At 45.1% G+C, this 144,179-nt stretch overlaps 1 long non-coding RNA gene across 2 annotated transcripts; it reads left to right on the top strand.

Moving 5' to 3' along the window:
• The first annotated feature begins 27,300 nt into the window (after positions 1-27,300).
• On the top strand, positions 27,301-110,424 carry LOC115461702. 2 transcript variants are annotated; one of them, XR_003940740.1, is made up of 5 exons: positions 27,301-27,373; positions 101,816-101,892; positions 109,797-109,995; positions 110,096-110,201; positions 110,299-110,424. It is a non-coding gene; the product is annotated as an uncharacterized LOC115461702 (long non-coding RNA). The 2 variants fall into 2 exon arrangements; XR_003940741.1 differs by lacking the exon at positions 101,816-101,892 and having other exon boundaries at positions 27,306-27,373.
• The last annotated feature ends 33,755 nt before the right edge of the window (positions 110,425-144,179 follow it).

Raw genomic sequence — 144,179 nt, 5'->3', positions numbered from 1 at the left:
AAAAAGATGGGCGCCCATCATTTTTTCGATAATACGGGTTGTGTGGGGCAAATGCCTAGGATTTGTTCGTTTTGGAGCTGGGCGCTATTGGTTTTCAGCGATAATGGAAACCGAAGGCGCCCAGCTCAAAAACGAACAAATCCAAGGCATTGGGTCGTGGGAGGGGCCAGGATTCGTAGTGCACTTGTCCCCCTCACATGCCAGGACACCAACTGGGCACCCTAGGGGGCACTTTTACAAATTAAAAAAAAAAATTTTAATAGCTCCCAGGTGCATAGCACCCTTCCCTTGTGTGCTGAGCCCCCCAAAACCCACTGTCCACAAGTATACACCATTACCATAGCCCTAAGGGGTGCAAGGGGACACCTAGATGTGGGTACAGTGAGTTTTGGGGGTTTTTGGAGGGCTCAACATTAACCAGCACAAGTGGAACAGGTGGGGGGGGGGAATGGGCCTGGGTCCGCCTGCCTGACGTCCACTGCACCCATTAACAACTGCTCCAAGGGACCTGCATACTGCTGTCAGGGAGCTGGGTATGACATTTGAGGCTCGCATACAAGCTGTCAAAAAAAGTTTCTAAAGTTCATTTTTTGTGGTGGGAGGGGGTTAGTGAGCACTGGGGGAGTCAGGGGAGGTCATCTCCGATTCCCTCCGGTGGTCATCGGGCCAGTTGGAGCCCTTTTTTGGGACTTGGGTCGTGAAAAAAAGGGTCCAGTAAAAGCGACCCAAATTCTCGCTTCTGCCGCTCTTTTTATTCGATTATCGGCCAAAGACGCCCATCTCTCCTCAGCCAATAAACCCGCCCTAGTCCCGCCTTCACGACGCCTCCGACACCTCCCCCCCCCCCCCGTCAACTTTGTTCATTCCCGTGACAGAGTGCAGTTGAAGACGCACAAAATCGGCTTTCTATTATACCGATTTGGGCGCCTTTGCGAGATGGGCGCCCATCTCCCGATTTGTCTCAAAATAAGTGCACCCATCACTTTCGAAAATAAGGCTGATAGTAACATAGTAAATGATGGCAGATAAAGACCTGAATGGTCCATCCATGAACTTTGATACTTTCCGGTGTATGGCTCTTGGGGTACCTGGTCAAAATATCCCCGACAAAATGGCCCCAACAAAATAGCTCCGACAAAAAAAGCTCTGAACAAAAAAAACTCCCAACATAATAGTACCTGACAGCCACTGTCAAAACGGCCTGCCCACAATATAACCCTTGACAAGTTAGCCCCCCCCCCCCCCCCCCCGACAAAAGGGCCTGATCAGGCTGCCCAGAATATGGCACTGCATTTTTTTCCTAATAATCTTACCTTGTCAAACAGGAAAAGGTTGGTAAGACTATGAAAATGATGACAATATTGAAGACTTTAGTAATCCCTCACGATGCGCATGCTCGATTTTAAAACTGAACATGCACGCGACGAGAGGGTAGCAGGGCAGGCAATGTAAGGAGAGCAGCACCGGAGAAACGCTTCAACTGGCGGGGGTTGGGGACCCTCACCAGCCAAACTGGTGGCCCTGGATCCATTTTAGGGGGGCTCAGGCCCCCGTGGATCCCTTTAGCTATGCCACTGACCTAAATGATACGAACTGCCATCCATTTGGTATAAAGTCCAGTTAGCGATGGCCTACCCCAATTATATGTTGCTAAGTTGATGTTATTTGAATGTTATATTATTTTGTTGTTATGTTTCTTGGAGAAGGAAAGCATATGAATCAACAATCTAATACAGTGTTGTAGAGCATAGTAGCAAGCACTTCTGTATGCATATTACAAGTTTAACATACATAATATTATATATCATGCAAGTTAAACCAGTTTTTTGTGTCGTACTACTGTTAGAGAATTTTACTGAACCTGCTCCATAGCTGGATGCTCCTTGAATGATAATTAAATACAGATTAATTAATGAGTATTGTCAATTCTTGAAAGTTGCAAGCTGTAAGACTGTTTAAATTAAATCAAAACTACATTGGTTTCTCATGGCTATTATTATAGTACTTTTAAGGTGGATCCATAATGACAACATCCCAGTCGGGAATTAGGATGTGTTATTGCTAGGCTAGTAATACATTTTCCTAATTCAGGATGAATGCGAGCAAGTCTATTTTAGTGATGGGACAACACATTGGGCAAAGTATATAACGTTGGCCTTTGCTGTATCTGCACTTTTTGCTTGGCCAAGAGAACATTTTTGAATTAACAAAAAGGATCCTGTAAAATGAACCTGATTTCATGGTCAAACCTGACAGTGATTTGCCAGGACTCTTAGCAGAGAGTTTCTTAATCTAAAAACTTTCCATTACGCAACTCTCTGTTTTTGTCTCTGCCCTTGCGTCATAAATCTGTGGAACTTTTCATTAACTGATCTTATTTCAGCTTAAACATCAACAACTAAAATAAAATCAACACAGAGATTAGTAAACTCTAGGAGCATTTTAAGTATAATTAAGTCCATCCTCCATGCACACTCACATGTGATTTCTGTCAGATAAAGCCCAATGCCTAGAGTAGTAGCAGGAAGTTATAGTGAAGTGGCAGAAAATATTCTATAACGATAAACAACTATCAAAACAAAGGAACAAAACATTTATAAATGCAGGGCAGCAGTGGGTGCTGTCTGCCACCGACCTCGTGGCCTGCTGTCTACTCGTCCCACCCCCTTCTGATATAAATTCCTACTCAACAAGGGCGGGACACAGCAGAGAGCAGGCCAAGCCACAAAAATGCAGGTTTTAAAGGGGGGGGGGGTCAGATATAGGAGGACATACGGGGCTGTGGGTGAGGGGGGGGGGAGAAGTTGAGAGAGAAGAATAGTGCCAGACCCAGGGGCAGAGGGGAAGCAGAGTGCGAGATGATTGACATGCGGCATGGGGGAAGGGAAGGGAGATGGAAATGGGAAGGAGGGAACAGAGGGAGAGATATTAAATGCAGGAAGGGGAGGGAGGGAAAAGAGATGAAAAGATGTTGGCTCTGGGGTGGAGGGAAAGGAGGGAGATAGGTGTTAGACACATGGAGTGGAGTAAAGAAAGGAAGAGAGGTCAAAACATGTTGGGATCGAGGGCAGTGGAGAAAAGAGGGAACAGAGAGGGAGAGATGTTATATGCAGGAAGGAACAGAAGGAAGAGAGATAGAAACATGTTGGACTCAGGGGGGGGGGCAGAGGGGAAGGAAAGAGAGACATGTTGAACCCAAGGGTGGAGGGGAAGGGGAGAGACATGTTGGACATGTGGGATGGGGTAAGGGAAGGAGAAAAGATGGAGAGATATAGCATCCGGGGGAGTGGGGAACGAGGGAACCGAGAGAAGAGAGATGGAGAGATGTTCTTGGATGTGTGGGTGGAAGGGAAGAAGGGAAGGAGAGATGTTGGATGCGGGTGTAGAGGGCAGGAGGGGAGCGATGTTGAACCCCAGAGTAGGAAGAGAGAGATATTGGACCTGTGGAGGGAGAGAGGGAGAGAAAGAGAGGAAGAGATGTTGGATCTAGGGACAGGTAGAGGGAGAGAGAGAGGGTCTGTTGGTTTTTCCTTCATTTCATCAGGTTCGGCTTGAGGAAATTCGTGTGTCCCTTTTTGTGGGGCCTAGTCTGTAGAATGCTGAAAGGAGAGAGGAAGACAAGTTGGACCTGGGGGCAGAAGGGAGGAAGGGAGATATATTAGACCTAGAGGCAGAACGGAGGGAAGATGAGATGCTGGACAATGGGAAGGAGAAAAGAGAGAGGGAAATATGCAGGACCATAGCTTGAGACAGTGGTAGAGGAGAAGGGATATCAGACTACAAGGCTGTAGAGGGAGGAGCGATACTGGGAATGTTGGAACCAATGGGAGAGATCATGGGGGTCGTCAAGATGATGACTGAGAGGAGGATAGTGAGTACAGAGGGTAAAAAATGTGGTCAGTGGTCTGGAATAGTGATCCGGGGATTTGAAAGACAATTTACCAGGCAGGATTCTGCTCCACTCTCCAGTTCAGGAACCACTCAGCACTCCAGGAGGTTTTATAAACAAATATAACTTTTATTGAACTTGGCTGCAACAGGCTATTAGTAACCTGAACTTTCCTTCAATCCAATCCAAATGCTTCAACTCCCAGTTTGCTCAAGACTATTCATGTCCAGGAGACAACATGGACCCCAATCCTCTCTCATAGGTTTGTGTACAGGGAATTCTTAAATTGGGGCTATTTACATATAGACAAATCCTCCTGTCCACGCCTATCCTGGTAGCCAGATGTCGGTTTACAAGGGCTATATTTCTCCTGCTCCCAATCTCTCCTCTTCCATCAGGCACAGACCCTTTTAGGGTTGTCCTCCTTCCACGAGTGCACCTCACTGGGTCACACCTCAGCCTTGAGCAGACACTTTCCTGCTCTAAATCCACCTCCTGGACAGGACTCCCCAATCCTACCAGAGCTCTCACTCCTTCTCCAGTTATTCTGAGTACGGCAATAACTGCTCCTTAATTTCTGCCCAGTTGTAAATGGTGTACAAAATCCTGAGTGGTGTAGAATGAGTAGAAGTAAATCGATTTTTTACTTGTTCCAAAAGTACAAAGACTAGGGGACACTTGAGGAAGTTACATGGAAATACTTTTAAAACAAATAGGGGGAAATATTTTTTCCACTCAACGAATAGTTAAGCTCTGGAACTCTTTGCCGGAGGGTGTGGTAATAGTGGTTAGAATGTATGGGTTTAAAAAAGGTTTGGACAAAATATTGGAGGAAAAGTCCATAGTCTGTTATTGAGACAGACGCAATTTGTAGTATGGAGTGATGCCATGATTTGGGTTTCTGCCAGTTACTTGTGACCTAGCTTGGCCACTGTTTGGAAAACAAGATATTGGGCTAGATGGACTATTAGTCTGGCCCAGTATATGGCTACTCATGTTCCAGGATCCCCAGTGGCGTTCCTAGGGTGGCTGACACCCGGGGCGGATCGCCGATGCGCCCCCCCCCCAGGTGCAGCACGACCCCCTCACCCCTGGCGAAAGGACACCCCCCCTCCCCGGGTGCATTTTTACCTGCTAGGGGGGTGCCGCGCGCCTGTCAGCTTCACTTGATCCATGCTCCCTCTGCCCCGGAACAGGAAGTAACCTGTTCCGGGGCAGAGGGAGCACGGAACGAGCGGAGCCGACAGGCGTGCAGCACCCCCCCAGCGGCGTGCACCCGGGGTGGACTGCCCCCCCTTGGTATGCCACTGAGGATCCCCCCTTCTCCTTCTTAGTCACTTGGCAGGGGCTTGAGGCCAATCAGAGTTCACTAGGTACCCTTGGTTCTCGCATAAAATCTCCTCTTTTATTATCTCATAACGCCACCTCCCCTGTCACTCTTCACTCCAGGGGCACTTTTCCTCTGCAATTTGTTTCATAAACACTCCCATGGGCTGGGCTTCCTCCCACCCAAGGACCTCCCAGTCACTCCCCTCAGTGACTCTGCACCAGTGTTGCCAGGTGGGCGGTTTTACCGCCCAATTGGGCGGTTTTCCACGACCCGCCGCGGGAAATTTTTGCCCGCGGCGGGTTGCGGTTTTTTGGGCTTCTTTTTTGTCTTTTGGGCGGTTTTTTTGGCGTTTTTTGGCCACGGGGGGCGGGGTTAGTGACATTGTGGGCGGGGTTAGTGACGTTCTGGGCGGGGCCGATGACAGGGGAGGCGGGCCCGATGACAGGGGAGGTGGGGCCAATGACGGCGGGGCGGGGTTGATGACGGCGGGGGCGGGGGTGATGACGCAGGGGTGGGGGTGTCAGGGGCGGGGTTTGAGTTTGGGCGGGTTTTGGGCTGGATTTAGGCTGGTTTGGGTGGGAAAAAAATTTTCCACCTGGCAACCCTGCTCTGCACAGGGACTCCATCTTTCAGTAATCCCAATTTAACAGGGGATTACATTTCTGTGTTTAAAAATCAAAAGAACCAAAACATGCATTTGAGCAGTGATCCATGTTGTGCTCCCAGGACCTTATTCATAAAGGACATTATCCATTCTGTGGGATAAAATCTTTACTGAATAAGCCCCAAGTACAAAAAAGCAAAAACAAAAATTACATAAAACCACAGACTAAGCACAAAAAGAAATGTGTGCATGGGCAAGAAAAAGAAGTCTCTGGGCCGGTTGCTTCCTCATTTGTTCAAACAGAAGCCAGAGTGCTCCTGAGTGAAGTGGAAAGAAATCCGACACATGCACACTTCGTTCAGGATATTTGAAAGAGCTGAAGAGAAGCGTGTTCATTCTAATTAGCATTCATGTATGTTGCTGAGGGTTAAATTTAAGAGCAAGGCTCATTACCTTCCCTTAGTCCTTCTTTCAGCAGGGTAAGCCATGAGGAACAAGAATGTGGCCAGCAAACTCCTGGGGAAAAAAGGCAATTTTTGACTTAATGCTGCTCATTTTCTTCTGAACACCCAGTTCTCTGCCGCTGATGGGCTGTTCTAATAACCTTAATGAAGAGGGGAGGGGGGCCTAGGGATCTCTCCTTCTGTTCTGAGGGGATCACAGTAAGGTCTATTGTGTAGTTTTCAAAGAACATTGTTAAGAAGACCAGTGCATACCCTGAGTGGTCTGTAAATCATGCAGGGGAGTGATAAAAATAGAAGTACCATACTTCTAAGCTAATGTCAGACTTGTGAGTTCTTGTACCAAGTAGAGCGTTGCTGAGCCCGGTACTCGGACCAGATTCTGCTTGGCAGCCGGACAACCCTGGTTTCACCTGCGCTGACCACCGTTCCCCAGAGGTTGAGTCCCTAGGTGCAGGCGGCCTGCAGGACTTACGAGACGGAGCAGGAAGTTGGGTGGTGACCATAACGGGTAGCAAGCAAGAGAATGATCCAGGTACAGGCAAAGTCAGTAGGCAGGCAGCAGGTCAAGAGAGTAATCCAGGTATAGGCAAGTCAGTAGGCAGGCAGCAGGCAAGAGAATAATACAGGCACAGGTAAAGTCAATAGATAGGCAGCAGGTCAAGAGAGTAATCCAGGTACAGGCAAGTCAGTAGGCAGGCAGCAGGCAAGAGAGTAATCCAGGCACTGGTAAAGTCAATAGGCAGGCAGCAGGTCAAGAGAGTAATCCAGGTACAGGCAAAGTCAACAACGAGGAACAAGGTAGAGAAGAAGCAAACTACTGAGCAAGTAACACCTACCAAAGTAGAAGCCGAAACATCGAGTCCAGGAAGAGCTTGGCTGATAAAGTGCTGGCGTCTGACATCAGCAGGAACCAGCAGGGAGAAGGAGCACAGTCATAGGATAAGAGCAGAGGGAGGAAGAAACCAGAAGACCAATAGGAGAGAAGCAAGGGAAGACAAAGAATGTTCCCACCCGAACTCAGCCAGCACACACAGCTGACAGGAAAAGGGAAGCCAGGCAGAGAAAGAGAGAAGATACAGGTGCGTGGAAGCAAAGCAATCAAGGAGCCTGGAAGCCAGGCAGAGAGAGAGCAGACACAGGTGCATGGAAGCAAAGCAATCAAGGAGCCTGCAGCCAGATAAGAACTACACACACATGGCTCAGAGCTGTGCCAGTCAGATGTGCGTGTCGACAGGACCCCGCGCAGCCCGAGGACGCCGCTTGCGTTGAGGTAGGGGACATGACAGTACCCCCTCCTTAAGGACCCCCCTCTGCCTAGGTCCGGGTTTGGATGGGTAGCAAGTATGGAATTCCCAGATCAATTCAGGTGCATGGACGTTGGCAGTGGGCCCCCAGGAATTATCCTCGGGACCAAAGTGCTTCCAGGATAGCAAATAGAACAGCCGTCCCCTTTGACGTTTGCAGTCCAGAACCTCATCTACCTCGAATTCAGGATCAGGCTCGGAGTCAGGAACAATGATCTTCTTCGGCTCTGGGTGCCATTTAGAGGTTAAGAATGGCTTTAGCAGGGACACATGAAAGGCATTGTGGACCTTGAGGTTAGCTGATAACTGGAGATGATAAGTAACCGCTCCCACCTGAGATCGTACTGAAAAGGGTCCAATGTATTGGGGAGCAAACTTGAAGGAGGGTAAATGAAGCCTCAAGTATTTGGTACTAAGCCAAATTTTTTGTCCAGGTTGAAAAATCGGAGCAGACCGCCTTTTACAATCTGCGAAAAGCTTGTATCTAGCAGCGGCTCACTGAAGATGTTGTTGGACCCTGTTCCAAATGTCTCGGATATCGGTAAGGGTCTGCTGGAGCAGAGGCAAGGCTTGGGTCTATGGGATCGGAAGTGGTAGTCGTTGGTGACGCCCATACAACGTAAAAAATGGTGACGTATGAGAGGCAGTGTGGAAGCCGTTGTTATAGGCGAATTTGGCCCAGGGGAGTAATGTAGACCAGTCATCCTGTCAGTTATTGGTGTATATTCACAGGAAGGTCTTGAGAGTTTGATTGACCCGTTCCACCAGTCCATTGGTCTGTGGGTGGTATGCGGCTGAGAAATGGATGGTGATGCCAACAGCAGAACACAGAGCTCTCCAGAACCTAGGAGTGAATTGCAATCCCTGATCACTTATGATTCGGAGAGGGAGGCCATATAAACAGAAAATATGCTGGATGAAAGCCTTGGCAAGAGTAGCGGCCGACGGGAGAGATCTCATGGGAATAAAATGGGCCGTTCGAGAAAATCGGTCCACCACGACCCAAATGACCATGTGGTCTCGGGAAGGTGGTAAATCCGTAACAAAATCCATAGATTCTTCCTGCCAAGGCAGCTGTGGAACTGGCAGTGGCTGTAAAAATCCCCAAGGCTTGCCAGGAGAGGATTTGTTTCGGGTGCAGATGGGACAGGTGGAAACAAATTGTAAGACATCCTGCGCCATGCGTGGCCACCAATAGTATTGAGAGATCAAGTGAAAGGTCTTGCGGAATCCGGAGTGACCGGCAAACATGGAAGAGTGTCCCCATTTGAGAACCTTCTTCCTAGACTGGGGTGGTACAGAAGTCTTTGTGATTGTGGGAGTGACCACAGTAGTGGAGGTGACACAGGCAGGATTAAACATGGGGTAGGACTCCTCGGGTTTTTCGGGAGGGTTGAAGGCCCTGGATAGGGCATCAGCTTGAATATTCTTTTCAGCAGGTTAGAATACCAGGCGGAAGTTAAAGCGGTCAAAGAAAAGAGACCAATGCACCTGTTGCGGGTTTAGTCTCTTAACATCCTGGAGGTATAGAAGATTCTTATAGTCAGTGATCACTGTGATGGGATGTAAATCCCCCTTCTAGGAGATATTGCCATTCTTGGAGAGCCAATTTAAGGGCTAACAATTCCTGGTCCCCAATAGTGTAGTTACGCTCTGCCGAAGAAAAATGTTTGGAAAAAAAGAAACAGGGGTGACGCTTGCCAGAGTCTGAGGCTTGAGACAGTATGGCCCCTGCTCCCAGAGAAGAGGTATCCACTTCTAAGATGAATGGTATTTTGATATCCGGACTTCGAAGAACAGGAGCAGACAGAAAGGCTTGCTTTAAGTTGGCAAAGGCCTCTTGGGCCTCCAGTGTCCAGTTCTTCACATCAGCACCCTTCCTAGTCAGTGCAGTAAAAGGGTCAGTGATGAGGGAGTATTGGTGGATGAATTTTCGATAGTAGTTAGCAAACCCAAAAAAACGTTGTATGGCCCAGAGATCCTGGGCATGGGCCAATCCCGTATAGCTCGGAGTTTGGTGGGGTCCATTTGGAGGCCCTCCGAAGAGACAATATATCCCAAAAAATGGAATAGACTGTTGATGGAACGAGCACTTCTCTAGCTTGGCGAAGAGACTGTAGTCCCGGAGGCGCTGGAGAACCGTGCGTACATGACGAGGGTGGTCCTGACCAGAAGCAGAAAAAAACAGAATATCATCCAGGTAAACTATTACTGAGGAGTACAGAAGATCTTGAAAAATGAAGTTTATGAATTCCTGAAAAACCGCAGGTGCATTGCAAAGGCCGAACAGCATAACTAAATATTCGAAATGTCCTTCATGAGTATTAAAAGTGGTCTTCCATTCGTCCCCATGGCGGATTCGGACCAGATTGAAGGCGCCTCGGAGATCCAGCTTGGTAAAGATAGACGCTCCCTGCAGACGTCAAAAAGCTCCGGAATAAGGGGAAGCGGGTACAGATTCTTAATGGTTATTTCATTAAGACCCCGGTAGTCAATACAGGGTCGCAGAGAGTCGTCTTTCTTGGTCACAAAAAAGAAACTTGCCCCCGCTGGAGATGAGGAGGGTCTGATGAAGACCTTTTGGAGGTTTTCTTGAATGTACTCCCGCATGGCAGTGGATTCGTCCCGGGAGAGAGTAGATAGCTGGCCCCGAGGTGGAGTTTTGCCAGGAAGCAATTCAATGGGGCAGTCAAAAAAGACGATGCAGAGGATGGGAATCAGCCTCCTGAGCATTGAAGACATCTTGGAAATCACGATATTCCACAGGAAGGGCAGCATCACAGGGGAGCAAGAGCCCTGGGGAGGCAGTAATAGTCCTCGGAGAAGGAACCACTGGCATGAGACAGGTAGAAAAACATTGGGAACCCCAACTGCCGATATCGCTAGTGGTCCAGTTGATATTAGGTGAGTGTTGTTGTAACCAGGGCAGGCCCAAAGTAACAGGATGGATGGCCCGGAGAAGAGCCAGAAGCTGAAGTTCTTCCTCATGTAAAATCCTGACTTGCATCTGCAACGACAGAGTGACATGGGTAATAGAGTAGGGTAGAGTTAGTCCCTGAATGGAGGTCACTTGTAACGTTGGTTTACAGGCAATCGAGGGAATTCCTAGCTGGAATAGGAGATTGGCGTCAATAAAATTTCCTCCGGCCCCAGAATCAATCAAAGCCATAGTGTTAATACAGAGTTCCTTCCAGCGCAGGGAAATAGGGACGGAAACAAGATTATACGGAAGAGGTGAAAAACGACCCAGGGCCACCCCCTTCAGTGACCCTGGGTCTAGGCATTTCCCGGTTTATTCGGACAATGTCTTAGGAAGTGGTCAGCCTGCCCACAGTAGAGGCACAGTTGATTGTCTAGACGGTGAGCCCTCTCCTTCTCAGAGAGGCGATGCTGTCCGATAACCATTGGCTGTTCAGGGACTCCAGAAGTAGAGCTTGCCACACCTTTGGGAGAAGAAGGGCGCGGCGTCCGAGGAGATGGTCTTTGAGAGTGGTGCTGAGTAGAGTGTTCCAGTTACCTTTCTTGAAACCTTACATCGATACGCAGAGGGTGATCAGAGCATCCAAAGCATTTGGAAGTTCCTGGCCGGCCAGTTCATCTTTGATCCAATCGTTGAGTCCTTGCCAGAAAATGGCCATAAGGGCCTGTTGGTTCCATCTTACCTCTGAAGCTAGGGTTTGAAAGTGAACAGCATAAGCACCAACAGAACAATTGCCTTGTTGAATTCGTAGAAGTTCTGCGGCTGCAGAGGAGGGCCGTCCCGGTACATCGAAAACTAACCGGAAACGGCGAAGAAATTCTCCAGGTTCAATGAGTAAAGGGTCCTGTTGCTCCTAGAGAGGAGAGGCCCAAGCCAACGCGGATCTGGAGAGTAGAGAGATGATATAGGTTATCTTGAGTCTATCCGTAGAAAAGGTTGCTGGTTGCATTTCAAACAGCATAAGACATTGGTTGAGGAACCATCAGCTAAGTGCTGGTCACATGCATATACCATGATATTTAATGCTGGTACCTAGATATGACCTACATTGAATATCTGGGCATAATTTCAGCCTGCGCTTAAAAATACATTGGCTGCCGCTGGCTGAATTTTTCCCCACTGTATTAGGCTGTAACAGTTCAGCATTATAATATTATCTTTAGAGCTGTCCCTGTTGTGAGGGACACAGTACAAGTACCCTAGTCCTTGACTCTCTCACTCTCCTGGTATGGATTCTTCATTGACAGTTGGTGGTAGAACGGCTATCCTACAGAAACTGGGTGAACATTGTGTACCTGTCTTCCCCTCAACAAGTGAAAGGAAACTCCTTAATGGTATTCTAACATTTACTTTACTGTTTAACTTGTGCAGTGTGTACACTTTCTCCCTCTTATATGCATGTGTTGAAGCCTAAATTTAATCTAATGTCTGTGTCTGTTATTCCTTGGTGTCTTCCCTGGGTCCCACTGTCCGTCTTAGGTCCTTGTGGCTGTCCCTGGGTTCTGTGAATAGGCTACTGCTAATCATTTATAAAGTCTTCTTTCGTACCTGGTCTCCACTGCTAGATCTTACAATTTGCTCATAGGCGCCTGGTATAAGAGGCTTGGACAGGCTAAGCCTCCCCTGCTGTGCTCTGAGAGGTTTAAATTGTTGATTTACCTCCATCCTCACAGCAGGAGCTGCAGTGAAAGCCCTCTAGCCTTGTGTAACCAATTGTAGAAATTGGTTTATGGTTTGTTTACCTTACTGCTGGGAGAGCAGGGGGGGGGGGGGGGTTGCCTGGGTTGCCAGGAAGATATTTAAGGAGGATGACTTCCTGACCTGCACTGAGAACAGATAGCAGCAGAATCGGACAACCAGACAACAAAGGTAGAAAAGATCATTTTATTTTCATTATAGTGTTTGGAATATGTCCACTTTGAGAATCAGGTGCTCAACATTAAAAGTTTATATTTATTTACTTATTTATGGCATTTTATCCCACATTAAACATGAATTAGGGTGTTTTGTGGCTCTACATGAGAATTGTGATGATATGATCCCTTGTTTCATATTGTTGACGGTCTGCATTTTCCATATGGGTGGTATATTGGTGTATTAGGTTCTGCCCAGTGTAATAATTATGGTACAGTAAGGTTCTGAGTGTGTTTTTGCAGAAAGTTGTGCATAGTGTTTTGCAGTTGAGCGATTGTGGTTAGTATATGCTTTGAGCAACCACTTTATTCTTTGACATTTGATACATATCTAATATCTAAATTTAATAAAAGGTATTAATTGTGACTTTTATTTTTATTTATTTATTTTTTTCTGTGTTTTATCAGACAATTATGGATTTAAGCTCCACCCCTGGCCCCACCCCTAACCCCGCCCCCTTTAGCCTCCCCAAACAGTTGGGCCACCGACCGCCTATGAATTTGCTATTGTCTTCTCAGTTGTATCGTGTAGATATCTCCATCTTTCTCCTCTGGACAGATGCTTCGTTCATAGTTCTTCTCTTTTTCTTCTCCCACGTAAAGTAACAGATGGGTATTTGACTTCTCTCACTTGATCTTAGCCAAAAGGCTGATAAGCAGTAACTCCTCTCATGTTCTGACTGTGAAACAGCTGGGTTTCTAAGACTGGGATACTCCAGGGTAATTCTGTTACCTTTATTTGGACTGGAAGAGTGAAGAAAACCTCTTTTAGACATTAAAAATGACTAGAAATGGAAACTTTTTAGTCACTTGTATGACATTAACGTCAACTCAGATCTGTTCTAGTATTCTAGTTGAAAATTCAAATTCAGTGGAGCAGGACAGAAAAGCTCCTGTTCACACCACAACCAATTCAAAAAGCCCATATTGTCAACAAAGGTCTTCTGCTAATATGGAATCAGGAATAAACCATTGTAGCAAGCTCCCATGGGGTTGCTATGGCAGAGATAGTTCAATATTTCAGTCTATTATACCTACTATACTCCTATTAATGAGTAGGGGTTCCAGTGGGGCACCACATAACATTTATGTCTTCTGTAAGAATTCTGCTGCCACTTGGTCTACTTGAAAGTCAATACCAGAACAACAACATGAGGATTGTAATATGTGCTGTTTCCTGAATAGAGGAATAAACTAATGGTTAGTGCAGTGGGCTGAGAACCAGGGGAACTGGGTTCAATTTTCATTCTAGCTCCTTGTGACCCTGGGCAAGTCACTTAACCCTCCATTGTTCGATTGATGTGTGTAAACTAAGGAGTTGCATAGGTAGGTTGGCCGAATGCACTTAAGTGTATTTTAAGCCATGTAGAAATAAGTATATAAATTTGGCTACCTAAATAAGAGCTATTCAAGAGTGCTCTGAATATTGATGCCTTTGTTTTGAAATTATCAAAGTACATCTATAACAACCTAGGGCCCGAGATTCAAAGGATTTATGCTTCTAAATTTGAGAGTTATGCCATAAATTGGCCTCTTTGAAAATGTACTAGAGCTGAGTGCATAAATTGTTACTCAACATTTCACAGGACCTGCGGGGAAAGGTGCTGGTTCTGCAAAGGGTAGACAGAACAGGAGCAAAGGAAGAGAGAGGAGCACTTGCTGGAACACTGGGGGGGGGGGGGGCAGAGGGAGGGAAGAGAGAGGGAGAGATGCTGGCCAGAAGAGAGAGACAGAAGGGAAGGAAGAAAGAGAAAAAGACTGGCACACGGGGGGGAGGGGCAGGGGAATAGGGACACAGAGATGGGAGATGCTCAACATGGTGGGAAGACAGAAGTGATTCTGGATCAGATAGATAGAGACATAGAGAGAAGATGGATAGTGGAAATGGTGAGAGAAGAAGTGCCAAATAGACAAGAAGACTCTGGCAAGACAGTTAAGAGAAGAAAGAAGGAACCAGAAACCAGAGACTAGGACCAACACAATAACAAACATAAAATGACCAGACAACAAAGGTAGAAAAAAAGAATTTTATTTTCTATTTATTGATTGGAATATGTCAGTTTTTGGAATGTGCATCTGCCAGAACTAGGTTTAGACATGGCTGGGGCCTACAAGAAAAACGTTACTCATTGGCCTTCACAGCATTGCGGTGGTAAATCTTCAGCATTGGGACGGGCCACCCTTGGCGTCTCTGTCACTGTTGCTGCACAAGACTGTGTAAGAGAGTCTATAGGACACTGCCACTTCCCCTTAAAGATACTCCCTCACAGGGTCAGAGCCACATTAAAACCCATAGTCCTGCACAAGGGTGACGTGACACAGGAAGGGTACAGCCAGAAGGTCATGGTCCAGGAAGTATAAAAGCCCAGGGCACAGCTAGGTTGAGGCCCAGAGGGAAGCAGCAATGCCCAATTGCATTTGCCTCGACCACCTACGTGTGAACTGCAACCGCTACAGTCAGGTAGGCCATGTTCAGCTTGGAACCTTGCATCTTTGGATGTTTGACCCAAGCAATTGCCATCTCTCTCCTCTTCAATCTGTTCAAAATTCTGCTGCACGACTAATATTCCGCCAGTGTCGTTATGCTCATATTAGCCCTCTCCTCAAGTCACTTCACTGGCTTCCTATCCATTTCCGCATACAGTTCAAACTCCTCTTATTGACCTATAAGTGCATTCACTCTGCAGCTCCTCAGTACTTCTCCACTCTCATCTCTCCCTACACTCCTCCCCGGGAACTCCGTTCACTGGATAAATCTCTCTTATCTGCACCCTTCTCCTCCACTGCTAACTCCAGACTCTGTTCCTTTTATCTTGCTGCACCATATGCCTGGAATAGACTTTCTGAGCCGGTACGTCAAGCTCCATCTCTGGCCGTCTTCAAATCTAAGCTAAAAGCCTACCTTTTTGATGCTGCTTTTAACTCCTAACCCTTATTTTATCATCCTCACTTTAATATTCCCTTATCTCTTGTTTGTTTGTTCTGTCTGTCTGTCCTAATTAGATTGTAAGCTCTGTCGAGCAGGGACTGTCTTCATGTTCAAGTGTACAGCACTGCGTACGTCTAGTAGCACTACAGAAATGATTAACTTCATTAATGACTCTGGGGAACCAGGCCAGAGACAAGTAAGCATGCTGTTGGAATGGGAGACAGTAAGGTATACTGTGGCCCTATAGGGGCAAGCCACAGACTAGGTTTGTGTTCAGCTTTTCCCCCACCTGTGAATGGAATAGGACCCCTACCCAATACTTACAATAAATTGTGTTTTCTATTACCGGCACCCATTGAGTGACTCAAGTTTGTCCTGACTCCAGGCCCACCCCCCTTCTCACATTACCACAGACTGGTTCCCTTGTTCATTACAACAATGTGCTTTTTCCATCTCTGGTGTGTTTCACAGAAATTTACAGTTGAGAGCACTACTGAAAATTATCTAAATGCATCATTGTTTATATTTATATTTATTACCAAACTTACTATACCACCTGTACACCAATTGCTAAGAGTGGTTTCAGTTTTAACAACTCTGCAAATGAAGGAGATTTGTAGTCATTGTTGCTGCATAGGACTGGTTCTCTTGTTTATTACGACAACGTGCTTTTGCCACCTCTGGTGTATTTCATTTTACAATGAGCACAGACCCCAGCTTCAGAGCACACAGATGAACGTAACGGGGACCTATCTCCACTGGTAATTGCAGGTTCACCTTTGGACCTTACACTTTCATGGGTGACGGCAGTAAAAATTACAAGGCATGAAAACAAAAAACCCAGCCCAGCGTTCTCCAAGGAGCGCCAAAAATGAGCTACAAATATGCCCAATGACATTTTCATCCTACATAGCTGAGAGCAGAAAGTCAGCAAAATGGCTGACTAACAAATCGACAAACAAGGGTGAGGTTACACAGATTGTCACACTTACCATTAATCGTGTCTCGGAAATATACTGTGGGGACTGATAACGTATGGAAAACATACTAGAGAAAGTAGTGAAAATGGCTAGGGTCATTCAGAAAAAAAAAGTCTGAATGCTATTTGGCTCCAAAAGCAATTCACTACAAAGGACAGCATTGCAGGAGTTACACTCTTGCTTGTTTGATGGTTTTCTTATATTATTACAGTGTTGGATGTTGCTCAGATTTTAGCTAGGTTAAAAAGCAGCAATAGATCATCTTGATTGAAATATCGAGACAGGAGAGCTCTGGAGGTTGAACTTTGGAACTGGGTTTTCCAGTATTGCCTCCCTGTTATCGTGTATTGTAATTTCATGGCATTGGCTGAGGTGACATTGGCTTCATCAAGTAGCTGCAGCATATCGCTAGGATGACACAAGGTGGCGACAATGTAGAGACAAATCTCTTCGGCTAATTGTTATAATAATCAATAGCAGGAGTCCAAAAACACTCTCTTTATATATTATCAATGACTCCCTCTCCTCCACTCATGTGTTCAGTATATATATATATATATATTCCCTCGAGGGAATAACCCTTATATTATTTACTCATTTAAGTAGAGCTGGCGCTAAGACGGCGAGAGGGGTTAGTCCTTGAGCCAGCCCTGTTGAAGGGCGAAATGTGCATGTTTAACGTTAACAACCCCTGGGTCCGATTTGTTTAAGAGAAGATGAGTATTTAAGTATAATGTTATAAGAATTTATAGAAGAAAAATATATTTGAAAAAATGTGGCATCATGGTGAGCCGATGAAAAGTTGTGTGCACATTTTATTGCCATAAAGTTGAGTTGGCAATATGCACAACTGAGGCTCCTTGAGCTATTATAAGAGTATTCTAATGATTGGAAGAAAATATATATATATATATATATACTGAACACATGAGTGGAGGAGAGGGAGTCATTGATAATATATAAAGACAATGTAGAGACAACATCATTATTACATCTCGTTAAATCATGATGTACCCAAGTCAAATTGAATAATGATAATAATAACTGTATCACTACTTTTCTCTTTAGAGCTCCTCATGCATTGTGCAAGCAAGGATAATTTAATACCACTACTAATCATTTCTATAGTGCTACTAGATGTACACATTATACGCAGGTACTTTCTCTGTCCCTAGAGGGCTCACAATCTAAGTTTTGGTACCTGCGGCAATGGAGGATTAAGTGACTTGCCCAAGGTCGCAAGGAGCTGCAGTGGGAATTGAACCCAGTTCCCCAAGATCAACGTCTACTGCACTGACCACTAGGCTACTCTCAGTCTACATATGTAACCATGGCATTCACACTACCACACCTCTCTCTTCATTAACCCAAATAAGCCAGTCAGTCCTTTAAATTGGCAAAAAAAAAAAAAACAGTCACAGCTTTATTGATTAACAAGTTCCATCATTATTCCAATTTCAACATTTTGAACAGTAACACACAAAACTGACAGTACTTATCACTTGTAATTAATTGGTAACAAACTAACAAATACTTCACTGAATAATTATAATGCCCTCAATACCAGGACCCATGGTAACAGAACATCCCTCCCTTGTCCCCCTTCTCCCAAAGTCTATGAGGGTGCAGCACATGAACCAATCCCTCAACATCCCCATTCCCATTTCCCCTTCATAATTTCTCACTCAACTCATTAATCACAATTATCTGCTAAACCCCGGCTGTGAAAAAGTCTAACCACCTTCCCATCACAGAGCCACAGGAATTAACATGTTTTTCGTTTTCCCCATTCATTGCTCCAATCATCACAATAACCATGGATGGGTGAGCAGACACCCCAGATCCCTAAACTGCCCTAAAAATCCCTTCCTGCCCAAACCAATTCCCATCTCCTCAGATCTTATGCAAAGCTGAATGGAGGAACATTCAACCCTTCTTTAAGCAGCTTAGTCCTCCCTACCACTAATTTTTCATGCTACCTAACTTTATATCTATACCTGAATCCTTCCTAATCTCTCTTCTTCCTTCCCACCTCCCTCCCTCCCTCCCCCACCCCTATCAACCTTTACTAGAGGTAGAGGAGTGGCCTAATGGTTAGTGCAGCAGGCTTTGATCCTACCAACCTGGGTTCATTTCCCACTGCAGCTCCTTGTGACCTTGGGCAAGTCACTTAACCCTCCATTGCCCCAGCACAAAAACCTAGATTGTGAGCCCTCTAGGGACAGAGAAAGTATCTTCATATAATGAGTACAGAACTATGTACATCTAGTAGCACCATAGAAATGAGTAGTAGTAGTAGGTGTTTGGCTCAGCCCTGTTATGGTATCTCCCTGTACTCTCATAATACTAATATTAAAAGGATATTAAGAAAAACAAAAGAACTAGAAGGGTAAGAGCATCAACTATATCTGGGTGAAGTCTGTCCCACAGGCTGATGAAAAGAATCCATTTCACCACCTACTCCCATTACCCACCCTCATCCTGGGGTCAAATATGTTAGCATGGTGGAGATGAAAACGGTAACGGAATTCAAACATGCGTGTGATAAACATAAAGGAATCCTGTTCAGAAGGAATGGATCCTCAGGAGCTTAGCCGAGATGGGTGACAGAGCCGGTGGTGGGAGGCGGGGCTGGTGGTTGGGCAGACGTCTACGGTCTGTGCCCTGAAAATGGTAGATACAAATCAAGTTATAAACTACCACAAGGGAACACTTTGTAACTATCCCACCAAATATATAGCATAAAACTTTATAGGAATAGATATTCTTTTAGGTTTCAAGTCTTATCAAATTACTCTTTATTAACACAATTATTAACACATCATTATTTAAAATTCACACTGCAAGAAAGGAATTGTTTGTACAAAGAATCTATGGACAAAAAATTAAAACACTAAGAGGGTGTGTTGTGAACTTTGGAAGATCTTAAATACAACTGAAATGGACTATAAAAGTGTGAATTTTAAATAATGATGTGTTAATAATTGTGTTAATAAAGAGTAATTTGATAAGACTTAAAACCTAAAAGAATATCTATTCCTATAAAGTTTTATGAGATACAAATCAAGGTCAGGTATACACAAAAAGTAGCACATATGAGTTTATCTTATTGGGCGGACTGGATGAACCGTACAGGTCTTTTTCTGCCGTCATCTACTATGTTACTATGACAGCAGACCAGCAACAAAAAAAAGGCAGTACAAGTGTGCACTGTCAGTCATGAATGTCTCATAAGGCAGGCCAAAAAAGAAAATGAAAATAAACTTGTCAGAGAAGCTCCCACTACAGGAGAAAGGTGATTAGGAAGCCATTGAGTGTTGCAGCAGGGACAAGAGCAGAGGACTATTGTATTTTATTTTTTTTATTACATTTGTACCCCACACTTTCCCAATCATGGCAGGCTCAGTGTGGTGGGCAATGGAGGGTTAAGTGACTTGCCCAGAGTCACAAGGAGCTGCCTGTGCCTGAAGTGGGAATCAAACTCAGTTCCTCAGGACCAAAGTCCACCACCCTATAACCACTAGGCCACTCCTCCACTGTTGCTACTATTGGAGATTCTACATGGAATGTTGCTATTCCACTAGCAACATTCCATGTACAAGTCGGCCCTTGCAGATCACCAATGTGGCTGCGCAGGCTTCTGCTTCTGTGAGTCTGACGTCCTGCACATACGTGCAGGACATCAGACTCACAGAAACAGAAGCCTGCGCAGCCTTCTACATGGAATGTTGCTAGTGGAATAGCAACATTCCATGTATAATCTCCAATAGTAGCAACATTCCATGTATAATCTCCAATAGTAGCAACAGAATCTCAATAGTAGCAACATTCCATGTAGAATCTCCAATAGTAGCAACATTCCATGTAGAATCTCCAATAGTATCTATTTTATTTTTGTTACATTTGTACCCTGCGCTTTCCCACTCATGGCAGGCTCAATGTGACTTACATGGGGCAATGGAGGGTTAAGTGACTTGCCCAAAGTCACAAGGAGCTGCCTGTGCCGGGAATTGAACTCAGGTCCTCAGTTCCCCAAGACCAAAGTCCACCACCCTAACCACTAGGCCTCAAGTATGCGAGTGACATGTGAGGGGGACTTTGCATGTCACAGAGAAGGAGGTGCCATGAGACTGAAAGAATTGTCACAGAACTGTGAGCTTATCGGCACTCCCATGGGGGACCTGTGCCACATTTCAAAAGACCTGTGGGGAAACTGAGGCCCTGGTTCTGAACCAAAAGAATTCCCTCGGCTCAGTGCAAGACAGTTGAGGAGAGGCTTGTACTGAAAGCAGGAAGGGCTTTTGTGTCAGTTGACTGAGGCAGTTGAAAGTTGTGCAGGATTGGAGTAAGCGGCAGCTGTGAGGAACTGTTGCCCAAGGGGAAAATTTATATCTCAAGAGGCTTTTCATTAAAAAAAAAAAAAAAACAAAGGATATAGTTTGAGCCATTGTGGGAAAGCTGTACACCCTTGAAACTGATCAAGGGTGGAACCAGGGTTGCCAGGTGGAAAATTTTTTTCCAGCCCAATCCAGCCCAAAAAACAGCCCAAAACCCACCCAAACACAAACCCCGCCCCTGACACCCCCACCCCCGCGTCATCACCCCCGCCCCCGCCGTCATCAACTCCGGCCCCGCCTCCCACGTCACCGGCCCCGCCTCCCCGTCATCGGCCCCGCCTCCCACGTCATCGGCCCGCCTCCCCGTCATCGGCCCCGCCTCCCACGTCATTGGCCCCGCCTCCTACGTCATCGGCCCCGCCTCCCACGTCACTAACCCCGCCCAAAACGTCACTAACCCCGCCCAAAAACGTCACTAACCCCGCCCCCCCCGCGGCCGAAAAAACTGCCCTGAAGCCCAAAAACAGCCCAAAAAACCGCAACCCACCGTGGGCAAAAATTTCCCGCGGCGGGTCGCGGAAAACCGCCCAATTGGGCGGTAAAACCGCCCACCTGGCAACACTGGGTGGAACTTGGGGAAAATTTGATTAGATGTAAAGAGAATGAATGTGTTTTAGGGAAAACCTGAGTTCAAAGAAGGTAAGGGAGTGTTTGTAAATAAGTTTAAAATAAGAATAGGCAGATGCACAGAATTTAATTTCTCTGCAGGGGAGGGGTCAAGATGGTACGAGTCTTGCCAGTGTCTTAGCTGCTGCTTCTGGTCTGATCATTTTGCCTTTTACCTTCTGGAATGCCTTCCAAATGTAGAAGAAAACTTCAAGTTTATCCCTCAACAACTTTGACTCCCATCTTGGTGCAGCGGCCAATTGAACAGTACGCTGCCAAGACACCCCCTCTTGCTGGTTTGGTTGCTCCTGCATCTGAACCACAGTTGGGACTGGATGCCACCCTTTCACTGCTGAGTTCAACCATTTCTCTGCCTGAGTAGCAGGTAGTGGAGGCTATGAAAGTCACTTGTGTTCTTACCCAAAAGAGGGAGCTGCCATCCAGTCTCTAGTTGAAGATTTTCACGGACTCATGTCTTCAGAAGTGGACCAAGTGGTTGCAGTGGAGAGAACTTGACAAGAAAAAGCGACAGAGAACTTGGAGGTGAAGTTTCTTCTGAGTTACCTGTAATTTGGAGAATCTCTAAGATTGTGTTAGAGGAGGTTAGTGGAGATCTTAATCCCCCCACGGTGCTGACTTTAGATTCGCCCACACTTAAAAAGTTGGATCAGTCTGGCAAAGTCATCCAGTGAACGTTCAACCTAAAGTCAAAAGTATTGCTAAGAAGCAGGAAGATGGGAAGCTGCTGGTTCCCCTAGACTTCAGAGTGTGGAGCATGAAATTAAGGTGCTTAAGGAAGTTAATTTGAAATTAATACAAGATAAGACTTTGATTCACCATAAGATTGAACAGTTGGAGAATTACAACTGACATCTAAATTTGTGCCTTGTTAGTTTTGCTAAACCACCAGGGATGCTTCCCAGTAATGTCTTCAAATATTGAATTGAAGTGCTTCATTTTACCTCTGATTTAATTCCTCCTTTGAATAAGATACATATTTTTTGCCTTCAGCTCATTCAGAGTTGGATAATTCTCTGGGACCCCAGGTGGATTTGGGTATGGAAAATTTAACAGCACTTTTGGAAAGTACTATGGTGGAAGAGACTTCCATAGCAATGTTATTGGTGACTTTTTGTTTTTGAGTAAGGTTTGAACAATGTTCTGCATTTATATTTTAGAAATTCTCAAGTCCTCTTTATGGGATACAAAATTTGGGTCTACCAGGATGTGCCTAAAGCAACCCAGGAGAGACGCAAGGTATTTCTGGCAATTAGAAAATAAGTTAAGGATTTGAGGGGGTTGCTATTTTGTTGAGATACCTCATTAAAGGCCATGTGCTAACGCTGCCCATTGGCGCTCAGCCATTAAAATAAAATTACCACGCGAGTGCTTACCGCCATCCATTCTGTAGGCAGTAAAGTCATGCAGTATCTGTGTGCTAACCAGTTAGCACGCTATAAGCGCAGGAACTCCCATGTTCCACTTCCAGACACACCCCCTCAAAAAAATTACAAATATTTTTCAGCATGTGGTTAGCCCGCGCACATTTGGCATTTATTACAGAAATCTTGAGCACATCCCATGGTACGCCATTTTAAGCTGCGTTAGGCACACATTTATTTTATTTATTTATTTGTTACATTACATAAGTACATAAGTATTGCCATACTGGGAAAGACCAAAGGTCCATCAAGCCCAGCATCCTGTTTCCAACAGTGGCCAATCCAGGTCACAAATACCTGCCAAGATCCACTAAAAGTACAAAACATGTTATACTGCTTATCCCAGAAATAGTGGATTTTTCCCAAGTCCATTTAATAACGGTCTATGGACTTTTCCTTTAGGAAGCCGTCCAAAGCTTTTTTAAACTCTGCTAAGCTAACCGCCTTTACCACATTCTCTGGCAACGAATTCCAGAGTTTAATTACACGTTGAGTGAAGAAAACGTTTCTCTGATTCGTTTTAAATTTACTACATTGTAGCTTCATCGCATGCCCCCTAGTCCTAGTATTTTTGGAAAGCGTGAACAGACGCTTCACATCTACCCGTTCAACTCCACTAATTATTTGTACATTTGTATCCCACATTTTCCCACCTATTTGCAGGCTCAATGTGGCTTACATAGTACAGTAGAGGCGATCGCCAATACCGTTATGAACAAATACAAAGTGAGGTTATGGCAGAGTAATGATTAGTGTGATAAACACATTGTGGGTCATAAGGAGGAAGAGTTGGGTTATGTCCAGTACGAACTTTTATATTGTCGTGTTGCAGGGTTAAGGCATTTAGGTTGGATCGTTAGGGTAGGCCTTTTCGAACAGGTTAGTCTTTAGAAGTTTCCGGAAGTTTAGGTGGTCGTATGTTGTTTTCACGACGATTGGTAATGCGTTCCATAGTTGTGTGCTTATATAAGAGAAGCTGGATGCATAGGTTGATTTGTATTTGAGTCCTTTGCAGCTTGGGTGGTGGAGATTTAGGTACGTTCGTGTTCATCTTGTTGTGTTTCTGGTTGGTAGGTCTATGAAGTCTGTCATATATCCTGGGTCATTGCACCTAACACAGCTTAGTGAAAGGGCCCCTTAATGCTTAATAAATTTATTCAATGGACTAGAAGATTTAGTGGGATCAATTTTCAAACAGAGTTTGTACATTCACCGGTGATTGGTGAATGTGTAATTCCATTATCTGCATATTTTCAAACAGAAAGGGACAGTTTTATAAGTGGGCCTAATCTATAATGGCATCTGGACACCTGGAGGCATATTTTCAAAGCACTTAGCCTTCCAAAGTTCCATAGAAACCTATGGAACTTTGGAAGGCTAAGTGCTTTGAAAATATGCCTCCTGGTTTCCTAGTATCGGTCCCCCTGATATTCAAAACTATTTAACCGGCCAGGAATGGCTCCTGGACGGTTAAATAGTGCTTAAGCACCTAACCGCAGATATTCAGCACGAGATAACTGGTTATCTCCCACTGAATATCCCAGTTAGAAGCTAACCATTGACCAACTATATCACGCGACATAGCCAGTTAGGCACGGACATTCAATGTCAAACCAGCTATGTTGAGCGGTCAAAATAGGCCGCTTAAATAGCAGGCCTATCTTTGACTGCTAAAAAGTTAACCGGTTAGTGCAGAAATTCTGCAAAGCCGGTTAACTTTAGAGCAGCCAAAATAAACCTAGATATTCAATGGCATTGAATATCCAGGTTTAATGCTAGAGGCGGACAGCAAACGCGCTGCCCGCTGCTGGCTGAATATCGGGCCCAGTGTACCTTACATAAACGTGCCTGCAGTTATACCAGTCATAGACTTGGCATAACTACAGTCATGTAAATCAGAGGCGTAGCCAGACTCAGTATTTTGGATGGGCCCAGAGATAAATTGGATGGGCCCTTCCACGTGCACATGCCCCCAACCCCCCAACCACACATCACAAATATCTTCCCAGCGATATTTTTTAAGAACATAATAAGAGGGAATTTATTTTCACCTACCCCATATCTTCTCCCTCTCCTCTGCGACATCCCGGCATCTGCGCTCCTGTCTCTGAACTCCGTCCCTCCCCGATGTCGGTACAGGCGTCCTCGGCGCTTGCAGTGATTCATTCTCGCTGCTTGCGCCGGCCCCACAGGCTTCCGTCTGCCATGTCCCACCCTTGTTGATGTCATTTCCTGTTTCCTTTCTGGCAGAATGTGGCAGATGGCGGCCTGCGGGGCCGGCGCAAGCAGCAAGATTGAATAGTCTCAGGTGCCAAGGACACCTGTACCGACACCGGGGAGGGAAGGGGTTCAGAGACCAGAGTGCAGATGCTGGGACACCACGGAGGAGAGGGGGGAAGAGAGCAGCGTGGCGCTGCAGTTAGGTGGACCTGAGTCAAGATTGGGTGGGCCTGTGGAAGGGAAGTCACATTAGGTATTTTTGTGTTCCTGGAGGACTCACAATTTAAAAAGGAAAATTACAAAGAGCTACAGTGAGGTCTGAACCAGGGTCCTCTGATCCTCTGCTCTGGCTTGCAGCTAAATGCTTTAGCCATTAGGCAACTCCTCCATGTGGATTTCAATGTGGCCATTTTGCAATATAGATATTCATATGCGGCCACAAAGACTTTCATGTCTCTTGTTTTGCCCCACTCATAATTTGGATATTTCAGTTTGTAAAATGGATGCTCGTGCTGGAATTCGCCAGCGTATGGATGTCCATTTCTCATGTCTTTTAGTGCAGGCTGTATGTCGGCAGATCCTGTTGCAAAATACACGAGAAATGGATGTCCATATTTTGAGCTGGACGTCCTTTCTAAAATGCTGCTCCACATGTATAGTGGCACTAAATATACATATTAATTTAAAAGCAAATGCTCAAATTAGTGTGGTGACTGCAGCCATTAAAAATTACCCCATCATTTTTCTTACTCTTTGCTTTCCCTCTCGGCCTTCAAAAGACAGAACAGGATGGGTTATGGGCTCCAATTACTATTAGAACTTGGTAACAATGATGGCCTAGTTATTGAGAGACTGTGTTCTTCACCCATGGCCCCACTTTTCCAGCTGTTACTGATGTTCGAATGAAGCCCTGCAATGAGGCCCCTCTGCACCCCACCCCCCCCCCCCCCCAACCTGGTAGGAAAGAGAGGTCTTTGGAAACACCACTTTTTCAGAGCTTAACATCTAGAGAGATCCTTCACCATTATGTCTATTGTGATAAACACCGGTTTGCCCTACCCCAAGGAAGCCGCCAGAGGGCACTCTTCTACAAGAAACTGGGAAAATGTCATGATAGAGCCAGTAGAGGGAGCTCCAAGGGAATATCTGGGTTATACCCTGAAGGGACAGCTAGAAGGTGCTCATGTCATAGGATCAGCTTTTCCCTATGGAGGCCACCAGGTGGAGCTATCGAAGTGGGGGAGGGAAAGGTAGAGAAGGAGAGTTCTAGACTAAGACCTGACTGGAACCAAGGGGGTAGGGCCTAAAGAGGTGGGGGGGATTATTGATCACCTCATAAATTCCTTTCTCCCAGTGGAGAGAGAAAGGAGGGGAAGCCAGATGCCTAATGTTTGCTGCTTGATGAGGTATGCCTGGTGCCTGGGAGAGAGGTCTCAAGGAAGGAGGGCCAGGAGGAGCCTCTCAAAACCAGGAAGGTACTGAATGCCCTGATGTTATAAGGCTGTTGGAGCTGCTAATTGGCTAAGTGTCTTGATGCTATGCAGCTAATAATCCTGGCAGCTTGCTGAAGAGTTCAAGCAGGGTCTGTGATTAAATGCTCTGATGTTACAAAGCTGTTGCAACTGATAATTGGCTGAGTAGTGGGAGCAGTGTCCTAAGAGACTGAGCACACATTAAGGACCTCTTGGACATAGGAGCCAACTTTTCAAAATGATTGGGAGTGCTGAATTTTTTTTTTTTTTTTTTTTTTACAGATGGTGCATTCCCCTGCCCCCCTCCCCTATCCCTCCCTCTGAGTTCCAGGCCTCCCTCCCTGCCTCCGAGTTCCATACTCCCCCCTCTCTCCCAGTTCCAGGCCAGGCCCCCTCTCCTCCCCCTCTCCTCCCCCTCCGAGTTCCAGGCCTCCCTCCCTGCCTCTGAGTTCCAGGCACCCCCCTCACCCTCCCACCCAATTCCAGGCCCTCCTTCTCACCCTCCTAGTTCCAGATCCCCTCCCCCCAGTTCCAGGCCCCCTCCCTCCCAGTTCCAGGTTGGCCCCCCCATCTCCCTCCCTCCTTCCGAATTTAAAAGTCACTCATCTTACCCCCTGGTTGGAGGAGTTACATCTGCAGCAGCAGCAGCCCAGGAAAAAGCGTGCAGGCAGGAGACTCAGAGCTGTTCCGTCTGCTCTCTCTCAGCTCTGGTCCCGCCCTTGCGTAAATAGGAAATGAGGGCGGGACCAGAGCTCAGAGAGACCAAACGGAACAGCTCTGAGTCTCCTGCCTGCACGCTTTTTCCTGGGCTGCTGCTGCAGATGTAACTCCTCCGACGAGGAGGTAAGATGAGTTACTTTTAAATTTCGTAGGGAGGGGGGACGCCCTGCAGGGAACTTCCGATGGGTGACTATTGGGGGTGCTCGAACACCCACAGCACCCACGGAGTCGGCTCCTATGCTCTTGGAGAGGTATCCTGGACTGTGTTAAAGGGCCAAGTGCACAATGACGGTTAGGAATTGTGTGACTAAAGCTTAAGCCAAATAAAATTCTTAATTATAAGAAGCATTGGAGTTGCTGTGTGTCAATGAAACCTGAGAACAGAGGGTGATGATCATTTACAAAGAGGGCTGGAACCTGAGAGTGTTGACTGAGTGCTGGACTCCGGACTAAAGCTTTCCACCCACGTGGTACTTGGAAGGAAGCTAAGCAAGGTCAGCCCTGGCTGGGCCCTGGAAGGGTGACCCGGTTACACTATCCACTGACATCCACTCCTTTGGCCATTGACTATGGGAAAGGTCCGAACCATTGGGTGCTTTACAGATGGATATAGGGGAAAATAATGCAAACTATAGGTACGCAAACCTGGATTCTGTATTAGGCATCACCACCCAATAAAAAGATTTGAGGGCCAACATGGACAATATGTTGAAATTTGGTTCAAAGTGCAGCGGTGATCAAAAGAGCAAATGAAATATTAGGAATTAGTAGGAAAGGAATGGAAAATAAAACCAAGATGATCTAATGCCTCTGTGCAAATCCATAGTGCCACAGGCACCGACTCTGTGGGTGCTGTGGGTGCTCGAGCACCCCCAATATTTCACCCACCGGAAGTTCGTTCCCTCCCTCCCTCCTCCCTTCGAGTTCCAGGCCCCCTCCCTCCGAATTTTAAAAGTCATCTATTTTACCTCGTCAGGGTTAGGGCGACAGCAGCGGTAAAAAGCATGCAGGCTCAGCTCGGTGCTTAGTTGTTTTCCCTTCTCTCTCTCTCTCTCAGCTCTGGTCCCACCCTCATTTCCTGTTTCCGCAAGGGCGGGGCCAGAGCTGAGAGAGTGAGAGAAGGGAAAACAACTAAGCACCGAGCCGAGCCTGCATGTTTTTACCGCTGCTGCCGCCCTAACCCCGAAGAGGTAAAATAAATGACTTTTAAAATTCGTAGGGGGGGGAGACCCTGGAACTGGGAGGGAGGGAGGGGGGGGAACCTGGAACTCAGAGGGAGGGAGGGGGACCCTGGAACTCGGAGGGAGGTGGAGGGGGGACAAGGGAGGGGGGACAGCGGGAGGGAGGGGGACGAGGGGGAGAGGGAGGGGTCAAAGGGGAGGGGGACGAGGGGGGTCAAGGGGGAGGGGGACGAGGGGGGTTGAGGAGGAGGGGGAGAGGGAGGGGATAAGGGGGAGGGGGGAATGCACCACCTGTAAAAAAAAAAAAAATTCAGCACCCCCAATCATTTTGAAAAGTTGGCTCCTATGCATAGTGCTACCACAAGTTGAGTGCTGAGTGCAGTTCTGGTTGCCTCATTTTAAAAAGGATATAATGGAATTAGAATAGGTTCAGAGAAGGGTGGATAGAATGAAGACGGAGACGAACAGCTCCCCTATGAGAAAAGGTTATACAGATTAAGTTTCTTCAACCTGTAGAACACACAGCTGAGAGGAAACATGTTAAGACCAGGTGATATTCCATTAACCTAATAATTGTCGCTTTTAAACAAATTGGAGGATTAGAGTCATAGAAGTCAGAGCAATATGGTGGCTGGTTGCTGCACCTGCTCTAGTGAACTCTGGTGTTTTCCTTGGCTTATATTTTCTTCTCAAATTCACCTGTTCTTGGGGCCTAGATAAGTGGTTTGTGTTGGGACCTCCGATGCCCATAAAACTCAGAGATCAGCCTCTGGAATCTCAAACATGAAAAAGAGAGCTGTCCAAATTTCCCTGGTTTGAAGTCACACTGAGCCCCAAATTAATGGCCAGAGGAATCTTTGTTCACTCTGATGATGTGGAGATTAACACTGAGTGAAACTGTCAGCCTCACTTTGGGTTGATTTGCTTCATTGCAAGAAAGATGATGATGAAACAGGGATATAGGCATTCTTTGGAGAAGTGCCTCAGACACAGACTGATTCCAGGATGATGGTATTGGAAGCATAGCCAGAGGTGTGGGGAAGGAGTCAACAGGAATTGCCAGTAATATTGATTTATCTGGAACTTTTCAATCAGTAATGACTAGAGGTGGGCAAAGATGAAAATTTTTAATCAAAATTAATCATGGGATTAAAAACTTTAATTGCACGATTAATCATATCATGCTCCCTACCAATGTCCAGCATCTATCACTCCCTCCCCTCCACTCCCCAATTCTAAGCTCTCTGTCTCTCTCCTTTCTGCCTCCTGTTTTCCAGCATCTCTTCCTCCCCCAATTCAAACATACCTCCCTCTCTCCATTTCTGTATCCTGTTGTCCACAATCACTCACTCCCTTTCCTCTGTCCTCAAGTCCAACATAGAAACATGATGGCACATAAAGGCCATATGGCCCATCCAGTCTGCCCATCCTCTGTGACCCCTAACTCTTCCTTTTCCTAAGCGATCCCACATGCTTATCCCATGCCTTTTTTAATTCTGACACAGTCCTTGACTCCACAACCTCTGCTGGGAGGCCATTGCATGCCTCCACCACGGGGGCGTAGCCAGATACCTGATTTTGGATGGGTCTGAGCCCAAGATGGGTGGGCAGAAGAATTCCACCTTGTCCCACAAGAGATTTGGTCTCTCCCTCTCTTGCCTGCATGCCATATGGTCTCTCAAACATTCCCCCTCCCCTGTATACCTTTTAAATAGCAGATTTTCACCGACAGCGAGCAGCAACTAATGCACAGTGCTCATGTTAGCCCCACAGCCTTCCCTCTGTTGTAACTTCCTGTTTCCGCGTAGGCAGGAATACATCAGAGGGAAGGTTATGGGGCCAGTGCAGGCAGTATGTATCAGTCGCTGCCCACTGCAGGCAAAGATCTGCTATTTACAAGGTATTCAAGAAGGACAGTTGTTGGGAGTTTTTGGCTGGTGGGGCTTGGGGATCCATTCCAGCCACGTCATAGCTGTGCTGATACTGGGTGGGCCTGGGCCCACCCGGGCCCACCCTTGGCTACGCCACTGCTCCACCACCCTTTCCATGAAATAATACTTTCTTAGATTTGTCCTTAGCCTATTCCCTCTTGTCTTCCTAACATGTCTTCCTGATTTTAACTTTTCTCTTTCCATGCCCCCCCCCCCCCCCCCGTGTGTGGCATCTTCCCATCTCTTTCTCTCACTTGCATGCTCTGAAACCACTTCCCCCCCCCCCCCCAGTCTACCTCAACTCGCCTCTTTGAGATCGCTAGGCAGTGGAAGAGATTAACATTCACCGTCTGCCGCTGGTGCCAGGCTCTACTACTACTACTACTACTATTTAGCATTTCTATAGCGCTACAAGGAGTACGCAGCGCTGCACAAACATAGAAGAAGGACAGTCCCTGCTCAAAGAGCTTACAATCTAATAGACAAAAAATAAAGTAAGCAAATCAATTAATGTGCACAGGAAGGAGGAGAGGAGGGTAGGTGGAGGCAAGTGGTTACAAGTGGTTACGAGTCAAAAGCAATGTTAAAGAGGTGGGCTTTCAGTCTAGATTTAAAGGTGGCCAAGGATGGGGCAAGACGTAGGGGCTCAGGAAGTTTATTCCAGGCGTAGGGTGCAGCGAGACAGAAGGCGCGAAGTCTGGAGTCTGCCTTGTCTGAAGTAGCTTCCTGTTTCCTCAGGGGCAGGACATGGTAGACAGGAGACTCCAAGGCTAGCGGCAGACAGCAAATGTGAATAGTTCCCGCCACTTGGCAATCTGTAGCAGGCAAGTTGAAGGATATCCGAGGACATTAAAAATATCAAATACATGTAAAAAATTGTTTGCATTAAAAGCTTAAGCTTAATCGCCTTAATAATGAATTAAATGCCCAACTCTAGTAATGACTAAACTTGCTGTGATGAGCGTGACAAAGTTGTGCGACACTATTATGGCTGTGGCGAGATCATTTTCCATACAGATGTTGAATCTTTCCGAGTAAACACTTCAGTAAGAGAGTTGTGCATGTGGAAAATAAAGTGAATTTATTATTATTATTATTAACATTTGTATAGCGCTACCAGACACACACAGCGCTGAACACCTGACACAGAGAGACAGTCCCTGCTCGATAGAGCTTACAATCTAAAAATACAGACAGACAAGACAATTAAGGGTGAGGAAAGTACTGGGTGAGAAGGAACAAGGATAGGGGAATTGAGTAGTGGATAGGAGCCAAAAGCAGTGGTGAAAAGGTGGGTTTTCAGCATAGATTTGAAAACAGGTAGAGATGGAGCTAGACGTATAGGTCCAGGAAGTCTATTCCAGGCATAAGGTGCCGAAAGGGAAAAGGAACGAAGCCTGGAATTAGCAGTGGAGGAGAAGGGGGACAACAAGAGAGATTTGTCCAGTGAGCGGAGGTCACGGGGAGGAATGTAGGGAGAGATGAGAGAGGAGAGGTAATGGGGGGGGGGGGGCTGCAGAATGAATGCATTTAAAGGTCAGTAAGAGAAGTTTGAACTGTATGCGGAAGCGGACAGGGAGCCAGTGAAGTGACTTGAGGAGTGGGCTAGTGCGGGTAAAACGATTTTGGCGGAAAATAAGTCGTGCCGCAGAATTTTGGACAGACTGGAGAGGAGAGAGATGGCTGAGCGGAAGACCAGTGAGAAGCAAATTGCAATAATCCAAGCGAGAGGTGACAAGGGTTTGGATAAGGGTTCTGGTAGCGTATTCAGAGAGGAAGGGGCGAATTTTGCTAATGTTGTAGACAAAGAAGCGATAGGTTTTGGCCGTCTGCTGGATGGTAGCAGAAACAGAGAGGGAGGAATCAAAGTTCAACTAAAGTTCAACAAAATGGGAACTGAAATGATTTGGCGTCCTGATAATGCTGACTGCTTGGTGGAGAGTCATTTAGCACAGCACGAAAACACTGAAGGACTGGTGAATACAAACTATTAATTTTTCCTACAGTAGCCTTTTCCATACCTGAAGATATTCTGGAAACATATGTTAGAAATTCTGAATATTCTGGAAATGTCTCTCGCCCCCCATCAATGGAACTTCCTTCCCCCCCCCCCCCCTTTAAAAGGAATGATTTGCCTCTTGCAGAGAGTTGTCATTTGTTTTCCAGGCTCTGCAGGAAGTAGGAATGAAGCCAGTTCCACATACAGTAATTGTACATGAGAAGTATCCCAAGGGAGCAAAACTTATGCCACAGAGTGAAAAAGCAAATGGAAAGTGAAAGGTGCAGATGGTGGTCATGAGTTACTAACTATTGTAAATGAAGCGTGACGCAGTGTACTCGGTAGCTGTGAGGAGCTTAGGTTCAGTTCAACGACCTCTAAGAAATCCAGACTGAGGAGGCCAAATATGAAGTGAGTGAATAGAAAATCAGCTCCAGAAGATCAACCCGTTTCATGCCTGCCCTGAGGAACAGTAGATATGTAAAGGAGAAAAACATTAAGAACTGCATTGCTTTTATAATGATCAGTACCTTTCGTGTCCTGCGTATTATGTCCTGCGTACGGAGAGAAAGAAGATTAATAAGTGCCAAGAGATGCGACCAGAAAAGCAGAAACACGAGGAAGAAACAGTTCTCTTAAGCTTCCGCGGCTGCGTCATGATTGTTGCGGTTGTCAGGGTCTTGTCATATCTCAGTCAGTAGAACCGAGTTTCAGCCGTCGGCTGTGACTTTCTTCAGAGTAGGCTTTATATAGTGGGTTTGACTTTATATAGTGGGTTCTCAAACCTGATTGGTCGGGGCTTGAGGTGGGTGGTTTCCTCAGGAAGGCAGGAGATTTTGGCAGGACATTGAGGGGGGAAAGTCCATTGATCACAAATTTGAATTTTGGCAGGAAAGTCTGTTGGCCACCGTTTCGAAATTCGGCAGGAAAGTTCATTTGCCACAATTTTGAAATTTGGCGGGAACGTTTGTTGGCTGAAAAGTCAGTTCCACTTACTCGGACGTGGCAAGGCCCGGACAACCGCAACAATTGTTCAAAAATAGTGTTGCTTGTCTGGACTACTAGCAGTCTATCAAATGCACCTTGATATATACTGTCTCATGTCGTATGAGCTTCTGAAGCAGGTTCTCATTGGCACAATGCAAGTAATAAGAAAGTTTGAAAGTTTTGCAGTTTGAAAGTTTTCATACTATATCATTTCTTGTGTCATTTTACAGGGTGTTCATTTTTTTCAGACAGGTGTTGGCATTTTTTTTCTGTTACAGGAACAGGTCATGTATACACACTCGTTCAGAAAGAAGTTGCACTCTTTCAGAAAAAGTGTGCACTCTTTTAAAAAATTGTGCAGTATTCAGATAGAGTGCGTACTTTTACACTCTTTATTGATCGTACGCACACACGATCAGGAAGGAGTGTACCCTCTTTGTAAATGTTGTGCACTGTTTGGAAGGAACGTGTACTCTTTTGGAAGAGCACGTACTACTACTACTACTTATCACTTCTATAGCGCTACAAGGCATACGCGGCGCTGTACACCGTACATGAAAAAGACAGTCCCTGCTCAACGAGCTCACAATCTAAAAATGGAATGTTGCTAGTGGAATAGTTCCATGTAGAATCTCAAATGGTAGCAACAGAATCTCCAATAGTAGCAACATTCCATGTAGAATCTCAAGTAATAGCAACATTCCAGAATCTCAAATAGTAACAACATCCCATGTTCCACTGCACTAACCACTAGGCTACTCCTCCTCTAGCAACATTCCATCTAGAAGTCTGCCCTTGCAGATCACCAATGCAGCCACGCAGGCTTCTGTTTCTGTGAGTCTGACGTCCTGCACGTACGTGCAGGACGTCAGACTCACAGAAGCAGAAGCCTGCGCGGCCGCGTTGCTGATCTGCAAGGGCAGGCTTCTACATTACTACTACTACTACTACTTATCACTTCTATAGCGCTACAAGGCATATGCAGCACTGTACACCATACATGAAAAGACAGTCCCTGCTCAAAGAGCTCACAATCTAAATAGGACAAACATACAGACAGACAACTAAGAGGTAAGGGAATTAAAGAGAGGTGGGGATAAAAGGGTACAGGGCAAGTAAGTAGTGGTTAGGAGTCAAAAGCAACGTTAAAGAGGTGGGCTTTTAGCCTGGATTTGAAAGCAGCCAAAGACGGGACTAGACGTACAGGCTCGGGAAGTCTATTCCAGGCATGAGGTGCAGCGAGATAAAAGGAACGGAGTCTGGAATTAGCAGTAGAGGAAAAGGGGACAGCCAAGAGAGATTTATCTACAGAGCGGAGTATCCGAGGGGGAGCGTAGGGAGAAACAAGAGTGGAGAGGTACTGGGGAGCGGAAGAGTGAACGCACTTATAGGTCAGTAAGAGAAGTTTGAATTGAATGCGGAAACGGATAGGGAGCCAGTGAAGTGACTTGAGGAGAGGGCTAATGTGAGCATAGCGACTCTGGCGGAAAATGAGTCGCGCAGCAGAGTTTTGGACTAAAAAAGACAAACCAAATTCCACAGTATTTTGCTATCATTTTCATTTGACAATGATGTTTCACAACAAGTACGCGTCCCTGGTAAATTTAAGAGGCTGTGATCAGAGAGTTTAGAGTAAGAGTCAGTCCTCTCGTTGACAGTATGCACAAAGCAAACCCATTTTGAGATTGCGACCTGAGGGAGTCCTAATAGCTCGCATTTTGAGAATTGCTTGTGGACAGAAACTATTTTGAGGAAGAATAAGAAAACTCCAGAGGAAAATAAGGAATAAATGAAGTGAGGAATGAATGTAAGACACTGAAGTGAAAGAGATTAGAAAAAGCAACTTAAGTATCTCCTAAACTTTAAACCTTTACTCTGTAAGTTAAAGTCTTTTTAGTAATGGTAATTCATGACAGTTTTTAGACAGCTAGCAGAAGGCTTCAGTCATCTTCTTTTAGAAACAGAGAAACATGACAGCAGGTAAAGGCCAAATGGCCCATCCAGTCTGTCCATCCTCAGTAACTCCTAATTCTTCCTTGGGAGTGGAGGAGTAGCCTAGTGCAGTGGACTTTGATCCTGGGGAACTGAGTTCAATTCCCACTGCAGCTCCTTGTGACTCTGGGCAAGTCACTTAACCCTCCATTGCCCCTGGTACAAAATAAGTACCTGAATATATGTAAACCGCTTTGAATGTAGTTGCAAAAACCTCAGAAAGGTAGTATGTCAAGTCCCATTAACAAGATTCCATTCACAATCTCAAAAGAGTAGCAACATTCCATGTAGAACCCCAAAGAATGGCAAGATTCCAGAATCCCAGCCTATTTGAGATTCTACATGGAATGTTGCTAGTGGAGGAGTAGCCTAGTGATTAGTGCAGTGGACTTTGATCCTGGGGAAATGAGTTCTATTCCCACTGCAGCTCCTTGTGACTCTGGGCAAGTCACTTAACTCTCCATTGCCACTGGTACAAAATAAGTACCTGAATATATGTAAACCACTTTGAATGTAGTTTCAGAAAGGCAGTATATCAAGTCCCATTTCCCTTCCCTTTTCCTAAGCGATCCCACATGCTTATCCCATGCCTTTTTAAATTCTGACAGTCCTCGACTCCACCGGGAGGCCATTCCACACTTCCACCACCCTTTCCATACATAAGTACATAAGTATTGCCATACTGGGACAGACCAAAGGTCCATCAAGCCCAGCATCCTGTTTCAAACAGTGGCCAATCCAGGTTACAAGTACCTGGCAAGATCCCCAAAAAAGTACAAAACATTTTATACTGCTTATCCCAGAAATAGTGGATTTTCCCAAAGTCCATTTAATAACAGTCTAAGGACTTTTCTTTTAGGAAGCCGTCCAACTCTTTTTTAAACTCTGCTAAGCTAACTGCCTTTACCACATTCTCTGGCAATAAATTCCAGAGTTTAATTACATGTTCAGTGAAGAAACATTTTCTCCAGTTCGTTTTAAATTTACTACTTTGTAGCTTCATCGCATGCTCCCTAGTCCTAGTATTTTTGGAAAGTATAAACAGATGCTTCACGTCTACCTGTTCAGCTCCACTCATTATTTTATAGACCTCTATCATACAGTATCTCCCCTCAGCCGCCTTTTCTACAAGCTGAAGAGCCCTAGTCGCTTTAGCCTTTCCTCATAGGGAAGTCGTCCCATCCCCTTTATCATTTTCATCGCCCTTCTCTGCACCTTTTCTAATTCTACTTTATCTTTTTTGAGATGCAGCGACCAGAATTGAACACAATATTCGAGGTGCACCATGGAGCGATACAAAGGCATTATAACATCCTCATTTTTGTTTTCCATTCCTTTCCTAATAATACCTAACATTCTATTTGCTTTATTAGCTGCAGAAGCACACTGAGCAGAAGGTTTCAAAGTATCATCAACGACGACACCTAGATCCCTTTCTTAGATTACTTCTAAGCCTATTTATTCCCTCTAAACTTCATCATATGCCCCCCTCGTTCCAGAGTTTTCCTTCAGTTGAAAAAGGCTCACTTCCTGTACATTAATGCCCTTGAGATATTTAAACGTCTCTATCATATCTCTTCTCTCCCTCCTCTCTTCCAGCGTTTACATGTTGAGGTTCATAAGCCTGCCCCCATATTTTTGGTGTTCCAGACCGCTTGCTAATTTTGAAGCCGCCCTCTGGACTGACTCCATCCCGTTTATCTTTTTGTAGGTGCGGTCTCCAGATCATAGTAGATGACGGCAGAAAAAGACCTGCATGGTCCATCTAGTCTGCCCAAGATAAACTCATATCTTGAATTTGTACCTGTCTTTTTCAGGGCACAGACCGTATAAGTCTGCCCAGCAGTATTTCCCGCCTCCCAACCACCAGTCCCGTCTCCCATCACCGGCTCTGGTACAGACCGTATAAGTCTGCCCTCCCCTATCCTAGCCTCCCAACCACCAACCCCTCTTCCCCCCACCTGCTCCGCCTCTGCATACAGTACTCCAAACACTTTTACAATGGCACTATCACCTCCTTTTTTTCCTGCTGGTCAACCCTCTTTTTTCTTTTATCTTACAGACCTCAAAATGCTACGGAACAGAATTTCAGAGGTTAGGTGGCCAATGAGCCATCTATTTGAGAAGAATTAATGGAATTTGCAGCTGTGCGTTCAACGGTAAACCTGGCAGTAGGGTTGCTGCTGGAGAACTCTAAACAAATTGTTCAAACGCTGCCCATTTTCAATGTTACGAGGGACATAGGGCAGTGAATTCTGCTAGCCAGCCTGGAGGTAAATACAGCAGGATACACATTTTCTAGCCCACGGTAAAAAGATGAAGTGAATTATTTAAAAAAGCACATTTGAACTCCAAGACTTCAGTGTTGAAAAATGAAAAGAACAAAAGGAAAACGGAAAAACAAGTCAAGAAAAGTACATAGTGATGTAGCTTAGGCCTCTGGCTTGTTGTATCAGCCTAAGGGTGTATTCTAATGCAAGTCATATGCTATTCTGTGATCCAAAAAACCATCTCAGGTTTAGAAATAAGGGACCTGGACATTTGAACTTGGTTTATTGCTACTCAGCTCCCTTCATTTGTTTGCTTTTTTGGCCACTACTGGCAACATATAATACTGGCCGTGTATCAGGCTAGATTCTATATATCATGCCTAAAAAATCGGCGCCGAAACGAAATACGCCTAGGTGTATTCTGTAAAGAATACCTAGGCGTATTTTTGTGCTGTTTATAGAATATGCCGAGCGCTCATCCGCGCAACTAAATTTAGTCACAATTAGAACTTGGTGTAAATGCCAACACCTAAATTACGCGCGGACTGGGTGTATTTTATAATGACGCGCATAGATTTTAGAAATGCCCATAACCCGCCCATTCCACGCCCATGGCCACTTCACTGGCTCCCTATCCGTTGCCGCATACAGTTCAAACTCCTTTTATTGACCTACTAGTAAAAAAGGCCCGTTTCAGAAACCAATGAAACGGGCGCTAGCATGTGGTTTTTTTTGTGTGTGTATGTGTCACAGAGTTATTTTGTGTGTGTGTGTGTGTGTGTGTGTGTGTGTGAGTGTGTGAGGGTGGGGGGTGTGTGCAGGTTGTTGATGTGTGTCTTTTTTTTGTTGTTGTTGTTTTTTTGTTTGGGGGGTTGGGGGATGTGCTGTGCTATGCTGGCAAAGTGGGATGGATTGGTGTGTGGCTTTGAGGGTGTGTGTCTGTTGTATTGTGTGTGTGTGGTTTTGTCTGTCAAGGAGGTTTGTGGAGGGGGGTCTTTCTGTTGGTGAAATGTAAATGTGGTTGTAGGGGGGTCAGACTTTGCTGAGTGGTGGATTGTTTTTCCCGGGGGTTTTTTTTTGTGTTGTGCTGAGGCAGCAGTGTTGTTTTAGATGGGCGGAAGGTAGAGGAGCACGTTCTTGGTCTGTCGGTATTTTTTGGCCGTTTCAGGGCTGCTGTAGGGGAACACTGGAAGAGAAATGTGCTATGGGAAGCAGCGCCGTCTTTTTCCATTGGGCTGGGGTTCTGGGCATCCTGGAGGTGGGAGACGGCTTGCCTGAGGACGGGGATGGTTGTTTTAAGTTGGCAGAAGGGAGAGGAGCACGGTCTCGGGCCATCGGGTGGTGATCCGGTATGTTCGGTCCATTTCAGGCCGGCTGCAGGGGAATGCTGGAACATGCGCTGCGGGAAGCTGCGCCGTCTTTTTCCGGGTGCTCAGGGAATCCCCGAGGTGGGAGGCGGCTTGCCTGAGGCTGGGGATGGTTGGGCACGGCCGCTTTGGCAAAAGGGGAAGAGGAAGGGGGTGGGGAGTTACCTGTAGCTGCGTGAGAAAACGGGTATTCTTTGTTTTGTATTATTAGTTTGCATTTCTGTTGAAGAAAGAGTGGATGCCTTTTGAATGATGGAGGTGGTGCGTCGGTGTGCGGTTGTTTCGTTAGTTTGGCAGCCAGTCTCCAGCGATTCCTAGGCAGGGAAGGAGTACTCCTCCCCCTTCCTTGGTCGCTGTTTGCTGCTGGCTGGGTCGCGGGTAATCCTTCCAGCTGGGCCGCATGTCCCAGATGGTGACGGGCACGTTGTTTTCCGGCTCTTCTGACTCCATGTCAAGCGATCCCAAATATAGTCTGTGCTATAGGCCCTCTGGCACTCGTCAGTACTGGCATTAGGCATTTAAAAATTTCTCCCCCCCCCCCCCCCCCCCCCGGTCTATTTTTGCACATACCCACAGCAGGAATATTCTTCTCTCGTTCCAGCGGTGGTTCTGTGCTCTCCATGCTGCACAGATAATGAGCCATTCTGCTGGGGAATGCTCCTCCCTTATTGTCACGTAGTTTCCTCTGATTGGTTCGTCTTACGTTGCCTAGTGTTGCCTGGGAACGGTGTTGTGAAAAAGTAATCACTGATCCCAAAAACCTCCCAATGAGGATCTACTTGTCTTTTTAAGGTTTACAAAGAAGCACAAAACTGAAACTAAAACAGGGGATTATTGAATTGCATGTGAAAAATTTAAAAAAAACCTTTTTTTGAAAAGCCTTAAAAAGACAAGTAGACCCTCATTGGGAGGTTTTTGGGATCAGTGATTACTTTTTCACTGTGGGCTCCTAAGAAATTTGTGTTTCGGTTGCCACAGTAGGATGAGATCCCTTTTCCTCCCATAAGTAAAGAGTGCTGTTGAATCTTCACGTTTTCAATGCGAGTTGTTTCTTAACTTCAGTGAAGTAGATCCGAGAGGGGTTGTACTTTCGTTATAAAATATGGGCCAGTGCGTGTAAAACCTCACGCCTGGAAATGGAATAGACTTCCTGAGCCTGTACGACTAGCCCCCTCTTTGGCCATTTTCAAGTCCAAACTTAAAGCCCACCTCTTTACCACTGCTTTTGACTCCAAACCCTCACTTGCCCTGTCCTTTTATCCTCACCTCTTTATTCCCTTACCCTTAATTGTTCTGTCTGTCTGCCTGTCTTATCTAGATTGTAAGCTCTTTGAGCAGGGACTGTCTTTTTTGTGTATGGTGTACAGCGCTGCCTATGCCTTGTAGCTCTATAGAAGTGATAACTAGTAGTAGTAATGTAGAAGCCTGCCCTTGCGGATCAGCAACGCGGCCGCGCAGGCTTCTGTTTCTGTGAGTCTGACGTCCTGCACGTACGTGCAGGACGTCAGACTCACAGAAACAGAAGCCTGTGCGGTCGTGTTGCTGATCTGCAAGGACAGGCTTCTAGATGGAATGTTGCTAGTGGAGGAGTAGCCTAGTGGTTAGTGCAGTGGAACATGGGATGTTGTTACTATTTGAGATTCTGGAATGTTGCTATTACTTGAGATTCTACATGGAATGTTGCTACTATTGGAGATTCTACATGGAGTGTTGCTATTCCACTAGCAACATTCCATTTTTAGATTGTGAGCTCTTTGAGCAGGGACTGTCTTTTTCGTGTATGGTGTACAGCGCTGCGTATGCCTTGTAGCGCTATAGAAATGATAAGTAGTAGTAAATCTACTTGCAGGGACTTAAACAGCTTTTCGTTGGTGTAAATGGAAGTGTGTAGATTTAGTCGCACATCATCCCAACCTGGCCACCAGTGGTAGTTCTGCCTAGAGCATGCAGCATTTCTGAGGGGAAAAGAAAACCCCTGGAAATGGCTTGCGTGGCGGTAACCCAGCGGGAAAGTCGGGCGTCGCAGCGTGCTGCCTGGTTACCGCCAGTTTACCGCAGGAGCCCTTATCGCCACCTCAGTAGGTGTCGGTAAGGGCTTCCCGACGTATGGCCATTTGGTAACAGTTCATTTACCTCATGGCCATGTTTGGGGGCTTTTTACCCGCTGTGGTAAAAAGGGCCCTGGCACACAGGAAAAACGGCCCCTGCCGCTAGTGCAAGGCCCTTTATCCCGCAGCTTGGTAAAAGGACCCTTAAGACTCATTTTGAGAAGGAAAGAAACCAAAGAGCTAAAAGAAATAACTTTCAGCAGAGATATGGAGAGGAAGGAACGCCTCAGACAGGCAGGTTTGTAAGCGTGTTGTATTGGTTGGCAGAAGAGTGCAGTTATGGAAGAGCAGAGGAGAGGGCAGAATTGCAGCAGATCTGAAGAGGCTTCCAAATCGCTTTTGCATTGACACTTGAGAAAGCAATATATATTTTTTGTGCAATGCCAATCTTCAGAAGAAATGACTAATGATACAATAGACTAGTATAACTAACATAAAACATGATTGCAGAGCTGGATAGAACGGCACTTCTAGCTGCAGCAGGAGAGAGACTCAGCCTTGTGCTTTTCTCTTGGTCTTAGATCTGTTTGTTTGTCCTGAGTAGTCTCCGTGTTTTATTTTTTTTTAAGCGGACTTTGTACGCAGCTAGGATGTCTAATTTGCTCAAGTGGCATTATCTCAACTTGTGAAGAGAAACAAGAGAAGAACAAAAATGTTCGGCAGAAAACAACACAGCAAAAAGTAGAGAGAGCCAGGGGGTAATGACGTCACTGGAGCCCTGCTCTGCTAAAACAAAGTAAAATGAAAGTAAGACCACAAAGGAATGAGTTTGTGAAAAATGTTCTGTCTCAATGTCATTTTGAATGATGTAGCAGTATTTGTTAGAATGACAGATTATATGAGAGGCTAAGGTTTGTGAACACATTCCAGTCAGGGCCGGCCTTAAGCAGGGGTGACAGGGTCGACCGCAAAGGGCCTCGCGCTCACAGGGGCCCCGCGTCCCTCTGCTGTCTCGTCTGGCTCTCTGCGCATATCAAATTCCGCAGTGGCTGCGGGGGCACTGAGTTCAGAAAGGGTCAGGGCCGGCCTTAAGCAGGGGTGACAGGGTTGACCGCACAGGGCCTCGCGATCACAGGGGCCCCACGTCCCTCTGCTGTCTTATCTGACTCTCTGCGCATATCAAATTCCACAGTGGCTGCGGGGACACTGAGTTCAGAAAGGGTTTCCAAAATTTGTATAAAGTGTTTGATCTGCTCTCCTAACTGACTCCAAATCACTTTTAATCATGAACCCACACCACAACAGCAACCACACAGAAATGAAGGGGGTCGGGGGTCATGCAGAGGGATCTTGTTTGGTTGGTTTATTGGCTCCAGGATCACTGGAGTGGAACTGGAATGTACAAGTTTTGCTTCATTTGTCACAAGTGCTAATAATAACAACAATTTGAAATTTCATAAATAATTGTTTTTTATGTTAGTGGGGCGGGGCTAGGATGGGGCCCTACTAAATCGCTCTGCACAGGGCCCCACACTTGCTAAGCCTGGCCCTGATTCCGGTCGATATTTAAAACTATTTAACAGTCCAGGAACAGCTCCTGGCCAGTTAAATAGCCTCAAACCAGCTAAGTACTAATGTTCAGTGCAAGACAGCCAGCTATCTTGGCTGAATATTACTGCTTAGCGGCTAGTCCGGTCACCGGTTATTTCGCATAACATAGCTGATTAGCGCCAGTATTTGTTGGCTGACCGGCTACGTTTAGCAGCCAGATTGACCCATGTAAATAGCAGATCTATCTTTGGCTGCTATAACTTAGCCAATCAGCTGATGAATATCGGCTTAACTGGCTATTGTTTCAGCGGCCAAAAAATGGAAATTCAATGCCGGTTACCGGATTCCGCCCCGGCATTGATTTCCAGGTTTGCCTCCGACCACAGGATTTAGCCAGGCTCCCTCCCACGGTCTCAATATCAGCCCCCTTGTGTTTACTCACAAGGACCCCTGACGCAAGCACTTATTAAAACACGGTCATGTCAGGCCAACATAAATTTTATAACCAGAATGTAGCTCCGGTGACATCATTATCCCCCTGGCCGTCTCTGCTTTTTGAACTAAAAATTGCTCCATAAATTAAATTACTAAATAAAGCGGTAGGTCCGATCTCTGAAATGGTACAAAAGGTCCCTGTAATTAACCCATTCCCTTCTGTGGTCTTCTGCTAACTGAGGCAGGTGATGTAACCACCGTAGTGATTCAGGCGAAAGTGCTTTTGAAGTTAGATCGAAAGTAATCTGTCTGATAGAATAAGTAAGCAGGGTGCTAAGCCCATGGATTCTCTACAGTCTCAGTTCCAATTCCAGTCTCATTCTGGTATTTATTTGTGGAACAGATTGATTGTGTTACAACACAAAGGCTGCATTTACAAACTCTTAGTCCGGATCTTTACGCCTAATGTATGGAGCTACATGGGTTAATCACAGAAGTGGATTTTCATTTGCCTTAATCTGCCTGTATTTAAGGGGTGCCATGTTCCTTGCCGTAATGGATTATGTATAGTGGGAAGCCTTTAATTAAACAGGGCACCTTCATGGCAATTACGGATTCTTGTGACATTGAAATGACCTCTTCGTGGTTCGCCAGCTACCATTCACCCTGCTCTGATTGATGACATTTCTAAGGCTCTTTTATATTTTATTGTATTCTCACAGTTCTAACCTGCCCAAAATCTGTGCATACACCTTCCACCATTTCATGTTACGTAGGCCGACGTAGTCTTAAACTTTTCATTGCCAGGGGACAAGTAGCAGCTTCCCACAGTGCATGGCAGAGAGAAGTCATTAATTGTCTTTCAATGACATGAAAACCTTCCAATTCCCACTGAATTTGCTCATGAATATTGTGCTCAACGCTATGTCCCTGCCTTCGGTTCCAGCTATAACTTATGCAATTGTGGCAGTTCAATTACAGGTCTCTTCCCAGCCAGTTGAAGCATGTCCTGCTCGCATAAAATACCCGTTGGGCAAATCCAAACCAGCAGTAAGGCTGTCAGTTTTTATGGCCGTGAGGACGCATCCAGCAAGCCACTCGATTTTCAGCATGTGTTCTCAGTCTTGACCTGCATGTTCCACTTCTCTCCCAACCCCCTTCGCCGCTTACCAGAGGCAGGCGGTAATATATAGGACTGTGGTAGACAGGTTGCAGAGTCAGCTTTTCCTCCAGCTGGGCTGGGAAGCACTGTCAGGTTCAATGTTTAGACAAAGGCCATCTCTGTGAGAAGCCCAAGGCAGGTAAACATGACCTGACCCCAGTCCACAGTTGAAAAAAAACAGACAAACAAATCAAAAATGAATTTTAGCTAACGTGATTGTTCATAAACAATCATCCAGACACTTTCCTGTATTACACTTCCCTCAATGTAATTCAATCAAATATAAAACTATCCACAATGCTGGATTTTCATGACAGACTACAACCAGATGGAACTCTTTGCCTAAACAACTCCGTCAAACTGAAGACTATTTCATATTTTATAAACTATTGAACACTCACTCGATAAGATCGACCTCTAACAATAAAAATAACTAACCCTGTAACTCAACCTGCAATAGCAACAACTCTGTCCAAATTCACATCCTATCTATGCTATGCTGTTATTAGTAATTTTGTGTGTGGTTGTGTAGGATTAGTTTGGGATGAAAGAGGAGATATATCTACTGTGCCAGAGATGTGCACGGTCGTAGGTGGGTCAAACATCATGGGAGCAAGAGATCCCGGAGGTAGCGGAGAGGTCATCGGCTGAGACCCCTGGGAAACCTTTACCTGGGAATCCGTTGCAGGTTTATCACAATATATATATATATATATATATATATATATATATATATAAATGACTTTATCTTGTTGGGCAGACTGGATGAACCTTATAGGTCTTTATCTGCCATCATTTACTATGTTACTATGTATATATATAACAAAACTTTTGGACCGTTATATTCATGGACCATTTTGGACTCTCTTACCTTTATCCTTTTCCCTCTTACCCTGTTCCTTCTATCCTATCCAATTACCACAATTTTATTGTATTTGTATAACCACTGGACTGGCAATAGCCTTTTCAGTACATTGTAAGCCACTTTGAGCCTGCAAACATGTGGAAAATGTGGGGTATAAATGTGATAAATAAATAAAATTAGAACTAAGAAGGCATTCTGATTACACAGAACACAGTATATAGATAGACTAGCCGTTGAGCCCATAAAAACGGGCTAGTATAGGAAAGGGGGGGGTTGAAAGCCCCTTCCCATTGCCGCTGCAAGGCCCCCCCCTGCCGCCGTGCTTCCCCCCCCCCCCCCCCCCGAGTCGCCGCCACCCCTCCACCCGGCCGGGCCCTCGCTCCGCTATTGAAACAGCGAGGGAACACAGCACAGAGCTCTGCTCTGCTGAGCTGCCGTCGGCCTTCCTTCTTCTTCTCTGCCTGTGTCCCGCCCTCGTGTGATGTAACGTCGTCGAGGGCGGGACACAGGCAGAGAAGAAGAAGGAAGGATGGCAGCTCAGCAGAGCTGTGTGCTGCGTTCCCTCGCTGAAACTTTCAATAGCGGAGCGAGGGCCCGGCCGGGTGGAGGGTGGGTGGTGGTGGCGGTGACTCCGGGTGGGGGGAGCGTTAGCGACGGTGATTTCGTCCCTCGCAAATGCACAGTAGAGACCCTCTCTGTTCCACCCTCGTCATCACGTATTGACGCGGGGCGGGGCAGAGAGGGTCTCTACTGCGCATTTGCGAGTGAGTACGACACTCGCCATTTATATGTTTGATAGATAGATAGATAGATTTTTATTTATATTTATATATTTTTTATTTATTAGGATTTATTTACCACCTATTAAAATATTGAAATAACAATGCAAAGTATGAAATATATATATATATATATATATATATATATATATATATATATATATATATATATGTATATATATATAATTTATTTATATACACTTTGTTCTATGTAATCAGAACACCTTATCAGTTCTGCTGTTGTTATATTGTGAGCCACATTGAACTTGAATCCTATTTGAGATAATCCAGCTTATTTTCGAAAGAGAAAGACGCCCATATTTCGACCCAATTCGGGAGATGGGCGTCCGTTTCCCGTGGGCACCCAAATCAGTATAATCGAAACCCGATTTTTGGCGTCGTCAACTGCAGTCCATCATGGAGACGAACAAAGATCACTGGGGCGTGTCGGAGGCGTGGCGAAGGCGGGACTGGGGCGTAGTTATCGGCCGAGGAGAGATGGGCGTCTTTAGCTGATAATCGAAACAAGAAGGGCGTTTTTGACGAGAATTTGGTCCGCTTTATTTGGACCCTTTTTTTCAGGTCCAAGTCCCAAAAAAGTGCCCCAACTGACCAGATGACCACCGGAGGGAATCGGGGATGACCTCCCCTGACTCCCCCAGTGGTCACTAACCCCCTCCCACCAACAAAAACCCACTTTACAAACTTTTTTTCCCAGCCTGTATGCCAGCCTCAACTACTGTACCCACCTCCATGACAGCAGAATGTGTTCTATCCTCTGACAGCCTTTCCCTGGTTCTGATATGGGTCTCGGGTGAGTGTGACACCTTTTCTGTTAAGGGCACTGCAGAGTCACATCAGCAATGCATTGTGGTGGGTGTCGGGTATTAGGCTCCGTGATTTCACTAGCTTGTGTTAAATGCTCACGATGTTGGTAGTTGTTAGGCTCTACTCCAATGGTGCTTTTCCCTCTGCTTACTGGGTCAGAGTGTGCCCTGTTTTGTTTCCGGTAGTCCATGAGGTAGTGGCCATTTGTGTAAGACACTTTTAGATCCCTTTCATGTGTTAGCCACGTTACAGCACTTAGTTCTTACCTTGAATGTTGCTGAAAGAGGGCATTGTACACCATTCTGCCAGCACGGACCTACTGCTAATCTCAGTACCAGCGAGACTCGTTGCCAGTGGGGCACAACCTCTGATCTGCAGTTAACTGTGAGTAAACGTGCTTATTCAAATAAAGGACGTTTTCAGCGAGATTAGTCTTCAGGTGTGAACTGCTGTGCCAAGGTTATACAGCAGCAACAAGTCCTGTCCCTGGAACACTTTTAGTGGGTACTGCAGTGCACTTCAGGCAGGCAGACCCAGGCCCATCCCCCCCCCACCCCTAACACTTGTGGTGGTAAATGGCAGGCCTCTAAAACCCACTGTACCCACATGTAGTTGCCCCCTTCACCCCTAAGAGCTATGGTAGTGTTGTACATTTGTCCCTCCCACGACCAAATGGCTTGGATTGGGACGTTTCTGAGCTGGGTGTTTTTAGTTTCCATTATCGCAAAAAAAAAAACAAACATCCATCTCAGAAAGGACCAAATCCATGGCATTTGGTCCATCCAAACCGTATTTTCGAAACGAAAGATAGACGCCCATCTTTTTCGATAATACGGTCGATCCCGCCTCTTCACATACCCGTTTTCGGACATAGACGCCCATGGAGATGGGCGTTCGCGTTCGATTATGCCCCTCCACGTGAGATATAAATGTCTAAATAAATAAATAGGAACAAATTCCTTTACCTCTACCAAGCAGCAATAAACACTACTGTGTGCTTACTGGAGCTTAAAAGGGTTTATCGCAGAGTGTACTCAGGCGTCCTGCGGTAAGTTCCAAGTTAGCGCACACACACCGAGGGGGAGATTCTATTTATAGCACCTAAAAAAAAACAGTGCAGAAATCAATGCTGACTAAGCATATTCTATAAGTGGCGCTTAGATTTAGGCGCAGTATATAGAATACACTTAGTTGATATCTCAGTGCCTAAAACTGCGCACCTCCATTTACACCAACAAAATGTGGTGTAAATCCCGGTCTGTAGACTTAGGTGCACTGGGCCATAACCTATAACATAGTAACATAGTAGATGACGGCAGAAAAAGACCTGCATGGTCCATCCAGTCTGCCCAAGACAAACTCATATGTGTATACCTTACCTTGAATTGAATTTGTACCTGTCCTTTTCAGGGCACAGACCATATAAGTCTGCCCAGCAGTATTTCCCGCCTCCCAACCACCACCCCCTCTTCCCCCCACCTGCTCCGCCACCCAATTTCAGCTAAGCTTCTGAGGATCCATTCCTTCTGCACAGGATTCCTCTATGCATAACCCACGCATGTTTGAACTCCGTTACTGTTTTCACCTCCACCACCTCCCGCGGGAGGGCATTCCAAGCGTCTACCACCCTCTCCGTGAAAAAATACTTCCTGACATCTTTCCTGAGTCTGCCCCCCTTCAATCTCATTTCATGTCCTCTCATTCTACCGCCTTCCCATCTCCGGAAAAGATTCGTTTGCGGATTAATACCTTTCAAATATTTGAACGTCTGTATCATATCACCCCTGTTCCTCCTTTCCTCCAGGGTGTACATGTTCAGGTCAGCAAGCCTCTCTTCATACGTCTACATAACTACTGTATATTTGCTCTAGCCCACAGTTATCTACCTACGTTCTAGATCATTGCTATTTATGTAAATTGGCTTTTCATTATTGAACCCTTCTGGGTTCCCTTTTGCTTTTGCACCTAATTAACACTGTTTTCTCCATGTTGACATTGTCTTTCATGTCTATTCAATTCACACTGATTATGCCCACTAAAATATAGCAATGTATCATTCAGGCATACAGTTATTTTGCTTATTCCTTTGCCAGTCTCTAGCTCTTGATGGACTGATTATGATGGTGTATGCCTAGAATAAAGACATGAAAAGATCCCACTTTGTACACCACAAGTACGTCTTCAAAATCTATCCTGGCCCAAATGATGTTAGATCCCCAAGGTTGTGGCAATAATCTTTACACCTTGCAAACTACTGGACCACAAGTCTTGGGTCCATGTGAAAGATATCCGTGTTTACTCAGCCGCAGAACCAGATGTTACCAGCCTAACCATCTCAAGACCGACCACTTCCTTCAGCAGGCCAGCCTGAAAACCCAGCCCTGTTAGATCTCCGTCCAGATTCTTCAGCGCTTCCACCGCCTCAACCATGATCGATGAAAGAGAATTTAGAACTGATACTTAATTTGAGAATTACTGTTGCTGTTTATGGACATTATAGATTCATATTATGTTTTATTTTCAGTTTAGCAGCAATCCTGTCTAGATATTGAAAAGGTTTTATTTTTATTTTCCTATTATTTCCTTTAATTATTCTAATTGTTTTTCCACGAGTTTCCCCGTCATTTCTGTTTATGTAATTTAAATTGAAGTCGATATTGCTCGGATACAAGGGTAACATCAAACCCTAATACTGGCTCTGATATCATAATGTAGATGTAAACTCTGTTAGTATCAACCTGTTATGCAATTGTTTAACTTTGGTGTAGGCTTACTTGAGCTGCATGTCTTTCTGTAGGTCTGACTAAGCTCCAAGAGGGGTAACGGATATATACAATGCTTCCCATACTTCCAGGTCATTATGCATATGTCAAGATCCATGCATGACCTTGGTTAATATAAATTTTCCTAGGATTGACCATTTTTGCTGTATGAGGCAACCTCATACTTGCTATCCACTTATTAGTGCTCATGATTGGATGCCAATGATGAGTACTAGTAAGGTCCAGGCATCCCGACCTGTTTAAGGATTCTGAATACCTACAACCTTAAACAGCCTATTAGTATGATCCACCTGAAATTGCTATTACCCGCATACCTATATTTCATGGGATTTTGTAAATGAGCTCATGGATTAGTCCCATTCATAAAAACATTTCTCGCTACAGGTTTGAGTAAGTCTCAACCGAAAACTAAACAAATTGTACCAGTTGATCTTAAGACTCAGATAATTTGATGGCCTCATAGAATACCTTCTGGAACGGATGGTACCAAGGTACGTTAACCCTGGTGTCACCCTATGGGATAGGGTGAAAAGGGGAATGTTAATATATGGCCTGGCTTTAGATCTACCACTGGAATAGTGATGGGTAAAGCTATGCAGCCTAAAACAACTGAAAAAGTACTGACTAGGCCAAACAACAAGTAAATGATTTAATATTTGAGAATCTGCAAAAAGCAGGTCTGAACAATGAGTCCTGCCACAAATTGGTACAATTTTTAAATCAAATACAGCACCTGTAATGAAAGAATGATGGATCAGATGAATAAAATGGAGCTTATAATTTTGGTATACAATGATACAGAGGTAATACAGAGTTCATGAGATGGTATGAAAAGTATGAAAGGTATGAAAAGTATTGCAGCCGGAAGATGTGAAACTGTTATCTCAACGCTTCCCAAAACATGTTGATAATTAGCAGTAGCTGAGAACGGAAGGAGGTGGGCACATCAGACAGCAGACCGCATGGGAAAGTATGCTCTCAGAAATTGCGAAATATTAGGAGCTAGGTATCTCACCATTCACTTCTATGGAGAAGATAGAGTATAAAAGAGGGGAGATTTTGGCTTAGTTTGAGAGTCCTCTCCAAAGCTTCTGTCAGACGGCGAAGCCCTGTGCGGCTGAAACCAGAATCTGATGTCTGTATTTGTATCAACTTGAAGACTTGTGTTTGGGTAAGAAATAAAATGTACCTATCTATCTAAACCTATCTCTGTCTTTATTTTTATTGATTCTATCTTCTCTTTACCTAACATTTAGTCTACAAGGTAGATCACATACAAGTGACACTCAGTCTTTGCAGAAACTTAGACAGATGTTTAATAAGATTTAGGTGGGAACATAAATGGCCCAGAATATACCTAGATCTAGAAAAACAGAAAGCTGTAGTTATGGGAATTAGTTTTCAATTACGGCTCCTAATGCCACCCCCTTGTGATTGGGTGACAATGGAGGTTAGAGAAACTATACAGAACCTGATATATGAAATAAGTACCTTTAGTCCCCCGTGTGACGGAGTCAGAAAGAGGTCTATAAGAGGAGGGAATTAAAACACTACACAAGTAAATTTCAGAATGCCCACAAAACGCCAATTTCCCCACCCATAACCATGCCCCTTCTTACCTGCGTGTGTTAGAAGCTAGGCGCACTGCATTACGGAATATGCTTAGCGAGTTGTGTGCGTAAATAATAATAATTGCCAATTAGTGCTCATTATTGCTTGCTAAGTGCTGTTATAAATGCTGACTAGCTTGTTAAGCCAATTAAGTTTCACGCGTTGTTACAAAATATGCTTGGATTTTGTCATGAATCTCTAGGCGCCCTATATAGAATCCAGGGGTATGCGCTAAAATGTTATTTTTATTTTTACCATGGAGGGGGCATGTCTGGGGCAGAGAGTGTGTGTTTTTGCGGTAATCAGTTAGCGTAGTTCCATTGCCGTGTAGGTAGGGGCTCATATTCTAGCCTTTTTTTAATGGCTACTCACCAATGGCACAAAAGAGAGGGTAAAACAGCATACAACATAATACAGAAACAAAAAAGCAACACTGGGTGTTTTTTTAGACTGACAGCGTTGTCCATGCTGATTACGCTCTCGGAGCAATTGAGACTCTATTCCATATCAAAGGTGCTACACTGTGACAGAACCACCTACAATTTTCGATCAGGATTAGCTGACCCCTGAGGCAGGCACCAGTGCGCCGAAACACGGCTTGTGTCGGGTCCATTCGTCAATTAATAAACAAGAGACTTTGATCATCTCAATCCTGAAGGACCAGTGTTGCTTTTTTGTTTCTTTCTCTACTCACCAATGGCAACATCAGAAAATTTCGCCATTTTGCTGCTGCACTAAAAATGGTCTCAGCATGAGGGAAAGACCCGTGTAAGTGGCACTAAGGCCACTTTTAACGTTGTTTTGTAAAAGGGCCCTAAGTCAACCTTAGAGTCTTGAAACTGAAGTCTGGTCTTACAAAAGAGTAGCCATACTCGATGAGACCAATGGTCCAACTAGCCCAGTTACCTGTTTTCCAAGCAGTAGCCAAGCCACGTCACAAGTGCCTGGCAGAAAGCAGCAACATTCCATGCTACCAGTCCCGGGGCAGGCAGTTGCTTTCCCATGTCGGTCTCAATTGCAGACTATAGAATTTTCCTCCAGGAATTTGTCCAACCCTTTTTTAAACCCAGATATGCTAACTGCTGTTACCACATCCTCTGGCAAAGAGTTCCAGAGATTAACTATTCGTTGAGTGAAAAAATATTTCCTTCTGTTTGTTTTTAAAGTATTTCCATGTAACTTCCTTGAGTGTCCCCTAGTCTTTGTACTTTTGGAACGAGTAAAAAATCGATTTACTTCTACTCGTTCTAAACCATTCAGGATTTTGTAGACCTCAATCATATCTCCCCTCATCCATCTGTTTTCCAAGCTAAAGAGCCCTAACCTCTTTAGCCTTTCCTCATAGAAGAGGAGTTCCACCCCCTTTATCATTTTGGTTGCTCTTCTTTGAACCTTTTCTAATTCCGCTATATCTTTTTTTGAGATACGGCGACCAGAACTGAACGCAATACACAAGGTGCAATCGCACCATGGAGCGATACAAAGGCATAATAGTGTTTTCAGTCTTATTCACCATCCCTTTCCTAATATTTCTTAGCATCCTGTTTGCTTTTTTGCATGACTCAAGAAAAATGTCAGGAAGTATTTTTTTCACAGAGAGGGTGGTGGATGCTTGGAATGCCCTCCCGCGGGAGGTGGTGGAGATGAAAACGGTAACGGAATTCAAACATTCATGGGATAAACATAAAGGAATCCTGTTCAGAAGGAATGGATCCTCAGAAGCTTAGCCGAGATTGGGTGGTGGAACTGGTGGGGGGAGGCGGGGCTGGTGCTGGGCAAGACGTCTATGGTCTGTGCCCTGAAAATGGCAGATACAAATCAAGGTAAGGTATACACAAAAAGTAGCACATATAAGTTTATCTTGTTGGGCATACTGGATGGACTGTGCAGGTCTTTTTCTGCCATCATCTACTATGTTACTATGCTAGGCATTGATGTCAATGACTAGTGTAAATCATCGTGACTAAATATTGCAGTTGCATACAGAATTAACTGTATTCTGGAACCTTAGCACATGAGTGCTGAGCATGCCCCTGACCTGCCCATGCTCCTCCCCCATGTATGCCATCTTATATAATATGCTTAGGCAGAAATATATTCCATGTGGATTTTTCTTTTGGAAGTTTCCACACAGACAGCGTCTGGTAGGATTGAACAAACGCTCAGTGGTGGCTGGCAATTTACTCAGACTGTCTGAACATTCCTGCTCATATATTGTGAAGACACACTTTGACCCCTGAGGCAGGCGTTTGTGCGCCGAAACACAGCCAGTGTCTGGTCTTTTTCACAATAAAGGACTGCCATTGTCTCTTTCTTGAAGGCCCAGTGTTGCTTTTTCTTGTTTATATCGTATGCTTGTATGCTGTATTACCCTCTCTTTTGTGATTACGTATACATGAGTTGAGCGCTGGCATTTCCACCAGGTTTCAGATGGCATAAATACCGACACTCTACTTTAGACACGGGAGTCAGCTCAAAGTACTATACTATAAAGCCCACTCATCTCGGAGCAACCTTCATAGAATAGCACTCGGCACTGACGTTTTCTGGCAGTGATGTTTGAGTTGTAAATCAAATACACAAAAAAGACAGAACGTGAAATAATCAGAGTCACCACAAACATATTCAAAACATAGCAGAACTATCAGAACAGGAGTCGTCAAACAGATGGAGAAAAACCTCAGTAAACCCTTACCATGGAAGCCTTCAGCAACGTAATCACAACGTCAATCGGGTAAAACATTGTGGGGTAAAAAAAATCTCCATCTTCCCCACCTTTACCATTCCATAATTATATCAGCACTTGCAAAACTTTTAACACAGTATCAACTACTACTTATCATTTCTATAGCGCTACTAGACATACGCAGCGCTGTACACTTGAGCATGAAGAAACAGTTGCTGCTCGACAGAGCTTACAATCTAATCAAGACAGACAAACAGGACAAATAAGGGATAAGGCAATATTAAAGTGAGGATGATAAAATAAGGGTTCTGAACAAGTAAATAAGGGTTAGGAGTTAAAAGCAGCATAAAAAAGGTGGGCTTTTAGCTTAGATTTGAAGACGGCCAGAGATGGAGCTTGACGTACCGCCTCAGGAAGTTTATTCCAGGCATAAGCTGCAGCCAGATAAAAGGAACAGAGTCTGGAGTTAGCGGTGGAGGAGAAGGATGCAGATAAGAGATTTATCCAGTGAAGGGAGCTCCTGGGGAGGAATGTAGGGAGAGATGAGAGTGGAGAGGTACTGAGGAGCTGCAGAGTGAATGCACTTATAGGTCAATAAGAGGAGTTTGAACCGTATGCAGAAACGGATAGGAAGCCAGTGAAGTGACTTGAGGAGAGGGCTAATATAAAAAAAAAAATTAAGTTTAGATGTGGTCTTCATTGAAGAATTCCAAATTCCAATACTGAAAGCCGGGGTCGGCAGAGCAGCTGCTTCAATGTCTTCAATAAACGACAGGAGCCCTGTTTCGCTTAAACTTATTCAGGGGAATCTACACACACAGTTCCCTTGATGAAAGAACTGCTCCCATGCCTCCTCTGCCCCCCCCCCCCTCTGAAACGGGGCAGTTCTTTCATGAAAGGAACAACCTAAATTTTACACGTAAGTAAAAACGGTGGGTGCGAAAATGGGAGGACCGAGGACATTCCTACCATATATGTGCCTTGTTATAGTATAAGGGGGATTACATGTCTTATTAAGGCACGTACATTTGCACCTGGGTGTAATCGCTATTCTATAAACTGAGTCTAACTTTAAACATGGCTTATAGATTAGCGCTTTTTTGGCGCCATCCCCAGATTCTATATAGTGTGCTTGAATTAATTGCCCAAATCAGCGTGGATTCTATAACACCGCGTGTAATTTAATTGGCTTAACAAGCTAATTGGCATTCATAACAGCACTTAACAAACAATAATGAGCACTAATTGGCAATTATCAGAATTTATGCATCGAAATCGCTAAGCGTATTCTATAAAGAACTGCGCCCAAATTGTAAAGTGCACAGTTCAAAATAAATGCACGTAGTTTAAAAGGGGCGTGTTAATGGGCATTTTGTGAGTGTGCCAAAATTTCCGTGTAATTACAGAATACGGATCAGTGTGCCTAAATCTACACACATGGATTTACACCAGGATTTTATTGGCCTAAATGGGTACATGTAGATTTAGTGAATAATGATACAAAACACCTATAAGGAAAGAATACGGTGCAGCAAAAGATAGTGTGGAAACGTCTTTAAATCACATTTGTGGAACGCTATAAAACATCACAAAATTACAGAATGAATGTGCAGCAAAGAGACTGTGGCTTATGTAAATACACGTGAAAACATTCGATTTAAAGACGTTCCACACTGTCTTTTGCTGCACCATATTCTTTCCTTATAGGTGTTTTGTATCGTTATTCACACATATATCGCTAGTTTATAAAGCTTTTTACTTTTTTAAGGAAGACCCAATCTCCATAAGTACATAAGTAATGCCACACTGGGAAAAGACCAAGGGTCCATCGAGCCATGATCCTGTCCACAACAGCGGCCAATCCAGGCCAAGGGTACCTGGCGAGCTTCCCAAACGTACAAACATTCTATACATGTTATTCCCGGAATTGTGGATTTTTCCCAAGTCCATTTAGTAGCGGTTTATGGACTTGTCCTTTAGGAAACCGTCTAACCCCTTTTTAAACTCTGCCAAGCTAACCGCCTTCACCACGTTCTCCGGCAATGAATTCCAGAGTTTAATTACACGTTGGGTGAAGAAAAATTTTCTCCGATTTGTTTTAAATTTACTACACTGTAGTTTCATCGCATGCCCCTTAGTCCTAGTATTTTATACTTTTGCTTTGACCGAATGTATTTAAGCTTCACATCTATGTTTTGTGTTTTTTAACGTATGACACCGGTCTCTTTGACATATCTTTCACTTATAGTCATGTTTGGCACTTAATGTTTTAACTTTTATTTTTTCACTTAGGCTATACTTTTACACTACATATAATTTCATGCATCTAACCACACATCTAGTACAACTTTACAGACCAATTTGTATCCCACCACACCAGGATTATTGATGTTCATCCATCCATCTATCCATACAAATTAGTTCTTTCAGTTGTTTCTGCTCAGTCATCAGTTTCTTTTTTAAGCCAACTTTTTATATATTATAATTTTATCATGTACAAGATATCATGTCAAAACGTGTTTTGTCTTTTGCCATTACATAAGTACATAAGCGCCGCCATACTGGGAAAAGACCAAGGGTCCATCAAGCCTAGCATCCTGTCTCCGACAGTGGCCAATCTAGGCTTCAAGAACCCGGCAACCCCCCCCCCCCCCCCCCCCCCCCCCCCCCCCCCCCCAAAAAAAAAAATTTTTTAATAATGTTCAATGAACTTTTCCCTCAGGAATCTGTCCAAACCCCCTTTAAATTCCGTAAGGCCAGCTGCTGTCACTACATTTTTCGGCAACGAGTTCCAGAGTCCAACTACACGCTGAGTAAAGAAAACTTTCTCCTATTTGTTTTAAATCTACCATATTCTAGCTTCATCTTGTGTCCCCTGGTTTTGTTGTTGTTTGAAAGTGTAAACAAACGCTTCACATCTGTCCGCTCTACTCCGCTCATTATCTTGTAGACTTCTATCATATCACTCCTCAGCCGCCTTTTCTCCAGGCTGAAGAGCCCTACCCTTCTCCGCCTTTCCTCATAGGGAAGTCGTTCCATTCCCTTTATCATTTTCGTCGCCCTTCTCTGCACCGTCTCTAATTCCTTTATATCTTTTTTGAGATGTGGCGACCAGAATTGGACACAATACTCAAGGTGCAGTCGCACCATGGAGCGATACAACGGCATTATAACATCCTCGTGTTTGTTTTCCATCCCTTTCCTAATAATACTCAACATTCTGTGCGCTTTCTTAGCCGCGGCAGCACACTGAGCAGAAGTTTTCAACGTCTTTTCAACGATGACTCCCAGATCCTTTTCTAGTTCTGTGACTCCTAACGCGGAACCTTGCATGACATAGCTGTAATTCGGGTTCCTCTTACCCACATGCATCACTTTGCACTTGTCAACATTGAACTTCATCTGCCATTTATTTATATCTTTCCATGTTTTTGATTGGTATATATATACTTAATTTTGTTGATATTTTTTAGTTGTGATTTTTGTTGTGATTTTTAAAGGTGTAACTTTTAATATTCTTTTATATAATTTTGTATTATTGTTACTTATAAATACATATTTGTTTTTAGACTCCTGAAGCAGACCTAGCGGCCGAAACACAACATTGTGTAGAGTCCTTATTAATAAACTGGTGTCACTCAAGATTGTGTTCCTCCAGTCTCTGAGTGTTGTGGTTAACCTCCCACTTTCTCTTTGGTTTTTGGACTTCCCTGTGGGACCTTTGCGTTCTCCGTGGTTGCAGATTTTCTTAGATACCTGTAGATTTAGTCCCTACGGTATTGACTAAGCGTCTTCTATAAACTGCACCTAAATCTTATATAGATCTTCAAGCCAGAAACAGAATCAGTTCATCGCGTACTGATCTGAACCTTCACTATCCAAGCTGCATTGGACTCAGATAAAAATCAACCTATGCATCCAATTTCTGTTACTTAAGTACGCAAATGTGGAATGCATTACCAAAGAGTGTGAAAACGATGCACGACCATCAAAACTTCAAGCGAAATTTAAAGGCCTATCTGTTTTGCAGGGCCTACCCTATTGATTCTACTTAAATGCCTCAACTCTACAATGCATCTACAGTATACATACATTGCAGTGAACATTTTATTTCTTATTTCCTTGTCCCTTATTGTACCCATTTACCTCTACCTTACTTGACCCTTTTTCTAATTGTATTTGTTTAATACCTACCATACTTGGCGTTCACCATTACGGTATTTTGTAAGCCACATTGAGCCTGCTAATATGTGGGAAAATGCGGGATACAAATGTTACAAATAAAAAAATAAATATAATATGCTTAAATTCACGTGGATTTTTTTAGGCGCCATATACAGTGGTGGAAATAAGTATTTGATCCCTTGCTGATTTTGTAAGTTTGCCCACTGACAAAGACATGAGCAGCCCATAATTGAAGGGTAGGTTATTGGTAACAGTGAGAGATAGCACATCACAAATTAAATCCGGAAAATCACATTGTGGAAAGTATATGAATTTATTTGCATTCTGCAGAGGGAAATAAGTATTTGATCCCCCACCAACCAGTAAGAGATCTGGCCCCTACAGACCAGGTAGATGCTCCAAATCAACTCGTTACCTGCATGACAGACAGCTGTCGGCAATGGTCACCTGTATGAAAGACACCTGTCCACAGACTCAGTGAATCAGTCAGACTCTAACCTCTACAAAATGGCCAAGAGCAAGGAGCTGTCTAAGGATGTCAGGGACAAGATCATACACCTGCACAAGGCTGGAATGGGCTACAAAACCATCAGTAAGACGCTGGGCGAGAAGGAGACAACTGTTGGTGCCATAGTAAGAAAATGGAAGAAGTACAAAATGACTGTCAATCGACAAAGATCTGGGGCTCCACGCAAAATCTCACCTCGTGGGGTATCCTTGATCATGAGGAAGGTTAGAAATCAGCCTACAACTACAAGGGGGGAACTTGTCAATGATCTCAAGGCAGCTGGGACCACTGTCACCACGAAAACCATTGGTAACACATTACGACATAACGGATTGCAATCCTGCAGTGCCCGCAAGGTCCCCCTGCTCCGGAAGGCACATGTGACGGCCCGTCTGAAGTTTGCCAGTGAACACCTGGATGATGCCGAGAGTGATTGGGAGAAGGTGCTGTGGTCAGATGAGACAAAAATTGAGCTCTTTGGCATGAACTCAACTCGCCGTGTTTGGAGGAAGAGAAATGCTGCCTATGACCCAAAGAACACCGTCCCCACTGTCAAGCATGGAGGTGGAAATGTTATGTTTTGGGGGTGTTTCTCTGCTAAGGGCACAGGACTACTTCACCGCATCAATGGGAGAATGGATGGGGCCATGTACCGTACAATTCTGAGTGACAACCTCCTTCCCTCCGCCAGGGCCTTAAAAATGGGTCGTGGCTGGGTCTTCCAGCACGACAATGACCCAAAACATACAGCCAAGGCAACAAAGGAGTGGCTCAGGAAGAAGCACATTAGGGTCATGGAGTGGCCTAGCCAGTCACCAGACCTTAATCCCATTGAAAAAACTTATGGAGGGAGCTGAAGCTGCGAGTTGCCAAGCGACAGCCCAGAACTCTTAATGATTTAGAGATGATCTGCAAAGAGGAGTGGACCAAAATTCCTCCTGACATGTGTGCAAACCTCATCATCAACTACAGAAGACGTCTGACCGCTGTGCTTGCCAACAAGGGTTTGCCACCAAGTATTAGGTCTTGTTTGCCAGAGGGATTAAATACTTATTTCCCTCTGCAGAATGCAAATAAATTCATATACTTTCCACAATGTGATTTTCCGGATTTAATTTGTGATGTGCTATCTCTCACTGTTACCAATAACCTACCCTTCAATTATGGGCTGCTCATGTCTTTGTCAGTGGGCAAACTTACAAAATCAGCAAGGGATCAAATACTTATTTCCACCACTGTATAGAATCTGGCCCTATATGTAGAATTCACCCCATAGCACTCACACTTATCAGCGGACAGCATTCGTTTCAAATGACAGCTCATCCCTACTCCACACTCACTGTCCCCTAGTGCAGTGCTTCTCAACCCAGTCCTTGAGGCACACCTCGTCCCATCAGGTTTTCAGGATATCCACAATGAATATGCATGAGACAGATTTACATACCAAGGAAGCAGTGCATACAAATCTATCTCATGCATATTCATTGTAGATATCTAGAAATCATGGTGCCTCAAGGACTGGGTTGAGATTGAGAAACATTGCCCTTGAGATGCTCCACCTCTCTCTCTCTGTCCCTGTCTCCCTCTGCTTTCCTGTATTTTTCCTTCTGCTAGATTGGATGAGTTTTGGTCCAGGACTGTTCAACCTTCATCTGCTCATTTCTTTTTTTTAATTTATATATTTTTTTTGCTAAGTTTTTATATTAATGTATTTTATGGATTTTACTGAAAAGAGAAACCATTATCTGATGCCGTGTCTTCCTGTTTTAAAAGGCTCTGAATTTAAGCAGCCCAAGGTATTCCTAGTCAGCTACTTACAGAAGTAAAAGGCGGTATCATGAGCAATAAATCTGAGGTGTTGAGTCAAGGGGAAGCAAGTCGTGTGGCAGATACAGCCAGCGTTCACTACTAATTGACCTGTTTCTATGATTAAGACTTACAGCTGCCAAAGATGAATAGACAATGCAGGACACAAATCACTGCTAACTGCAGACAAAGAAGCCATAACTCAATGAGAGACCCTTTAGCTGAGAATTATAAAGTAGCCTGGCAGCATTTATAGTATCACCCTGACATCTTCTTTCATGTCTCTTAGTGACCTACAGGTGATAAACAAATGAAAACGCATCCAGTGAAATGAAACGTGTGAGGCTACTGAAGCAGGTGATTTGTATTAACTGCCCTTCCCACGTTGGTACGCATGGCAGATCTGCACCCGTTTCATTGTTAGGTGTGTTTCATAATGGTAGGAGTACCTCTTGCTGAGGATTTTCCATCTGTGCTTATTTTGTTTGTATATAGGAACAAGAACATGCACGGAGAGGAAAAGCCAAAAGTAGTAGGGTAACAGGGAGTCCTGACCCCCACCGCTTCAATACGAGGCAGTAGATGAAGTCCCACCTGGTCAGTAGGGAGCAGAGGATTTTTTTTTTATTTTTGTTACATTTGTACCCCGCGCTTTCCCACTCATGGCAGGCTCAATGCGGCTTACATGGGGCAATGGAGGGTTAAGTGACTTGCCCAGAGTCACAAGGAGCTGCCTGTGCCTGAAGTGGGAATCAAACTCAGTTCCTCAGGACCAAAGTCCACCACCCTAACCACTAGGCCACTCCTCCACTGTTGCTACTATTTGAGATTCTACATGGAATGTTGCTATTCCAACATTCCATGTAGAAGTTGGCCCTTGCAGATCACCAATGTGGCCACGCAGGCTTCCGCTTCTGTGAGTCTGACGTCCTGCACGTACGTGCAGGACGTCAGACTCAAAGAAACAGAAGCCTGCGCAGCCTTCTACATGGAATGTTGTGCTAGTGGAATAGCAACATTCCATGTAGAATCTCCAATAGTAGCAACATTCCATGTAGAATCTCCAATAGGATCTATTTTATTTTTGTTACATTTGTACCCTGCGCTTTCCCACTCATGGCAGGTTCAATGCGGCTTACATGGGGCAATGGAAGGTTAAGTGACTTGCCCAGAGTCACAAGGAGCTGCCTGTGCCTGAGGTGGAAATTGAACTCAGTTCCTCAGTTCCCCAGGACCAAAGTCCACCACCCTAACCACTGCTCTACAAGGAGGACCCTGGGTCCTGTGTGACAACACTGATCTGGCCAGAGATGATGCTGCAAAAATGTAGAGAGGCAAAGGGAATAGGTTATGGCAAGACAGGAGGGACGAGAGGAGGAGGAGGAGAAGGAAGAGAGAGGCAGGGGAAGGGAAGAGAGGATGGGGTGAGGAAGAAAAGAGCATACCTCTTCTCCACATATTTACCTGGCACACACATACCCCCAGCACACCCATTCAAACACACAGATTCCCTATAAAAACATATGAATTGCCATACTGGGTAAGACCAAAGGACCATTTAGCTCAGCATCTTGTTTCCAACAGTGGTCAGTCCTAGTAGAAACCCAAATAGTAGCAAGATTCCATGCTACTTATCCCCAGGGTCACTGTCAGGCTTATTTTCGAAAGTGATCGCTGGCCATTTTCCGCTATAAATCGGGAGAGGGCCGGCGATCTCTCAAAAGCGGCGAAATCGGTATAATCGAAAGGTGCTTTTTTGACACCTTCGCCGCTTTCCCCGTCGCCAAGCCGGCAAAAGTTCAAGGGGCGTGTCGGCGGCATAGCGAAGGCGGGACATGGCGGGCGTGGGCGTGGCTACCAGATGGCCGGCTTTCGTGGATAATGGAAAAAAAAGCGGCGTTAATCAGTATTTTGCCGGGTTTACTTGGTCCTTTTATTTTCATTACCAAGCCTTAAAAAGGTGCCCCAACTCACCAGATGACCACCGGAGGGAATGGGGGATGACCTCCCCGTACTCCCCCAGTGGTCACCAACCCCCTTCCACACTAAAAAAAAAAATAAAAACCTTTTTTTCCAGTCTGTATGCCAGCCTCAAATTTCATACCCAGCTCCCTGACAGCAGTATGCAGGTCCCTGGAACAGTTATTGGTGGTTGCAGTGGACTTCAGGCAGGCGGACCCAGGCCCACCCCCCCTCTCCGCCTGTTACACCTGTGGCCCTCCAAACCCCCCCAAAACCCACTGTACCCACATGTAGATGCCCCCCTTCACCCATAAGGGCTATGGTAATGGTGTAGAGTTGTGGGGAGTGGGTTTTGGGGGGATTTGGAGGGCTCAGCACCCAAGGTAAGGGAGCTATGCACCTGGAAGGTATTTGTATATTTTTTTAAAATTTTTAAAAGTGCCCCCTAGGGTGCCCGGTTGGTGTCCTGGCATGTCAGGTGGACCAGTGCACTACAAATGCTGGCTCCTCCCACGACCAAATGCCTTGGATTTTGCCGGGTTTGAAATTGCCGGCATTTTTTTCCATTATCGCAGAAAAACAAAACCGGCCATCTCAAACCTGGCGAACTCTGGCATTTGGCCAGACCAAACCATATTATCGAAAGAAAAGATGGCCGGCCATTTTCTTGAAACAGATAGCAGTGTTTGAATGCTTGTGGCTAGAAATTCCATGGGTGAAGGGAAGGAGTATACTGGTAGGGCTATATTACCATCCACCAGGACAGAATGAAGAGACAGATGAAGAAATGTTTACAGAAATTAGGAAAGCTGGCAAATAGGGCAACATTATAATAATAAGTGACTTCAATTACCCCAATATTGACTAGATAAATGTTACATCAGGGAAGTAAAATTCCTAGATGCAATAAATGACTGAAAGAACCGATAAGAAGGGGAGCACAGGGCATGACTTGAGAGGTAATGGTGTTGGATACGGTGGGAATCTGTGATCATAACATGATCAAATTTGAACTGATATCTAGAGTGAAGTCACTAAGGAAATCTACTGTAGCAGAATTTAATTTTTGAAAGAATGACTACGCCAAAATGAGGAAATTGGTTAAAAAGAAGCTAAAAGGATCAGCCACAGAGGTTAGAACATTAAATCAGGCATCCACGTTTTATAAAAAAAAATACCTTTGTGGAAGCCCAGACCAGATGCATTCTGTGATTTAATAAAGGTGGAAAGAAGAGAAAAATGACAGCCAGCATGATTACAAAGTGAAATCAAAGAGGCTATTAGACCTCAATCATATCTCCCCTCATCCATCTCTTTTCCAAGCTGAAGAGCCCTAACCTCTTTAGCCTTTCCTTATACGAGAGGATTTCCATCTCCTTTATCATTTCGGTCGCTCTTCTTTGGACCTTTTCTAATTCTGCTATATCATTTTTGAGATACGGTGACCAAGACTGAGCACAATACTCAAGGTGCGGACGCACCATGGAGCGATACAAAGGCATTATACAGTCATTCCTTGTCGAGTGGGCTGGTGGTCCCTGTGCGACCATCACGGATTTCGATGAAATTTTCTGTGAACATTCATACATGTCCCCAATGAACATTGGTAAAGTTTTACGTTCGCCGATGCAATACTTGCTGAGATATAGTAATCTGTTTGACCCCATACTGCAGCCTTCGTGCAGGGACCACCAGACCACTTGACATGGAATGAAGTTTTTTCACCATCCCTTTCCTAATAATTTCCTAGCATCCTGTTTGCTTTTTTGGATGCCACTGCTCACTAAGCAGAAGATTTCAGTGTATTATCTACAACAACACCCAGATCTTCTCTTGGGCCACTTGTATCCACTCGCCTCCACCTACCCTCCTGTCCTCTTTCCTCTACACATTAATTGATTTGTTTGCTTTATTTTTTGTCTACTAGATTGTAAGCTCTTTGAGCAGGGACTGTCTTTCTTCTATGTTTGTGCAGCGCTGCGTACGCCTTGTAGCGCTATAGAAATGCTAAATAGTAGTAGTAGTAGTAGGGCCCTAGCATCAAGTAACTATGATGCAGATTATTCTTCCCAATTTGCATCACCTTGCATTTGTCCACATTAAATTTCAACTGCCATTTGGATGCCTAGTCTTCCAATTTCCTAAGGTCTTCCTGCAATATTTCACAGTTTTGTATTATCTGCAAATGTAATCATCTCACTCGTCATTCCAATTTCCATTTCATTTATAAATATGTTAAATAGTAAGTACATAAGTAATGCCACACTGGGAAAAGACCAAGGGTCCATCGAGCCCAGCATCCTGTCCACGACAGCGGCCAATCCAGGCCAAGGGCACCTGGCAAGCTTCCCAAACGTACAAACATTCTATATGTTATTCCCGGAATTGTGGATTTTTCCCAAGTCCATTTAGTAGCAGTTTATGGACTTGTTCTTTAGGAAACCGTCTAACCCCCTTTTAAACTCTGCCAAGCTAACCGCCTTCACCACGTTCTACGGCAACAAATTCCAGAGTTTAATTACGCGTTGGGTGAAGAAACATTTTCTCCGGTTTGTTTTAAATTTACTACACTGTAGTTTCATCGCATGCCCCCTAGTCCGAGTATTTTTGGAAAGCGTGAACAGACGCTTCACATCCACCTGTTCCACTCCACTCATTATTTTATATACCTCTATCATGTCTCCCCTCAGCCGTCTCTTCTCCAAGCTGTATAGCCCTAGCCTCCTTAGTCTTTCTTCATAGGGAAGTCGTCCCATCCCCGCTATCATTTTAGTCGCCCTTCGCTGCACCTTTTCCAATTCCAATCTGTTGAGCTGTTCAAGTCTATAAAGCTGATATCTCTGTTTCTAAGCCTTTCATTCTTATATGTGAGGAGTACAAAGTAATCATATGGGTCTTTCTTTTTGTAATAACTGCATTTGTTCTAAAGCATCATGAGGGGACCATAAATTGGTATCTCATAAAACCTTGTGCATGAGTGTATTTGTGGTTTCACACTACCGGTATACAGACAGCATTTTTCTCTTTGTTCTGTTTTTAAAGGCTTTTTTAAGGGTTTCCTTTCTGTGGAATACTGGACTTGCAATAAATATCTTCTCTTCCCAGAATCATATGGCGATAAATGCTCCAAAGTTAATACACCTTCTAAATACTCCGATTAATATAATACATTTATTTATTTATTACATTTTTATCCCACGCTTTCCTGCTCATCACAGGCTCAATGCAGCTTACATAGTAACAAGAGAATACAATTTGTTGTATCTGAATCAACGAAGGAGGTATGTGGTAGGACAAATGAACAAGGGTAAATGGGATAAAAGAGGTATGAGAGAAAGGATAGGGATAGGTAAGGAAGTGGAGCGATGAAGAAGAGGTACCATATTAGTATAATTATTTTAAGATGCAACAAAGGTAGCCCAAATGACATGATATTTTGCTGCTTTAAAAAATCACTTGGTTTTCTACTACTATTTATCATTTCTATAGTGCTACTAGACATGGTTTTGAGAAAACACTTCAAATAAAGATCCACACCAATTCCTTATTAATCAGGAAGGGTGCGTAAAATAGCAAGCACTATACATTTAAGAATGATAAGAGCGATCCCCTTCAAGAACATAGGAGCTAGGATGGGGATCCCCTGTAGCATCTCGTCCTCCGGCCCAGTAGTACCTTCTCTTATGGTAGTATCCTCTTAAACTCTTACTTTTTGAAGCCACCAGACAGTCTGCAGTGACCATATTTTACTGTCCTAATGTTGCCAATCTGCAAGCCAATTTCCTTTAAGGTCAAAGGACACCACCAGAATAGAGGAGAAGGTGTCTTTTAAGACCTGCACTCCTAGGCAGCTGCTTCTTCTGCCCAGTGAGGGATCTAAACCGGCTTGCAGGGTTTGGTTCATCACAATGTTCTCGGGTTGGATGTCACTATTGACATTTCAGTGCATGAAATCGATCTTATCTCTCAACACTAAAAGTTGTTAAAAGCAAAACATTTGTTCTCCAGAAATGTTGCTGACTGGTTGCCATCTTAATTACTGATCCCTGACATGTCATCTACTGCTTTACATTAATAAGTACTCATTTTCCAAGATCTGCAGAGCCAGCAAGTAGTTAAGGAATGATCACTCATATAAAAGCAATATCCTTCCATCAATCAATTGGTACCAATGTTTCTACAAAATATTTGCACATAACAGCCTAGAAACACTACAGTTTCCTAGAGGAACATGTCATTAATTGCCAAATATATTCAATATGAAAAGCTAAATAGGAGAGGAAACAATAAAAGTAAGCCTACATTTGGCATTATGCCACTACTAACCTAATGAAATAAATGCAGTAATTTGAATAAATGGGCTATATTTTCCCTAGGCTGCTCTTTCAGATAACCTCTCTGGTGGATGTAGTCTTTTCAGATTAACCCAGGGATTGTAAGAAACCAAGTAAGGCAACTGCTGAAATTGCAAAGAACAAGCTCGTCATTGTTGTCAGAAGGTCATAGAAATTTCCTCTTGGACCAAAGAATGAGTATTTTTACAAAAGAAATTTCAGAGGCAAGGATTTAAAATGTTGACATTAAAGAGTGCTTTTACCCAATGGCTCTATTTTTTTAATTCATTGCATTTTGCCACTTGTTCATTCATGATGAAGCCAAGGTCGGCTAATGTGTTGATTTCATTTTTATATGCCTGGTTTCTTTTTTTCTTTTCTTTTTATACATTTACAACTATTTCAAGGAGTTACACTTGATTAGAAAGTGTTAAATTGTCGAATTAAAATTAAAGGAACAGACAACAAGAAAACGAATATTATTTCACTTACTCAACACTCAAGTCCACATTATTTTGGGGAGATATTCATAACACAGGAGGGAAAAAGAAAAAAGAATATAATCTTTCACAAGAATTCAGCATCTAGGAGAGAATAGGCATGATTAATATTATTTAGCTCCTTATGTTCTTTTAGAGGTTACAAACGATGTTAAATGAGATGGATCCATGAAAACATATTTTTGTGCATTGTAGCATAAAATGCATTTACAAGGAAATCTGAGGTAAAATGTGCCTCCTAACCGCAATACGTCTGGTTTCAATATCAAAAATTGTTTACGTTTCTTGTGTGTGTCCTTCGAGACATCCGGAAATACTGATATCTTTAGTCCCAGGAACAATTTATCCTTATGTTTAAAAAACATTCTGAACAACCATTGTTTGCCTGGCAATAGGGCCACCGCGGCTACCAAAGTTGCCGCGGTGGCTTGTTCTATATCAGATGTTTCCAGGAAGTTTGTAACGTCCAAAGATATTTGTTGTTGTAATGGTGGTTCTTGTTGTTTTTGAGGCACGTGGTAGACTTGAGTAAAAGGTGGTAAATTTGCCTCGGAAATCTCTAATACTTCTTTAAGGTACCGTTTTGGAAAGTTTAGAAATCTTAAGTTATATCTTCTCATGTGGTTTTCATATATTTCCATTTTGCTCCTTAGGTTTGAAATGTCTTTCAACCAGGGGCATAGCCAGCCTTCCGTGGGAGAGGGGTCCAGAGCCCGGGGGAGGGGGCACATTTTAGCCCTCCCCCGGCGCCACCCCCCCCACCGCCGACATTGCCGCCCCCCCTCCCGCCGCGAACCCGCCGCCGCTGTAGCCTACCTTTACTTTTGCTGGCGGGGGATCCCACTCCCTGCCAGCCGACGTCTTCTTCTTAGTCGCTTCCTGTTCTTCAATTTGTTTGCTGACGTCCTGCACGTTGTACGTACAGGACGTCAGACTCAGAGCACAGAATTGTACGTCCTGCACGTGACGTCAGCAAACAAATTGAAGAGCAGGAAGGACTGAGAAGACGTCGGCTGGCGGGGAGTGGGATCCTCCGCCAGCAAAAGTAAAGGTAGGCGGCGGCGGGGGCGGGTTCGCCGGGAGGGGGGTCCTGGGGTGAATCTGCGGGGGCCCCGGCCCCCTCAGGCCCCACGTAGCTACGCCACTGCTTTCAACATAACAGTTTGAATATTTCCCAAATTTATTGTTTTTTTCCTCCATAGTATCAATCCTTTCAGAGCAAATTTTAATATCAGTTTCGTTTTTCTCCACTTTTCTTTCAATTTCATTAACTTTTTGAGATAATACATTTGTTTGGTTTAACAAATATTGTGCCATTTGAGCCACCAAGTCCCATAAATTATCTAAGGTTACCTTTGACGGTTTCTCCAGAGTCCAGGGAGGCATATTTGACAAATCTGTTTCCTTCCCAGTTTCTGCACCTCGTTGACCTGCAGCAGATAACATCGGATTGCTTACTTCTGGAGGTATTAATAGTCCTCCTAAATCCCTCTCATGGTGTTTATTTTGAGCTTCACTCCAGTCTAAGTCAGACCCAGTTCTTGGCATCTGACTGCTCGCTCCCTCAGAGAGAAAGCTTGTTCATGTTGGCTGCAGGGGCGGAGCTTTCATGTCGGGGCTCAGAGTTACGTCCAATCCTGGGAACGCTGAAGTATCCTCCATTGTACCGGCGTTCCCTAAGGAACTGCTCGCGACCAATGTATCTTGCCCTGGAGTCCTCAAAAAGTGGTCAATGAGACCTGCAGGTATTGGGGCCGGCATTGGGGAAGCCTGGGCTGCTGCCCTGCCCCTTTTTTTCGGCATTACGTTAGACAGGAAACGAGGTCTATAGCTCACCTAGTAGTGTGCAGCCATCTTGAATTCTCCCCTATATGCCTGTTTTCTAACACTAATCGTGTACTTTGCAGTGGGTGTTCTTAAACAATTGTCCTTGTCACACTGTGTGACGGTTGTGGCTGTGCCCTTATGTTCAGACCTACTGTTTCTCTGTATCTAGCTCTGTGACATCTCCAGTCTGCCTTTTTCCCTATTGTTGTTCTTCCTATAAGCCAAGCCTTGCTTTAGTCTCCCTGCTTCTGCTCCATTTCCTACTTGTGACATCATCAGTCTACTCCTTTATAAGGACCCAGGGAGCTTTCCCAGATTGCCTTTGCAAGAAGTCTCTTAATCTTGTGTTACCTGTTTAGATCATATCCATGCTTCGCTTTGTTCCTGAGTATTTTGCTCCTGAAGGTCTGTGCTGTGTTTCTCTGAGTCTTGTGTTTCAATTCTTTCCTTTGTTTCTGTGAGTTTGCTTTTGAATCCTGTTCCTGAAAGCCCAGCTGTAGAGCCACACCCTGCCCTTGGTGTCTGTATCTGTTTGATTCTACCCTTGGCGCCTGCTTTTATGGGCAGATGATCAAAAGCCCCGCGCTGTTCCAAACAGCGCTCTAAACTAGCACTGGAACAGCTTGGGGCGCTATTAGACCTATGATCAGAGATAATGCATGCAAATTTAAGCAGCACAATTATCTCTGATCATGGGGTAAAAGTGCGGGTGAATTTTTTTGTTTTTGTTACATTTGTACCCCGCGCTTTCCTACTCATGGCAGGCTCAATGCGGCTTACATGGGGCAATGGAGGTTAAGTGACTTGCCCAGAGTCACAAGGAGCTGCCTGTGCCTGAAGTGGGAATTGAACTCAGTTCCTCAGGACCAAAGTCCGCCACCCTAACCACTAGGCCACTCCTCCACTCCATGTACTCAGCACAATCCTCCCGCACAGGTTTGACAGGTCTGGGCTGTCAAAAGCCCAAACCTGTCAAACACAGGGGCTGGAGGTCCATGGTACCACCAGGCCCTGACTACCCCTGCCACGAGCAACGAGGGCTGGAGGTCTGGCGGACCTTCGGTCCCCCCATCGATCACATCCCCCCAGGTTCAGGGAGGGCTGGAGATCCAGTGGGTCTCCAGCCCCCCCAAACCCACAGAAAATGGTCCCTGGTGGTCCAGTGGCCACCGGCCAAACCCCCTCCCTCTCTCCCAGTGAGCAACGGGGGGGCTGGAGGTCTGGCAGACCTCTGGTCCCCCTGACGATCCCATCCCCCCAGGTTCAGCGAGGGCTGGAGATCCGGTGGGTCTCCAGCCCCTCCAAACCCCCAGAAAATGGTCCCTAGTGGTCCAGTGGCCGCAGGCCAAACCCCCTCCCTCCCAGCGAGGACAGGGGGGGGCTATCACCCCAGGTTCAGGAAGGGCTGGCAATCCGGTGGGTCTCCAGCCCCCCCAAACCCACAGAAAATGGTCCCTGGTGGTCCAGTGGCTGCTTAAAAAGGGGCCGTTAAAAAGAACCCCCTCCTGGCCCCCCTACCTTAGTTGGAGGAGGGAGGTAGCCTGCCTCCCTCCTCTTCCTTGGGTTGACGCTGCCGCAAAATGGTGGCGCCCAGCCCCTCCCAGTGCATCCTGGGATGTGCTGGGCAGGGCTACAGACCATATAAGGGAGTGATTCCACCAGATCTCCAGCCCTCCCTGAACCTGGGGGGATGGCATCATCGGGGGGACCTCCAGCCCCCCCCCCCCCCCCCGTCGTTGACTGGGAGGGAGGAAGGGGGTTTGGCCGGCGGCCACTGGACCACCAGGGACCATTTTCTGGGGGTTTGGAGGGGCTGGAGACCCACCAGATCTCCAGCCCTTTCTGAACCTGGGGGGATGGGATCGTCGGGGGGACCGGAGGTCCGCCGGACCTCCAGCCCCCTGTTGGCAGGTTTGCTTTCGGGAGGAACGGGGGCCTGCCAGCATGCAACTGCATGCTGGACAGGGCTAACCATTCCTTCCCAATGATCTGCAAACCCTAACGCCATCTCGGAGCTGGCATAGGGTTGCGCGGCCAGCGACCCAAATTTTGACGCGCTGACCGCTGATCATTGGCGATGAATGCGCTAAGCCCTGTTTAGCATGCATTAGCATGCTACTTGCACAAAGAGCCCTCAAGCGCGTTGTTTCACGTGCTCGAGGGCTCTCATCATGGGGCGGTAGCAAACGCCGGCGCTAGTATGGCGCTAGCAGCCTCTAGCGCCGGCGTTTGCTTTTGATCATCTGCCTGTTAGTCTAGCCCTGCTTTTGACTCTTGCTATAGTTAAGCTCTGTGTTTAAGCCATCCTCTGTGTTTAGCCAAGCTCTGTTTCTGTATTCCCTGTTCTGTTTCCTGTGTGTGTGGTTCTTGTCTGTTATTCTGAGTCTGTAGAAGCCAGCATCATACCTGATTACTTCACTGCTATCCAGCTGTGGGTGCTGATATGCACATTGCTTCTTTGTTTGTTTGTTTGTTTGTTTGTCTTCCCTTAGTCTGCTTAATCCTTTGCCTGCCATGTTTGCTTCCTGGCTCTTGAGCTCTGTTTCTGCCAAGTTCTGTTCCTGTATGTGTTTGAGCCAAGTTCTGCTCCTGCTCTATGTTTGAGCTAGTTCTGTCCCAGTTCCCTTCTAAGCCAAGTCCCTTTCAGTATCCTGCTCCAGCCAAGCCTAGCCCGTCCCAGAATCCAGTGCCAGTCAAGCCAAGCCAAGCCCGTTCCAGAATCCAGTTCCAGCCAAGCTAAGCCTGTTCCAGAATCCGGTTCTAGTCAAGCCAAGCCTGTTCCAGAATCCGGTTCCAGCCAAGCCAAGCCCGTTCCAGCATCCAGTTCCACCATTTCAGAATCTGGTTCAGGTCAAGCCAAGTCCGTTCCGTCATCCGGTTCCAGTCAAGCCAAGTCCGTTCCAGAATCCTGTTCCAGCCAAGCCAAGCCCGTTCCAGAATCCTGTTCCAGCCAAGCCTGTTTGAGAATCCTGTTCGAGTATCCTGAATCCTGTTCCTGCCTTGTGTATTGTCTTGCTTCTTTTATTCTGTTGCCTAGCTCCTGCCCTGTCTTGCCTGTCTAGTTGTGCTTTGTTTTGTCTCTTTCAGTCTAGTCCTGTCCAGATCCAGTTCTTGCCTTGTCCTTGTCTTGCCCTTTTCTGGACCCAGTTTTACTCTACTTCTGTGTGTTGCCTTGTCTTGCATTTCTGGGCCCCAGTCCCAGTTTCAATCCAGTTCTGAGTTTTGCCTTGTCCTGTCTGGGTTCCGGTTCTGGCCCCTTTGCCTTATTTTCCTTGCCTCGTCTGGATCCGGTTCTTGTGTTGTCCATTGTGTTTAGTTATCTCTGTCCTGCCTTGTTGAGTCTGTTAGTTTATCTTAGTCCAGTCTGTTCTGATTCCTGCCTGTGCCAGCCCAGGTGATTTGTCTGCCAAAGCTCCGGCTTTGGTTCAAGGACTCACCATTCCTGACAGTTGTGACACACTGTTAGATACACTCACCTTTGTCTCAGGATATCAATCAGCCCAGGCTGGAAGGTTTTCAAGCCAACTGGATTAGATTTTCAAGTATTATCCACAAAAGCAACGTGGACAGCCAATAAAATATTCAAAAATATACCTTTAACACTGAAATAAATAAATAGATAAACAGCAGGTATAAATATTGGATTCTGTAGCGACTGTCTATAACAAACATATAACTGGCTGTACAAAGTTATATGTATGAGGCCTGACATTCAGCCGGTGGCAATCAGTGTTTTGCGCCACCGGAGTTATACCCAGAAAATCTACGTCTGGTTTCCAGCATTGAATTTCCAGGTTTACAGAGACAGTGAAACCACAGCCGGTTAAGGGGCCCTTTTACTAAGGCGTGCCTAAAAGTGGCCTGTGCTGGTGTAGGTGCGTGTTTTGTGCAGGCGCTGGTCCGTTTCCTCACCGCACCTGGAAAAAACGGCACTTATTTCATTCCAGAAAATGGACTTGCGGAAAAATTAAAACCACCGCGTGTTTATTGTTGGCCTGAGACCTTACCACCACCCATTGACTTAGCGGTAAGATCTCATGTGCTAACCAGGCAGTAAGCGTTCAACACCCATAAACTGCCGATCACTGTCGGGTATGCGCCACGCGGTAGAAAATATTTTCTACCGCGTGTTTTGGGCACGTGCCAAAAATGGAATTAGCGCCCTGGGCACACGGTAGCTGAGTGGTAGTTCCAATTTGACATGCATTGGATGCACGTAGGCACCTATGTACCTTAGTAACAGGGCCCCTAAGTGTGATATCCAGCACTTAACTGGCTATGCTGAAAGGACCTCTGCAGTGGTGTCAGCATGCGGGTTGGCCATGTACCGAGGCCCCGTTTTACCACAGCGGCTAAAAGGATTTTTTTTTTAACAGAAGTGGCCATGTGCTAAGTTAAGCATTTGCTGCGCAGCCATTTCCTGGGGGAGCCCTTAACGCCAACTATTGTATATTAATCATCATAGCTAAGAGCTTTCATTCAAGGCCTGACTTTGGTTCAGGATCTAAAATGAGAGAAAACCTTACAGGCCCATGACTCTAACCTGAACTCCAGTGTGACTGCAGAACTCATGATCTGTTGTGACACTCTCATGCAGCAGAATGAGGAAGGGGCAAGGATGGAAAAACAAAGTAACATGGTTTAGCAACATGGTGGTCACAGATGTTCTGCAGTTGACAGAACAAGAAAATTCCTCACAGTCCGTTATATTATTAGCATTTCTAAGTAAATAATAGTTATCAGCATTTCCAAGAAGAACTAACCAACTCATTACCATAGCCAATCAGTGTTAACCATTATATCACCATAGATCCAATAAGGTGTAATTACTGTCATATTACCTGTATCCTGAATGGGCATATAAAAATGAGTGTACTTCCTACTTCATTAGAGAGAAAGTCTCAGATACAGCAGTACTTTTGTATAGCAATGTTCCATACTCCCAGTGAGATATCACTGATCTGCTAATTGTACTGCTACTTGGTAAGAAATAAGGTATCTAATTAAATTCCTAACTGATGCAGCCTCGGGTGACTTATTTCTTCCTAGGTATTGGTGGGTGGGCCACCATATTGGGAGGGATAAATTCACCCTAAATAATTCACTATTTAGGAGGCAGTAAGGGGGTCCCACGCTAACCCAGTGGTAACCAGGAAGTGCACAGCACTGCCCGATTACCGCTAGATAAGCCCCCCGGTACTAAAAACATAAAGTTATTGTTTGAACTCCAGAAATGGTGTGCGGCACACACCAGCACTTCTACTGGGTTCCTGTGGTAGCGCTGCAGTACGCCCAATTTGCTGTGTGCCACTGCCACAGCACAGGAGCGTAGCTATCATGGGGGCATGGGCCCCCGTAGATTTGGCCCTGGACCCCTCTACCGCGACCCTCTCAACCCCCCTTCCCACCACAACCCTCCTCCGCCGCTGTCACGTACCTTTGCTAGCGGGAGACCCCAACCCCCGCCAGCCGAAGTCCTCTTCTTGGCCGCGCGGCGTTGCTTGCTGAATGATCTGATCAAGTTTCTGTGCGTGTGTCTGATGTCCTGCACGTTGTACTTGCAGGATGTCAGACGCACGTAAACAGATTCAAACTTGATCAGATCATTCAGCAATGCCGTGCAGCTGAGAAGAGGACTTCAGCTGGCGGAGGCTGGGGTCCCCCGCCAGCAAAGGTACGCGGCGGGAGAGGGTTGGCGTGGGAAGGGGGGTCAGCAATGCCGCGCGGCCGAGAAGAGGACCGGTTGGAGGGGGTTGGGGTCCCCCACCAGCAAAGGTACGCAGCAGGAGAGGGTTGGCGGCAGGAAGGGGGGTCGAGAGGGTTGCGGCGGGGGGGTCAGCAATGCCGCGCATCTGAGAAGAGGACTTCAGCTGGCGGGGGTTGGGGTCCCCCACCAGCAAAGGTACGCAGCGGGAGAGGGTTGGCTGCAGGAAGGGGGGTCGAGAGGGTTGCGGCGGGGGGGGGGGGGTCAGCAACGCCGTGCAGCTGAGAAGAGGACCTCAACTGGCGGGGATTGGGGTCCCCCGCCAGCAAAGGTACGCAGTGGGAGAGGGTTGGTGGTGGGAAGGGGGGGTCAAGAGGGTTGCGTCAGCGGCGCCTGGGGGGGCTAAAATGTGCCCCCTCACCTCGGGCTCTGGACCCCCCTCCCGTCTGGCTATGCCCCTGCCACAACAGCCCTACCAAGGCCTTGTAAAACGGCCCCTAAGTGCTGCATATCGGCACTTAACTGGCCAGGTGCTGACTCCACCCCCAAAATTCTTGGTTTTGAGTTGGGCGCTAACCAGACATTTTCAGCAGTACTAACCGGTTAAGTGTCACTGAATATGATTGGTTAGCCCCGAACAAGTGGTTTAACCAGCCAGGAGCCATTTCTGGTCAGTTAAATTGCTTTGAATATGAATCCCATAGTATTGGGTGCATAAAGGGAGGCATGACCAGCAGGGAAAAGGAGGCGATAATGCCTTTGTATAAGTCTCTAACGAGGCCCCATTTGGAGCACTGTGTGCAGTTCTGGAGACCGCACCTACGGAAAGATATAAACAGGATGGAGTCGTTCCAGAGGGGGGCTACAAAATTAGTAAGCGGTCTTGAACGCAAAAATTATAGGGACAGGCTTATGAACCTCAACATGTATACGCTGGAAGAGAGGAGGGAGAGAGGAGACATGATAGAAACGTTTAAATATCTCAAGGGCCTTTTTCAAATGAAAGAGAGCTCTGGAATGAGGGGGCAAATGACGAAGTTAAGAGGGAATAGGCTTAGGAGTAATCTAAGGACGTACTATTTCACAGAAAAGGTGGTGGAGGCGTGGAATGGCCTCCCGGTGGAGGTTATGGAGTCGAGGACTGTTCCAGATTTTTAAAAGGCATGGGATAAGCATGTGGGATCGCTTAGTAACAGGAAGAATTAGGGGTTTTTATTTATTTATTTATTTATTGCATTTGTATCCCACATTTTCCCACCTCTTTGCGGGCTCAGTGTGGCTTACAATAAGATATGAATAATGGAAATACATTTGTTATAACTTGGTTATAGGTTACATTGTACAAGTTTTGTGAAACCATCGAAGTATCATTAAGAATATGACAATGGGACATCAACATTGAAACGTTGGAAAGAGACAATGGGAAGCTTAAAGGGCAGTGTTAAGACACAGAGATATATGGTGTACATATTCCTGTGAGCAGATGTATGAGTGATGTGGAATTATGGGGGATGAGGGTTAGGAGTGGATGTATGGAGCATTGATGATCAGTGAGTGTGGACTCTATGTGTTTTGGCTCTTGCCATAAATTGTTTCAAACAGATGAGTCTTCAGTAATTTGCGGAAGGAGGCTTGTTCATAAGTCATTCTTAAGTTGCGCGGCAGTGTATTCCAAAGTTGCGTGCTCGTGTGAAAAAAGGTTGACGCGTGTAGCGTGTTGTATTTCACGCCCTTGCAATTAGGGAAGTGGAGGTTGAGGTATGTTCTGGATGATCTTTTTGCATTTCTGGTTGGAAGGTCTATCAACTCGGACATATAGGCAGGGGCTTCACCATGAATGATCTTGTGGACTAGTGTACATACCTTGAAAGTGACGCGTTCCTTAAGTGGAAGCCAGTGTAGTTTCTTTAGTAGTGGTGTTGCCCTTTCATATTTTTTTACAGAGGATGGGCAGACTGGATGGGTCATATGGCCTTTATCTGCCGTCATGTTTCTCTGTTTCTATTTTCAGCAGCAATTATACATATAGTTGCAGCCAGATATAGAAGTTAGACCTGCTACATAGCTCTGAGCAAAAACACTTCAGAATTGCTGTACTGGGGCAGACTGATGGTCTTTGTAGCCCAATACCCTGCTTCTAACAGTGGCCAATCCAGGTCACAAGCACCTGGCAGAAACCCAAAGAGTAGTAGGGGATTCCATGCTACTGATCCCAGGGATATGCAGTGGCTGTCTCCATGTCTACCTTAATAGCAGATTAAGGTCTTTTCCTCCAGGAATTTGTCCAAACAAACCTTATTTATTTATTTATTTATTTATTGCATTTGTATCCCACATTTTCCCACCTATTTGCGGGCTCAATGTGGCTTACAGTACCTTGTCAAGGATGGAAATACATTGTTACAATACGATTATGGGTTACATTGTGAGGAGTTATGGGAAGACAAAGTCAAGTCAAAAATCGTGAGGGCGTGGAAACCCAGATACACTAAATGCTGCTACCGCATTATCCCTTTGAAGTGTGGGGATTTTAATACTGAGGATATAAAGTTAATCGCTGCTTTTTTCACGCAGTGTGTGTTTTGAGTAGAGCATTTTGATTTTGGTATGATAATGCAAATCTCTCCTTATTATATTGTTGGCAAATTTGCTAGCCTCCCCGATTTCTGCTAACATTTCATCCTCTGTATGGTCATTCTGGCCTACCAATATGCTTTTTCCCTTCACACATAGAATTTCTATCCATAAGGATTCCATGTTGCCTGCTGAATTTTTGTTAAACTCAATCCCCTCTTTCACATATAGCGCCACCCCTGTTCCAATTCAATCTACCCTATCATTGCAATATAATTTGAGCCCATTAGATCTCTGAAATACCTGTTGTAACTACCTGTTCATTTAGTGCTGTATACTTTAAGTCTCCCAGCTTTTTTTTTAACCTTCTAGTACGTCTATACAGACATTTCAAATTGAGGGTTTTTTTTTTGTTTATATCTACAAGCTGCTTAGAAGCCGACAGGAATAATTTGTAATCCTTACTGTGTTCTCCCCTTAAAGGCTTCTAGCTTTCTTTCATAAGAATATAAGAACATAAATGTTGCCAAATTGGGACAGACCAACGCAGGGGCGTAGTCAGACCTCGACGTGGAGGGGAGCCAGAGCCCAAGCTGGAGGGGGGGATACATTTTGGCTTGCCTCACCACTGCCTTCACCCCCCCCCCCCCCCCCCCCACACCACTGCCACCGCCGCATGAAGGTACTTTGGCTGGCGGGGATCCCTAACCCCCACCAGCTGAAGCGTTTGTCCCGCTCTGGTCTCACATTGCCTGCCTTGCTCTGTGCTCAGTCACACTGTGAACGCTCGTTTTAATGAATCTGAGCATGCATAAAGTGTCACACGTGCTCAGTTTCAGTAAAACGAGCATGCACGGCACAACTGAGAAGAGCAGGGTAGGCAATGCGGTGAGACCAGCGTGGGACAAACGCTTCAGCTGGCGGGGTTGGGGATCCCCGCCAGCCAAACCATAGACCACTAGAGCCAATTTGTGGGGCCCAGGCCCCTGTGGCTCCCCGTAGCTACATTACTGGACCGAAGGTCCATCAAACCCAGTTTCTTGTTTGCAACAGTGACCAATCCAGGTCACAAGTACCTAGAGAGATCCGAGAACAGTAACACAGATTTTATGCTGCTTATCTTAAAAATAAACAGTGGATTTTCCCCAAGTCTATCTTAATAATGGCTTATAGATTTTTCTTTTAGGAAATTAAAACCTGCTGAGCTCATCGTTTTTACAACATACTCTGGCAACGAATTCCAGAGTTTAATTCACGTTAAGTGATGAAACATTTACTGTGCTTTGTTTTAAATTTACTACTTAGTGGCTTCATTGTGTGCCCCCTAGTCCTAGTATTTTTGGAAAGAGTAAACAAGCGATTCACGTCTACCTGTTCCACTCTACTCAGTGTTTTATAGACCTCTATCATATCTCTCCCCTCAGCCATCTCTTCTCCAAGCTGAAGAGCACCGTTCCCTCTAAGCTGAGCAGGAGTCCTCCACCTACAGTCCTGCCAGTGGAGGGCGCATTTTCACTATAACATCTATATATATAAAACTCACCCTCAACGTTCTATTGTCTGACGTCACTGAAGCCAAGGTTCGTAAGTTCGAAGCTCTGAAGCCACGAAAATCACAGTCTCGGGGCCCCGCCCTCGCGTCAAACATTATGACGTTGAGGGCGGAGCAATTCACTCACATTGACGGCGGCCAGGGCAGCGCAATGGCGTCACTAACAACGAAGGTGCGTTGGGTGGGGGGCCAGAGGAAAACCTTGCTAGCGCCCGTTTCATTGGCTCCAGAAACGGGCCATTTTTTACTAGTTTTCAATAATGAGGGACAGGCAAGTTCTGCAGGACTCCAGGTAACCTGTCTGTCTCTAAAGATTGAAAACACAATATTGAATCACCACCCCTCACTGGAAGCAATGCAGTTGGAGGAATCCTGCTTAGCTTAGACAACAGTGCTGAACAGCCCTAGCCGCTTTAACCTTTCCTCATGGGGAAGTCGTCCCATCCCCTTTATCATTTTTGTCGCCCTTCTCTGAACCTTTTCTAATTCTGCTATATTTTTTTGAGATGCGGTGACCAGAATTACACATAGTATTCGAGGTACAGTCGCACCGTGGAATAATACAAAGACATTCTAGCATTTTCATTTTTGGTTTTCATTCCTTTCCTAATTGCTTTCCTAGCTGCCGCAGCACACTGAGCAGAGGGTTTCAATGTATCATCAACAATGACACCGAGATCCTTTTCCTGGGTGGTGACGCCTAATGTGAAACCTTGCATTACATAGCTATAATTCAGGTTCCTCTTTCCCACATGCATCACTTTGCACTTGTTCACATTAAACGTCATCTGCCATTGGGATGCCCAGACTCCCAGTCTCATAAGGTCCTCTTGCAATTTTTCACAATCTTCTTGCGATTTAGCAACTTTGAATAACTTTGTGTCATCAGCAAATTTAATTACCTCACTAGTTATTCCCATCTCTAGATCATTTATAAATATGTTAAAAAGCAGCGGTCTCAGCACAGACCCCTGGTGAACCCCACTATCTACCCTTCCCCATTGAGAATACTGATCATTTAACCCTACTCTCTGTTCTCTATCTTTTAACCAGTTCTCAATCCACAATAAGACATTGCCTCCTATCCCGTGACTTTCTGATTTCCTTAGGAGTCATTCATGAGGTACTTTGCTAAATGCCTTTTTGAAAATCTAGATATACAATATCGACTGGTTCACCACATTAAACATCACAAAGCAAACCAAGGTGACACCTCTGTGGGACAGCACTTTGCACATTTAGACCACTGCATCAGTGCGACCAACAAAGCAAACAGGATGCTAAGAATTATTAAGAAAGGGTTGCAAAATAAGACGAAGAATATTATAATACCTTTGTATCGCTCCATGGTGCAACCTCACTTTGAGTATTGTGTTCAGTTATTGTTGCCGTATCTCAAAAAAGATATAGTGGAGTTAGAAAAGGTTCAAAGAAGAGTGACCAAAATGATAAAGGGGATGGAACTCCTCTCGTATGAGGAAAAGGCTAAGAGGTTAGGCCTCGTCAGTTTAGAAACGAGACAGCTGAGGGGTGTTATGATTGAGGTCTACAAAATCCTGAGTGGAGTAGAACGGGTAAAAGTGAATCAAAAAGCACAGAGACCAGGGGAGACTCAATGAAATTACATGGAAATGCAAATAGGAGGAAATATCTTTTCACTCAAAAAATAGTTAAGCTCTGGAACTTGTTACCGGAGGATGTGGTAATGGTGGTTAGCGCATCTAGGTTTAAAAAAAGGTTTGGACAGGTTCCTGGAGGAAACGTCCATAGTCTGTTATTGAGATGGACATGGGGAAAGCCTCTGCTTGCCCTGGGATTGGTAGTATGGAATCTTGCTACTATTTGGGAATCTTCCAGATACTTGTAACCTGGATTGGTCACTGTTGGATACTGGTCTAGATGGATCATTGGTCTGACCCAATATGGCTAATCTTAGATTCTTAAGGACATTTTTAAAAGCATCCAGGAACATAAGTCCCTTGAAGTTAAAATAATGAAATATTTTGACAGCCACCAGACAGAACTTAAGAAAAATCTGGGTTTTCTATCACATTATAAACCATAAAATTATAATATTTTGTTACCTTCTGATCACCCATCGATCTCTCCCTGTTTATCTCCTCCCCCTTACCTTTCTCCGTGAGACTGTCACTGGAATGCTTTTATGTTTCACTTATATGTTCTGATATTTGTCATCTTGTGCTCATTTCGGCTCCAAAGAAGAAGGCATTGACTTTAAAAGCTAGTCAAAAATGTATCAAGTTAGTCCAATAAAAAAAGGTATCATCCAGGGACCATAGATGAGTATTACATCTCAAATTTTCTTTTCAAAACTAAATGAATGTTATATACATATAGTAAATCTGATATCAAAGATGTGATAGTGAAAAACAATTTTTATTGGACCAGTGGCGAAGGTGAAGAATAAGTCTCACCGATAAACATTTATACAACGCTGAGCATCATCAATGATGTCCAAAGAAGATTTCTTTACATTGGGGGATGATTTAAGTAGAAACATACATTTACGCCTATCACTGATATGGTATGTGGTAACTCCTAAATACTGACATATAAAAGTTGCATACTCTATTATTTTATAATGGAATCTGGGTACCCAGATGACATTATAGAATTCACTTAGCACCCAGCATTTTGTTGCCAACCTTGCCCACCAGATCTTTGGTTTCTTTTGACCTCTCTTTATCTTGCTAGTGACCCTTGAGTTCCATAATTCGTTCCCTCTGCTTTTAATTGCCTTTTTTTTTCTTGCGGTCGCTAGACCGCATTCTTTTTTTTTTTTGGCTTTGAGTCTATTTGAATAGTACTTACTTGGTTCAGATCCGATCTATCAAACAAGCAACAATCCATAATGCTTGGCAGCAACTCATCGCCACCATGAGCACTGACCTGTGGGGTACCACAAAGATCGATACTTTCAACTTTTCTGTTCAATATCTACCTCAAGCCATAGCTGAGCTGATTCGTTCATTGGACACTCAGTTCTACATCTACATGGATGATGTGCAGCTACTCATACCCATTGAACCTGACTTACCTACAGCCCTGAATAAACTGATTATCGGTCTAACATCAATTCAAGAATAGGCTAAACACAACAAACTTTGCCTGAACCCAAGTAAAAAGGAGCTTCTCTGGGTCCCTAACACAAGTGGATACATACCTGACATCTCTTTTAAGAAGTGCTTCTACTATTTGTGACAACTACGATGCCTCTCTCCTTACATCGAGGTTAAATCTTATCCCAGTTGTGCATGCCATGATAACATCAAGAATGGATTACTGTAATGCACTCTACAACAGTCTGACTACAAAGGACCTGCACCAGCTCCAACTGATTCAGAATGCTGCAGCAAGACTCATAGAAGGTTGCAAACGACATGACCACATCACACTGTTTTTGCAAAAACTTCACTGGCTACCAGTACAATACAGGGCTAAATTTAAAGCTCTATGTTTAATCTTCAAGGCCCTTAAAGGAAATGGCCCTGAGTACCTGAAGAATAGGATGATCCTCTACACACCTCCAATGAAACTAAGGTCCTCCCAAGGGTTATTCCTAACCACACCCTCTTCAAAAGACACTACATGATGTGATACCCACAAGCGAGCTTTCTCTGGAGTAGCCCCCAGGGCCGTGCCAACACGGTAAGCGAGGTAAGCACGGCAGGAGGGCGCTGTCCTCTGGGGGGCACCCCGCTGCGCCATGCTTACCTCGCCGTCCCGCGTCCCAACTGCCCGCCCTCTTCTCCCCCCAACAAGATCCCTTTGAAATTTACCTCCGTCTGGCAGCGAAGGCGCACCGCAACGTCAGTGAAGGAGGCGGCGCTCCCGACGTCTCTACTAGTCTTCCCTTCGCTCAGTGTTCCACCTTCTTCTGACGTCAAGGAAATGATGTCAGAAGCAGGCGGGACATTGAGCGAAGAGAAGACTAGTAGAGACGTCGGGAGCGCCACCTCCTTCACTGACGCTGTGGCGCGCCTTCGCTGCCGGACAGAGGTAAATTTAAAAGGGATCTTGGGGGGGAGAAGAGGGAGGGCAGTTGGGACATGGGAGCGGGAGGGCAGTGATCATTTTCACAGGGGGAGGGGACGCGCGCCAACTGTTCATCTACGGGGGGTGTCAACTGATCTCCTGCAGGGGGGCACCACAGACCCTTGGCATGGCCCTGGTAGCCCCCACACTCTGGAATGCACTGCCTGAATGCTACTACTACTACTACTATTTAGCATTTCTATAGCGCTACAAGGCATACGCAGCGCTGCACAAACATAGAAGAAAGACAGTCCCTGCTCAAAGAGCTTACAATAGCTTAACACAAGACTATCTCTACTTCAGGAAGCAGGTGAAAGCTTGGCTCTTCAACCAGGCCTTTAATGGAAGAAGTAACTAACTAGTTAGTCTCACTCAAACGCACAAGGAGTGACACGGGCTGCACATACTGCAACAGGACAGGTTTATCCACTCCTACCCTCGCTGAGATAATATTTAACCATCTCTTTGACCTCATGTGCAACTTTCTTTAGTCACCTTACTTTCTAACTCCTCTTACTCTCTTACCTATCTATATGTTCCATCTTTGCTTATACCCTACGCTGTCAATTAAAATGTTCTATTATGTATTGTGTTGACATTGTAAGTAGTATATCAATGGAAGCGCTTTGCAGTGTAACTCTGTGGCTACCCGAAGACAAACTCCGCCACCAAGAACCCTGAAGCAGTAGCCTGAAACGCTGGCCACCGTCGGCTTGGAGGAAGAAAAGGAGAAGAGGGCACCACACAGCACAAGAACACAAAGCGCTGTTAAGACAGATGAATGTAGTCGACCAGTGATTAAGACACAGAAAAGATAAGTGTTTTAACATAGTACTAGTATTCTAAGGAAGCTGTTAAAGTGTATCAGCGTACCTGCTAAGAATTAAGTTAAAGTGAGTCCTGAATACAAAAAGAAAAACAAAGAAAATATGAACATTTCAAGAACATTTTAATAGATTTTTTTTTGGCCGATGATGAAGAGAGGATTAAATGGATCCGCTAAGCTCTGCTAAGAATGATGCATTAGAGAGCTCTTTGAGGCCTTTTTCCTCCCAGTACAATATAATTTATTGAAAAGTCTTAGTGGGTCTGTAACCGATAGGGGGTTAAAATTTGATTTATGTTATCTAGCGAAATAGTATACTACTAGTAAAAATGGCCCGTTTCTGGCGCCGATGAAACGGGTGCTAGCGGGCACGGGACTCCCTTCCCCTCCCCTTACGGTACCTGTTCCGTCGGCCCAGGAAAGAAAGAGCCCCCTCTTTCCTCCCGTAGCGGTGGCTTCCTTGCTGCATGGTGTGGGAGTCCGGCTCTCGGCGTTTCAAAATGGCCGCCGAGAGTTGAAGTCTCGCGAGGCAGCTTGAACTCTCGGCGGCCATTTTCAAACGCCGAGAGCTGGACTCCCACACCATGCAGCAAGGAAGCCACCGCTACGGGAGGAAAGAGGGGGCTCTTTCTTTCCTGGGCCGACGGAACGGGTACCTCTAGACCACCACTACTACTACTACTATTTAGCATTTCTATAGCGCTACAAGGCATACGCAGCGCTGCACAAACATAGAAGAAAGACAGTCCCTGCTCAAAGAGCTTACAATCTAATAGACAAAAAATAAATAAAGTAAGCAAATCAAATCAATTAATGTGAACGGGAAGGAAGAGAGGAGGGTAGGTGGAGGCGAGTGGTTACGAGTCAAAAGCAATGTTAAAGAGGTGGGCTTTCAGTCTAGATTTAAAGGTGGCCAAGGATGGGACAAGACGTAGGGGCTCAGGAAGTTTATTCCAGGCGTAGGGTGCAGCGAGACAGAAGGCGCGAAGTCTGGAGTTGGCAGTAGTGGAGAAGGGAACAGATAAGAAGGATTTATCCATGGAGCGGAGTGCACGGGAAGGGGTGTAGGGAAGGACGAGTGTGGAGAGATACTGGGGAGCAGCAGAGTGAATACATTTATAGGTTAGTAGAAGAAGTTTGAACAGGATGCGAAAACGGATAGGGAGCCAGTGAAGGGCCTTGAGGAGAGGGGTAGTATGAGTAAAGCGACCCTGGCGGAAGATGGAGACACCACCAGGGAGACACGCGTAAGGGGAGGGGAGGTGACGGGGGGGAGGGAGGTTGGTGAGGTTAAGCGTGTGCTACCGTGGGCGGGGCGGTAAGTTGTAAGGGTCGGGGCTATGTGGCGAAAGGGGCTGGGTTCATGTGCACGGCGGCGGCGGCTGGGATTTGTTGGAAGGGGAGGAGTAGGGAAACCACGAACCGGTGTGTGAGTGACTTCAGTGACGTCAGTGTCCTCAGAACGTTGAGGCTGCGTTTTATTATAGTAGATGCCATACTTTGTATTGTTATTTGAATGTTTTTATTGCTGTAATTGTCTATTGCTCATGTTTGATTTCTTCTTATTGTACACCGCCTTGAGTGAATTCCTTCAAAAAGGCAGCAAATAAATCCTAATAAATAAATATTTTACTGCGCTTTTATGGATGCCATTCTTAAGGAAGTATTTGGTATTTCCTTGCAGGGTGCTGCTGACTCACTCCAGAGTCCCAATCAGCCCTTTGTTTGTAAGGTTTCCCCCGCAGTGAACTTACAGGGGCTTCTGCCATCATATTCTCCGCTTCGGTCTAAAGGCTCTTCACTGACAAGTCTTACTGTGTGTGGTGCCCAAATCAGAGCAAGAGAACCACAGACAAAATTAGATTGCCTTTGTTGTCAAGTCCGTCACCGTCAGAGAGCCGAAAGGATGCAGCTTGTCTTCCTATCTGCCACTATCACTTGCGTCTGAGACAGAAGAACTAGTACACCTAGAGGTGGAAGGTCAGATGTTGCCGAGACAGCCTGTTAATGACTTCACAAAATTCAACCTGCTGCAGATCTGTGTGAAATGCTGACAGGTTTCTAGAGCTGGTTGCAGCTGCTGTGGGCTTGTACTAGGCATCTAGCATGGAATCCATTGCTTGGATATCAAGGTGGTTTTGAGACTCATTTTCAAAGCACAATGACTTGCAAAGTTACTTAGGTTACCAGGGGGCTCATTTTCAAAAGAGAAAAACATCCCAAAAGTGGCATAAATCGGCACTTGGACGTGTTTCTCACAAACATCCAAACTGGTATTTTCAAAACCAATTTTTAGACATTTTTTTTTTATGAAGTCTGTCAGAGGTGCATTCAGATCACAAGGAAGCATGTCAGAGGCAGGATCTAGATGTTTTTCTGCCGTAATGGAACAAAACGAAAACATCCAGGGCTATAAGTTGGACGTTTTGGTCTAGAACTGTTTTATTAATGAATAAGCCACTGCAGGAATAAAGGAATGACACCCCTTTACTCCTTCAGTGCTCACTGACCCCCCCCCCCCCCCCCCCCCCCCACCTCGCAAAGATGCAAATGAAACAGTACATACTAACTTCTATGACAGCTTCAGATGTTATGGCCAGTCCTATTAGAGCAGCAAGCCAGGTTCCTGGAATAGCCTAGTGGTGGGTGCAATGCACTGTAGAGAAGACCCATAATCCACTCTATTACACTTGTGGTGGAAAGTGTCAGTCCCTCCCCCCCAAAACAGCACCTACTGTACCCACATAAGGGCTATTATAGTGATGTACAGCTGGGTACAGTAGGTTATTCGTGGGTTTTCAAGGGCTCACCATACAATATAAAAAGATAATGGTGAGATGTGCACTGAAGACTTTTTATGTGGTCCACTGCAGTCCCCCCTAGGGTGCCCTGCTGCTCTGCCGGGATACCTGTGTGGCCAATCTACTAGGAAAGTTGGCTCCTCCTACATCCCAATGGCTTGATTTTGTGCACTTTTCACTTGGACTTTTTTTTTTGGGGGGGGGGATGTTCTAAAAAGATAGACATACTAAGCACAACATCTACAAAAGAACATAAGAGTAGCCATACTGGGGAGCAATGATCCATCTAGCCCAGTATCCTGTTTTCAACAGTGGCCAAGCCAGGTCACAAATACCTGGCATAAGCCCAAATTGTGGCAACATTGCCTGCTACAAATCCCAGGACAAATATTTGCTTCCCCAAGTCTGTCTCAATAGCAGCCTATGGACTTTTCCTCCAGGAACGTGTCCAAACCTTTTTTTTAACCCAGATATGCTAACCACTGTTAGTTCCAGAGCTTAACTAGGAACTGGTCATTTTCAAAGAAAAAAGGTAGACGTTTTTCTGGGTTTGAAAATGGTCATTTTCACTACTTGATTTTTGGACGTTTTCGGCGAAACGTCCAAAGTTGGATTTAGACGTCATATCAAAAATGCCCCTCCACATAACTTTGTTAAGTTTCTGTGCTTTGAAAATGAGCACAATGGCTTACATCAACATTTCTCAAGAAATTAAGCCCATGCAATGTAATGCAAAGAATTATTGCTTATTGTAAAAATCTTACATTCCATATTATCTCATGGATTCTAAGCAGAAAACAAAGTTTACTTACATAATAATTAAGGTCATTAATCTGACAATAAAACAAAACATAATCAAAAACATAAAATTACACTATCCAGCTTATAATTGAAATAGTAAAACGCCTATATTGTGGGAGATAGACGTTTATCTCACAAAAACGAATAAAGCGGTATAATCGAAAGCCGAATTTGGACATTTTCAACTGCACTCCGTCACGGATGCAGACAAAGTTGATGGGGGCGTGTCGAAGGCATGGTGAAGGCGGAACTGGGGCGTGGTTATCGGCCGATCAGAGATAGGCGCCTTTCGCCGATAATGGAAAAAAAGTATGCGTTTTAGCTAGAATTTAGGGCACTTTTCCTGGACCCTGTTTTTCCACAAATAGGGCCCCAAAAAGTGCCCTAAATGACCAGATGACCACTGGAGGGAGTCGGGGATGACCTCCCCTGACTTCCCCAGTGGTCACAAACCCCCTCCCACCACAAAAATATGCTGTTTCACAACTTTTTATGTTCACCCTCAAATGTCATACCCACCTCCCTGGCAGCAGTATGCAGGTCACTGGAGCAGTTATTAGGGGGTGCAGTGGACTTCAGGCAGGTGGACCCAGGCCCATCCCCCCCCACCTGTTACACTTGTGCTGGTAAATGGGAGCCCTCCAAACTGCCCCCCAAACCCACTGTACCCACATGTAGGTGCCCCCCTTCACCCCTTAGGGCTATAGTAATGGTGTAGACTTGTGGGCGGTGGGTTTTGAGGGGGATTTGGGGGGCTCAACACCCAAGGGAAGGGTGCTATGCACCTGGGAGCTCTTTTACCTTTTTTTTTTTGTTTTTGTAAAAGTGCCCCCTAGGGTGCCCGGTTGGTGTCCTGGCATGTGAGGGGGACCAGTGCACTACGACTCCTGGCCCCTCCCACGAACAAATGCCTTGGATTTATTCGTTTTTGAGCTGGGCGCTTTCATTTCCCATATACATCTTCAGTACCCTACTGTATAATGCGCATCACAAAACCTAGGCCACGTGTCTAAGTGTCCATTATATTATACAACCATGAGCTCCTCACCAAAAGCTTGTTGAAATACAATTGTCTTTAACATCTTTTAAAAATAGGCATAGATTGCAATGAACAGAATTGAAATGTATGTATAAAAATAAGGCAATCTAATAAAGGAGTTTGAAAAATAGTAGTTAGTTTGTTGGTGTCTTACTAAATTATGGTAAGGACTCCAACACGGAAATCCTAAAGATCCAAATAATCAAAAACAGAACCTCAGAACTCCTCATAAGGAAAATACAAAAATGTATAAACAATATCCCTATGCTTTAAGGAGTCAATTATTATCACTGGTTCCCATAAGGAGAAATAAGAGAAAAAAAACCCAGAAGTAAAAAAACTCATTAAAAAATGAGAAAAAACGAATGAGGTGAAAAACTCTTAACCCCCTTATCAATAACCCATAAAAAGACACCAAACTCAAACTAACCCAAACTGACCCCAGCCTATATGTGTAGTAAATTACCACAGAAAAATCTCTATTCAAAAGGAGCAGTCCAGAAATAAATGATGGGACTTATAAAAGACTGAAAAAAAGTCCTAAACTGTTGAAAAAAATCCAAACAGTCCCTCTACCGCTTGCATACATACAGAGGACAAAAAAATCCATCACAATTTATAAGTAGCTAATACAGCTCCACATCGTATCAAATCCTGGAACTTTTGATGAAAGTCTACTTATCTGTCCCATTAGAATTTGCTGCTCCACGCTAGAAGTCCGGGAGTTATACAAAAGCTTAATTGGCAATTGATGTCAACCCTTCAACAAGAGCGCCTTGTTTCACCAACCTCGTGGCTGCATCAGGAAGGGCGCTTCGATAGCACATCTGATTACCCAAACATAACGACTTCTGAAGCTCAGTCTCCGTCGTAAACAAAACAAAGATGGAGCATGATACTCCTCAAGCATTTGTAAACTTTTGCTCAAGAATATATATGGGGTCTTTTACTACATAAGAACATAAGAATAGCCATACTGGGTCAGACCAATGGTCCATCCAGCCCAGTATCCTGTTTCCAACAGTGGCCATGCCAGGTCACAAGTACCTGGCAGAAACCCAATTAGTAGCAACATTCCATGCTACCAATCCCAGGGCAAGCAGTAGCTTCCCCTATGTCCATCTCAACAACAGACTATGGACCCTGGGCAGGATTTGATGCCACTGATGTTGCTAGTATGAGAACTCCAATCCAGAAACTAATTAGATACCAACAGTGTGAGGAAATGCCACAGAAAACAGAAAGAAGGACCCGTAAGCTCTGTCGAGCAGGGACTGTCTCTTCATGATCAAGTGTACAGCGCTGCATATGTCTAGTAGCGCTATAGAAATGATAAGTAGTAGCAGTAGTAGAAGTTGTCTGGAAGTGGATCCAGCCACGAATGCTGACATACTCAAATCACCAGACCAGCGGGGTGAGTATTGGGGAGGGGTCTGCTCTCTCCCCTGAAAGCTCATTTTGGAACCCAATTTGCTAGTGTTACTCAGCCAATGCAGCCTTTAGAGGAAGTGAGTCTCAATGAGGAGAGTGGAGCCATGAGAGGGAGAGGCAGAGGGGTCAGGTTTATGCAGAGAGAGGCCAAATCACCAAGGTCAGCCAGTTCCAAGCTAGGCCTGAGGCCCACCAGCCGTGCAGAAAAGCCCCTTCATAAGTCTTCAAAGCAGAGGGTCTAGGAAGGGCCATCGTCCATTGGGGATTTATTTATTGGTTGAGGAACCTGACCAATGCCATGTACCCCCCACGCCACCTCAGTGGGTTGAAAAAATTGAGGTCTGGGATACAGGGAGCATCACCTCAGCCAGCACTCTGCTATTGCTAGCAGGTACCTGTGCAAGATAAAAGATGTGGACACTAGGCTAATGGTGTCTCCAAACTTATTTACATTTGTATGTTTGGCAGTAGGTACTATTAAAAAAAACAGCTCATTGGTTGTTGTCAGAAAGCTTTGAATCCTTGGAAGAGGAGAATAGCATCCTTGGATCCCTCCAGTGCAGCCCTACAACGATGGCCAAAGAAATGAACCTGATTAATGTACCAGTTTCCACCTGAATCTCTTCATGGCCCTTGGACACAACCAGGCAGAGGAGGAGAAGAAAAGTTACCAAGATGAAGTAGAATCAACTGATATCTCAAGAAAACGGTTTGGGACTTGGGGGACGTTTGGTATCTTTATGCTTCATTGCCAGTTATGTAACAAACTTTTTCCGGAGATGGGAAGGCGGTAGAACTAGAGGACATGAAATGAGATTGAAGGGGGGCAGACTCGAGAAAAATGTCAGGAAGTACTTTTTCACGGAGAGAGTAGTGGATGCTTGGAATGCCCTCCCGCGGGAGGTGGTAGAGAGGAAACCGGTAACGGAATTCAAACATGCGTGGGATAAACATAAAAAAATCCTGCTCAGAAGGAAGGGATCCCCAGAAGCTTAGCCGGTGGTGGGAGGCAGGGCTGGTGGTTGGGAGGCGGGGCTAGTGCTGGGCAAACTTATACGGTCTGTGCCAGAGACGGTGGTGGGAGGCGGGGCTGGTGGTTGGGAGGCGGGGCTAGTGCTGGGCAAACTTATACGGTCTGTGCCAGAGACGGTGGTGGGAGGCGGGGCGGGTGGTTGGAGGGCGGGGATAGTGCTGGGCAGACTTATACGGTCTGTGCCCTGAAAAAGACAGGTACAAATCAAGGTAAGGTATACACAAAAAATGGCACATGTGAGTTTATCTTGTTGGGCAGACTGGATGGACCGTGCAGGTCGTTTTCTGCCGTCATCTACTATGTTAAAGGAATGCACATCTCTAGTGATGCCTCTAGCCAAGAGAGAGTTCCCACTGCTGTTTTTCACTGATTAGATATTAAAGCAAGAAATAAAGGCACGAAAGGAAAGACAAGCCTTAACTGGGCGCAACCAAGACAAGGAAACCTGAGAGAGATTAGAAAGCAGCCGAGCACTCAGTTCACTTTTGGCTGCTTATGTTATTAATTAATAAATTCATGTCTGTAAATTAAGACTCGGCGTCAACATTTTCCATTGCAGATTAGGTTTGATCTTTGAAAAAAGTTGATTTAACATAGTTCTAAATTTAATTAATTGTGTTTGAATTAGCTACTCTTTGACATAATTAAAAATGAAGCTTCACTTAATTAAATTACATTAGGTGATTAGCTAAATCATGGTGGTATTTATACCAGTGTACATATAACATTAAACACAGCTTTGAGTTTATAGCTAGAGTTTCCCTATAGGATAATACTGATTTCTACCTGGTGCAGTTGCAGTCCAGTACCTGCCCCCTTCCCCCTCCCCCTTTGTCCAAAGGCCTATCTTTCTTTCTCCCTTCCACTCCCCCAGCCCCGGGCCACCATTTCTGCCCTCTCTTCTTCCTCCCTTTGCTCCAGATCTCTTTCTGCCCCACCCCACCAACCAATTTGGCATCTCTCCATCCACAAGTGAAGGTAAGCAGGGGCGGCCGGGAAACATGATTTGTAAACAAGACGAATAATTTTAAATTGAATACATGCAGAAACTGGCAGCCGATGTTCTGAGCAATGTAGTGGAGTGACATGATCAAAATGGTGAGCCAAATGCAAATGGTTACCTTAGCCAGTTAAGTTTTGAATATTGGTACTTAATCAGCTAAGTGCCGACTCCATCCCTGGCATGCCCACAAAATAGCCAGTTTTGACTTAGGTGCTAACAAGGCATTTTCAGTGGCACTATCCAGTTATGTGCCGCTGAATTTGCCCGGTTAGCCCTGGATAAATAATTTAAATAGCCAGAGCCTCTCCTGGCCATTTAAATCATCTACTATAATAAAAAGCATCTCCAACGTTCTGAAGCTGACTTCGTGGCAGTGAAGGGTTTGTAGGGTTCGTGCTGCCTGTAACGCTGTATCCATCTCCTGTCCTGATGTTAGCGTGCTTCCTGGTTCATCACAAGCAGCACTGACCAACCACACGATAGCAGCACGAGGCACACCAACGGACTCAAAGAATAGCGCAACCCGCGTGCCCGGACACAGATTCACACACACAACTTCACCGAAGCAGAAAGACAACCAGCCTCAAGACTGCCGGTACTGCCGGGTAACCCCCCTCAGAGACACACCTCCTCTCTCCCCTGGCCCCCCTCCAGCCACTCATGTCCAGCGACCCTCCTCTCCCCCTGCCCTCCCTCCATCCACCCTTGTTCAGTGACCCTCCTTTCCCCATGCCCCCCCTCCAGCCACCCATGTCCACCAACTCTCCTCTCTCCCTCTGCCCCCCCTCCAGCCACCCAGGTTGTCCAGCAAATTCTTCAGGGCAGGCAGGAAAGGTTCCCAGTCTTGCCTGCCTGCTGCCAGCGCTGACCCTCCCCTGCTGCCGGATTGCTCTTCAAAATGACCACCGAGACTTACAAGGGCGGCCTCCATGACTTTGGCAGACGTCTCGGTGGCCACTTTGAAGAACGATCCAGCAGCGGGGGAGGGTCAGCACCGGCAGCGGGCAGGCAAGACTGGGGATCTTTCCTGCATGCCCCGAATAATTCGCTGGACAACCAGGGACTAGGTGGTTGCCTTCTGCAGGTGCTCAGGGGAGGGGTGGAGGACAGCTAGCTCGCCTTCAAGAACAACCGGCTCACACCCGGCGTCCAGATCCGCAACTTGTGTGCCTCCTTCCGCGATGGGCTGGCCTTCTGCGCCCTGCTGCACCGCCACCGCCCCAACCTCCTGTGAGTACCGACCGAGAAAGGGAAGGGGAATCGCTGTAAGAGTGAACCCCACACGGGGAAGTGGGTGAGGCTTTGTTGCCTCAGGGTAGGGCTGTGGTACCTCTGCTCTGACCGGCTTCTTCCCCCCAAATACTGACCAAGTTCTGAGACGTGAGGGGGAGGGGGTCCTGAGATGAGAGAGAGGGGGTGGGGGTCCTGAGACGAGAGAGAGGTGGGGGCCTGAGACAAGAGAGGGGAGGGGTCCTGAGATGAGAGCAGGGGGGGGGGGGGTCCTGAGACGAGGGGGAGGGGGAGAAAGAGGGGGGAGGGGGAGGTAGGAGGGGAGGAGGAGGGGGAGGGGTAGGAGGAGGGGAAGGGGGAGGAGGAGGAGGAGGCCAGGGGAGAATGCAGAGTTGATGCACATGTAGGGGGAGGGCAACGGACAGAGAAGAATTGCTGCACCACGATGGATGGAGGGAGCAGGGGAGAGATGCTGCATATGGATGCAGCACAGAGGACATTTGCTGCATATGGATGAATGCAGGGGTGAGAACATAATTGGTGAACACGGGACACACACTACACTCTCTCACTCACACAGACAGACACATTCTGTCTCTCTCTCAATCACACACTCTCTCTCTCTGACACACACTCTCTCTCACACATACTCACTCACTCTCTCTCACTCTCACAACCTTGCTAGCACCCGTTTCATTTCTTTCAGAAACGGGCCTTTTTTACTAGTTTTGAATATTAACCCCAAAAGAAATTCTTTGTTAGATTCATGTCAATTTAGTTTCTGTTCTAAGCATAATACAGAGACACTTTTTGCTTACCATGTTAGCTGAGTTTCGACTTGGCTTTGCTGAGGGTAAGAAGTACTTGTTGATTTCGTTGGCTGTGGCAACAGCATTCGACACTGTTAGTCCTGGGTTGCTACTTGGGGCGACTTTATGTGCTTGAAATTGCTGGAAAGCTGCTGGCTTGGTTTCGATCCTTTTTGATGGACCGCACTTTCCAAGTGAATCAGAAAACTTATGCTTCTCAGTGGATGGCAGTTTCTTCTGGTGTTCCACAGGTCTCCTGTCTGTCTTCATTGTTGTTTAATTTGTTTATGCTTTCTGTAGGTAAGGTGTTGGTCAATATGGGAGTAAACTATCATTTATTTTATTTTTGTTACATTTGTACCCCACGCTTTCCCACTCATGGCAGGCTCAATGCGGCTTACATGGGGCAATGGAGGGTTAAGTGACTTGCCCAGAGTCACAAGGAGCTGCCTGTGCCTGCAGTGGGAATTGAACCCAGTTCCCCAGGACCAGAGTCCACCACTCTAACCACTAGGCCACTCAATGTGGCCGCGCAGGCTTCTGTACGTGCAGGACGTCAGACTCACAGAAACAGAAGCCTGCGCTGCCGCGTTGCTGATCTGCAAGGGCAGGCTTCTATATGGAATGTTGCTAGTGGAATAGCAACATTAACATTCCACTTAGAATCTCAAATAGTAGCAACAGAATCTCAATAGTAGCAACATTCCATGTTGTTGTTACATTTGTACCCCGCGCTTTTCCCACTCATGGCAGGTTCAATGGGGCTTACATATTGTATACAGGTACTTATTTGTACCTGGGGCAATGGAGGGTTAAGTGACTTGCCCAGAGTCACAAGGAGCTGCCTGTGCCTGAAGTGGGAATCGAACTCAGTTCTTCAGTTCCCCAGGACCAAAGTCCACCACCCTAACCACTAGGCCACTTCAATCTTCAATTCTATTTTGCTGTACCTCCTGCAGTTGAAGATGGTGCTTTGCTGGTGGGGACTTTTTTTTTTGGACTATACAGATGTGGGTGGGGGAGAATGGGCCAGCCTTAAATGTGGCAAAGACTCAGGTTTTGTGGTGGCTGACTCTCAGGCTGGTGAGAAATGTCCATTTTCTGGGTTTTATTTAGATTCTGGTTTTATTCCGATGTTAGCCTCAATTCATAGTTTGGGGGTGATCCTGGACACTACATTGTCTTTTTAGCCGCAGGTGGCTACAGTCGTTAAGGCCGTCTTTTTCTAACTGCATTTGGTGTCCAGGCTCAAGAATTTTTTTCTCTGTGGAAAATTTTCATGCCATGCTGCAGTTGTGTGCTGTCCCATTTTGGTTATCGTAATGTTCTCTTGTGCGGTCTTCCACGTTCAACATTAAGGACTTTGCAGGTATCACTGAACTCTGCGGCACGGCTTCTTGCAGGGATTGGTAGGGGACAGCATATCACACCTCAGTTGAAGACATTGCATTGGTTACCTATTGTGTGGCATGTTGAGTTTATTTATTTATTTTGGTACATTTATACCCCGCATTATCCCACAAGAGCAGGCTCAATGAGGCTTACAATGTTACAAAAGGGTACAGTTCAAGGGGAGAGACAAGATCATGAGGATAAGACAAGGGAGCATGACAAGGTTGATATAATCGGTGGTGAGGCGGGTAGTCTCGAATAAAAATGTCTTAAAAAATTTCTTGAAGAGCTGGTGGTCATCAGTCTCTTTCAGATGTCTGGGTAGAACATTCCAAGATTTCGTGCTGACGTAGGAGAAGGTTGATGTGAAGAGTAATTTATATTTAACATTCCTGCAACTTGGATAGTGTAAAGTAAGGTAGGATCGAGCAGGCACTGAAGCATTTCTGGATGGCAGATCTATCAAATCTAGCATATAGGCAGGGGCTTCCTATACAGCTCTTGCTGTTGGTGTTTTGAGCGCTTTGTGATGATGCTTCGTTGGCCTTGGTTCAAGGCCTGCAGCATCTTGTCCCAAGAGTGTTTTGAGGTCTCCGGATCTTCCATCAAGTTCGTTTGGAAGAAGTTCAGGCTTCTGTTTTTTGTTGTTGCTGGCCCTCATTTCTGGAATGCTCTTCCTCCAGCAATGTGTCGTATTTATTTTTATTTAAGAAGCAATTGAAAACTTTGTTGTTTCGTAAGGCTTTTTCTTGAAGTGAAAGGGGAGTCATTTCCTGTATTAGGTGGGAGATGGGGGTGATTGTTTTGTTAACAGTGTTCTTGTTTATATGAGTGTTATTTTGCAATCCGCTCAGATAGTTGGATGGGTGGACCATAAATGTGTTAAATAAATTAAGAACTTTCTACACTATTTCCACACCATCTTTTTTTCCTAACATAGGCACGGAGAGAGTAAGCTTTTGCACTGTGAGCTGGAGTAAAAATTCAGTGCTTGAAATAAAAAAGTTTAAAAAACCATGCTAAATTTTGCATGTTTTTTTTTAAACATTGGGTACAATTTCTTATTTAGCTATGTGCATATGTTTTGCATGCCTACAACACTACCTTTTAGCACAGTGATTTCATGATGATTTTCCCACGTTCAAGTTGCATACTGAATCAGGAATACGATTAGCGTGGGGAAAATCAGGACTAAGTTATTCACCATACTTGCATGAAGCTTGCATTCCTTTACGTCAACAAAGGATCAGTCCAGACTAATGGGTTGTGCCCATCCGCCAGCAGGTGGAGATAGAGAACACTAGTGAGTTATGCCATACAAGCACCTGTTTATTAGAACTCAGCCAGTATTCTCTATCTCCAGCAGGCGGATAGACATTCCCTGTGCAGCTCTGTGAGTGGTGTAGGACGAGTAGAAGTGAAACAATATTTTACTTGTTCCAAAAGTATAAAGACTAGGAGGGTACACTCAAGGAAGTTACATGGAAATACTTTAAAAACAAATAGGAGGAAATATTTTTTTCACTCAACAAATAGTTGAGCTCTGGAACTCTTTGCCCGAGGATGTAGTAACAGCGGTTAGGGTATCTGGGTTTAAAAAAAGGTTTGGACAAGTTTCTGGAGGAAAAGTCCATAGCTGTTATTAAGATGGACAAGGGGGAAGCTATTGCTTGCCCTACGATTGGTAGCATGTAATGTTGCCACTATTAGGGTTTCTACCAGGTACTTGTGACCTGGCTTGGTCACTGTTGGAAAAACAGTATACTAGGCTAGATGGACTATTGGTCTGACCAACTACAGCTATTCATATGTTTGTTTGTTTGTTTGTTTGTTTGTTTGTTTGTTTATTTATTTATTTAATATATTTGTATCCTGCACTTCCTCACTAAAAGCAGGCTCAATGCGGCTTACATAGTAATAGGTAACACAGAAATTTGTTATGTAAAGTAGGAAATTAAGTATAACATAATAGAAGAATGGATGGGTAGGTAGGTAGAGACAGGTGATAGAGAGAGGAGGGTAAGGTGGGAGATAGATTCTGGATCAATGTCATTTTCTCTTCAGTATATGTAAGGTAGATGGGTTCATGAGATTAATCTGGGTCTTTTGGGTAGGCTTGTTTGAATAGATGGGTTTTTAGTGCTTTTCTGAATGGTAGGTGGTCATGGATTGCTCGGATAGGTCTATGGAGAGCGTTCCCTAGACGGCTGCCAAGGAAGGAGAAATTGGATCCATAATAAGTTTTGTACTTGAGACCTTTACAGCTGGGGTAGTGCAGGTTGAGGTACTTTCGTGAGGATACAGACATGTTTCTTGCTGGAAGGTCAACCAGATTTATCATATAGTTCTTATAGTGCAGCTTACTGCATCCAAGCCTGAGTTGGTGAAGAGAGAGAAAGCTGGTGTTCCCACCCCCTTCATCTCATTGATGCTAATCTAAGAGGCAGCGCCATGCTCCTCCTTGATCCTGTTATCGTGGAAAAGGTTTCTTCTCCCCTGCTGCTTGATCTCTTCATTGTCAGAAAGGCTTTCAAAATTTTGCAGACCCTCGAAACTCAAAGTACTGGATTTCAAACATGTTGATCTTGGTAAAATGGGGGAATACCTGAAGAAGGAGCTGACAACATGGGTAGGCACAGGAGAACTGGAAGCGCAGTGGTTCAAGCTGAAAGCTGCTCCACATATGGCAACTGATCTTTATACAAGGAAAGTAAACAAAAATGAGAAAAACAGGAAGCCTACCTCCAAACAAGTGGCTGAGAAAATACAGACAAAAGAGGCTGCGTTCAAGAAATACAGAAGAATGCAACAAGATGATCATATATAGTAACATAACATAGTAGATGACGGCAGAAAAAGACCTGCATGGTCCATCCAGTCTGCCCAACAACATAACTCATATGTGCTAATTTTGTGTATACCCTACTTTGATTTGTACCTGTGTTCTTCAGGGCACAGACCGTATAAGTCTGCCCAGCACTATCCCCGCCTCCCAACCACCAGCCCCACCTCCCACCACCGGCTCTGGCACAGACCGTATAAGTCTGCCCAGCACTATCCCCGCCTCCCAACCACCAGCCCCGCCTCCCACCACCGGGTCTGGCACAGACCGTATAAGTCTGCCCAGCACTATCCCCACCTCCCACCACCGGCTCTGGCACAGACCGTATAAGTCTGCCCAGCACTATACCCGCCTCCCAACCACCAGCCCCGCCTCCCACCACCGGCTCTGGCACAGACCGTATAAGTCTGCCCAGCACTATCCCCACCTCCCACCACCGGCTCTGGCACAGACCGTATAAGTCTGCCCAGGACTATCCCCGCCTCCCAACCACCAGCCCTGCCTCCCACCACCAGCTCTGGCACAGACCGTATAAGTCTGCCCAGCACTATCCCTGCCAGAGGATCATGGAAAAGATTACCGAAATAAACTCAAAGAAGCAAAGAGGGAAATACAGCTAGTGAAAGCGCAGATGGTGGAAAAATGGCTAAAGATGTAAAGAGAGGTGGCGAGACCTTTTTCAGATTAATTGGGGAAAGGAGAAAAGCTAGGAATAGAATTATAAGACTAAAAGATGCAGAGAATAGCTATGTGGAGAGTGATGAGGATGACGCGAACATGCTAAACAGATACTTCTCTTTGCTGTTCATGGAAGAAAATCCTGGAGAAGGACTGCGGTCGGCTGCCAAGGGTACATCTGAGAATATCTGAGAATGGAGTGGAAAGTGCACCATTCACGGAAGAAAGCATTTATAAACAACTTGAAAATCTGAAAGTAGGCAAAGCTGTGGGGCCGGATGGGATACCTCCCAGGATACTGAGGGAGCTCAGAGAAGTCCTGGCAGGACCTTTTAAGGATTTATTTAATAGATCTTTAGAGATGGGAGAGGTTCCAAGGGATTGGAGATGAGCCGATGTGGTTCCTCGTCATAAAATTGGGGTCAGGGAAGAAGTGGGAAACTACAGGCTGGTAAGCCTCATGTCAGTGGTAGGAAAAATAATGGCGTCACAGCTGAAGGAAAAGATAGTTAACTTTCTACAAGCCAACGGGTTGTAGGATCTGAGGCAACGTGGCTTTACCAAAGGAAAATCCTGCCAAATGAATCTGATTAATTTCTTTGACTGGGTGATCAAAGAACTGGGTAAAGGAAATGCGCTAGATGTAATCTACTTGGATTTCAGCAAAGCCTTCGATACAGTTCCTCACAGAGGGCTGAACTTAGGATCCAAAATGGTGAACTGGATTGGAAACTGGTTGACCAACAGGCAACAGAAGGTGGTGGTAAATGGAATCCGCTCAGAGGAAAGGAAGGTGACTATTTAATGAAGTTTAAATTAATTACAGCACATTAAGGTATATTTTATATTTAGAGGTGTTGTCTTTATCTAAACCAATGAGGAGGCAGGCGAGTCATGGACTGAGGTGTCTGTGTGAAACAAGTCGCTACTGGGGTTTAGAGGACCAACAAATGTGTTGTTCCCTTTGACAAGCAAAAAGTGTTGGGAAATTAATAGATATATTGTAAGGCCCCCACTAATTTAAATATGTCAATGGACAAAGGGATTTACTAGATGTGGGTTCAGCATCACATTAAATTTCTTGAACATCGGGAAAGTCCCAGGGGTGATGGGGGGGGGGGGGGGCTTCGGGAAGTGGAAAAGGGAGCGTGGAGCCTTGTTAGACAGGTTGTCAACTCTGGGAGGAGCCGGCAGTCAAGAGAGGGAGGAAGGCCAACAACCTCCGTGAACCCGGTTGTGGAACTGGGAAAGAAAGTTAAACTTATGTCTTTAAAAGAAATGCAAGAAATCGTCTTAAGTGAGCTATTTATATTATTTTTATTTTATTTGTAGCATTTGTATCCCACATTTTCCCACCAATTTGCAGGCTCAATGTGGCTTACATTTGCCGTAGTGGCGGTTGCCATTTCCGGTTTACACAATTTCAAATGGTATTGCATTAAGGTGCGTACATAATTATGGTATTGCATATAGGTTCCTGAGTGATAGATTAGATTGTAACGTATGTTAGGTCATCAATTATAGAGATATCGTTTTCGACATAAGGATTAAAGTGGTATTGCCTTAAGGTGCGTACATACATGGTAAAGAATAATACATTATGGTATTGCATATAGGTTCCTGAGTGATAGATTAGATTGTAACGTATGTTAGGTCATCAATTATAGAGATATTGTTTTCGACATAAGGATTAAAGTGGTATTGCATTAAGGTACGTACATACATGGTAAACAAGAATAAGTTATGGTATTGCATTTAAGTTTCTGAGTAATAGATTGGATTGTAACCTATGTTAGGTCATCAATTATAGAGAAATCATTTTCGACATTAGGAATTAAAGTGTTAGTGCTTGTTCATTATTAGCAATGGCATTTTCAGTCAAGTGATAAGAGTTCGGTTCTGTCTAGTTCATGATCAATCTTATTATTTAGTAATTAGGATGGTTGTTTATGGTATGCCTTCTTGAACACTAGCTATTGACAAAATGATGGCTTAGCTGACCTAGGGGAAGGCCAGTGAGTACAAATAGAGATGTTTACTACAGACCACTTTTCTGTATTGACAAATCTTAAGTAGAGGAGTGTGGAAGCCGTGTTAGTCCACTCTTAAGGTTATCACTAGAAATCAAACAAAATAAAACATGGAAAAGAAAATAAGATGATACCTTTTTTATTGGACATAACTTAATACATTTCTTGATTAGCTTTCGAAGGTTGCCCTTCTTCGTCAGATCGGAAATAAGCAAATGTGCTAGCTGACAGTGTATATAAGTGAAAACATTCAAGCATTACTATGACAGTCTGACAGGATGGGAGGATGGGGGTGGGTCAGAGGTATGCATGGGGACATCAAAGCATATCATTGATATTCTAACAGGATGGCTGTGGATAGGTGAGGGGTGGGGTGATCAACAGCGAAATACAGCTTTATGGTTTATAATGGGCTAGGAACCCCAGATCCTTGTTAAGTTCTTTCTTAACAAGGACTTAACAAAGGACTTAACAAGGATCTGGGGTTCCTAGCCCATTATAAACCATAAAGCTGTATGTCTCTGTTAATCACCCCACCCCTCACCTATCCACTTATATACACTGTCAGCTAGCACATTTGCTTATTTCTGATCTGACGAAGAAGGGCAACCTTCGAAAGCTAATCAAGAAATGTATTAAGTTATGTCCAATAAAAAAGGTATCATCTTATTTTCTTTTCCATGTTTTATTTTGTTTGATTTCTATAGATTCTACATGGAATGTTGCTATTCCACTAGCAACATTCCATGTAGAAGTCGGCCCTTGTAGATCACCAATTTGGCTGCGCAGGCTTCTGCTTCTGTGAGTCTGATGTCCTGCACGTACGTGCAGGACGTCAGACTCACAGAAACAGAAGCCTGCGCATCCTTCTACATGGAATGTTGCTAGTGGAATAGCAACATTCCATGTAGAATCTCCAATAGTAGCAACATTCCATGTAGAATCTCCAATAGTATCTATTTTACTGTCATAGTAATGCTTGAATGTTTTCACTTATATACACTGTCAGCTAGCACATTTGCTTATTTCCGATCTGAGGAAGAAGGGCAACCTTCGAAAGCTAATCAAGAAATGTATTAAGTTATGTCCAATAAAAAAGGTATCATCTTATTTTCTTTTCCATGTTTTATTTTGTTTGATTTCTATTGATAACCTGTATTGACAAAGAAAGGCCATTTGATAAGAGAGGTGAAAAGAAGACCTGAACTGACCAGTATTCGTGATAGATGTCTTCTTTTAGAAAGGTAAAGCATATTCTGTAGAAAAACAGGTAATAAATTTTAGTCTATTATTAAAAGTAGTTGAGAAATACTATGTAATAGGGTTTTCCATTGTATTATGTCCTTATACATTAGACCTCTAACACTTTTGCTTAGATTAAGCTCAGCCTTCGAAAAATGATGTTTCGCTGATTCTGTGGCATTCTATATAGATTTATTTATTTTGGATTTGCTCACACCTTTTCAGTAGAGGATGAATCAACTACCTCATATGTGTTTAAGGGTATAAATGAAAGCATCTGGATGGCCATACTTCAGGGGAAACTTGGAAAGAGAGAACCTTCTCTCCTTGTCTTTCCTCCTTATTGTATGGGGAAGGCTGTAATAAAAAAATATCAGGAGCTTAGTCGAGATCGGGTGGCAGAGCCGGTGGGGGGAGGCGGGGTTGGTGGTTGGGAGGCAGGGATAGTGCTGGGCAGACTTATACGGTCTGTGCCAGAGCTGGTGGTGGGAGACGGGACTGGTGGTTGGGAGGCGGGGATAGTGCTGGGCAGACTTATATGGTCTGTGCCAGAGCCAGTGGTGGGAGGCAGGGATAGTGCTGGGTAGACTTATACGGTCTGTGCCAGAGCCGGTGGTTTGGAGGCGGGGCTGGTGGTTGGGAGGCAGGGATAGTGCTGGGCAGACTTATATGGTCTGTGCCAGAACCGGTGGTGGGAGGCGGGGCTGGTGGTTGAGAGGCGGGGATAGTGCTGGGCAGACTTATACAGTCTGTGCCCTGAAGAGCACAGGTACAAATCAAAGTAGGGTATACACAAAAAGTAGCACATATGAGTTATCTTGTTGGGCAGACTGGATGGACCGTGCAGGTCTTTTTCTGCCGTCATCTACTATGTTACTATGTTACTGATCCTGTGTGGGACAATGTATTTTATTGTCTCAAAATGTATATACTTTCTACAAACTGCTGCGGATTGTGACTTGCGGCTAGACTCTGGGTCACAGGGAAGGAAGCAGGCAGGCAGGATGGTGGCAGGGTGAACAGTGGCACTCTCCAGTGCCACAGAGAAGACAGGGGGCAGGCCTAGAAGGCAGCCACAGCACCGGCGAGCCATGAGTGTCGGCCCAATCAGAAGGGAGCAGAACATGCAGCCAATCAGGGGACGGGAGGCAAAGAGCCCAGAATCTGTGCCAATCATGGGGCTGCAGAAGCAGAGCAAAGCAGCCCAGGAAGTGAGATGGGCCAGAGGCATGCTGGGACGGAGCAAGTGAGCCCCGGGCAGGAAAGGTACCAGCAGGCAGGCGTGGAAGTGAGCAACAGGCAAGCCCGGGCTTGTTATATCCCATTTTTCTTGACAACTTTTGTTCAGTATAATTGCTTGTTAATTTATGTTAAAATTTCAATTAAACAATTTGAATGGCTGAAGAAACTGGCTAGCTAAACACACAATGATCCAAACTATGTATGATGTGTTTACTGTATAAATAAAGTACATAAATATTGCCATACTGAGACAGACCGAAGGTCCATCAAGCCCAGCATCCTGTTTCCAACAGTGGTCAATCCGGGTTACAAGTACCTGGCAAGATCCCAAAACAGTATAATACATTTTATGATGCTTATCCTAGAAATAAGCAGTGGATTTTCACCAAGTCCATTTTAATAATGGTCTATGGACTTTTCTTTTAGGAAGCTATCCAAACCTGTTACAACCCTGCTAAGCTAACTGCTTTTACTACATTCTCTGGCAATGAATTCCAGAGTTTAATTACACGTTGAGTGAAGAAATATTTTCTCCGATTCGTTTTAAATGCACTGCTTTGTAGCTTCATTGCATGCCCCCTAGTCCTTTTTGGAAAGAATTAACAAACGATTCACATCTACCTGTTCCACTCCACTCATTATTTCATAGACCTCTATCATATCGCCCCTCATACGTCTTTTCTCCAAGCTGAAGAGCCCTAGCCATTTCATCCTTTCATTATAGGTACGTTGTAGGTACTTCTGTCATCAGTGTTAAATTTGATGGTGTTAAATCTCTGAACCATCATTGCGGATTATAGAATCATACGTCATTTTTGCAAGCTTCTAGAAAATCTAAAGTAAATCAACATTTTTTTTTGTTAACACGTGGGATACCCCATTGCTTGGCAAAGTTGCATCAGTGGAATTAGTACAAACATAGCATAGAATAAAACATCAGTACAGTTAATATGTTCATGGATTGTGGAAACAAAATTGATAAATGTTGATATCCCAACTCAGAAATTGCCTCAAAAATCCAACCGGAAACATTCTCTTTCTACTGATGCCAACAGAAAGTTTTTCCTCTGGCAGTGAGAATTTTTGATGTAACAGAAAGCGTGCAAGACCGTCTCCTTGATTTTTACAAGGAACCTGATGAAACATCTGATTCAGTAGCGATGAATCATGGAGGCAGTTGAGTCTCTAGGGCTTACTCTCCAGAACATGGTCGTATATGAAAGCTGACAATGCATCAGTGACTTATGGAACACACTGCTTTGTCTTTCAAAAGCTGACAAATTAAAAAAAAAATTGCACAACACTGCAAAATACAGTTTTAAGAAGATGTAGGGGAAGGGATACCTACCATCAAGTCTTGTGCCACTTCCCAGTAGTTCATTGGCTTTTACTCATCTGGAAGGCTGTAGAAACCAATTTCCTACAAACAGGTCCTGACATAAGTACATAAGTACATAAGTAGTGCCATACTGGGAAAGACCAAAGGTCCATCTAGCCCAGCATCCTGTCACCGACAGTGGCCAATCCAGGTCAAGGGCACCTGGCACGCTCCCCAAACGTAAAAACATTCCAGACAAGTTATACCTAAAAATGCGGAATTTTTCCAAGTCCATTTAATAGCGGTCTATGGACTTGTCCTTTAGGAATCTATCTAACCCCTTTTTAAACTCCGTCAAGCTAACCGCCCGTACCACGTTCTCCGGCAACGAATTCCAGAGTCTAATTACACGTTGGGTGAAGAAAAATTTTCTCCGATTCGTTTTAAATTTACCACACTGTAGCTTCAACTCATGCCCTCTAGTCCTAGTATTTTTGGATAGCGTGAACAGTCGCTTCACATCCACCCGATCCATTCCACTCATTATTTTATACACTTCTATCATATCTCCCCTCAGCCGTCTCTTCTCCAAGCTGAAAAGCCCTAGCCTTCTCAGCCTCTCTTCATAGGAAAGTCGTCCCATCCCCACTATCATTTGGTCGCCCTTCGCTGTACCTTTTCCAATTCTACTATATCTTTTTTGAGATACGGAGACCAGTACTGAACACAATACTCCAGGTGCGGTCGCACCATGGAGCGATACAACGGCATTATAACATCCGCACACCTGGACTCCATACCCTTCCTAATAACACCCAACATTCTATTCGCTTTCCTAGCCGCAGCAGCACACTGAGCAGAAGGTTTCAGCGTATCATCGACGACGACACCCAGATCCCTTTCTTGATCCGTAACTCCTAACGCGGAACCTTGCAAGACGTAGCTATAATTCGGGTTCCTCTTACCCACATGCATCACTTTGCACTTGTCAACACTGAACTTCATCTGCCACTTGCACGCCCATTCTCCCAGTCTCGCAAGGTCCTCCTGTAATCGTTCACATTCCTCCTGCGACTTGACGACCCTGAATAATTTTGTGTCATCGGCGAATTTAATTACCTCACTAGTTATTCCCATCTCTAGGTCTGACGATTGTGATAAGACAATTTGGTTGTTCATATCAGACCAAGAAGATAGAGTAAGTAAATATAAACAATGGCAGAGTGTTACATTTTCTATTACTGCCCTCTTGTGGCAGTTTTCCAAATGGCAATACTGGCATTAGAAAAGAATAATATTCAAGTCACTAATATCTTGAACATTATGGATAGATTGAAGGTGTAGCTGGAGAGTAGACAGATGCAGTGGCTTATCAAGGTGGGGCACTGGGGCGGTCCACCCCGGGTGCACGCTACAAGGGGGTGCAGGGAGCAGTCGCACGGCTGTCGGCTCCACCGGTTCCCTGCTCCCTCTGATGTTACTTCCTGTTCCGGGTCAGGGGACCGGTGGGGCCGACAGCCGTGCGACTGCTCCCTGCACCCCCAGGAAGTGATGTGCCGGGGGGGGGGGGGTGGAGATGATGCGACAGTGGGATGGAGGTGATGTGTTGAGGGGAGTGGAGATGATGCACTGGGGGGGGGTGATGCGCTGGGGGAGTGAGCAATGGCGATCTGCCCCAGGTGGCAGCCGACATAGGAACGCCACTGGACAGATGAATTCTTGTAACTCACGGCTAAACATGCAATGTGTCATTTTGAGAAAGAGCAGTGTGAAAAGTTTAGAACAGAAGCTTCGAAAGTTTAATCTAGGCCTTTGACTACCTTAAAAAATGTTTTGACTTTGATAAATCACCTTTTAGGAAGTTTGCCTGCCTTTCACTTGAGGACTTGCCCAAAATAGAATGTCTGATTAATTTAGGTGAACTGTTTGGCATTCAAGAGCAGCTCCACATGGACGATTTATATAGAGAATTATTGCTTTTGCACGTAGTAGCTCCAGCATTGAGTGAAAGCCAAGAACTAACAAGTGCTGATAAACGGTGGAAAAGTCTTCAAAATACAGAAGCATCAAATATGAAAATGATTGTACCAACGTTTTTTTTTTCAATTCCATGCAGCAACACCTATGTGGAATGAGTGTTCAGCATCATGAATAATCTTTGCACTGAATAATGCAACAGATTAGGTGTTGATACTATCAAAGCCAAACTTTAACTTTAACTTCCCATGTCTGCTGTTCTTGGAAATCATCAACATGTATAAAGCTCTCCTTCATGCAGTCAGAGTGACCAATATGTATTCATTCAAATGACTAAAAGATTATGGGGCCGACATTCAAAGCAATTTAGCTGGCCGCTGACCAGTTAAATCACTTGGAGGGGCATAATCGAACGCAAACGCCCATCTCCATGGGCATCTATCTCCGAGAACGGGTACGTGAAGGAGCGGGACAAACCGTATTTTCGAAAAAAATGGGCGTCCATCTTTTTTCTGATAATGCGGTTTGTGCCAGCCAAATGCATCGGATTTGTGCGAATTTGAGCTGGGCGATTTTGTTTTTCAGCGATAATGGAAACCGAAGGCGCCCAGCTCAAAAACGAACAAATCTAAGGCATTGGGTCGTGGGAGGGGCCAGGATTCGTACTGCACTGGTCCCCCTCACATGCCAGGACACCAACCAGGCACCCTAGGGGGCACTTGTAACAATTTAAAAAAAGGTTACATACCTCCCAAGTCCATAGCTCCCATCCCTTGGGTGCTGAGCCCCTCAAATCCCCCCCAAAACCCACTGCCCACAAGTCTACACCATTACCATAGCCCTTATGGCTGAAGGGGGGCACCTACATGTGGGTACAGTGGGTTTTGGGGGCGGTTTGGAGGGCTCCCATTTACCAGTACAAGTGTAACAGGTCGGGGGGATGGGCCTGGGTCCACCTGCCTGAAGTCCACTGCACCCACTAACAACTGCTCCAGGGACCTGCATACTGCTGTGATGGAGCTGGGTATGACATTTGAGGCTGGCATATAGGCTGGCAAAAAAAGTTGTAAAAGTTCTTTTTTGTTTGGTGGAAGGGGGTTAGTGACCACTGGGGGAGTCAGGGGTGGTCATCCCCGATTCCCTCCGGTGGTCATCTGATCATTTAATGCGCTTTTTTGGGACTTGTTCGTGACAAAAAAGGGTCCAAAAAATGACCAAAATTCGCGCTAAAAACACCTTTCTTTTTTCGATTATCGGCTAAAGGTGCCCATCTCTCCTCGGCCGATAACCACGCCCCAGTCCCGCCTTCACTACTCCTCCGACATGCCCCCGTCAACTTTGGCCATTTCCGCGACAGATTGCAGTTGAAGACGCCCAAAATCGGCTTTCGATTATACCGTCGCCCTTCTCTGTACCTTTTCTAATTCCACGTTATCTTTTTTGAGATGCGGTGACCAGAATTGAACACAGTATTCGAGGTGCGGTCGCACCATGGAGCGATACAAAGGCATTATAACGTCCTTGTTCTCCATTCCTTTCCTAACAATTCCTATCATTCTATTTGCTTTCTTAGCTGCCGCAGCACACTGAGCAAAGTGTTCCAACGTATCATCAACTCTGGTTCCTTTGGTTTTCTGCTCTTGACTGAGGTTTTTATGAGGAAAAGGTTGTTAAAGTGAAGAATGTCACCTTTTGAACAGGTCTATCAAATGGTCATACCAGTTGCAGGTACAGTGCCTTGTAAAAGCTTTCATATCCTTGTACATTTTCACGTATGAAGATTTTTACAAGGTACTGTATGCTTTCAAAATCCATTCTCCAAATATGCATCTTTACAAAAATGCTTGTTATATTCCAAGCTTTTGAAGCAGTTCTGCAGAAAAACTTGAAGCTCTTTCCATGAATCAATTCCGCCAGACTCCAAAATGAACTGCTTGTCTACTATTACTAAGAAAAAGAACCAAGAGAATGAACGCCATTCTAACATCTAATATTGAGGTAATTTATTATTGAACGGATGTCTGTAATCAGGTAAATTGCTATGCATTGTAAACAGAGAAAATCACATTAGATAAGGATCATAAGTTTCATCTAGCCTGGCCGTTTTCATTCCTCATGCACAGTTATTGGTGAATTTTTCTTCGCTTCCTTAGTCTAAAGATTTTCTGTGACCTTTTGCTCTACTACAGCATTGTTTTTACTGAAACAGGTTTATGTCCTCCAGTGGCGTTCCTGGACTCGATGGCACCCGGGGCGGAGCGCCGATGCGCCCCCCCCCGGGTGCAGCGCGCCACCCCCCTGCTAGATGACACCTCCCCCCCTCTGGCGAAATGACCCCCCCCCTGGGTACACGCCGCTGGGGGGTGCCGTGGCGCGCGCCTGCTCCTCCACGTTCGCTAAACTTCGTTCGTTCGCTGCAGCTCCCTCTGCCCCGGAACAGGAAGTAACCTGTTCCGGGGCAGAGGGAGCTGCAGCGAACGAACGAAGTTTAGCGAACACGGAGGAGCAGGCGCGCGCCGTGGCACCCCCCCCAGCGGCGTGCACCCGGGGCGGACCGCCCCCACCGCCCCCCCCCCCCCCCTTGGTACGCCACTGGTGTCCTCTCTTCTCTCTCTCCTTTAGAGTAACATATTTAAGTCATGGATTGTCATGGTCATCCATAGTGGCCAACCACTAGGACCAGGCGCGGAGAAACCCAGGGCCAGTTGCGTGAAAGAAACGTTAAAGAACCGAAAGCGTAAAGGTCCACGTTACAAGATACCGATTTTGAAAAAATGACTGATGCTCAAAATAAAATCGCATGCAAATGAGCCATGTGGTAATAGAAAGGTCGATGCATGAAAGTCTCGCTAACCTGTAGAAATCCACGGCAGCGGTGTTGCAAACACATGCACACAATAGTCATTCGCTAAGCACACGGCAAGCGCTGCAGCTGTTGTACGCATGTCTAAAAAGATCACATCATAGACATGCATCCTAGGTGTGTGAAGTAGACTTCACTCGTAAGCAAAGCCTTACAGGCTCTGGTCCACGCGCGATTTTTTAATCACTCTGCAGACGGTTACCGTGTGCTGTGCCACGTTGCTTGCATCCCGTTTTTTTTTTTTTTGTGTGTGTGTGCTTTCACATTTTCATTGGTGAGTGTGAGACATATCTCATTTTTCCCCATTTTTTTCATCTTTTCGCATTAGTTGAGGGGCAGGAGGGAGAGAGGTGATGTAGTCTTATCTGTGGGCCGCAAAATTGTTTCAGGGGGTTTCATACCTGTAGAGAAATGCTGGGGGATGCAGAGAGATGAGGCCGTGGGCGGGTGGTAATTGTGGTTTATTCTGCATTTTCCCTCCTGTTAACATCTTCTTTTTTTTTCAGGAAGCCATGGAGGATCTTAGTGTGCCCCGACAGGAGGAGAAGGAAACAGTGGCCCAAAGTGGATGCACGTAAGCATAAATAACACGTCGATGACAACGCTTATGCACGCACTTTATTGACGTGCTTATGTTGACTGCAGATGACAGCTCCAGAGGTTACCGGCAGCCCCTGTGCACCCGTTAAATATATCACATTAAAGGTATGCAGTCCTGGGCGGTCCTTTCTGTGCATTGCTTTGCCTTCATTTGAATGAGAACTTATAAATTACAATATATTTGCATACCATTTTCGTTCTACAGATGTGAGTGTGGTAAACAGGTCGCTGTAGGCTTTTACGCATTTGTCACTCAATACCGTGATCGCTAAACCACTTGAAACTGGCTGAAAACGATTGCTTCCAACACGGTAAGTTTGATGCATCCAGGCCCAAGTCAGAGTAGAAGGAAGCAGCATCATAATGATATTTCACATGATATTTACCATTTGTTTATTTTACCAACAGTCTTTTTAAAGACCAGCTCATGTTTATTTTACCAGATGTATAGCCAAGGACAAATGTGATTGTCAAGTATACGGATCAAGACTCCTGAGGCAGGCACATATGTACCGAAACATGGTACCGTGTCGAGTCAGCTTAAATAAACATCTATAATTTCACTTTGGCATCCTGAGTCTGTTTTTGAAAAGCCTGACCCGGTTCCCACTCCTCATTTTTTGATTTTATGCACCCCATGGGATCTTTTGAGTTCTTTCCAATTTTTGTGATTATTTTTTGCACTCGAAGGAAGCAGCACACCAGTATGGCAACAGGAAAATAATTTAGAGGGGCATTTGCAAAAGAAATGTCCAAATCAGAATTGAGCAACACAGAGAGGGTCCAAAGTGCAAAAGAAAGTTCAAGAAACAAAAAAAAAAGCAGAAGGAGCCTTCAAACCTGGGACAAGTCCTTTAATTGCATAGCATGAATCTTTTATATCAATCTTGCATCATGGACCCGACATGGGCCATGTTTCGGTGCACAGCGCCTGCATCAGGGGCCGTTCAATCTCTGTTATTTAATGTAAGAAAACCAGCTGAATGCTGGATACACAAGAAACGAGACTTTGTCCACACACAATTTGAATGAAGAGCCGCTTCTTACTCTGCACAGTAGAATCTGTGTGGTAAAGTATACCAAATCAGAATTGAGACTTCCTGCCCATCAGGTCCCAAAAAAACATCCATTTCACAGCTGTTCTGAAACAGGAAAGACATCCAGCTTTTCTGTTCAAAAATATATGAGAAGGACATCCTTATGCAGGAGACGTCCATCCTGAGCAACCATTTTATAAACTGAAATGTTCAAATTATAAATGGTAAAAAAACATGGCACAGGGCAGTGGCGTAGCCAAGGGTGGGCCTGAGTGGGCCACTATGGGCTCAGACCCACCCAGTAGCAGCACACCTATGATGTGACTGGCAGGGATCCCCAAGGTCCACCAGCCAAGAACTCCCAACAACTGTCCCTCCTGCATACCTTGTAAATAGCAGATCTTCACCTGCAGCGAGCAGCGACTGATACAAACTATTCACACCGGCCCCACAGCCTTCTCTCTGACGTGTTCCCGCCTATGCGGAAACAGGAAGTTGCATCAGTGGGAAGGCTGTGGGGCCAACATGAGCAGTGGTGAAAATCTGCTATTTAAAAGGTATGCAGGAGAGGGGGGGATGTTTGAGAGACCATATGGCATGGAGGCATTGGAGCCGACTCTGTGGGTGCTGTGGGTGCTTGAGCACCCCCAATATTGAGAAAATTCCTTGTATGTGTCCAGGGAGGGGTCATTTCCATTGGGCTTAGCACCCCCAATAATTTTGAAAAGTTGGCTCCTATGCATGGAGGTGAGAGAAGGAGAGACTAAATCACCTGTGGGATGGGAAGGGGTTCTTCTGCCCACTCATCTTAGGCCCAGGCCCATCCATCTGGCATCTGCCTTAGAAAACTGTCACACAGATACTTTTGCAGAGCAAAGGAGTAGCCTAGTAGTTAATGCAATGGGCAGTAAACCAAAGGACGCAGGTCAGGGCCGTGCTAACACGGTAAGCGAGGTAAGCATGGCAGGGGGGCGCTTCCCTCTGGGGGGCGCCGCCGCACCATGCTCACCTCGCTCGCCCTCCCGCAACATCCCTTTTCTTTTTTTTTTCTTTTTAAATTTACCTCCGTGGTGGCGGTTCCGGCAGCGCAGCGTCAGGGAAGGAGGTGGCGCTCCCGACGTCTCTAGCCTTCCCTTCGCTGTGTTCCGCCTTCTTCTGATGACGTCAGAAGAAGGCGGAACACAGCGAAGGGAAGGCTAGACGTCGGGAGTGCTGCCTCCTTCCCTGACGCTGCGCTGCCGGAACCGCCATGGAGGTAAATTTAAAAAGAAAAAAAAAGAAAAGGGATGTTGGGGGGAGAGAAGAGGGTGGGCAGTTGAACAATGGGAGCGGGAGGGCAGGGGAGAAACGAGAGCATGGATGCGAAGGGGGGGGCATGGATGCGAAGGGGGGGAGAAGAGGGCGGGCCAGGCTGGGACATGGGAGAGAGAGGAGCATGGATGCGAGGGGGGGTCATGGAAGGGAGAGAGGGGAATTGCTGGATAGGGATTAATGGAGGGGGCAGGGGACAGAGGAGCATGGATGGGCATGGATTGGGAGGGCAGGGCTCAGGGAGAGAGGAGAAATTGCTGGACATAGTGGGGAGGGAAGAGAGATGAAGGAGATGAAATGAGGGAAAAGGAAGAGAGGAGAAAAACTGCACATGGATGAAGAAAATAGGCAGAAGCTGAGGACCAGAAATGAAGAAGAAAGGAGGAAAGGAAAGAAATAAATGGAAAGGAAGCCCTGGAAACGGAGTTAAGAGGACAGATAGCAGCAGAATCAGATACTGGGCCAGCATGATCAGAGAAAGAAAGTCACCAGACAACAAAGGTAGAAAAAAAATCATTTTATTTTCATTTTAGTGTTTGGAATATGTCCACTTTGAGAATTTACATCTGCTATCTTATTTTGCAATGTATAGCAATTTGTTTCTAAGAATATTGCTGACAATTCCTGTCAGTGTGGCAAGTGGTGAGCGATCATTTTCACGGGGGGGGGGGGGCGCCACCGCCGCCAACTGATAGTCTGCAGGGGGGGCGCCAACTGATAGGCTGCAGGGGGGCGCCAGAGACCCTAGGCACGGCCCTGACGCAGGTTCAAATCCCACTGTAACCATCTAGGACCTGAAAAACACCTACCGTACCTGAAAATACACCAGTTCAATAGCCTTCTGGCTTCCAGGTGTCCTTCTGGCTTCCAGGTGTCTTATTTCTTTAGGTACAGTAAGTATTTTTCTGTCCCTAGAGGGAGCCCCCCCAAAAAAATTAAGGGGTCCTTTTACTAAGGTGCACTGAAAAATGGCCTGCAGTAGTGTAGGCGCATGTTTTGGGTGCACGCAGAATCATTTTTCAGCGCATCTGCAAAAAAAATGGCTTTTTAATATTTTTGCTGAAAATGGACACACGGCAAGATGAAAATTGCCGCGCGTCCATTTTGGGTCTGAGACCTTACTGCCAGCCATTGACCTAGCTGTAAAGTTTCATGTGGGAACCAGGCAGTAATGACCTATGCGCGTCAAACGCCACTTGGTGTGCACCCAATACGTGCATCCGAAAATAAAAATTATTTTTCAGATGCGCGTCTCGGACGCGCGCCAAAAATGAAATTTCCACAAGAGCCACGTGGTAGCCGGGCGGTAACACCATTTTGGCACGCGTTGCACACTTGTAGACGCTTACACGTCTTAGTAAAAGGGCCCCAATAGAGTTAGAATAGGATTCGAACCTGTGTCCCTTGGTGTATAGGCCACTATCCAGCTTATTTTCGAAGGAGGCCATCTTCTGACACAAATCGGGAGATAGGCGGCCTTCTCCTAAGGGCGGCCAAATTGGTATAATCGAAAGCCGATTTTGGCTGGCTTCAACTGCTTTCCGCCACGGGACGGCCAAAGTTCAAGGGGGCGTGTCAGCAGTGTACCGAAGGCGGGACGGGGCGTGGTTAAGAGATGGCCATCCTCAGCCGATAATGGAAAAAAGAAGGGCGGCCCTGACAAGCATTTGGCCGACTTTACTTGGTCCCTTTTTGTTCACGACCAAGCCTTGAATAGGTGCCCGAACTGACCAGATGACCACCGGAGGGAATCAAAGATCACCTCCCCTTACTCCCCCAGTGGTCACCAGTCCCCTCCCACACAAAAAAAATTATAAAACATTTTTTTGCCAGCCTCTATGCCAGCCTCAAATGTCATACCCAGCTCCATCACAGCACTATGCAGGTCCCTGGAGCAGTTTTAGTGGGTGCAGTGCACTTCAAGCAGGCGGACCCAGACCCATCCCCCCCCTACCTGTTACACTTGTGGTGGTAAATGGGAGCCCTCCAAAACACACTGTACCCACATGTAGGTGCCCCCCTTCACCCATAAGGTCTATGGTAGTGGTGTACAGTTGCGGGGAGTGGGTTTTGGGGAGGATTTGGGGGGGCTCAGCACCCAAGGGAAGGGAGCTATGCACCTGGGAGCAATTAATGAAGTCCACTGCAGTGCCCCCTAGGGTGCCTGGTTGGTGTCCTGGCATGTGAGGGGGACCAGTGCACTACAAATGCTGGCTCCTCCCATGCCCAAATGGCTTGGATTTGGCCAGTTTTCAGATGGCTGCCCTTAGTTTCCATTATCGGCGAAAACCAATGTCGGCCATCTCTAAGGGCGGCCCAAATGTTGAGATTTAGCCGTCCCCGACCGTATTATCGAAACGAAAGATGGCCGCCCATCTTGTTTCGATAATACGGTCGGAGACGCTGCTTTCCGGGGCCATCCCTAGAGATGGGTGCCCTTATAGATGGGCATCCCCGTTCGATTATGCCCCTCTATACCAACCACTAGGCTACTCCCCTGATCTATGTTCTGCTTTCTTCAGAATGGCCAAAATAATTGCCGCTGGCATAGATCCTGGTTTTGCTTTCTGGTTTCACTTTCAAAGGAGAGAGAGGGGGACATCAACTACTTGGAGATTAAGGAGATGTCTTGCCTTAATCCCCCAGGTGTCTAATTTAGGATGTACTTCTTTTTAAACTGGGATGTTTCTTCCCATTCGGTAATAGCTGGTGGATGTCCTGATTTTGTGCCCTCCCTAGTTCTACCCAACAAACCCCCTTGCTATTTGGATGAACTGCAGTAGGGAACATCCAGATTCTGACTTTTCAAAATCAGGATTTGGACTTTTTAGCAGATGGATGTTTTTTTAGGTATTTTGAGACGTCCATCTGTTTTGAAAATTAGCGGCGCCTTATTGAATAGTAGAGAAAGCATGAGCAGTGAACTGACGTAGTCATGTTTTGGAGCCTGCCTGAGTTGGGGTATGGTGATGTTTGCAAAAACATATGAAATGATAAAGAATATAAACATTGTGAGAAGGAAGAGGCTGTCCTACCCTGGTTAGGCCCCTAGAGGGCGCTGTTCCCCTAAAATGTCCAGGGAGAAGGGCTGGGTGAGTCAAAAAAGGGAGCCAGTAAGGGGTGTATAGCAGGAGGTCGCTAGGACCGAGGAGAGTCCTGGGGATAGAAACAGGTGCAGCAGGTTATGGGCTGGGTCCTGTTTGGCCATTAACCACTTAATACCCCACCTGAGTGGTGAGGGAGAGAAGTATTGGCTGTGAGCAGTAGAATCCCCATCAGTGTTGCCAGGTGGGCGGTTTTACCGCCCAATTGGGCGGGTTTTCGCCAGCGGCGGCGGGAAAATTTCGCGGGATGCGGTTTTTTGGGCGGTTTTCCCGTCGCCGCTGTGCGAGTTCGGCGGTTTTTTCCGGAGCTTCTATTGGTCCAATTCGGTCCAATAGAAGCTTTTCCGGGGCTTCTATTGGTCCAAATTGGACCAATAGAAGCCTTTCAGGGCGGGGTTGACATCAGGGATTATGTAGGGGGCGGGGCTAGTGATGAGGGAGGCGGAGTTCGTGACGTGAGAGGCGGGGTTAGTGACATGGGAGGCGGGGTTAGTGACACGGGGGGCTGGGTTAGGTGATGCGGGGGCGGGGTTAGTGACACGGGGGCGGGGTTCGGTGACGCGGAAGACGGGGATTGGCTACGGGCGGTTTTTGGGCGGGTTTACAGCTGTTTCGGGCTGGGAAAATTTTTCCCAGCTGGCAACCCTGATCCCCATGAGAAGTACTGGCTGTGCCCTTTGGGACTGGGGATAGAACTGTGTGTTCCCAAGAAGGAAGCTGGCTGGGGTAAGAAGGCCCTGGAGTATCAAGAATAAGAACTATGTGTTCAAGGAGGGACTGTGTGTCCAGGGACTGAGTAAAAGACTGGGTGTCTAGAACAGTGAAGAGGTACTGTGTGTCCCAGAGGAAAAGACTGTGTGTCTAGAACAGTGAAGAGGGACTGTGTGTCCAAGATGAAAAGACTGTGTGTCTAGAGCTGTGTGCTACAAGGAGGGACTGTGTGTCCAGGGACTGAGTTAGTACTGAGCCCAAATGCCTGTGTGAGAGGGCTCAGGGGAAAGAAATCTATGGATATTGAACTGTGCAAGAAGAAATGTTTAAAATGGAAGATTGCACTGAGTAGGAAGAAATGAAATGGTTAAGCTGGAAGAACTGTTTAAGCTTGTGAAAGTGTTTTAAGCTACAAGTGAGGCAGTGGGCAAAGAAAGTGTTAACTCTGAGAAATGATATTAAAAGTGGTGTTTGAATTCTAGCTTTTTACCTTGCAAGCAAGTAGTGAAGGAATGTCATCTGGTTTAGGTTATTTACGTTTGCCGGGCTGGGTTAGAAAGGTCAGAGACAGGAATTTCTTTCACCCTGGTGAATGATGAAAGCTAGCTCAACATTTGTATACTGTTAGACATATTGTAGTTTAAGAATAGGCTGAAATACTATTTAGAAGTGCTTAATATGTAGATATTCCTGATATTTAGAATATGTCTTATAAGAAATACTGATTCTGTGTATTCTGTGTAGTTAATAGGTAGGAAACCTTTTTAAATTCTGTATCAATTCTTTGTCTGATGTTTCTAAGCAAAGACTGTAGTGAAGAGGCCAACATGTGGTTTGACTTAGCCATAGTTCTGGCTGGTTCAATGTATAAGCTGATAGGTGAAAAAGGTCAGGAAAAGTCTTGATTAATTATAGCTAAGTGTAGGACTGGCCTCCTGAAAGTAATAACAGACCATAGCCGTATGCCATTAAGTAAGATTGGCTTTTGACCCCTTTAATGAATGCCAGAGTTTAGTTAGCAGTTAGTATGAACCAGACTAGGAATATGAGAATAACCAATCTCACTAGGGCCTCTTGGTCTCTAAGGGAACCCAGTTTAAGCTATAGATGAGACATTAATCATAAGGAAAATATAAGAGTTCTGGAGACCAAATGTCTGGCTTAAGGGGCCCCAGGTTAGAGGTCAGTTTGAGGAATACCAAACCTATGTAACTGATATTTCAAAAGTAATGATTGGTTGAGGCAAAGTGACCAATCTATTCCTTAACCAATTGGAGAGTAAGGGGGCTGGGCTAGGCTAGGCTGGATAGAACAGTATTTAAGTAGGAGCAGAAGCAGTTTACGTCAGAAGGAGCTCAGAAGAAAGAGAAGGACAGAAGGAACAGACAGAAGAAGGAGAAGACAGCATAAGAAGAGAAGCAGCTGAGACAAAGACACAGAGAGCTGAGAGAAAGACACAAAGAGAAGAAGAGACTTAATGCTGATGTCCTGCTTTGTTTGCTGGCAAATAAAGAAGATTACTTTCTTATTCTGGTGTGTGCTGTCTGACTCCTGAAGTATCACAAATTCCTATCTCAATTCCTGCAACAATTCTTGGTGGCAGCGGTGGGATGAATCCTGCATTAATCCCAGCACCCAACTGACTGGAGAACATTCGCCGGGTATGTATTCTGTATTCTGTATTGTAATTCTAGCTAGAAAATTGTAAATCAGCCCCTCAAAGAAAATTGAGGAAGGAGAGCCTGATCAACTCTCAGCGAAGGCCCTAGTACCTTCTAGTCGTGGGGACTAGAAGCGAAAACGCTTGAGCTTATCTGTATTTGAGAAATCTGAAATTGTTGGGTGGGATTTTCTGTATGGAATGTGTGATGCGTGAATGATTATTGAGTGCGGACTTCTTATAGCTGCATTTCCAATTAACGCGAGTTCAATTGGTCAGCAACGGAAGGAAGCGATTGCTGTCTGTCTACCTAGTGTCTCGAGAGTGCAGACCCCTTACTGCACTTTCAAAAAAATTCCCTCCCTTTTTGTGTGTTGTAACTGTAAGCATTATGGGTGGGACATTATCTAGACAAATTGCTACCCCCCTAGATTGTATGCTTAAGAACTTCAAGAAAGGATTTTTAATTAATGACTATGGACAGACTTTAAGCTCAAGTACTTTAAGAACCTTGTGTGAAGTTGAGTGGCCATCTATGGGAGTGGGGTGGCCCCCTAGTGGCAGCTTAGATATTGAAGTAATCCGGAAGGTCTACAGCATAGTTGTAGGAGAACCAGAATATTCTGAACAACTCCCTTATATAGATTCCTGGGACAGCCTTGTGACTGACCCTCCCTCCTGGTTGAAAACTTATATGGGATCCCCAGTAAAATTCATGTTAGGCCGTGTTCAAAGAAAGATTAGAAAATCTAAACTAGAAGAGGGAAAGAGCCCTAGGAAGCCTACCACCCAATCGGTGGCTTCCGCCCCTACCCTGTCTGAGAAACCCATACTCTCTGATGACCCCTCAGACCTTGAGCCACCACCTTATGGCCCATTGTTGGGGTTCCGTGCTACCCCCAGAGATCCACGCCGTCCAGCCCAAGCTTCTCCAGCACAGGCTTCTCCGGATAGTTCTTCCCCTCCTGTGCCAAACCTGCCACACCCTAGGTTGGACTTTTCACCCGGCCTCTACCCTTCTGTGCCACATCCTCTCCTGTTAACCTCTGAAGACCCGTTTTGGGTTCCACTCCCTGACTCCTCAACTCCCGACAGCCCAGCCTCTCCTTCTAATACCCCTACCCACTCATCAGGGGCCCGGCATCCCTTTCAATGGACTGAATCACCTGTGACCACCTCTCAGTCTATGAGTACCCCTCCCCATCCCTCAGGGGTTCAACACACCTCCACTGAATGGGTTAGACCCACTGCAATCACCTTTGAGCATGATAGGAGGGTAGCTCCTAGCTCTACCTCAGGTTCCATTCCCACCTCCTCGAGAGTTCTGCCCCTCCGCCAGGTAACTACCACTCGACCGGATCCTAATAATCAGGGTCAGGTTATACAGGCACAGGCCTATCAGTATGTACCCTTCACAACCACCGATCTCCTGAATTGGAAGACGCATTACCCCTCTTATACTGAAAAGCCTCAGGCAGTGGTGGACCTAGTGACTAGCATTATGGCCACCCATAACCCAACCTGGACTGATTGTCAACAACTTCTCCTGACCCTCTTCACAACTGAGGAGAGGCGGAAGATTTTGCAAAATGCTGAGGCCATCACGCGAGAGCGTGTCCCCGGGGGGACACAGGACCCAGAGGGATGGGTTAGAGCTCGGTTTCCTCGCGCAGCTCCAGATTGGGATCCAAATGATGGGCAGCACTATGAACTGTTGTCTGGCTATTGCCGGGACTTACTGGAAGGTATGAGGAAAGGCATAAAGAGGCCCATTAATCTAGCAAAGGTCTCTGAAATTCTCCAAGGGGCAACTGAATCCCCTGGGGCCTTTCTAGAGCGACTAATTGAAGCCTACAGAACATACACCCCATTTGACCCTGAAGCCCAAGAAAACCAGAGAATGGTGAATAGTGCATTGGTGGCCCAGAGTATGCCAGATATCCGGAAGAAGTTGCAGCGTCAGGAGGGATTCGCAGGGATGAATACCACCCAGCTAATTGAGATCGCAACCAAGGTTTTCATTAATAGAGATCAGGAGGTGCGCCGAGAGGCTGACCGGAAGATGCAGAAGAAGGCCGACCTTTTAGCGGCAGCCATTACTAATTCCACCCTTAACCGAGGTCGACCTCTAGCTAATGGGAAGCCAAAGTGGGATCCCGGACCACCAGCCAGGCCCCGAGATGCCTTCAATCAATCCCGGCCAAGGGGGGAGAATCCCAGACCAAGATTGGAGAGGGACCAGTGTGCCTATTGTAAGGAAAGAGGGCACTGGAAAGATGAATGCCCCCAGAGGCGCCAGGGACTGAGAAGGGGACCAGGAGATCGAGGAAGCCGAGGCCGAGTTCGAGAGGGAAGATATGAGCCTCCTGAATCTGACATCATCGGGATAGCCGAGATGGCAGAATGGGACGAATAGGACAGACCGGGTTCCTACAAACTGGGCTCCCAGGAACCTATGGTCAAGCTAACTATAGGGAGCCGCTCAATTCCATTCATGATTGATACAGGAGCTGAACATTCTGTTGTGACGGAGCGATTAGCGCCTGTGTCTGGAAAAACTGTCCGAGTGGTGGGAGCCACGGGGGTGCAGAACCGGAGGCCCTTCCTGACAACCCGTAGATGCCAATTAGGCTCACACATAGTCACTCATGAATTCTTGTATATGCCAGACTGTCCAATCCCTTTGTTAGGCCGAGACCTGCTGTCCAAGCTTAGGGCCCAAATTTCCTTTGACTCTGATGGCCAGACTTCAGTCTCCTTTCGGCCCCCGATATCCAGCCCTAAGGGTATATTGAGTTTCTGCTGCCCTCTTGAAGAAGAATGGCGGCTGCATCAGTCGCAGGGCCAAGTTGACCTACCCCTGGCAGATAGCTTTCAGGTCAGTGGGGTATGGGCAGAAGATAATCCCCCAGGGTTGGCCCGAAATATTCCTCCTGTACATGTAGATTTACTTCCAAGTGCCCGGCCAATCCATCTTCGCCAATACCCAATTCCCAGAAAGGCTCTGGAAGGGATTCAAGCACATCTGAATCGTTTGTTATCCCATGGAATTATTCGTCCTTGCCAGTCTCCATGGAATACGCCACTATTGCCAGTTCAGAAGCCAGGGACTGAGGACTACCGGCCAGTCCAAGACTTACGAGTGGTTAACAAATCCACTATCTCATTACACCCTGTAGTGCCTAATCCATATGTCCTGTTAGGATTGATACCTTCTGGAGCTACCCATTTCACAACACTAGATCTAAAAGATGCCTTCTTTTGTATTCGGGTGGCCCCAGCCAGTCAATTGCTTTTTGCCTTTCAATGGGAAAACCCAGTAACAGGAAGGAAGCTTCAGTATACATGGACCCGCCTGCCACAGGGGTTCAAGAATTCCCCCACTATTTTTGGGACAGCCCTAGGGCAAGACCTTAAGACTTTTAAATCTGAGCCTTCCAGGCGAGTTTTACTCCAGTATGTAGATGACCTCCTGATTGCAGCAGTGACTCAGGAAGAGTGTTTTGAGGCTACCAGAGAATTGCTGGAGCTACTCTTGGATGCAGGCTATAAGGTCTCACGCTCAAAGGCCCAACTTTGTCAGTCAGAAGTGAAGTATCTGGGCTTTTGCATTTCCCAGGGAAGTCGGAGACTGGATGCTAGTAGGAAGCAAGCAGTTGCTGCAATTCCCCAACCCAAGTCCAGAAGAGAAGTTAGGGAATTCCTGGGAGCAGCCGGATTTTGCAGAATTTGGATTCCAAATTTTGCATTGATGGCGAAACCCCTTTACCAAGCCACAAAGGGGGGTGAAAAGGAACCATTTGAATGGGGACCTACAGCTCAACAATCCTTCATTGCCATAAAGAAAGCCCTACTCCAAGCCCCTGCGTTAGGCCTTCCTGATGTGGAGAAACCTTTCTCACTGTATGTCCATGAGCGACAGGGGGTTGCTCTGGGTGTGCTGACCCAGATGATGGGATCCTGGCAGAGGCCTGTTGCATACCTGTCTAAACAGCTGGATGGAGTGGCTAAAGGATGGCCAGCCTGCATGAGGGCCATTGCAGCAACAGCCTTACTGGTCCAGGAAGCTGATAAGTTGACCTTGGGGCAAGAACTGGTTGTTAAAGTCCCCCATGCAGTTCTCACCCTCATGGAGTATAAGGGCAACCATTGGTTTACAAATAACCGTATGGTTAAGTACCAAGCTAGCTTGTGTGAGAATCCACGGATACACCTGGAAACAGTGGCTACATTCAATCCTGCTACTCTTTTGCCAGCATCTGAGGGACCACCAGATCATGACTGTATCCAAACCATGGATGAAGTGTACTCCAGTCGACCAGATCTTAAAGATGTTCCTTGGAGGGACCCAGATGTAATTTATTTTACAGATGGAAGCAGTTATGTGGAGAACTCCAAGCGACTGGCAGGCTATGCTGTGGTGACAGAAGACAAGGTGATAGAAGCAAGAGCCCTGCCCCAAGGAACTTCAGCCCAGAAAGCAGAACTTGTGGCCCTCATACGAGCTCTGGAGCTAGCAGCAGGACTGGTAACCAACATTTATACTGATTCCAAGTATGCTTTTACAACCCTACATGCTCATGGAGCTTTGTATAAGGAAAAGGGACTCATAAATGCTGCAGGCCAACCTGTTAAGTATGGACCCGAAATACTTCAGCTGCTAGAGGCTGTGTGGGCCCCTAAGAAGGTAGCTGTCATTCACTGCAGGGGACACCAAAGAATAGATACTCCAGTGGCCCGAGGGAATCGCCATGCTGATCGGGTGGCCAAGGAAGCTGCTCGAGGACCCCCAGCAAGTACTGTGACCCCCCTGTTCCAAATCCGATTGCAAGAATGGACGCCTATGTATACCCAAATGGAAGAGAAATGGGCTCAAGAAGAAGGTGCAGTAAGGAGACCTGATGGCTGGTTACATCTCCCTGATACCAGAGTTCTGGTGCCACGCCACCTAGCTTGGCCTGTAGTGTCTCAAGCTCATGACCTATCACACTTAGGGAAAACAGCACTAGCCCGTCTACTCAGTCGAGTAGTGGTGCTGGAAGGATTGGATAGTCTGGTTGCCACTGCCTCTGCCCGATGTACTCTCTGTGCCCAGAATAATGCTCGTCAGGGACCCCGTATTCCACCAGGAGTTCAGTCTAGAGGACTAACACCCTTTGAGTCCCTAGTTATAGACTTCACAGAAATGCCCAGGAGCGGTAGGCTCCGATATCTCTTAGTTATGGTCTGTACCTTCTCTGGGTGGGTGGAAGCATATCCTACAGTCACTGAGAAAGCCACAGAAGTAGCTCGAGCTCTCCTTAGGGATGTCATCCCCAGGTATGGACTGCCCCTTGCCATAGGTTCAGATAATGGTCCCGCCTTTGTTGAAGCTACACTTCAGGCCCTGTCCCGCGCATTGCGCATTACCTGGAAATTGCATTGTGCCTACCGTCCCCAGAGTTCAGGGCAGGTTGAGCGAGCAAACAGAACCTTGAAAAATAGCCTAGCAAAGATTTGTCAGGAAACCCAATTGAAATGGCCACAGGCATTGCCACTAGCCCTCTTTCGCCTCCGATGCACCCCAACTAAAGGAACAGCCCTCTCTCCCTTTGAAATTGTGTATGGGAAGCCCCCAGCCATTTTACAGGGAATTAAGGGAGACATAGGGATTTTAGGGTCTGCCCAGGTGCAGGAGCAGGTAGCCCTCCTGGGTAAGATAATTTCTGAGCTTCAGTCTTATGTGAGAGAAATAAACCCTGTCCCCTTCCAGGCTCAGGTACATTCCTTCCTGCCAGGGGATAGAGTTTGGGTGAAAGACTGGAGGCTCCAGCCTTTGGGGCCCCGATGGAAAGGACCTTTTACTGTTTTGCTTTCTACCCCTGCAGCTGTGAAGGTCGCAGGGATTACTCCATGGGTCCATTGGTCTCGAATTAAGTCTGCTGACCAGACTGAGCCCAGCACGGATCAGACGGAGCCTAGACAGTGGAGAGCAGAAAGAGATCCAGCGGAGCCATTGAAGTTGCGCTTGACCCGAACCAAAGAATCTACTAGCTGAAAAGAAGGGTCAACTGCATACTGCAGGAGCGGCTGAACTTCGGCTTCACACTGAGACTCTTTCTTGCCTGATTCTGGCTTTCTTGGAATTTGAGAGCTTGATCCTTATCAGTTGAGGGTCTATCCCAACTGGTATAAGAACTCAAAGACTGAGAACACTATATGAGAGTAATCTGTGATTAGCACAGACTGTTGAAATATTATTGCTTAATTAGTTTGCTGTATTTGTTTTAGATTAGGAAGAAAGAAAATGTTAGTAGTTTGGATGCTTTTGTTGTTTTCTACTCCTTGCCTCCTTGTTCCTAATACCCCAACTCGCTCCAACCTTTGGTTACACTCTGTCCAGGAACTAATTAGCCAGGCAAAGATTACTTCCCCTTGTATTGTGTGTTCCCGATTTTCTCCTTATACCACAGATGTCCCAGCTGTACCTGTCCCTGTGCAACTCCCAGCTCTTATACCTCCCTACTTTTCGAGTTCAGGTCCTTGGAGCCAGGATTATACTTGGTGGTCCTTTTATAATGCTACTTCCCCCTCTGACTCTTCTCTAAGGCCAGTTTTTACGTCTCCCTATCCAGCCTCTGGAGTGTTTTGTTTAACAAGAAGCATCTCAACTGTTCTTCCCATTCCCTGTAATTATACTAATGTTCTCCCAGAAAAAGGAGAATCTGTGTGGGTAGTTTCTCCAGGTACTCCTATGTGCCCTGCTACCATACCTGTAGATTATGACCCAGGTGATTATCTGGCTCCTAAGCGTACCACTGAGAAGACTATAGTGTCCAAGCTTATTTTCTACTTTCATAAGTCCCCGGGGTATGAAGAGTTACTAACAAATGAGCAGCCTGTCACAATTGGGGATTGGCGCCTATGGTGTGCAAAGTCTCCATTTCGTCTTCGTTCCCCCTGGGATAGGGGCTCGCATTATGGGCACCCTAAGTACCCTGTCCAGCCTGAGCCAACATTTATTGGGAACTTTCCTCACCCTCTCCTTGGTCATTACTGGCTCTGTGATAATGTCCTCCACATGGTTCTTCCCTCCACATATGATTTTTGTGTATTGGTAACCTTGAATTATTTTCCTAAAGTTATTCCTCTCAAGCCACTATCCCCGCACCGCTCTAAGCGAGAGGCTTTGTCCTTACCCTCCTCCGTTGCCACAGAGGATGAGGCGATTGAATTAGCCCTCCAGTATATCAATTCTACTTATCCTCTGACTAAAAAGAGACTTGTAGCCCTTTCTGCCACGGCCTGGATTCCAATTGGAGGCCCGGTAGCGGGTATTACTGAACTAGGTATGGCTACTCGGAGACTTCAGTCTCTACTCCATGTTCTAGTTCATGAGCTGAACGTGGTAGTCAATGCATTGCAGGATCAAATTAATGAATTAAGTATAGTTTCTCGGTATAACCGTATGGGTCTTGATTATCTCTTTGCAGCTCAGGGTGGTCTCTGCACAGTGCTAAATTCTTCAGAGTGCTGTACTATTGTCATAAATAGGACGCATGTAGTTAGGCATGCCATGGATAAAGTCCTACAGCTGGCCAGCCTTAATGTGGAGGATTACCGAGGAGGATTAGACCTTACCTCCTGGTGGTGGTCATTGACCTCCTGGATACGTCCCTTGTTTATTTCCCTAATAGTCTTAGTTTTAGCAGGGTTGTTGTTTTGTTTCCTGGCCTCATGTGCTTCGGCAGTATGCCGTCGGACCTTAACAAGTAGGGTAATGGTGATTCACAAGTCTATTCCTAATTAGGATCACTATAATCTCCAGAGTTTGAGTTGTGAGACTTATCTCTGCATAAGCTGATTTTAGTCTCAAAGGGGGGAATGAGGCAGTGGGCAAAGAAAGTGTTAACTCTGAGAAATGATATTAAAAGTGGTGTTTGAATTCTAGCTTTTTACCTTGCAAGCAAGTAGTGAAGGAATGTCATCTGGTTTAGGTTATTTACGTTTGCCGGGCTGGGTTAGAAAGGTCAGAGACAGGAATTTCTTTCACCCTGGTGAATGATGAAAGCTAGCTCAACATTTGTATACTGTTAGACATATTGTAGTTTAAGAATAGGCTGAAATACTATTTAGAAGTGCTTAATATGTAGATATTCCTGATATTTAGAATATGTCTTATAAGAAATACTGATTCTGTGTATTCTGTGTAGTTAATAGGTAGGAAACCTTTTTAAATTCTGTATCAATTCTTTGTCTGATGTTTCTAAGCAAAGACTGTAGTGAAGAGGCCAACATGTGGTTTGACTTAGCCATAGTTCTGGCTGGTTCAATGTATAAGCTGATAGGTGAAAAAGGTCAGGAAAAGTCTTGATTAATTATAGCTAAGTGTAGGACTGGCCTCCTGAAAGTAATAACAGACCATAGCCGTATGCCATTAAGTAAGATTGGCTTTTGACCCCTTTAATGAATGCCAGAGTTTAGTTAGCAGTTAGTATGAACCAGACTAGGAATATGAGAATAACCAATCTCACTAGGGCCTCTTGGTCTCTAAGGGAACCCAGTTTAAGCTATAGATGAGACATTAATCATAAGGAAAATATAAGAGTTCTGGAGACCAAATGTCTGGCTTAAGGGGCCCCAGGTTAGAGGTCAGTTTGAGGAATACCAAACCTATGTAACTGATATTTCAAAAGTAATGATTGGTTGAGGCAAAGTGACCAATCTATTCCTTAACCAATTGGAGAGTAAGGGGGCTGGGCTAGGCTAGGCTGGATAGAACAGTATTTAAGTAGGAGCAGAAGCAGTTTACGTCAGAAGGAGCTCAGAAGAAAGAGAAGGACAGAAGGAACAGACAGAAGAAGGAGAAGACAGCATAAGAAGAGAAGCAGCTGAGACAAAGACACAGAGAGCTGAGAGAAAGACACAAAGAGAAGAAGAGACTTAATGCTGATGTCCTGCTTTGTTTGCTGGCAAATAAAGAAGATTACTTTCCTATTCTGGTGTGTGCTGTCTGACTCCTGAAGTATCACAAATTCCTATCTCAATTCCTGCAACACAAGAAGTGTGCCCCAGAGGCTGGAATAAAGATGTGTATGAAAATAGCCTGATTGGTGAGACCTGACTATGTTTGCCTTTTGAGAAGCAGGTCACCCTGAGCAGAAAAGGGTAGTAGATTAATTTGCATAAAATCTACATATTGAGAACCAGCTCACCCTGAGCGAAAGAGGGATCTGGGATCCTGAGGTGGGAGCTTCATCATCACAATAGTCTCGTTATCTTCACAACATGTAAATAAAATAACATTTTAAAAGGTTATAATTGAGTGTCTAACAAAAGCCATATTGATAAACATACAGTAAAATACACAGCAAGATATACATGAAAATAATCATAAAAATGACAGGTAATATGATTTAAAAATGTAAATGGAACAAACATTTTGACATATCTTGTGTCTAATAAATAGACTAATTTGATGTTGTCAAGTGTAAATTGTAATCTGCAGAAATGTACAGTGGCATAAATGATCCTGTAGCGACCTGAGGAATTCAGCAGTAAAAGTGTTGCCTAAATCCTCCTCAGTGTTTCTATTTTAATCCACCAATAGAATAAAACCCTCTGGCTGACCTCATTTGTAGTTAGGCAGACTGGTACAATCAATGCAGGGGCATAGCCAGACAACAGATTTTGGATGGGCCTAGGCAAGAAGTGAGTGGGCACCAAGTGTCACCCCCCCCCCCCCCCCCCCCCCCGCACCACCACCAAAAAAAAATATCTCAACTGGCGAGAAAACACTTCTTTCCACCTTGGCAGTCTGCAGCAGGCACGCGCTGAAGACTGAGCATGCGCAGGTGCCAGTATCATGGAGAGTAGCGTTTTCATTACGGTCTTCAGCTGGTGGAGCTGGGGATCCTCACCAGTTACCACTAAATATGTGCTACTGTTGGGTGGGCCTGAACCCTAAGTGGGTGGGCCCTGGCCCACCTGTGGCTACGCCACTGAATCAATGTGAACTTTCCCACTTCTAATACTTTCCAGAGAGAGAGAGAGAAGGAAGATGCAGGAAACTTCTAGAACAAAAGGTGTACCAGCGAGAGGCTCTGGTGGCATCAGAATGCTTTTCTGGCTAAAGAAAATATAGAATTCCCCTTGAAGCCATATCTTTGGTTTATATCTCCTGCTCCCGACCATTCCATCAGCAAGGGAGAGCCTCCAAGCCAAGACTTCTCCAGATTTACCATTTTGCACCCCCCTGCCCCTCCCCCCTTTCGGCAGCCCTGGTTATATGATCCCTGTTGCAGAGCACAATCTCAAGTTGAATAAACTTTAAGTTGCCTCTGCTTCTCTGAATTCTTGGTGACTTTCTCTTTTGTTTTTGATGCTGATAGCACCTGCCTCTCCTTTTGTGTGTGTGCCGGCCTTGAAATGAATGTATGTAATGAATTATGCAAGCGTCCGAAAATCAGGGAACAAACCCAAATAAATCAAAAGTGAACTGAAACTCTTTGCCCTGTGCACATCCCTATTAAAAACAAATCCTGTAACTGTGTTTAATACTTACTGAAATGAAGATCTATACGAGACGGTTATCATGTCGGCCACATACCTTACAAGGTAGGTAGGCCAATAGTCTATAGATAAGATTTTTTAACCCAAAATATGGAGAGATTTTTATTAACTTTACTTCTCTTCCATAGGACGCCAAAACCAGGTTTACAGAGAAATAGATCTCTCACGATATTTTATCTCTTTGATATTTATCTCAGAAACGTTTTCCGAATTATTGATCTACCATATCAAGATTTTTTTTTCTATATTATCACAGTAAATGCACATAGGTTTTACATTTAAAAATCAAAATGCATTTTTGAAAATTTCAGAGGAAGTCTCTTGGCAACATGTTGAAGTTTAAAGGTTTTAATTCCAATCCCGAAATTACATCTTGGGAACAGGGGCTTTTGACTTGTGTTTCCTTACTGCGAACGCAAAGCTCCAAGGGTTTTCCACTCTCATCCATATTTCAGATCAAATATTACCTGTATTGTTCTATTATTTCTCTGTAATGCTCTGAGCAAAACGCGGTTGGAAGGATTCGACCCAAAGGACTGTAACTCTGTAATTAAACTGTAGCAAGCTACAAAAAATCATTTTGTTTTAAAAGAAAAAAAAGTTTTATTGCAAACTTGGAATTACGGTGCTTATGACTATAAGCCAAGAGTCAGGACTAGATATTAAACTCTGACACCTAGATATTAAAACTCCTATGCTTCACATAGAGTTCATCTCCAGTACAGACTCTGGTGACCACTACCATTTCAGACAGCACCACTTAACACGAAATGTACCCTCTCTGTGCTCTACAATATTTCAAAACAGAAAAACAGGAATGTGAACGAAAATGGTACTTTGAAGTTACTTATTTTCTAAGTTCTTTAAGCTGTTTCTTTGAAAATCCCTTGAAAGCCAACACTCTGCAACGTATTTGTTGGAGACATTGTGGAAGGACTTGCAAAGAAAGCATGCCTGTTTGTAGAGGATAGAAAAATGTGAAACTAAACAGCGTGGGAAGGATGGAAAAAAAAGTGAATATCACCTTGAAAAAAAAAAGTATATAAGTACTGCCATACTGGGATGCACTATAGGTCCATCAAGCCCAGCATCCCGTTTCCAACAGTGGCAAATCCAAGCAGGCCTTATTGGGTAAAGCTATCCCACGTTGCCCAGTCCGGAGCTTTTTAACAACCGATCCAACGTAAACGCCTAATCTCTGCAACACAACCAAACTAAAGCACGTCATGGACATAACACAACTCTTCCGTTCTCCGATTCCCTAATGTAGCCACATGAACTTGGTCTTACCACAACATCACCCTGTATTTGTTCAAACCGGAGCCTGCAAAGGCCTCTCCCGATACTATGTAAGCCACATTGAGACTACAAATAGATGGGAAAATGTGGGATACAAATGTAAAAAAATAATAAATAAATAAATAAATATCGTGGAATTAGAAAAGGTTTAAAGAAGAGCAACCAAAATGATAAAGGGGATGGAACTCCTCTCGTATGAGGAACGGCTCAAGAGGTTAGGGCTCTTCAGCTTGGAAAAGAGACGGATGAGGGGGGATATAACTGAGGTCTACAAAATCCTAAGTGGTGTAGAATGAATAGAAGTAAATCAATTTTTTACTCATTCCAAAAGTACAAAGACTAGGGGACACTCGAGGAAGTTACATGTAAATACTTTTAAAACAAATAGGAGGCAATATTTTTTTCACTAAACGACTAGTTAGACTCTGGAACTCTTTGCCGGAGGATTTGGTAACATATGAGAGGAGTTTCATCCCCTTTATCAGTTTGGTCGCTCTTCTTTGAACCTTTTCTAATTCCGCAGTATCTTTTTTGACACACGGCTTCTCCTGTTGTTGTTGAGAAAGTTTACGTGATTGGGTTAATGAAATGTGAAAATAAATCACTTTTTGGATGCAGGCTGAAGCATTCAAGGCTCCCAAGCAAAATAGTTATCCTAACTTACCTGCCTGGGCTCCTTGCCATGTGCTCTTTTGAAACGTTTCACACAACAGTTTTTATAGAAGACACTGCAATACATACTGGAAAGCATCGCCAAATCTAATCCTTACACTGAGGAGAAAATGATTTATAGCACCATTTCATAGGTAGCATTCTATTTTAATTTCCTTCTCGGGTGCCTCAAAATGCACAACTCAAAAGAGCCATAAAGAGATGGAATAGAGGAGGAAAGCAAGAAGGAAAAGCACTTTTACTTCCAAGAAGAAGTTTCCAATATCACAGACCCGATGTCAAGGGCAAATAAAATTGTTCATTTTTTTATTTCCCAAGAACCATCAAATCAGGCCTCAGATGTGAAACAATGCGAAGAGATGAAATTGTTACCTAATACACCGACAAGACTTTTCTGTTTGTAGCCTGGTCTCAGAACTTGGGACTACCTGCTAAACAACACGTAACTGGGGCAGCGGGAAGGAAGGGGGCAAATTGGTTAGTGCTTGTATAGAACAACAGAGAGAACGGTGGCAAATCTGGCCTTAACAGCTCTCCATCCTTATTAGCTGCAGTACAATAAGAGAGCCATGCATGCTCAGTTTTATTTATTTATATTTTGCTCACACCTTTTTCAGTAGTAGCTCAAGGTGAGTTACATTCAGGGGAAGATGCACTAAAAAATCGTTAGAGCCCTTCCCTTACCGAATCGGTAAGGAACAGGCATTCATTACAGAAAGGGAATGCAAATGAGCTGCTCGTTGTAGCTCACTTGCATTCTCTATTCTATCGGTAAACACTCGGCCAGTCGGCCGGTCGAGCATGCGCAGAGCAGCCAAGCGTTATGCTGGCTGCTCTGCGCATGCCAAGGACGTCCTTTATGGATGTCCTTAACTATAAAAAAAACCTTCCTCTAAAAGACGTTCTTTTTACAGGCTACAAGCTAATGTACAGTTCAGAGGCAAGAGAATAAAAACTAACCTGATGATATGGAGGAGCCTTCCAGCCCAGAAAATCGGGACGTGAGAGGACACAAATCAAAACTTTTTGGATGTCCCTCCCTCCAGGTCTCTCTCAGCCAATCACAGCACGTTTAGCTGATACTGGTAACAGCTAAACGCGCTGGGATTGGCTGAGAAAGACCTGGAGCTGATCAGTTATGCTATTACTTACTTCTGGAGTGCTGTATTTTGTTATGCTGTTTTGATAAATGTTCAATAAAGACTTCATACAACTTAAAAAAGTGGAAAAACATCCAAGTGCTTGCCCATTTTTTTAAACAAAATTATTAGTGGGATTTGAACCCACCACCTCTGGATTACAAGAGCATCGGCCACAACTCTACTTACTTGGATGTCCCTCCCTTACTTCCAGGTCTGTCAGCTGAGTGAAGCACGGCCAAAAAAGATGTTTTTATTATTCCAGGGTCCAAAAGAGAGCCTACAGCATCGGAGCCTGTTTGATTTCTTTATATATATATATACTAGTAAAAAAAGCCCCGTTTCTGATGCAAATGAAACGGGGGCTAGCAATGTTTTCTTCTGTGTGCATGTGGGAGTGTGTGTGTCCCTGCCCTCTGGCCTCTCTCCCCTCCCCCCTCTGAGTCCTTCACTGTTACAGAGCCAGCGATTTGATTTCGTGCTCTGCTGTTTTCCTTCACTGACTGTGTTACAGAGAGGGCGGGGCAGACACTCATAGGGAAACCGGATATCTCGCCCCCTTCACACTTCCGGCTGGAGGCTTCATAGAACGTTGGTGTTGCCTTTTATATAGAGAGATATATTGAAGAACGTCCATAAAGGATGCTCCTGACAAGCACTTGGACTGTTTTTTGGGTGGAACACTCCCATAATGGCCGTCCATGACAAGCACTTGGCTGGTTTTGCCCCACCCCCCTGATTTTGTTTTTACATTTTATGAAGTTTTCCAATCCCGCGCAGCCCCAATGAGAGGTACAGACCTCTTGTTAGATTTTCCACCGTTTTTCAGCGTTAAGGCAATCGGAAAAGGTTAGTGCATCTCATCACAATAGGGGTTTCTACACAATTTGCTCATCTGCATTCCATTAGCTGCTACTGTCCTCAGAAAAAAGTATTTAGTGCATGCCAGGGTTTACTACTTGCTTGTTAATGGCTTGTTAAGTTTAGTGCATCTGGCCCTCAGGTACTCTGGATATTTCTCTGTCCCAGTAGGCAATGGAGGGTTAAGTTACTTGCCCAAGATCACAAGGAGCAGCAGTGGGAGTTGAAGCAATCACCTCTGGATTGCAAGACTAGCGTTCTAACCACTAAGCCACTCCTCCATTCCATGTAGCAGTTTGAAGATAGGAATATTTCAGGAACAGGGTTTTAACTCCCACAACGTAGTCAAAAGACATATCAAGTTATTTAAATAAAAAGTTATTACCTTCTATGCCTTTTCTTTGATTTATTTCTATTTATTAAGCTTATGTTAAAGTTAGTTATCCGGATACAGCTGCTGCTATCTGAGTGACTAATGCTCACCAGGACCAGTCAATGATTTTTAGTAATATTGTTGTGGAAATTCTGTAAGTCCAGAGACCAGAGGTTATTTATTACTCCATCTGCCCAACTGTAGAAACATAACCGACAAAGCCATCTACATGGCTGGATTCCGCTACCTGGGATCCAAATGGCGGAACTCGATTCCCAAGACGATAAGAAGCATCACCGAGTACCGAATACTAGGAAAGGCCTGAAAAACCCTACCTCTTCAAGAAATGCTATGGTTAACCACATATGATACAAATGTCCGACACTGAATGTAATGTAAAGAGGATAATACAATGATTGTAATGTAATGCAAAATACAACAGAATGTACCATCTAATAACCGAAAATCGTAAGCCATATTGAACCAAATCCTGTTTTGGGATAATTGAGGGATATAAGAATACATAACTAAATAAGCGTCTCCTCTTAAATGCCACAATGTTGCATGGTGAGAGTCTATTGTGTGACAATATCTGGGTGCCTGGATTCCGTTATAGAATGTAATTCTCCTTATACGTAGGACTTCTTTCAATGCCATCCGCTTAGAGCCCTAAATGGAATTTAGTTGATCATGGGGCCCTTTTACTAAGCAGTGGTAGACCTAATGCATGAGTAGCACACGCCAAATCGACACTACCCCCAAGTAGCCCAGGCACCCAGCCGTTATTTTGAAGTTGGCACGCGCTAATTTTTAGTATGCGCTAAAACCATCAGCGTTCCTTAGTATACAGGGCCCTAAGTTACATACTGTTATTTATATGTTGAAGATTGTCTTTAATATGAACGTTGACAAATCAGAGATACCATCAAATTTAAAAAAATAAAAAAAGAATTATAAGAACCAGTGACGACCCTGGGTGTCTTCAGATTGGAAGAGTATATTCATCTGAGCCCCATAAAATATATATTTTCTTTATTCGTTTATTTTTATTTTCATATACAAGCTTGTCTTCATTCAAGAGTATTGTAGATCTTGAGATTGTGAAACATTTTTCTAAGTTGCCGATTTTGTTTGATTAGTATTTCAAAACACACACTGTCTAGACACGATTATCTTCCGTTTCAGAAACCTACATGTCTGTTTTCCCAATTAGTTAAAGAGCCCATAATCATTTGGTACTATGAATTTGGGGAAGGGGGGAGAAAAGCACTGGGAAACTCCCTTCTGTAATCCCTCCTGTACAGCATTGTGCAAAACGAACACCTTGATAAAACCTAGACGTTCCCAGGAGCAGGTGTAAATCTCAGTGTTGATCTTGGGGGGAGGGGTCATAGACATTCATCTCCCTTCTGAAATAGGGAGTACAGATGTCTTTTGTTTGTCCCACCTTTGTCCAACCCAAAATACACACAAGCCACACCCCTTCTCATAGGCACATATTTGCAATTCCCATGTGTAAAATGCTGCACCAGTATCTGTATGCTCAAATTAAGAATACAGCTCCTAAAATAATCACCTCTATGCGCAACTTCCGTGATGTTGGTAAGAAGATGAGAAAAGGTAATAGTGGTTCTTGTGTAAGGATGACACCTAGTGACCAGGCTAAGATTGCAAGGTCCAAGGAGGAACTTTGTTGCATGCCCTCAAGCCCCAAACTGTCTTGTAATGACCAGACTAGGTATGGTGGAGCAGGGAAGGGGCTCAAAATAGGGGACAAATCACCAGGTAGTTGTGAACCCCCTGCTTCCAAATGAGCTGAAAGTAAAAAGAAGTGGGAAGAAACTGCTAAATAAAATGTTAAAAAGTAGAGTCATAACTTTTATATTGTGTCTTACTGATAATTTACTCTGCAGGCCACAACAGTAGCTTCTAATTGTTTAAGCCGAGTTTCAATGTGCTGTATTTGTGGACATAATACCTTCCCCAAATTTGCAATTAAAGCCCAAAGGCTTTCTAAGGTAATATCAGTAGGTTTCTCTTCAAGAAAATTCAAAGTACCTTGAACTCGTGTATCGTTAGATTGAATTCCTTCTGCTCCCGAGTTCACAGTTGCCTTTGTTCCTCCCACAAGCTGAGATGAAGACTCCTGAGCGGGCAAAGGGGGAATCCCACCTTGTATTCTTCCACTCTCCAGGGTCGAAATTCCAGCTCCCGTCAAATCCCTCGTAGCACTTTCCAGAAGCTGCGGGGAAGACGCCATCAATGGAGGGGGAGCGCTCAGGGGCTGCGGGGGCGGAGTTCGCTGGTCGGGGCTGAGTGTTACATCTAGCAGGGGCAGCGTCTCGGGCTCTCCAGCTACCCCGGGCGCCGCCAATCCGCCGCTCACCGACCCTTCAGGAACCTGGAATCCCCATAAAAAAGGTATCAATAGGACCACTTATCGTTGAGGTACGCCGGTCCGGGGGAGTTGTGGCCGCCGCTTTCCCTCGACGCTTCGGCATTGCGGAATTGAGACAGAGCGAGGAATCTCACAACCGATTCAGTCGGCCATCTTGGATCCAAGCAAGCATCCATGCCCTGATTTTAAATAGAAAGTTGAGCCATCTGTGCCTTAGTTACCAGATACTTGAGCGAAGAGAAAGTTAGTTGGTTGCGTCACAACTAGAATACCTGCTGGGTTTACATTTAGAAACAAAACTTAATGAGCCAGCAACATGGTTTTTACGCTGGTCCCAGCCCGTTTAGCAAGCATGGAGTTTAGGGAGATATGCAGAAAAGGGTTCTGCAAGCTCTTTTCCTGTCACGGTAGCAGCTAACAAAAATCATATGCAGAGGTATTATAATAAGCTAATTACTATGCAAATGTACATGCAAAGCGATGCACAGCTATTTTCCGCGCAATGCACAGAAGCAGCCCCTACCTTTACTGTGGAAAATACTGTAATACTAAATGTATATTTTCTTATATATTTCCACCATTCATGATGTATTGTAAGCCACATTGAGCCTGCAAAGAGGTGGGAAAATGTGGGATACAAATGCAGTAAATAAATAATAAATAAAACTTAACAGGAGGTCTGGAGCTGTCGGTCCTGACAGTTCTTCATTCCAGCACGTACGCCACAGCCGCTCCAGGGTCCTCTGCCACTCCTACAAGAGGAGAAGGACCTGCGGGGAGAAACAAGACATGCCAGAGCAGCCCTGCTGGCACCCGTCCTTTACCAGTCAAGAAAAAGAAACACCCTTTCAAAAAACAGTCCCAGGCTGCAGGCTCTGCTGTGGACAGGACAGGGGAAGAGTGCAAGCTCCTGCTTTAAAGGGCCAGCATCACACATTCAGCATTAGCTAAAAGCTGCTCCAGTATTCAGCCCCCCTCCCCCACAACTTCTGCAGGCAGGAGATTGGAAGGCACCCACACACCCATAGTGCAGGCTTCTGGAATTAGGAGCATAGATTGGCACAGGAAGGGGATAGAGGTTATAAATCTCTGCTGCCCTCCATCCATCTATCCATGTATGTCCTTTTGTGCACGGGGAAACATGCCTGCTTACCTACTAGCAGTATAATTTTCCCTACCAGTCAAATCTGCAGAGCGACCTGATTCCAATCGCTGACTGCGGCAGTTTTGAAAAAAAAAAAAGAGCTACGCCGGCTTTCATGCGTGAAGCTTCTTTGCGTGTTTGAAAGTTGTATACAAGCACCACTCTGAGCATGCTCAGAGTAGCCACGCTTAGCGATAGACTGTTCTGCTCATGCTCAGCTGGCCAACTGGCGTCCCCCCTATTGCATGCAAATGAAATGTTCACAAAAGCAGCAAGCTGCTCATTTGCAAGTGATCTGCTGTGGGAATCACTTTGTATTTCTTTACAGGGACCTTTGTGCATCTGGGTCATATCTAGAATATTAATCTTTTGCATTTTTTCCTGAACCAGTTTCAAGTAGGCTTGTATTGCAATCCAATTTTGTTCTCTGGTGGGGGCTGTAATCCGCTCAAATTTACTTCAGCTCAGCTGACTGGACTGGGGATAGGAGCAGTCCAGTGAAAGGGTTTGAATTAAACCTTTCATAACTGAAGTCCGTAATATTGAAGGAAGCTGGCGGATGAGCAGAGGGTTAAATAAAATCCTAGTGTATTCTTTAGGGACAGCATTGGTCAGTATTCCAAGTAGTCAGTGAATCAAGTGATGATGTATGGCACTTGGAAATGAATGGCAGGTATGTAAGCATAGTGTAGAGAGTGACAGATGGGAGACACAATGGAGAATAGCTATAGCCAGCCTGCAAGAAGAGATAAGAAATCCCTGAAGCAGGCCTCCAAATAATGAGCCTGAAATGCATAAAATAAAGGCCTAGGCGGGCCTGATGATTCCTTTGTGGACTTTCTGCTAACTCCTCGTGTTAGTTGATTACTTTATAAGATGCTTTCCGTTTCTTTGAGGTGTATATTCACAAAAACGTCCCTTTATATTCAAATGTCAATTACAAATGGTTGCTTCCTTTTTGAAATTATGGGTTAAAGAGGGTATCTGGTTTCACTGGTCAGGCTCTGGGTTTTCTATAATTGAAAAGGTGGAACCGGACTCTTTAGCAATAAAGGTTCTGTGTCACTGGATATGCCTCCGAAATCCCTGCTCAGCACAAGTACTTGCTGGACTCATTTTCCAAAAAGGTATATAGCGGATTCCACTTCAGCAGACAAATGACATATAATATTCTGAACAGAATATTAGAAACGGAAAAGGGATGACTGATATTTTACGGGCAATAGTTACTTATACTGGGGCACTGCAGCATTCCCTTCCTAGGGTCTTGTCACTGGGATTGAAAGACATATTTGGCCTAGCCTCCCACCCATATTTATACCATGCAACAACCTCTGCTATGCCAGCTGAGCCCTCATCCTTTCATTCACAATTTACACCTTCTTTCTCTCTTCATCTGTTGCAATTCACTAGCTCTTGTTAATAGAATTTATTTATCATTTATTTAGATTTTGCTCACACCTTTTTCAGTAGTAGCTCAAGGTGAGTTACATTCAGGTACTCTGGATATTTCTCTGTCCCAGGAAGGCTCACAATCTAAGTTTGGACCTGAGGCAATGGAGGGTTAAGTGACTTGCCCATGATCACAAGGAGCAGCAGTGGGATTTAAACTGGCCACCTCCGGATTTAAACTGGCCATCTCTGGATTACAAGACTGGTGCTCTAGCCACTAGGTCACTCCTCCACTAGCAATATTCCATCTAGAATCTCAAATAGTAGCAACATTCCAGAATCTCAAAAAGTGGCAACATTCCATGTAGAATCTTCAATAGTACCAACATTCCATATATTTATTTATTTAGATTTTGCTCACACCTTTTTCAGTAGCAGCTCAAGGTGAGTTACATTCAGGTACTCTGGATATTTCTCTGTCCCAGGAAGGCTCACAATCTAAGTTTGGACCTGACGCAGTGGAGGGTTAAGTGACTTGCCCATGATCACAAGGAGCAGCAGTGGGATTTAAACTGGCCACCTCCGGATTTAAACTGGCCACCTCTGGATTACAAGACTGGTGCTCTAGCCACTAGGCCACTCCTCCACTAGCAATATTCCATCTAGAATCTCAAATAGTAGCAACATTCCAGAATCTCAAAAAGTGGCAACATTCCATGTAGAATCTTCAATAGTACCAACATTCCATATATTTATTTATTTAGATTTTGCTCACACCTTTTTCAGTAGCAGCTCAAGGTGAGTTACATTCAGGTATTCTGGATATTTCTCTGTCCCAGGAAGGCTCACAATCTAAGTTTGGACCTGAGGCAATGGAGGGTTAAGTGACTTGCCCAAGATCACAAGGAGCAGCAGTGGGATTTGAACTGGCCACCTCCGGATTACAAGACTGGTGCTCTAACCACTAGGCCACGCCTCCACAAGAAAAACAAACTCACAATGGCATGCCACCCACTTTCTGCATGCATGCCATTGCCAGCCCTTTCACACATATACATCTCTCATCTAATTAAACACACTGCACACATGCAGGGCACTGTGAATCCCTAGGACTATCACCAGCCGCATGTCCCTGTTGCCCAAAAGCAGTGAGCCATGAATAACTCATGGGGCTGCCACAAGAATGGCAGTTTCAATGGCAGGCCCTAAGAGGCAGGGGTTGCCAGCTAGTTTCAGCTCCCACTATAACAACATGGGTAAACTTTGGAATGTCCACAAAATGTATTTATTTGTTGCATTTGTATCCCACATTTTCCCACCTATTTGCAGGCTCAATGTGGCTTACATAGTACCGTAAAGGCGTTCGCCAATTACGGTATGAACAAATACAGTAATGTTGTGGTAGAATAAGGTTTGTGTGTACAGACACATTAGGGAATCGTAGAGAGGAAGAGTTATTATAGGTCCATTACGAGCTTTGGTTTTGTTGTGTTTAGAAACCACTAACACTGGCTCCCCTGCACCTAACCTTTATACCTTTCAGAAAATCTAGACTGCCCCTATTTGACTGACTGTACATTTGTCCTTTAGATTGTAAGCTCCTTTGAGCAGGGACTGTCCTTCTATGTTAAATTGTACAGCGCTGCGTAACCCTAGTAGCGCTTTAGAAATGTCAAGTAGTAGTAGTAGTAGTAGAATAGCGAAACATGCCAGCGTGTTGGGAGCGAGGAACAGCAGCATTGACATGGAACTGAAGCTTTAACAAGGGAAATCTTGTTTTTATCACTTTTTTCACTTTACGTTTTCATTCACGGTTTGTGTTGGCTACCACCGAACGCTGTGACGCCTACAGCCATCGCTTCAATAAGATAAGTGACTAAGTTATTATACCCATACGTTACAAGTACTGTGGGGACTATGGTTAATTATTAGCTCTAGCTGAATGTAATACATAGGATAGGAGGCGGATGGTGCAATGATGGCTGGATGGGCTTGACACCATAAAAACTGCCAGTCAGTTCGAGTGACAGCCCAGTTACTGAGCACTATTTGCATATTTAAAAATACTCAAAAAAAACTTTTTGTATCATGGTTTGGATTTCTGATACTTTGTAGATTTATCTGGAGAGAAATCGACCGGTTAATCTATACCCCAGTAGGCTTAATATTAAATTTTAACTGCCAGACCCTTGACCATTCTTCTAACTTTTGGAGATCCCTTCTCATCGTTTCTACTTCCTCCAGGGTATCCACTCTACTGGCTATTTTCGTGTCATCCGCAAAAAAAGCACACCTTTCCTTCCAACCCTTCAGCAATATCTCCCACAAATATATTAAACAGAATAGGCCCCAGCACCGACTCCTGAGGAACTCCACTGCTCACCTTCCTTTCCTCTGAGCGGATTCCATTTACCACCACCCTCTGCCACCTGTCGGTCAACCAGTTTCTTATCCAGTTCACCACTTTCGGTCCTAAGTTCAATCCTTTCAGCTTATTCACGAGTCTTCTGTGGGGGACCATATCAAAGGCTTTACTGAAGTCCAGGTAGATTAAATCTAGCGCACGTCCCTCGTCCAGTTCTTTGGTCACCCAGTCAAAAAAGTCAATAAAATTCGTTTCAGAAAGCAACAAGGCAAACGATCTGCAAAATCCAACGTGGAAAACAAACCAGCAGATCAGTATAATATCCAAAAAGACTTTATTGAGGATACCGTGTATGAAGCAAATGCCCGACACAGGCCGTGTTTCGCCCAACAATAGGGCTGCGTCAGGGGCTAGTCTGTATCTTTCTTAAATAAGATCGGTATCAAATTGTATGTCAAAACAAGAATATAAGGAATCTTCTTCATAAAAAACCAGCATGAGCAGCATAAAATAGAATATCCTGGATGACACCAGATAGACAATGAATAGCCTGGCTGGTTTTTTTATGAAGAAGGTTCTTTATATCCTTGTTTTGACATACAATTTGACACCGATCTTATTTAAGAAAGATACAGACTAGCCCCTGACGCAGCCCTATTGTTGGGCGAAACATGGCCTGTGTCGGGCATTTGTTTCATACACGGTATCCTCAATAAAGTCTTTTTGGATATTATACTGATCTGCTGGTTTGTTTTCCACAATAAAATTCCTTTGGCAGGATTTTCCTTTGGTAAAGCCATGTTGCCTCGGGTCCTGTAATCCGTCGGTTTCTAGAAAGTTAACTAATCTTTCTTTCAGCAGCGACTCCTTTATTTTTCCTACCACCGACGTGAGACTTACCGGTCTGTAGTTTCCCACTTCTTCCCTGTCTCCACTTTTGTGAAGAGGGACCACATCCGCTCATCTCCAATCTCATGGAACCTCTCCCATCTCTAAAGATCTATTAAATAAATCTTTAAGAGGTCCCACCAGGACCTCTCTGAGCTCATTCAGTATCCTGGGATGTATCCCATCTGGCCCCATAGCTTTGTTCACCTTCAGATTCTCCAGCTGTTTATAAACTTTTTCTTCCGTAAATGGCACAGTATCTACTCCATTCGCAGATGTTCCCTCGACAGCCAACCGCGGTCCTTCTCCAGGATTTTCCTCCGTGAACACCAAAGAGAAATAACTGTTTAGCACGTTCGCTTTATCTTCATCACTCTCCAAATAGCCATTCTCATTATCTTTCAGTCTCGCAATTCCATTCCTATCTCTTCTCCTTTGTCCAATATATCTAAAAAAAAGTCTTGTCACCTCTCTTTACATCTTTAGCCATTTTTTCTTCCGCTCGCACTTTCACTAGCCATATTTCCCTCTTCGCTTCTTTCAGTTTAATCCGATAATCTTTTCCGTGATCCTCTCGTTGCGTTCTTTTGTATTTCTTGAACAAAGCCTCTTTTGCTCTTATTTTTTCAGCTACTTGTTTGGAGAACCATAAAGGCTTCCTGCTTCTCTTGTTTTTGTTTACTTTCCTCACAAAAAGATCAGTTGCCATATTTATAGCAGCCTTTAGCTCCCACCACAAATCCACTGTACCCACATCTAGGTGCCCCCTTCACCCATAAGGGCTATGGTAGTGGTGTACAGTTGTTGGTAGTGGGGTTTGGGGGGGGGGGGCTCAGCACATAAGGTAAGGGAGCTATGTACCTGGGAGCTTTTCTGAAGTCCACTGCAGTGCCCCCTAGGGTGCCCGGTTGGTGTCCTGGCATGTCAGGGGGACCAGTGCACTACAAATGCTGGCTCCTCCCATGACCAAAGGGCTTGCATTTGGTCATTTCTGAGATGGGCGTCCTTAGTTTCCATTATCGCCCAAAATCAGAAATGACCAAGTCTAAGGACGACCATCTCTAGGGACGACCTTAATGTCAAGATTTGGGCGTCCCGACCGTATTATCGAAACGAAAGATGGACGCCCATCTTATTTCGATAATACGGGTTTCCCCACCCCTTCGCCGGGACATCCTGCGAGGACGTCCTCAGGAAAACTTGGGCGCTCCTTTCGATTATGCCCCTCCAAAATTCCCAATATTTATGCTACCATATATTCATCTCAGATGTGGCCATTAGTCATTACGTTAGCGTATTACCTGAGCAATTGTACAATGTTGTTAATTAAGTTTTACTTTGGCGACTGCAAACTTAGATTATCAAGCATCTACGTTTCTTTACGATTGTACTAATATGGCGGTGCACCTCCAAGGTTATCAATTTACTCTTAGGCTCTTTTTAAAACATTACAATAACATAACATTGCGCTTTTACATTGTCATCGTTTATACAGTTATTTATTACTTCAAAGCTCCGATGAAATAGTCCCATAAGGTACTTACCGCATCATGGTTCGCCTTGTTGCCATCATGTTTCCTTTTCTTCTAGACCCCTTTTACACGAGGACTCTACAACCAAGCTTAGACTATTAAGGTTCGTTTCAATCCTTTTACAGATAACTGTATCAGTAATATATGATGTTTGTACCCCTGTTCCGATATAGGGGTCCCATAAAGCCATATTTTAATGACTTGGGGCATGATAACTCATTCTTAGCCTGTTTGCTATATTTCTCCATTTAAGACTTGTGACTATCTACTATGTTGCATCTGGTGTGATGTATGCATGATATAATCATCTAAAGTTTGAATAACAATGATTGTATTTCTGGCCACTTAATATGTTTCACTGCATAAGTTTTGAGTTTGCATTTCATTTGCTCTTCATTTGCTTTATTCTTTAGTATCTCCATTTTGTTTCCCTTGTTACATTAAGCTGCTTTCCTATTATTATTTTTTTAAATGGATACTGCCATTTTAGCCACTTTTATACAATATATGTTTTTTCATTCATTTATATGTTTTATTGTTTGACTTTTATACTTTGATAATCTCTCTGGGTAGTTATATTATGATTCCTTCGGTACTTCTTTTAAATATTTCATTTTGAAATACAAGATGTGTTTTTATATTGTATTATTTTTGATCATATATATTTGTTTTTCTGTGTTTCTAGACTCTTGAGGCAGGCCTGTGGCCGAAACACAGATCTGTGTCGAGTCTAATAAAATTTGATTTGTTCAGCCTAGTTGTCCCAGTCTCTGGAGTCAATGCTCCACTTCCCACTTTCTCTTTGTATGTTTACTCCCGTGGGGTTTCGTTGTTCTTCCACCTTGGTGAATCTCCTATCCTTAATAGTAATATAGCAAATAATGCCCAGTCTATCCAGTCTGCCCAATAAGGCAAGTAGAGTTGTACATACTGATCCGTGCAAGCTACACATGCCTTGTTTAGAGTGCTAAAGTTATTTACATTTTACTTTGATTCCATCCTTTTTCGATATAGGGATCCTCTGTGCATATCCCAAGTGTTTTTGAATTCTGTCATGGTTTTTAGACCTCATCGCCTTCACCAGAAAAGTATTCCAAGCATCTGCCATCCTCTCCGTGGAAAAGTGTTATCCCAATGTTACTCCTAAACCACCCTCCAACCTCAATCTATGTCCTCTAGTTCTACCACTTCCCCATCTCTGAAACAGATTTGTTTGTATATTAATACTTTTAAAGTATTTTAAACAGGTAAATGAGGTGTTAAGACATTGGTGAGGCCCCACCTGGAGTATTGTGTTCAGTTTTGGAGGCCGTATCTTGCGAAGGATGTTAAAAAATGGAAGCGGTGCAAAGAAAAGCTACGAGGATGGTATGGGATTTACGTTCCAAGACGTATGAGGAGAGGCTTGCTGACCTGAACATGTACACCCTGGAGGAAAGGAGGAACAGGGGTGATATGATACAGACGTTCAAATATTTGAATGGTATTAATCCGCAAACGAATCTTTTCCGGAGATGGGAAGGCGGTAGAACGAGAGGACATGAAATGAGATTGAAGGGGGGCAGACTCAGGAAAGATGTCAGGAAGTATTTTTTCACGGAGAGGGTGGTGAACGCTTGGAATGCCCTCCCGCGGGAGGTGGTGGAGATGAAAACGGTAACAGAGTTCAAACATGCGTGGGATATGCATAGAGGAATCCTGTGCAGAAGGAATGGATCCTCAGAAGCTTAGCTGAAATTGGGTGGCGGAGCAGGTGGGGGGAAGAGGGGGTGGTGGTTAGGAAGCAAGGATAGGGGAGGGCAGACTTATACGGTCTGTACCAGAGCCGGTGATGGGAGGCGGGACTGGTGGT

The sequence above is a fragment of the Microcaecilia unicolor genome, chromosome 2, assembly GCF_901765095.1.
Source record: "Microcaecilia unicolor chromosome 2, aMicUni1.1, whole genome shotgun sequence".
Lineage (NCBI taxonomy): Eukaryota > Metazoa > Chordata > Amphibia > Gymnophiona > Siphonopidae > Microcaecilia > Microcaecilia unicolor.
Note: the sequence above shows the minus strand (reverse complement) of the source record. Positions and strands in the feature narration are given on the sequence as shown.